We start from the raw sequence: 144,179 nt of genomic DNA on the forward strand, positions 1-144,179 counted from the left end.
GACTCTTTTCACTAAGCTCCATCATCTTGTTGCAATCTCAACAAGTCATCCTTGTGGAGCATTATGAGCAAACTCATCAACCAGTTCTTGTTTTACCACGACTTTCTCAATTTGTTCAGATGTTGATACTCATGGAGTGGCATTAACACATTATTCTACAAACTTTGGAACTACCGAATTTAATTTTACTTGTTTAGAAGTTAGTACTGGTTCTTGTGGAGCAGTACCGACAACACTTTCTTCCTCCAATCATTATGAATTGGGAACTACTTGTGGAGCAATGTCGGCAACAACCTCTTCTCCTATTTTCTCTGAAGATGATAGTGGTTGTTGTGGACTAGTATCATTGACAATATCTTCTTCCATTTTATCAGGAGCTCATATTGGTTCTTCTAGAGTAGTATCAACAACAACATCTTCTTTCATTTGTTCAGAAGTTGATATTAGTTCTTGTGAAGAAGTATCAACAACAACCACTTCTTCCATTCACTTAGGAGCTAATACCGGTTCTTATGGAGCATTATCAACAACAAAACTTTCTTCCATTTGTTCACAAGTTGATACTAGCTCTTGTGGATCAATATCAACAACAACCTCTTCTTCTAGTTGTTCAGAAGTTATTACTTGTTCTTCTGGATCAGTATCAATGACAACCACTTCTTCCGCTTGTTCTAAGGCTGACACCAGTTCTTGTTGAACAAAATCATCAGAAACCTCATCTTCAACTTGTTCTGACATTGACATTGGTTCTTGTGGAACAATATCGACAACAACCCCATCCTCCACTTGCTTTGATGTCAAAATTGGCTCTTGTGAAGTAGTGTTGACATAATCTCATTCTTCTTCTTCAATCACCCCTACAAACTTCAATTTGGTAGGAAATATTTCTTCTCTCACTGCACGGGTGGTAGAACTAAATTTCCTCAATCATCTTGGCAAGGTGGATATAAGTGGAGAAAAAGGAGTAACAACTTCAGTTTCCATTCTACCAACATCCTCTGTTTCAGTCTCCTAAATTCCTCCCCCATTTCCCAAATCATATTTTTGGTCTCTCATTTCTTCATCCCCTTTTTCATCTATGTCCTTTCGTATTTGCTCCATTACATCCTCTTCAAACAATTCCTCTTCTAGCCTTATAGGCATCATGGTTACAACCTCTTCTTCTGATAGATCAACTAGTTGTTGCCAAGTAACAAGAGTTTGTAAGAAGGCATGAATTACCACTAATATTATGATCCCATGATTACTAAGAACTACCAATGCCTAGCGTGAATGATGCACAGATCGGGCCATCAATTGTAGATTATTCAAAAGGAAGAACACAATATTTATGGAATGCATTTGGAAAAATCATAGAGAGGCTAGGAGCTTAAAATAATGTTTAAAGAGGATAGAAACACAACCTTCATAGGTGATATATTGCATTAATAAATATGAAACCTTTGCCCAAGGTTGTGGCAGCAATTTCCGGTCATAACCCTTCCCTTTCTCGATCACGTTCTGCCCCGCCTGTAGGAATAGCACTGGAAAATCTAGCATGGGCACTCTTTTGATAAACCACTTCTATCCATCTTGTGGCAACCCAATGACAACCATAATAACATCCTCAATTACTTTAATTTCCAGTGTATGGACCCTGGAGCGATTTCCTTCTAGATTTAATGCAAACTAAACTATCACCCCTTCACCAAACCAAGGTAACATCTCGAAGTAAGTATGCCAACCCACATCCTGGAATATATTCCATACTTCTGATTGATGTCAAACCTGCTCTATGCTTTCTAGTTCATGTCTAATAGCTTGGGCAACCATTATTCCAGCCAATTACTCTATAACAACAAGTCATTCAGGTGACACTTATCTGATAAAATATGTGGTACAGTAAGGGAAGTCAATCCAGGTGAGAGTTATGGTAAAATCAGTGGTATATATGGTAATGATTATGGTAATTATTCCTATACATTGGAAATGACCTCATTTTAATGTTGGAGTGTGTACTCATACATAATGAAATTTCTAATGAACATGGGTATATGTGAAGGGTACAGGTAAGGATACAATCTGAGTGGATAATGATTCCATATTAAAGGTATGATTGGAAGATTTAAATTAGGTACGATAATAACGATAAATGGAATCGTTATTATTAAATACGACAATCTCCCCCCCCGCCCCCCCAAACTATTGGATCATCGTCCTCAACCTTCATTGGCCATGTAATTAATGAAATATCAATTAAATTCACAGATTCGTTCAGGGACGTACCTCGACTTACCTTAGTGGAGTATCAACATTGGTGAAGTATCAATGCTAGTGGAGTATCAACAAGGGAAATGGAAAAGTGTTGTATAAAGGAGAAAGACAGAGCTCCAAATGGAGTAGCAGCGGGGGAAGGGGAAAAGTGATGTACAAGGGAAAAAGGGAGAGCAGCAAATGGAGCAGTAGCAGGGGAAAGGGAAGAGTGTTGTATAAGGGAAAAAGAGAGAGTTGCAAATTGAGTAGTAGCAGAACTCAACTTTATTTTATTTATTATTATTATATATATTATTAGTATTGTATATATTTCAATCATTTTTATTTTTTTTTAATTTAATATGACGTGTAAAGGATGAATTTTCTGCACAAAATATTTCAAAACTAGAATCATCAGAAATTTGTTTAATAAAGGATTCCCTAGAGGTGAGACATTGATACAACCTGAGGTGATATTAGTTTGAAAGTACAGAATTATTTGCATTGTCTATTGTTATGATTTTAATAGTTCCATTGTCAAACATTGTGTCAAACTCATATGTACCCATCCATCTTGAGCAAGGCTTCCCTTTAAAATCCTTGAATTGGGAATCATAGAGTAATGACCAATCACCTTTTTGAAATGCTTTTCTCTTAATAAATTTATCGTGCCACTTAGTTCGTTGTTGTTGGATTGTGGTAATGTTCTATACAGCTACCAAATAAATTTCATCTAACTCGTTGAGATGATTCATTCGGTGTTTTTGGGCCGTGGTAAGATCTAGACCTACTTCCAAAGTTGTCCCAAGTGTTTTGACCTCGAATTCCACCAGAAATAAAGGGGATTTTCCAAACACACTCTCATATGTTGAAAACCCTATTGTATTTTTCCATGTATTTCTATATGCCCAAAGTGCTTCAAGAAGTTTTTCAGCCCAATTCTTGTAATGATTAGCCATAGTCTTTGTAATAATATTTTCCAATACTTTATTTGTGCTCTCGACCTGACTATTCGCCTAAGGGTGATATGGAGGCGTCACCCGATGTTTGATTCCATATTTTTCGATAAGCACTACTACTGAACGATGTAAAATGCGCCCCTCCATCTAAAACTATTTCCCTGGGGGGCCCATATTGAGAAACAATTTCTTCAAATAAAAGTTTGAGACAGTTTGTACAATGGCTTTTGAAATGGCTTTGGCTTCCACCCATTTTGTCATGTAGTATGTACATATAAGGATATGGATTTTCTGATGAGAAGGAGGATTAAACTACCCGACACAAGCAATAACCCATTTCTCAAAGGGCTCAAGGACTACCTAAGTCTGCAGTGGCATTTAATCTTATTGAACAGGTTGGCCCATTCGTTGGAAGCTCTCACACCCCCAAACATATTTTCTAGCATCCAAGAATATCAAGGGCCAATAATATCCCATCTGCAGCACTTTATGACTGGTTCATTTATTGGCTCCTCCGCAAGGTTCATCCTAAGAAGCTTTCAGAACACCCTAGATCTCATCCTAGCCTACATAGCCTCATATTTTCTGATATGGTCCGGTGTATAATAGGTATCCTTCTATCCATGTATAACGAGCATTGTGCTGGATAATTCTCCATTGTTCCCTACATGGAAAATGATGAATTACCTTACCTACAACAACATAGTTAGCAACATCTGCATACCAAGGGTTGTGAGTAGAAATTGCAAGAAGATGTTCATCAGTGGAAATATCCATAGGTGTATCTTCATCCTTAATATTCATCCTAGATAGTAAATCTTCTACAACACTATCTTTTCCTCGTTTATCTACAATAATGATATCAAATTCTTGTAACAATAATAACTATCTTGCAATTTGCCCATGAGTTATAGGTTTATTCAACAAATACCTGATGGTTGAATGATCTTTGTGCACAAATATGGGATACCCTGTAATATAATGCTAAAATTTGTTAACATCATAAATGACACCCAAAAGTTCCTTCTCAATTACCACATAAAGTTTAGCAACAGTTAAATTCTTGTTGACATGGTAGATCACATATGGTTTCTTATCTCCTTACTGTCCCAAGACTTCTCCAACTGTTGTATGAGAAACTTCCATAGAGATATGGAATGGAAGTTTCCAATCAGGGCCATGCAATATTGGAGTGTCATAGACTAATTTCTTGATCCCTAAAAAAGTCACTTCACAAGCATCAGTCCACACAAGTTCTCCATGTTTAGATAGTAGCTGGAAAAGTGGATATGCTATTTTAGAAAAAAAAATATGAAGTGTCGATAATACCCATCATAAGAAATAAAGCTATGTAACGTCATCCTTGTCTTTGGAGTGGGAAAATTTAAGATTACCTAGACCTTAGTGGGATCAACCCATATTCATGCAACTAAAAGTAAATGCCCCAGAACGATACCTTCTTCCATCATCATATGAAATTTTATTGTGCTAAGAGAAACATGAGTCTGTTTACACCATTTAAGTACTTTTTTTCTAAAATTTTCAAACCATCTTCAAAAGAATAACCATATTGGGTAGAATCATCCATATAGATTTCAACATTGTGATTAATCAAATCAGAAAAGATTCCAAATATCACCTATTGGAAAGTAACAAGTGCATTACAGAGTCCAAACAAGAGGACCTAGTATGCCAAAATTCCGTAAGGGAAAGTAAAAGTGATCTTATCCTAATCCTTAGTAGTTATTTTTATCTTGTTATATCCATTAAATCCTTCGAGAAGAGAAAATAACTTCTTTCTGGCTAGTGAATCAAGAACCTAGTCGATGAAAGGTAAGGGAAAGTGATCTTTCTCGGTAACTTTATTTAGTTTCGTATAATTGACATAGATCCTCCACTTGCTACTCTTCTTTGGGACAATGACTAATGGGGATTCCCATTGACTATCTTCGATTCGATAAATAAACCCAACACCCAATAACTTCTAAAATTCTTCCTTAACAATGCTTTTCAAAGCAGGGTTCATTCTTCTTTATGGTTGGTGAACATGGTGACATTCGTCTATTATATATATGTGTTGGGTACATAAATCGGCAAGAATCCCTCTCATATTAGTGTATTCCATAGCAAAGGCATTGTTCTCATTCCAAATAATTTTTAACAATTATTCATTTGGGAGGATGATATATTGGGATTGATGTTCAGTGTCTTCCCTCGATCAAACTCTACTAAAATATTGTTATGGGATATTGTGATAAGAACATTTTTAGTTTTGGTTTCTAGTTGAATAGCTTCCTAGGTAGTACAACTCATAAAAGACTCTAATAGTCGTCGAGCTGGGCAAGAAAGATAATTGGGATCACTAATAAACGCACTAATAACATCGTCCTCCGTTTCCTCTTTGAAACAAGGAGCTTCCCTAATAGTGAGAATTGGTCTGATGTTTTCATTTCCAGGCTCAGACTCATCCCTGAGTGAAATATTTCATGCTAGGGTAAACCTTGGTTCGACTGACAAGATTAGTACTTCAAGGGAATAAAGAACAAGGTTCTTCATGATCTCTCCATTCAATATCACCATGTTTCCTGCTCGACACCCAATGTAGGCATTGGCCATAGAAATCCATGGCCTACCTGAGATTAGGGGATGCCCCCCAACTAGATATTGAGGGTGCAATACTAAGATATTGATAGGTATTCCCAGAAATCCATGGAGGCAGTTATATCTTCCAATTTCCCTACAGGCCTCATAGTAGATCGATTTGCAATTTATAGAACCGTCGAGGTAAATTTTGTTGGGTTGTGTTATATTATTTCCACAACTAGCCCACATAGTTAACTGAGGGGTTAGAAGGGGGGTGCAACCCCCGCTGCGTTGCATTGATTGCATAGCAGGGGGAGTCATAGGGGGTTTGAGGGGTGTAGGTAACCCCACTTGGTCCAGGGCAGCACCCCGGAAAATTTTGGTTTTGGACCCTATATTAGGTTGAGCAGACCTACCTATGGTTTTGTGCATGTTTTTAGCATATGGTTTTCGGTCCATGTTATTGGATGCTTCTGCATATATAAATATGTATTATAACATTGAAATAAACATAATGAAAAATCAAGATCGTAGTACCGATTTTGGGATCAAGGGGAAATCTCTATGTATATGTGTTTTATGTGTTATGCTCTCACATTGCTTATTTTCTGTGTTTTATAATTCATATGTAGGTAATTTTTGTACAGGGTTAAAACCTACATTTGGTATCAGAGTTGTTTTGGCTTCAAGGGGATGCCTTTATTACTGAGGGGTTTTGCTCAGACCTTTGATAGACCTCGTTCAGTGGGAGATTTGTGGGATCGATTCTAGTGGTGAAAGAAGATGGCGAGTAGTGGAAAGATAGAGATCGAGAAATTTAATGGTCAGAGTTTTGAGTTGTGGAAACTCAATATGGGGGATCTGTTGGTGGATAAACATCAGTGGATCGTGGTAAATCTATGTACTAAACCAACAGGAGTCTTATGAATAATGGAAGAAGTTGGATTGGAAGGAAAAGAGCACAATACAATTGTGTGTCTCAGATTCAATATTTCTGAATGTATCAGGGGAAGATATGGTGAAGTCTTTGTGCGACAAGTTAAGGACTTTGTACCAATCTAAGTCTCTGGTGAATAAACTGTTCCTACGGAAAAAGCTATATAACATGAGAATGAAAGATGGAGACTCGGTGAGAGAGCATCTAAATGCATTTAATACTATGGTAAGTTAGTTATCTTCTATTGATATCAAAATTTTAGATGAAGATAAGTGCATTAGTTTGTTGTTTTCTCTACTAGATTCATGGGATATTCTGGTTGTTGCAATAGGTAGCAATGCAACTGCCTTGCAATTTGATGAAATAGTCTCATCCTTGCTGATAGAGGAGATGAGATGGAAACATATTGAGAGTCAGAATGGTGATGCTTGGTCTATACGGGAACAGTCCCATAACAGAAACAAAAATAAGTCATCGAGTGAGAGATCTAAATCTAGAGGGAGATCTAAATCTCCAGGAAAACTTGTAAAGGTGGTGTGCTAGAAATGCGGAAAGGAAGGGCACTACAAAAGTTACTGTAAATATAAAGCTCCTAACAAAGGAAAGGGATTTGATGATGCTCCTTCTGTAGAGGCAAAAACCACCTTAGATGAAGGTGGGGATGTGTACTTGGATTCTTCAAGTACACATGTTGATCACAAGGCATGGTTGATTGACTCAGGTGCATCCTTTCACTTCACTCCCCATAGAGAGTGGTTCTGCGAGTATGAGAAAGATGATTGTGGTGATTCCTTCTTAGGGTATGATAGGAAGGCTAGAATCATTGGTCGTGGAAAAGTAAAGTTGAAGTGGCAAGGTGGAAGGGTTAGAACAATTTTGGGTGTTCTACATATTCCTGAGTTGGCGAGAAATCTGATTTTTGTAAGCAAGCTAGATGATGTAGGTGTTAAAATAGTGTTTGAGAAGGATACTTGCAAGATGGTTCAGGGAGCACTGGTATTGATGTGGGGAGTTTGGATTGGAACTTTGTACAAGATGAAAGGTAGCATTGTTGTTGATGGATGCAATAGTTCTGTGGTTCCTGAAAGTGGAGCAAAAAATCTAGTGGTCTCTGGAGAGAAGACCATGTTGTGGCATCAAAGGCTTGGACATATTGGAGAGAAGGGCATTTGAATACTTCATGGTAAAGGTGTGGTAGAAGGTATGAGTAATAGCCATCTGGATTTTGATTTATGTGAAATTTGTGTATATGGGAAGAAGAATCGGGTGAGTTTCTCCTCTGGTGGTAAGAGGGTGAAATAGATATTAGAGCTTGTGCACAATGATATGTTTGGACCTGTGAAGGTTCCATCACTGGGTAAGCCTGTGTACTATGTATCCTTTATAGATGACTTGTCAAGGAATACGTGGATATATTTCCTTAAGAATAAATCTGAATTCTTTGAAAGGTTTAAAGAGTTTAAGGCTCTGGTGGAAAACCAGACAGAGAAGAAGATAAAGGTGCTGAGGGCAAATAACGGTGGAGAGTTTTCCAGTAAGGAATTTGAAGAACTCTGTAAGAAGTGTGGTATAGCATGACAGAAGACTACTCCATATACACCTCAACAAAATGGTGTTGCAAAAAGAATGAACAAGACATTGATGGAAAGGTCAAGAAGCATGCTCAGTGGTGTTGGGTTAGGATATGAATTCTGGGTAGAGACAGTGGAGACAGCATGTTACCTGGTCAATAGATCACCTTCATCAACGTTGGAGGATAAGACTCCATAAGAGGTGGTGGGCTCCAGTATTGTAGCAATAATGCTACAACTCCTGGAGCTTCCTATCTCTAATTTTATCAACCCGGTAGTTCGTACAAACTTGGAAGCGACGGTGTTGTATGCACAAGTACTAGCTCTTGTCGCAGCTGTCACTTGGTCAGCTGGCACAAGTCCGCTAGGGCTCAAGCCAACTTCTATATGCTCACAGAAGAAGCTTTATGAGTGATGGATGAAAGCTAACTCAAAGGAGGCTAATCTACTTGCAGAAAGAAACTGAAAGCCAACAAAGCATGAAAACCCTAGTAAACCCTAATTTGACTAGCTAGGCCCTTACAATGAAAAACTGTGAATGAAACTTCTACCAATGATGCCATTACTTGCAGTGAGCTGAAATACATGCATCTAAGCTACTTGCATCTGAAAAGACATGTTTTTGTATTTTTTCATTAAGTGGTTGGATTTATTGTGATGATGCTTTTGATTAGGGTTTGACTGTGCAGGAGCGGTTCGAATGGAAGGAAAGCATGGGCAAGGTCAGGATGGCTAGGAGAGGTCCCAGAGGGTCCCTAGCATTGGTCCACAGAAGTCTACAACGTTCGGATGCTCGGCAACCAAGTTTGCAGGCTCCTACAGGATGTCTGCAGGGGATCCTACAGGAAACTAAGGAATTTCTACAGGAAGTCTGCTACCTTCTACAGGATGTGCTGTAGGTGGAAGTTTTGTGTGTTGGTGAAGTGATGGAACGGCTTGGGTGGATAGATAAGGGGGAGATGGAATTTGTGATGGCTCAGGGGCAGAGAAATAAGGTAGAGAAAGAATGCATGAAGTCGGTTGGTGGATGGGAGAATGGGATCAACGAAAGGTCAAGAAGATGAAGCTACGTGGCAATGGATGAGTTGGAGGGTAAATGAGCTGAACAGAGGCCGAGTAGGTGGCTTGAGGAGAGATCAAGAAGAAGAAGAAGGAAGTGGAATGATATGGAGTAGTGTAAATGAAACAAATGACTTATGTCTTGCACCAACAATGAGAATCCATTAACCTATGATACCTGTGCCATTAAACCTATGAACAGCAATGGAAAACCGAGAAAAGAAGCCGTGCATGGAATGAAAAATGTAGAAGTATGGTTCAATATCAAAAGTGCATGGATGGATCTTCAACGAAAATGACTATGTTGCAGCTTGCATGGAAGTAAAAGACTGTGTTTCTTTTTGGTGGTTGATATGGACTGCACCCCAATCCCTAAGCAGAGATGGCAGTGATCTCTAACAACCTTTTTCTTGGAGCTCCAGTGTATTACAAACCTCCTATCGAATCTAAGTAGCTGAAAGCAAAGGAACCATAAGCTAATCCTACTCAATCACACAAAAACTAAATCAGCAGACTATAAATTCGAATTGCATGTCAAAGTAAAGAAACAAAGTGCTGGAACGAAAGGCAAATAACACTACAAAACAGAGGAGGTCTATTGCTCTCAGGTTGGGCCCTAACCTGAGAGCTATAGCTCCCTTAAAAACTCAGAATGAGATCAAAATCTTCCTGCCTTTATTCATAACCAAAAATCTGATGTCATGCCAAAACTGGCTTACAAAAAGAACCAACACCGAGCTGTAGCTTGTACTTCGAAATTACAATAGTAATGCAAAAGTTCAAAAAGATCCTATCAAAGGCTACGTCCTCAGTATTTATGCAAAATGATAATCCAACAGGTTTCCTTGATTTGTGGAGCTCGGCTGTCCAACTGAAGGTTAAACTGCTGATCTTGTAGAATAGTTGTAACTGCTGTTCCTGTAGAACGGTTGGCTGCCTCTAAGCTCGGTGGGGAGATTGGTTGGAGCTCGGAGCTATGGTGGGAATCACGAGGAAGGTCCCCAAGACTGTGGACATCATCTCCTAAAAACCAACAGTGCCACCTTACTGTCTCCTTGTCTCCTTTTTCGTGGTCTTTGCTCCCTTTTAATGCCAAAAACCTGAAATCATCATGTATTAGTCACGTAGATAGAATGCCTACCCTTATTCCTACAAACAACACGAATAAACCAAGAAATGAATGCATAAGCAATAAAAGATGAATGGTTTGAGCAAAGCAAGTAGGCCAAATGAGCCCAAATTGTACCAAAAATTGGGGCTCATCATCACCCCCCAGCTAAACTATTTGCTCATCCTTGAGCAACTTAGTCCAAATCTTCATCCTTCATTGCTTTCACTGCTTCCCTTACATCCCAAGGCTCTGTGGTAGTGTCCTCTCTGTTGATATGGAACCCTGCTTTCCTGTTCACTTCTTCCCATTGTTGACTGTCATCCTCCTCTGTATTGCCTTCAGTCAACCCTAGCAGCAGTGGTGGGCTGAGTTTAAGGCCAATCCAGCTGGCCTGGAGGCTTTGCATGGATTTCTTGTAAAGGTCAACCCTTGCCAAAGCTTCCCTCATCCGAATGGGGGTATGGTACTCTCGGATTTTCAAGCTGTGTGCCAAGGTACTCCATCTGCGTGCACATGCTTGGGCAGCACTTTCTCCTAACAACCTTTCCATGTCTTCAAAGTGAGCTATGGCTTGTGCCTGTTGGTCCATAAATCTCAAGGAAGCTGTGGGATCAGTAGCCAACTGTTGGTGGGCTGAGATGAGTGCCACCGGATCCTCTGGTTCTGCTCGAATGAACAGTGGCTCGCTCACTTCTCGGTTCATGACCTATTTTGCTTTAGCTGCTCTTTGATCCTCGTGGTTTAACCATGAAGCGAACGCCATCAATTGCATATCACCCAAGGAAATATTGGGATCCCAGGAGACTTCATTAGGCAAAGTCAAATTGTGGAGGTAAAACTCTGCTAATTTGGCTTTGTCTTCTGACGAACTAGTACTGCACAATTCAAAAAATTGTTGTGGGTTTTGGATATGTGAAATACCTCTTTGTGCCAAGGTGTTTATTTGGAACTGCAACCATTGATATTTTAAGTACAATCCATAGGATTTTGCAGGTGGTCTGCACTGTATTGCCTCCATGGCCCAACTGGCCATGCAGGCCAATTGTGCTTCCTTTTGTTGCAGCTGTTCTTTTAGGGCTTGCACTTCAATTTTTGTTTGCTGTTCTGCTTCCTGTAGAAGTGTCATTGGCTCTTCAAGACTGGTGGTCAGCTCCTTTTTGCTTTGTTGTTCTTTTGTGATGTCCTTGGAGGATGTTCCTGCCCCTGCCCTTAGTTCCTGTAGCTGCAATCTCAGCTTCTGATTTTCTTCCTGTAGAAGCACACGTTGGAAATTAGCCAAATGTTTAGCCATGGTGAATTCACTCCTGACCTCCTTGAGTTGCTCTTGTAAAGGGCCTATGTCCGCCACACCGTTTGATTTGGCGATCTGCATCCATGTGTGGGAACGGACTCTTTCTTCCTCTAGTGCAAAAAATAGAGGCACAGTAAATTTCTACGGTATGATTTTGCCCGCTGTTATAGACATTTTTGTGCCTTGCATCACTGAGCATGAAATGTCGATAATCAAGGGATCCAAAGTCCCTAAACATGTTGTTCCTACCCCTAGAGGAACAAGGCCAAGTAACCACAGCAATTCACAAAAGTTCTCCACCTGAAAACACTCAAAAACAAGGCAATTCTGGATCATGTCAACTGCTCCACTGAGCATCTGCGCTGAATGTCAACTGCTCCACTGTCTACCTTCGTTGAATGTCAACTGCAAAGAAGGCTACCTATGCTGGGCAAGTTTGGACATGTGGCAGAGTCATTCCTCAAGGTGTCAATGCCCAGGAAGCTTCCAAAATGACACTTGGATCAGGGAATTCGACTGGTGATGAGTAAGAGGTTCCAAATCTCCAAGTGGAAGCAAGAACCTCCAAGTGGACTCAAGAACTGAAGTGGGAGAGGACACTAGTCAGCTTCATGCCAGCCTCAAGCTGACTCATCCTTTCTCCAAAACTCCTATATATAGATCTCTCTCATGAGGTCTAGGGGGGCTGGAATTTGGTATTTGCAAAGAATTGTTGTTGGTTTGTGGCTAGAAATATTGGGTGTGTTATGCTTTGAAAGGAGCTGAAGAAGGAATTCCATTCTGCTGGGAAGGAGATGCTGGGTTGGAGCCCTATGGGTTGTATCTCTTCCTGAATCCTGTTACTTTCAATAAAGCTATCTTGATTCTTTCCTATATGCTGGTGTATTTTGTATGATTGCATTAGTATATTTGATTTACTTCTAATCCTGAATCATTTATGAATATGTATATCTGCCTTTGTATTGTGTTCTTCTCTTGTTGCAAGTAGCTGTTCTCTTGTCACAGGTAGTTGTTCTCTTGTGATCTCGTGGGATTCAAGTAGTTGTTCTCTTGATCAAGCGAGGAGGCAAGTAGCTGTGGACACACAAAGAGAAGAGGATCTAGTTCGAGGGACAACGGTAAGTCTGCTGATCTCCTCTCTTTCATATTTCATAAAGGAAGTAATCATGATAGCTGTATTCATTTGTTGCTAAGGCGCTGTCACACCTTAGGTGGATAGGATCGTCCTAAATAGGCATTTTTCCCCACAACACCCGCCTCTAAAAAGGTGTAGTATGAACTCAGATTAGGCGAAGGGCTAGGTTCTGGTATATGTTCTCTTTCTGTCTCTTCAGGCGGTTCTACCTCACCCTCCCTTGGTGGTGATGAGGGTCCTTCTCCTTCCCTCTTTTCCGTTTCCTGTAGCCGAGCCAGAGTGTCCTGTAGAACATTTTCAGCTTCCTGTAGCCGAGTTTTTTCAGTCAACAGGTCTAACCTTTCTTGCCACGTATTTTTCTTTGGACTCCCCTTCTCGTAGGTGACTGTGATCCTGGAGGGTGACTTTTCCTTGGGAGAAGCAGGTGTATCTTCGATGACAATCGGGCTGCTGGACTGAGGCTGTGGCTTGCCTGTCTTTATCCTAACACTTCTTCGAGCTTTAAAGTATAGAGGGGTCTCCCTCTTCCTCTTTTCTTTTGGCTTAGGTGGCGTGCTGAGGCTAGCTAATACAGCTGCTGCCTCCCGTGCTAGAATATCCACCTTCTTCTCTTTGGGTTTCACCTTTTCGGGGCTTCCTGTAGAAGCCCCTGTTTTGGTAATTTTCGGGCTTCCTGTAGAAGCCTGTTTCTGCTTTCCTGTAGACACAGGTGTCTCCACCTTTGCTTACTTAGCTGCCTAAGTTTTGCTTTTTACTTTGGTTGCAGGTGCTGATGAGGTACTTGGGCTGACGTGGACTACCTCAGCTTTGTCCATTCTGCTCTTCAACCTCTTCTCTCTTGCTGACAAGATGGGTGTGCCACCTTTTTCTTTGTCATCCTTTTCTTCATGCTTCTTCTTTCGTTCCTTCTTCTGCACCGTGGTCGGGGTCTTCTGGCCTTTTTCTCTCTTTCCCTCGGCCACTGCTTCTTGTTCCTCACTGCTAGAAGAACCCGTTTCTTCAATCAACATTTTAATGTCTCCATCTCTTGTCAAATTCCGGAAGGATTCCCATGAGAGGGGAACCTTATATGAATGCAGCGCATCCTCCACAAGAAGCTTTATCAGCCCATGGTGGGCTATCTGATCTGGTATGCCCTCTTTTAGCTTTGTGGCACATTCCATTAGAGACTGCAATAGGAAATAAGGGATGCTCAGTTTTTGTTCTACAGGAAGATCAATCCGGTGCCTCAATTCAGTGAGCAACCGAAAGTGATATGCATACACGATGCTAAAATGGCCTTCACAAGTTATATATTTCATGATTTGCAAACTGACTCCATTCCATGGTGGCAACAGACTCGTTCTTCGCACCCCATTTTTGTCCTCTGAGAATTCCTCCTCAGGTGGAAAGAATTCTTTCTTTGCTTGCTGGCTCAGCTTTCTTTCTTCCTTATCCCATGGCAAACCCATAGGAAGTTCTGTAATCTGACTGATATACTATGGGGTGAGCTTGAGGCTCAGGCCCCTGAAGGTTACTGTAGCCAGTGTTTTGGATTTCGGCCTTAGAGCTTGCAGAAATTCTTCGGCCACTTCATCATCGTAACCCTGCAATTTATCACAAAAAGATATCCATTGAACCCGTGTGAAGAGTTCTACCACTTCCTGGTTTTCCCTTAATTTGGTTGAATCAGTGGGTTCCCGTCTTATAAACCCACCCAGCATGATGAACACGGTTGTTTTAACTAAAGGTGGCAAGTGCGAAAGAGATTTGGTCTATTGAGACAGAGCATGCACATAATCCACAAAATTTATCCCTGCGGATCTCAACACAGTCTAATTACACTGACATCCTGTAGAACGACAGTATAGGCACAGCAAACAACAATTTCACCGATATCTTTATGACCAGACTGTGGATGATGATCCTGCCACCTTTGAAAACCAATTGCATGAAGAGTTTCAGGGTTACCTTTTTCTGTCACCTTTTTTTTACGTGGGGAACCCGCCTTCCTGTAGAACTGCGTCCCTGTAGAGACTGCGTTCCTGTAGAAACTGTGTTCCTGTAGGAGCAGTGCGCAAATTTCGGGGAGGACTGTAGTTGGCCTGCGCTCGAGGTGTGCTTCACCGGCGTTCTGGTAGCCAAAAGCTCGGCGTATCAAAGTGCAGAAGAGATCAGAATAGCCACTCGAGTTTGAAGTGGTGGTTGATAAATGCATGCGCACAATCTAGCCGATTAGATTTTGAATCGGCGCAATCCGTGGCGCGGGGGGTGAGCTATCCCCGCCGGACCATTGGGCGACATCATCCATCATTCGCCTGCATATTCACTTGCTGCCGCATCCATTCCCACAGATCTGCCGCCGCCTCCTTCTGTTAAACTCATTGCTTCCGACGGGAGTGTTCTCACGTGCGTGCTGCTCATTCTCTTTGTCGTGGCCGCCACCCAAACATCCAACTATACCATAACTAGCCGACGTGGCCAGTCGACTGGCCATACGGCCGCTCAACCATTCACTTTTACGCTGTGCAAACAATTCAAAGTAAAATTCATGCGATTTGATGGAAGGAAGGGTCGAGACACTTACCTGCGTGGCTGCACACGATTTTTCCAGTTTTTGGACGATGGTGAGTGGATCTACCTGCTGCATGCGAACTTACACAGACCCGGAGGCTGATGGTTACAGGCTGTCGACGATGGAGTGGATGCTTTGGTTGCATGTGCCCGCGTTTCATTGCAGATGGCGGTGTTGTGAATGGTATCCACTCTAGCAGGTTTAATTGTTACAGGATTCCCGCGGGGTGTCTCGTAACAGTTCTTCCTCCTTCGGTGCATGCTGCACGACGGAGGATCTGGCCTTTCGATCACGCTCCCGGAGCTTCTGATGCCTGTGGTATGAGATCTTAGCACTTGTTTATCTTTGAAAATGGCTTTTCCCACGAGAACTCATCGATCTGCTTTGCTGGTGCAGGGACCTTGGTTGCATGTCGACAAGGATGGTGGAGCAAGGTAACAGCAATGTGCAAGGGTGCCAACAGAGGCTTGCATGCGTCCAAACCGATCCTTAGTCGCTAGATCTCCTTTTAAAATGAATTCTGGGCCGTCCCAAACTTCTACAGGAAGTTTCCTGTAGAACACAGAGCTTCCTGTAGAAAGTTCGGGCTTCCTGTAGAAAGTCTGCACTTTCCTGTAGAAAATCCACGTCTTCCTGTAGAAAGACTGCATCTTCCTGTAGAAGATTCAAACCATGATAAAATTGCACATACCTTGAAAAAAACATGGGTATCCTTGGAGGAGGTGCTGGTGAGGTCCCTTGACAGCATGATAAGGACCCTTGGCTTTGAGTTGAGAGGCTTCCTCTCCTCCATAGAACATCTGCAACCTGCATGCAATTTTACCATATTTTGCTTATTGTTTTTTTTTTCTTTTTTCTCTTTTTTTTTTTGAAAGATAACAGGGGCGCCTCAGAGAGGTTTTCACTCAAGGATCTTTTTCAAACCTTTTCCTTTTTTTTTTTGAAATACAATAGGGGCGCCTCAATGAGGTTTTCACCCCTACCACCTGCCTTGGGCGCCTCAGAGAGGTTTTCACCCAAGGATCTTTATTATTTATTTATTTATTTTTTATTTTTTTTTAAATCCTTCAGGGTATGCCCAAAGCAGAGGCAGAACCCTTCTCTATGACCAATACAGATTTCTCCATAGTTTTGATGAACTCTTGTCTTGAGAGAGGTCTCCTGTAGATCTTCAATCAATGCCCATTGACAGGCATGGGAATGGCTTCCTCATCAATGGTTCGAATAAGGACAGATCCATTGTCATGACATTTTTCCACTGAATATGGCCCTAGTTATCTGGTTGTCAGCTTCCCTTTGAAATCTTTGTATCTGGAGTCATACAACAAAGCCCAATCTCCCGGCTGAAATTGCTTGTCATGGAGATGTTGGTCATGCCACACCTTTCTCTGAAGTTGAACCACTTCTGAGTGAAGGAGGGCCTGCATTCGGTGCTCATCCAATCCATTCAGCTGCAATAACCTTTCTTGCTGTGCATGGCTGAGATCTAGGTCCAGCTGAGCTGCCATCCTCAAAGTGTTGTATTCAAACTCAGTGGACAGCAAAGCTTTCTTCCCATAGACCATCTCATAAGGTGTGAAGCCGGTGGTGGTCTTCCAAGTGGTGTTGTAAGCCCATGTGGCTTCAACCAGGCGATCTGCCCAGTCCTTTCTGCTGCTGCTCACCACCTTAGTCAAGATCCCTTCTAATGCTCTATTGGTGACTTCCACCTGCCCATTTGATTGAGGGTGATAGGGGGTGGAAGTCCTATGCTTGATCTTGTGATGAGCTAATAGATCTTCAACCAGGTTGGAGGTGAACTGGCTCCCTTGATCGGTGACCAGCTCTCTTGGATAGCCAAACTTATAGAAGATGTTTTCTCTTAGGAACTCGGCCACCTTTTCTTCTGTTGCTGCTTTGATTGCTTTAGTCTCTGCCCACTTTGTCAAATAGTCAGTACACACAATGATGTAAGACCTTTGCCTCGAAGGAGGGTTGATTGGGCCCACAAAGTCCATGCCCCACTTCTCAAATGGCTCAAGAGTCACTTGAGGTTGGAGAGGCATCTCATCCTTTTGGGTCGGTTTCCCCATTCTTTGGCATTAGTCACACTGGCTGACATATCTTCTGACATCTTGATGAAGTGTGGGCCAATAGTAGCCTGCCTGCAGGATCTTGAAGGCAGTTCTCTTTGCTGCAAAATGTCCTCCACAAGGCCCATCATGACAAGTGAGGAGGATATCAAAGACTTCCTCCTCCCTTACACAATGCCTTAAGATCTGATCGGGGCCAAGCTTGAATAGATTGCCCCCGATCCAAGTAAATGAGGCACTTTTTCTGATGATTATGCACTTCTCTCTGGAAGATAGGTGCGGAGGGAACTGTGCTGAAACAAGGTAGTTTGCTATATCAGCAAACCATGGAGAGAGTACTGAAATAGCAAACAGATGTTCATCGGGCATCTGGTCATCCACTGTTCCATCCTCATCTGCAGACAAATCCAATCTAGATAAAAAGTCAGCAACAACATTTTCTCTACCTGGTTTGTCAACAATGGTCAAATCAAACTACTGCAATAAAAGTAACCATCTAATAATATGAGCATTCACATCTGGTTTATTCATTAAATATCTAATTGCATCATGGTCTGTATGTAAAAAGGTCTGGTAACCAGTAATATAATGTCGGAACTTGTTCAGTGCATGGACCACAACCAAGAATTCTTTCTCGATTACAGTGTAATTCAGCTCAGCTTTGGTCAAGTTTTTGCTAACAAAGTAGATGGCATATGGAAGTTTTTGCTCAACCTATCCTAAAGCTGCACCTATGGCTTTGTTCGAGGCATCAGTGTGGATGTGGAAAGGTAGGGCCCAATTTGGACCTCTCAGGATTGGGGCTGACACCAACTTGTCCTTCAATTCATTTAAAGCCCTCTGACAATCGTCAGTCCAATTAAACTCCACATCTTTTGCCAACAGGCCAAACAATGGCGAGGCTAGCTTGCTGAAATCTTTAATGAATCTCCGGTAGTATCCTGCTAATCCCAAGAAACTCCAAACATCCCTTACCTTTTGAGGAGGTGGAACCCTCTTGATGAGAGCAATTTTGTTAGGATCCACCTACAACCCTTGGCAAGAAATGGTATGGCCTAGCACGGTCCCTTCAGTCATTAGGAATTCACATTTTTCAGGACTAAGGGACAAGTTCATCTCGATGCATTTGGTTAGGACTTTCCCAGATTGGACAATGCTTCCTAGAAGTTGGCCCCATAAGGAGTAAAGTCATCCATATAGATTTCCACTGCATCATGGACCAGCTCCGAGAATATGCTCAAGACAGCTCTCTGGAAGGTAGCAGGAGCATTGCATAGCCCAAAGGGAAGAACTCGGTAGGCAAAGGTACCCCAAGGACAAGTGAAGGTGGTCTTATCTTGGTCTTCCAGGCTGATTTGGATTTGGTTGTACCCGCTAAACCCATCCAGGAAAGAGAAGAACTTCTTTCCTGCCAGTCCATCCAACACTTGATCTATGAAAGGTAGAGGGAAATGGTCTTTCTTGGTAGCTTTGTTCAGTTCTCGGTAGTCCACACAGATTCTCCATTTCCCATTTTTCTTGGGAACCAACACCAGAGGGGACACCCATTCACTATCTGAGATGGGGTAGATGAATCCTGCATCCAACAGTTTTTGCAATTCTTCCTTGACAATGTCCTTAAGAGCTGGATTCATTCTCCTCTGGGGTTGCCTAACCGATTTACAATCCTCTTTGATGTATATATGATGGGTACAGACCAAAGGATGGACTCCTTTCATTTCCTTATAGCCCCAAGCAAAAGCATCTAGGTGGTTGGCCAACAGACTACACAGCTCCTTTTCATGGGAAGGAGATAGGGAGGAGCTGATCTTCAATGTTTTCGCAGGGCTGAACTCCACATTCTTGACTCTGGGAGTAACAGGGTTGGTTGTACAAAGATCCACTAAGGTGCTAGCTTGGGCATCCTCCACCAATTTTTCTAAGGGTAGTGCACTGGAAGGTGGATTCTGGATCAAGGTCTCAATCAAGTCATCCTCGGTTGGGGGGTCTCTTCTAGTGGTATCTAAGGTGCACAGAGGTGCTGAGTACACCTCGTCTTCCTCCCCTTCTTCCAACCAGAGTGGTAAGTCATGCTCTAAGGAGGGTTGGGCAGGAGGGTATAGGACTAGCTGCTTGGACATGGGACCATTTTTGATGGTCATGTTCCCTGCACGAAAACTTATGTAAGCATCTGCAGTAGCTAACCAAGGCCTTCCCAAAATGAGAGGATATCCAGTAAGCTTTGCCTTTGGTTGCAGAACCAGGAAGTCTGCAGGGTATTCCCAAGAGTCAATAGAGACCAAGACATCCTCCACAATCCCTTCGGGAGTCACGGTGGAGCGATCTGCTAATTGCAGTACTGTCGAGGTCTTCCTCAAGGAACCCTGAAGATTGAGTTTGAGCATGGTATCCCTGGTCATCACATTAATGGCAGCCCCCAGATCAATCAAGGTGTGAGGTATGATGGTGCCATTGATGTGGACATCTACTACAGGACTTCTAGGATCTAGGTACTTTGGGCAGATGACTTGTCCTAGCATCAGGTCAGACAGTTGTCCTATGACATTAATGGTTGAAGCATCTTTCTTCCGCATGCCTGGGTGTTTGAAGCACTTTTGCTTAACCAGTTTGTTGTATATTGGCACATCCTTGATGGCTTGGAGAAGTGGTATTTTTACACACAACTGCTTGAGCTCACCCAGAAGCTCATCCTCCTCTGGGTTGGGTTGTGTGGTGGCTGTTAGTCTCTTAGGAAAGGGTGGAATAGCCTTTGGTTCACTCTCCTGATGGTCTTCCTCATCCTCTGGGGGAGGAGGTTGGTGATCTGGTAGAGTCTTTCCAGATCGAAGATTGATCTCCTGGATCCCACAGCATAGGTAGGGCATGAGGTTTCCCCAGTGTATACCTGCTGGGCCTGTCTATTGTTGGGGTTCGGGTTCGGTTGAGGAGCAGGAGGTAATGGCTGAGGTTGAACTGGTGGTGGAGGCAAGATGGCGGGAGGAGTGTTGTACTGGGGCCTCCACCCCGATTGAGGTGCATTCCATTGAGGCTGTGGCTAGGCCTGTGAATGATATGAATGAGAAGTAGGTTGAGTGGGGTACTGAGGTGGATAAGACCATAGAGGAGGCATGGACCATGAAGGATGAGGAGGGGGACCCCAGGAAGGCATAGGAGTCGATTGGTTGGGGCTGTAATAAGCTTGAGGTGCCCCTTGCATCCCCTGCTGATAAGGTCTAGATCCTTGTGGCCTCCTTTGGTTGAGGTAATAGAGAGGTTCAGTGGGAGCTTCTATCCCTTGGTACATGGCTTTAAACCCAGGTAAGGTTGGACACTGATTTGTGGGATGGTCCTCCTCACAAACGAAACATACTTCAACCAAATGCAATGGGCATTCGTTCTTAGGGTGTCTCTTGGTGCACCTAGGGCAGAAGACAGCCAAGGCTCTCTCAGCTTCTTCTTTCTTCTGCTGGATTCTGAATGTGTCCAGCTGCATGGCAATGGTCTGTCTCACCTCACTCTTGAGATCTTCTAATTGATTTGCAAGCTCATGTTTGGAGAAAGGGACACTAGTTGAGAGGAGGTTTCCCCTACCTCGTTTCCTAGCTGCCCTGGAGTGGTTTCTAAACACAGTCTTGATGTCCTCATAAGGCAGTTGGTAAATGTCCCCCCCAGCTAACATGTGAAGGGTATCGAAGAGGTCTTCAGGGACTCCTCGGAGCAGGACCAACTTGAGGGATTCAGGGTCAAGTGTGCACCTGGACCGCTTATAGCTTAGTTGGAACCTCTCCTCATAATCCTCTAAGGACTCATCATTTCCCATGGTCATCCGAAAGATTTCTCCCTTGGTTTCCTTAGACCTACAATAATCCCGGTACTTGGTATTGAAAGCTTGCTGCATCTGAGCCCAAGTGGTGATACTATTCCCAGGTAAGCCCATGAACCAGTGTAATGCTGCATCCTTAAGAGTGGAAGGGAAAAGTTTCAGCTTTTGCTCATCTTCAGTATAGTCATAGGTTCTACAAAGGACAGCAAACTCAAACAGGAAGGTATCAGGATCTTCAGTAGTCAGACCATGGAAGTGAGGTAAGGCGGAGGGGCTAATGTTCTTCATTTTCATCTCTCCATTGGTCTCTCGGATGGGGAAGGCACCTTCTATTCTCTCATCTTCTCTTCTATTGTCAGCCATAGCTTCAGATGGAGTGGTCTCTAACTCTTCTTCTACTATAGGATCTTTGTATATCTTTGGATGTTCACCTATAGGTTCTTCTGGGTCACTGTCACCAAAGAAGAGAGAAGGGTGACTCAGTGATGTGGTGGGGGTGTTGGGTAGGAATTTGCCTGATTTATCTCGGTTCCTACGAGGCATGAAATGGAAAAGACTTTCTTTTTCTTTTGATTGTTTTTGCTTTTTTTTTCCTTTGGTACCTGCAAAACTGAAACAGATTGATCTACAACTAACTATGAAAGATGCAGAATTAAACTGGAAGCAGGAAAGAACTAATCTACTTTGCTCAAATGAAATTGCAAGAATGGAAATGCTAGTCTACGCTTGCAGAAAGGAAATGCTAATCTATGAAAGCAGGAAATGCTAATCTATGAAAGCAGGAAATGTCTATGCTACTTTTGCAGAATGGAAATGAAATAAACTACTTAGCAGAAGGCAAGAGTAAGAAAATAGAAGAAAAGCAACAATTACTAATACTCTGACGCTTCCCCGGCAACGGCGCCAAAAAGATGGTGGGCTCCAGTATTGTAGCAATAATGCTACAACTCCTGGAGCTTCCTATCTCTAATTTTATCAACCTGGTAGTTCGTACAAACTTGGAAGCGACGGTGCTGTATGCACAAGTACTAGCTCTTGTCGCAGCTGTCACTTGGTCAGCTGGCACAAGTCCGCTAGGGCTCAAGCCAACTTCTATATGCTCACAGAAGAAGCTTTATGAGTGATGGATGAAAGCTAACTCAAAGGAGGCTAATCTACTTACAGAAAGAAACTGAAAGCCAACAAAGCATGAAAACCCTAGTAAACCCTAATTTGACTAGCTAGGCCCTTACAATGCAAAACTGTGAATGAAACTTCTACCAATGATGCCATTACTTGCAGTGACCTAAAATACATGCATCTAAGCTACTTGCATCTGAAAAGACATGTTTTTGTATTTTTTCATTAAGTGGTTGGATTTATTGTGATGATGCTTTTGATTAGGGTTTGACTGTGCAGGAGCGGTTCGAATGGAAGGAAAGCATGGGCAAGGTCAGGATGGCTAGGAGAGGTCCCAGAGGGTCCCTAGCATTGGTCCACAGAAGTCTACAACGTTCGGATGCTCGGCAACCAAGTTTGCAGGCTCCTACAGGATGTCTGCAGGGGATCCTACAGGAAACTAAGGAATTTCTACAGGAAGTCTGCTACCTTCTACAGGATGTGTTGTAGGTGGAAGTTTTGTGTGTTGGTGAAGTGATGGAACGGCTTGGGTGGATAGGTAAGGTGGAGATGGAACTTGTGATGGCTCAGGGGCAGAGAAATAAGGTAGAGAAAGAATGCATGAAGTCGGTTGGTGGATGGGAGAATGGGATCAACGAAAGGTCAAGAAGATGAAGCTACGTGGCAATGGATGAGTTGGAGGGTAAATGAGCTGGACAGAGGCCGAGTAGGTGGCTTGAGGAGAGATCAAGAAGAAGAAGAAGGAAGTGGAATGATATGGAGCAGTGTAAATGAAACAAATGACTTATGTCTTGCACCAACAACGAGAATTCATTAACCTATGATACCTGTGCCATTAAACCTATGAACAGCAATGGAAAACCGAGAAAAGAAGCCGTGCATGGAATGAAAAATGTAGAAGTATGGTTCAATATCAAAAGTGCATGGATGGATCTTCAACGAAAATGACTATGTTGCAGCTTGCATGGAAGTAAAAGACTGTGTTTCTTTTTGGTGGTTGATATGGACTGCACCCCAATCCCTAAGCAGAGATGGCAGTGATCTCTAACAACCTTTTTCTTGGAGCTCCAGTGTATTACAAACCTCCTATCGAATCTAAGCAGCTGAAAGCAAAGTAACCATAAGCTAATCCTACTCAATCACACAAAAACTAAATCAGCAGACTGTAAATTCGAATTGCATGTCAAAGTAAAGAAACAAAGTGCTGGAACGAAAGGCAAATAACACTACAAAACAGAGGAGGTCTATTGCTCTCAGGTTGGGCCCTAACCTGAGAGCTATAGCTCCCTTAGAAACTCAGAATGAGATCAAAATCTGCCTGCCTTTATTCATAACCAAAAATCTGATGTCATGCCAAAACTGGCTTACAAAAAGAACCAACACCGAGCTGTAGCTCGTACTTCGAAATTACAATAGTAATGCAAAAGTTCAAAAAGCTCCTATCAAAGGCTACGGCCTCAGTATTTATGCAAAATGATAATCCAACAGGTTTCCTTGATTTGTGGAGCTCGGCTGTCCAACTGAAGGTTAAACTGCTGATCGTGTAGAACAGTTGTAACTGCTGTTCCTGTAGAACGGTTGGCTGCCTCTAAGCTCGGTGGGGAGATTGGTTGGAGTTCGGAGCTATGGTGGGAATCACAAGGAAGGTCCCCAAGACTGTGGACATCCTCTCCTAAAAACCAGCAGTGCCACCTTACTATCTCCTTGTCTCCTTTTTCGTGGTCTTTGCTCCCTTTTAATGCCAAAAACCTGAAATCATCATGTATTAGTCACGTAGATAGAATGCCTACCCTTCTTCCTACAAACAACACGAATAAACCAAGAAATGAATGCATAAGCAATAAAAGATGAATGGTTTGAGCAAAGCAAGTAGGCCAAATGAGCCCAAATTGTACCAAAAATTGGGGCTCATCAAGAGGTATGGACTGGTAAGAAACCCTCTCTTTCACATCTGAGGGTATTTGGATGTGATGCATATGTACATGTTCCAAAGGAGAGACGAACCAAGTAGGATAGTAAATAGGAATAGTTCATCTTTATTGGGTATAAGGATGGTTTAAAGGGTTATAAGCTTTGGAACCCTGTAACAAGGAAGGTTGTGTATAGTAGAGATGTGGTGTTTAGAGGGGTAAAAGATGTTATTAAACATGAAGTCCAACCAAAAGAACCTGAGAAGATAGAGTTTGAGCTAAAGGAGGAAGAATCAAACTCTAAAGTAGAGGAGGAATCAGAATATGAAGAGCCACAAACTCCGAGTGTGAGAAGATCAGTTCGAGAAAGAAGGCAGCCAGAAAGGTATAGTCCATCTGCTTTCTGTTCAAATTTTTCTTTATCTATTACTGATGATTATCCTAGAATTGTGAAGGAAGCATTAGATTTAGAAGATGGAAAACTTTGGAAAGAGGCCATGGTTGATGAAATGGCATCTTTGCACAAAAATGAGGCTTGGGATTTGGTGGAGTTGCCGGCTGGAAGGAAACCCACTGGCAGCAAATGGGCATTCAAGAAGAAGACAAATGCAGAAGGAAAGGTGGAGAAATACAAAGCTTGGTTGGTAGCAAAAGCTTATTCCTAGGTGCTAGGAATTAATTTTGGTGATATTTTTTCTCCTGTTGCCAAGGTAACTTATTTTATATTACTTTTATTTGTTGTTGCTGCTTTTAATTTTGAGGTAGAACAGATGGATGTGAAGACAAAATTTTTTCACGGGGATCTGGAAGAGGAGATATACATGAAGCAATTTGAAGGCTTTGCAGTGAAGGGTAAGAAAGAATTGGTATGCAAGTTAAAGAAGTCTTTGTATGGGTTAAAACAATCACCAAGGATGTGGTATCAGAAACCTGATACATTTATACAGGGACTTGGCTTCACTAGAAGCAAAGCAGATCCCTGTGTGTATTTTTAATTTAATTGGTGACCATGTTATTTATATAGTCTTGTATGTGGATGATATGTTGCTAGTTGGAAATGACAAAGAAATTATCCAGGATTTGAAGACCCATTTTTCCTCTAAATTCGACATGAAATATCTTGGTGCTGCAAACTATATTTTGGGCATGGAAATTAAAAGAGATTAGACAAAGAGGAAGTTCTGGTTAAACCAGAGGAAGTATGTCGAGACAATATTGCAGAGGTTTAACATGCAGGATAGTAAATTGATGAAGGTTCCTATTCATTTAGGTGTAAAGTTATCTGTTGAACAATGTCCCAAGACGTAAGAAGAGGAAGAGGACATGTCCCATGTTCCATATGCAAGTGCAATTAGTAGCCTGTTGTATGTGATGGTCTGTACTCGACCAGACATTGCACATGTAGTGGGAGTATTGAGCATGTTTATGTCAAAACTAGCGAAGGAGCACTGGATAGAAGTGAACCAAGTTTTCAAGTATTTGCGTGGCACTAGTGATTATTTTTTGTGCTACCAAGGAAGACAAGGATTGGACAGAGTGTTAAATATTCGTGGCTCTGTTGATGCAAACTGGGCTAGATATCTGGATCAGAGAAGATCTACAAGTGGGTATGTGTTTAACCTATTTGGAGGTGCAGTCAGTTGGATGAGTAAGAAACAATCTGTAGTGGCACTATCAACTACAGAGGAAGAATACATGGAAGCCACTCATGCAAGCAAGGAAGCAGTTTGGTTGCAGAGATTGTGTTCAAGTATGGGGTTAGTACAGGGAGCTATAAGGATATACTTTGATATCCAAAGTGCAATTTTCTTTGCAAATAACCCTGCATATCATTCAAAGAAAAAGCACATTAATGTTCAGTATCACTTTGTGAGGGATATGATAGAAGACAAAAAGGTGTTGCTGGTAAACATGGACACTTTGAAGAATACTCCAGATGCATTGACAAAATCTGTGAGCTGTGAGAAGTTGTCTTGGTGTAGAGAAACAATGGGCATTGCAAGGCTGGATAAATGACTAAGCTCTCTTGTGGCCCCCTATGGAAAGAAAACAAAAAGTGGGAGAATGTTGGGTTGTATTATATTCTTTCCACAACTAGCCCACGTAGCTAACCAGGGGGTTAGAAGGGGGCAGAGCCCCCCCTTCGTTGCAATGATTGCGTAGCGGGGGGAGTCACAGGGGGATTGAAGGGTGCAGGTAACCCCATTCTATGGGGTCTAGGACATCGCCCCCGAAAATTTTGGTTTTGGACCCTATATTAGGTTGGGTGAACCTACCTATGGTTTTGTGCATGTTTTTCTCACATGGTTTTGGACGTGATGGTTTTTTGGTCCATGGTTTTGGATGCGATGGTTTTCGGTCCATGGTATTGGATGCTTCGGCATGTATAAATATGTATTGTAACATTGAAAGGAACATAATGAAAAATCAAGTTGGTAGTCTCGGTTTTGGGATCTAGTGGAAAATCTCTATGTATATGTGTTTCATGTGTTATGCTCTTGCATTGTTTATTTTCTGTGTTTTAGAATTCATATTTAGGTAATTTTTGTATGGGATTAAAACCTAAAGATTTAAGATTAATTAAGACAAGGGTAAGTACAATTGTTGATGATATAATATTAGTTGCAGCCCCAAGGTCTACCAAAAAATTTGAAATATCAACCCTATTCATTTGGACTATGAGGTTTGGGTTTCCTGGGTCACCATATTTGACAAGTATAGTTTTTCCCAACATTATGTCTGACAAACTCCCCATGACATGGATAGTGGGTGGTGTTGATTTGTGTAGCTTTGGAGGTACTCCATGCCCTAGGGTTTAGGGTTTGGAGGGAAAAGCACGAGAAGGGTAGCTTGTAGGCTTGGAACACAAGTGTGGAGTTTTCCACCCATCGATGTTTGGGACAAACCCATGATGGATTTGTGACATGTGATGGGTGATGATGATATTTCTCAGCAAGATGTTCCAACACAGTGAGAATCATCTGATTTTGAGTTGTTGTTAGGGAGAAATGAATTTTTGAAGTTGACTAATTAATTATTGGTTTTCAAGTAATGTACGCTTGATGTTGAACACTTCAATAGAAGGGTCTCTTCACGTAATTTGTGGAAGACCCTATTTAGCCTATAAAATGAGGGTGATGACTTGTGTTTTACGCATCCATTTTTGAGAAACACTCACACAAAGTAACTCTGAAATAGAAGGAAACTCACATCTAGATAAGGAGGTTGAGGAGCAGCATGAAGGAGGCCAAGGGACAATGTAGGCAATTCCGTGGTGGAGGCTAAGTGCTATGGGAGACAATGGGTTGTTTCAAGGACTCTTTTCTTGTTGTTTCAAGTCTGGATTGCAAAGCTAGGTGAGATGATGAGTGAAGAAACATAACAGGGATATCTTGAGGTTGTTTGGGTGTAGTTTAAGGGAGAACGAAGACCTACAACTGTTGTTGTGTAAGGCCGCAAGCCATAGCCAACAACTAGGTTGTTTCAAGGGCATCGTTGAGGTGTATAAGCCTATATTGGGACAACGTAGGTGTGGAGGAGCCTCTCCTTGGAGGACCACAACCATAAAAGGCTTAGTTGTTGACTATGTGAAGGGTGGAGGGGCAGTGTTGTGTACCCTAGCAGTAGTTGTAGTGACAACATGTGCATGCATGGAAGACAACAATTTTTTGTGGAGTAGTGTTGGGTCAATGCATTGACCAGAATTAGATCATGATTGGATCACCCTGTTGGTTCCATGTGGAAGATTTTCTGAGGAGGTGAAGAGTCTTCTTAGGAGAAGAATTGTCAGTGATGTGATTGGGTACCATAGATCTGATTGGAGGGCAATTTTTTGGCTAATCAAAGTAGCCCTAGAGTAGTAGACAAGAAGGACATTGTTGGTGCATGATTGGGTGAAGGATTGTAACCTTATGGGTAGCTATTTCATGGACAAAAGAGGCTACTAGAAGGCATATTGGAGCTCAGGTATTGGCCAGCCTAGAGAGTATTTGATGAGCACATGTACATGCAGTAGAAGTGACTTTTAACATTCTTAGGAGGCAACCCTCTTGGAGTCTTGATGTGTAGTTGCCTTGATGGACTAAGGCACTACTAGTGAGAATTGTGGGAGAGAATGATTGGTAGGCCAAGATACAACATCAAAGTTGTGCAACAAAGTTTGTCATTGTATCTTGTATACCATAGTTTGTTGTATTATTCATATTTTGTTTGATATAATGATGATTGGGATTGGACAATATTGTACAATTTTGTTAAAAACTGTGTATATTTGTCCATATGTGGTTTACAGCTTTATATTTCCACTGTGCAAAGTAGTTTGTAGTTGAGATTCTTGTTTTCGTAGCATCATTGATTTTAAGACTCTAATGTAGACCCAAGGTCATGGAAATTCAACATGGTATCATAGCTTGTGTGAGCTACATTGTAAGTCAGTAAATCATACTTGTGTGCAATGAAGTACAGGGTGAGAGGGAGTTGGTCACATTGTAAGTGAAGGGCTCACTACAATGTCGAAGTTGGAGGATTTTTCCAACTATATTCCTTAGAAGGAAAGGATGAAGTTGGTCTTGCAAGTCAACAGGCTTTGGGATTTTTCCAAGAAAGAGATGAAGAATCCAACCAACCCTAAGGAGCTGGAAATATATGAATATTTGGATGCGAGGATGAGATTGATCATCCTAGATGGTTTGAAAGATGCCCTAATACCTCATATGTCTAGGAGGAACAATGCGCATGAGATGTGGATGGATCTTGATAATTTGTTCCAGAATAAGAATGAGAAACAAGTACTAGTATTGGAGGATAAGGTGGAGTCAACCAAGATGATAAAGGGTGAAAGCATGACCTCGTACCTGATGAGATTGTCTCAAGCTAAAGATGAGCCTACTTCCATCGGTGTGAGTATGTTAGATGGGGATATGGTAAGGATTTCCTTGAGAGGGTTCACTAAAGAATCGAAGCCCTTCATCAAAGGAATCATTCTGAGGGAGAAGCTGCGAGATGAGGATAGGATGTAGGATGACTTCATTCTAGAAGAGTTGTGAGACGAGGATATTCATTTGAATAATCTGGTTGTATATGATGACATGGCACTTGCATCGCGAATGAAGGGTAATGAAAAGAAGGATTCAGTAAATTCAAGTGTTTCAACTATGGCGAGATGGGTTGTTACTCGTCGAGACGATCGATGGGGAAGAAGGGAGATGGCGAGAGGCAGAAAGGAAAGAAGGTCACTAGTGTTGCAACTTCATCTGAAATAGATAATCTCTCTAGGAGATTTGAAGAGCAAGAATTTTCTATGATTTCTCATTTCTCATAGGGTACTGTCATTGAGGATTGATGGTACGTTGACAATGGGGCAACGAAGCATATGACAGCTTCATATGAGATTTTTGAGACTCTAGCTGAATGGAAATGAAAGTTTCACATGGTGTTGGGTGACGAGAGTTAGTTGGAGATCCGAGCTTCGGGTGTTGTGCCATTCAGGATGGAGACAAGATGTGTGATGCAGGTCTAGGATGAATTTTTTGTACCAAAACTCATATATAGCATGATTTTTGTCTCCCTGCTCAAGAGGAAGGGGTTTGAAGTCTTGTTTTCAGATGGTAAACAAGACTCAGGCCTAGAGACTCTAATTTCAATGGGATTGTACTTGGATTTAGATATCATGGTCTTTATAAGTTGACGAGCAAGCTTGTGGATCATGGAAAGAAGCAGGTGGAGCAAGTGTAGGTTTTAAAGAAGCAAGAGAAAGTGCAGGTGTAAGTGTAGGCTTCAGAGGAGGAGGTACATGTTCCCGAGAAGAAGGTACACCTTCTTGAGAAGGTCCACATTGTAGAGACTCATAAGGAGTCTAGTTCAATAGGGAACTTGCAGATTTAGAGGGAGACTCTACAACCCAGGAAAAGCGTGTAGTGAGTGGGGAGAAAGGGTGCTCCTAAAACTACAAAGAAGGAATCATGGAAAGAGTGGTAGACATTATAGGATAAGAAGAAGAAGCAGGGTGCTTCCAGTAGTGACAACAACACTTTTGAGAAGACTGCAGTTCACCATACATGGATTGCTTAAATTGTGAGTGCTAGGCATTGGGCAAGTGTTGTGAGCAGTCATGATGGTGACGATAGACTTCCTAGTCTTGAAAGTACCTCCCTCGCTAAGAGGGAGTGTTGATTTATGTAGCTTGGGAGGTAATCAAAGCCCTATTATTCAGGGTTTGGAGGGAAAAGCACCACAAGGGTAGCTTGTAGGTTTGGAACCAAAGTGTCGGGTTTTGCACCCATCTATGCTTAGGCCAAAACCATGATGGATTTGCAACATGCAATGGATGGGAATGATAGTGCTCGACGAGACGATTCCAAAGCATTGAGAATGATCCGATTTCGAGTTGTCGTTAGAGAAATGAATTTTTGAAGTTGACTAATGAATTATTGGTTATCAAGTCATGTAGGCTTGATGTAAAAACCAAGTTCGTGTTTATCACCTCAACTTGTAGAAAACATGTTATATACATCAAATAACTATTATTCAAACACAAAGATATTCTCCCCCTTTGACATCAAGGGCAAAGAGTGGACCAAAGCTCCCCCTTTGGATCTGATTTACACTATATTGTCCATGCTCCCCTTGAGCACATGCTGAATATTTAGAAACATTTTCAAAAGAACATGACTCTATAACTCAACTACGTATGACCTTTCTATCACCAAGGACTCATACTTACATCAATCACCCAATCAAGCGAGGGTACATATTTTACTCAACCACCCAACCAAGTGGGATTACATTTTTGACATGAACTCAAAATTCCATACATGACTGAATATGACAATTATTACATCATAGGTCTCCATATGACCTTTACATCAAATGACATATATGACATTAATAACTGAGACCAAAGGATCTTAAAAGTAGCATAATTCAGCAACCAGAATGCCAACAATGCATTATATTCTATAAGGCTAATGCTCCCCGTGAACCTATGCTACTTGTTCATTTTCAACAACTCATTCATCAAATCATCTTCATCAATTAGATAATTATCAATGAGAAAAACATAACTCAATACCATATCAGCAGACTGTACCCATCAACACCAGACCACAAAAAATCAAAACATAGCTATCATAAGCATGTTAGAGGCTGATCTTGAGTCTGTTCCACTATTTCTCTATCAGAGAAAAACAAACGCGACTATCTGCAAACAAACTCATGTATATACACGATTATACTTCGTGAAACCTATGTATAGACAAAAACCTTATGAATTTTCACATGTATACTGAGTAGACTGGAATAACAACAAAATGAGGCAGACACAACTCCCAGAGTCTATTCGAGATATTCAAATGATTCTTTGGGAAGGTGTTTAGTAAATATATCAACAACTTGTTATTTGGAGGGAGCATACTCCAATTCAACCTTTTTCTCAAGCACTTGTTCTCATAGAAAGTTATACTTAATAGGAATATGCTTGGTCTTGGAGTGCATAACAGGATTTTTTGAAATACTAATAGCACTTGTATTATCACATAGGATGGAGATGGGTAGAGAACATTTGATTTGTATATATTATAATGTTTGCATCATCCAGAGAAGTTGTGTGCAACAAGATGCAACAACTACATATTTATCTTCCACTGTAGATAAGGAAATGGAACTTTGTTTGTTTCTTAACTAAGATACCAATTGGGGCCCCATGTAAAATGCACCTCCACTAGTTCTTTCCTAGTCATCAACATTTCCAACCCATTCTGCATCTCTGTATGCATGAAGGGTAAGATCTACATCTTTAGGATACCATAGACCAAAGTCTTGGGTTCCTTGGAGATATTTTAATATTCTCTTTACTTCCTAAAGGTGTGGTTCCTTTGGATTGGCTTGGAAACCTCTAACAATCCCAATTATATGCATGATATCTAGTTTTGTACCTATTAGATAAAGCATACTTCCAATCATAGATCTATAGTCTAGTTGGTTTACTATAGGAGAATCATCATTAGAACTGAGGCTACATCTTGTCATCATAGGGGTACATATAGGTTTTCAATCATCCATCCCATATTTCTTTGGAATCTTCTTGAGATATTTTGTTTTTGAGAGAAATATGCCATATTTTGCTTGTTGCACTTGTAGACCAAGAAAATAGATTAGTTCCCCAAGTATTGAAATTTCAAATTCCTGCTGCATAACAAAAGCAAAGTTTTGACTCATAGATTCTTCATTACTGCAAAAGATGATATCATCAACATAAACAACAATAATTAGTAGTTTATCACCCTCAATTTTTGTGTACAAGTTGTTGTCTGCGGATCCTTTTGTGAAAACTTTTTGTTGAATATATTTGTCAAGACGGTAATACCAAGGCCGCGGAGCTTGTTTTAGCCCATATAAAGCCTTTTTGAGTTTTCATACAAGGTTTTCATCAGTCCCCAGCATTAATCCTTCTGGTTGTGCAATATATACTTCTTATTCTAGAAATCCATTAAGGAAAGCAGATTTTACATCTATTTGATAAACTTTGAAATTTTGAAAACTTGAAAATGAAAGAAACATTCTTATGGCTTCAAATCTGGCTACTAGTGCAATTGTTTCTTCAAAGTCTATACCTTCTTGTTGAGCATAACCTTTACAAACAAGTCTATCTTTGCTCCTAATGACGTTTCCATTTTCATTTAACATATTTTTGAATATCCATTTTGTGCCAATAACATTTTTAGCATGAGGCCTTGGAACCAATCCCCAAGTATCATTCTTTTCAATTTGATCAAGTTCTTCATTCATGGCCTTAACCTAACATTCAACTTTACTAGATTAATTTATATTTTGTGGTTCAATGGTGGATAATAAAGCTACATAACTAGAAGATCCTACAAGGGTTCTTTTTGTTTGTACTCCAGATTCATCTTCTCCTAGAATTTGAGTTTCTAGATGATTCTTTTGAACATACCAGGATGGAGCCTTTTCTTTGTCTGATGTATCTTCTTTTGTTGCTTCATTAGTTTCTTCTTCTATATCATTTTGATTTGGTGTGGGTAAACATTCATCATCATCATCCTCTTTTGTTGATGTTACCTTTTTGGGACCTATGCATGCTTCATCAATCACAACATCAATGCATTCAACAATTTTCTGAAATCTCTTATTGTAAAATTTGTATCCTTTTCTTCTAGATGAGTAACCAAGAAGTATTCCTTCATCTGCTCTAGCTTCAAACTTACCAAGTTTTTCATCATTATTTTTGATGAAACATTTTCTTCAAAAAACTCTAAAATGCTTTATAGTGGGAGGCTTACCATACCAAATTTCATACGGAGTTTTATCACTATTCACACAAACATGAGCCTTTTTGAGAGTATTTATTGTAGTATATGCAGCTTCACCCCAAAAGATGTTAGGAGTTCCAGACTCATAAAGCATAGCATGATCCATTTGTTGAATAGTTCTATTCATTATTTCTACCACGCCATTTTGTTGAGGAGTTTTAGCTACAGAAAATTGTCTTTTTATGCCATGTTGTTCACATAAATAAAAGAATTCATCTTATATCTATTCTCCTCCTAGGTTAGATCTGAGACATTTTATTTTTAGATCTAATTCATTTTCAACTAATGCTTTGAATATTTTAAATTTATCAAATGTTTCATCTTTGTGTTTCGCTAAACCGATCCAACACATTCTAAAAAAGTCATCAATGTATAAGATATAGTATTTTTCTCCACGAGGTGACTTTTTCCTTACTAGTCCACACAAATTAGTATCTATAAGTTAAAGAGGCTTAATTTCTTATCCTTCTTTGGCATTGAATTGAACTTTGGTTTTCTTACCAAATTGACATGAATTACAGATGGTACTTTATGGTACGGTGATGTTAGGTAGATCACGAACAACTTTGAGCCTGCTTGATTTGCTTATTTGAGATAAGATTAGATGTCCCAACCTTCTGTGACATAACCAGATTTCCTCTGCCTTTCCTAGGTAACATTTTTCTTGGCCACCTTTCAATATATATAGATTGCTCGGGGTTCTTGGTTCCTTTTATTATGGTCTTTCATGAGTCAAGTTCACGAACCACACATTCTTTTGATCAAAATACCACCTCATTTCCTTGGTCACACATTTGGCTAACACTCAACAAGTTATGTTTTAATCCAGCAACATAAATAACATTACCAACTTTAACTTTTTATTTTAGAAAAACATAACCTTTACCCTCAATGACATTCTTTTCTTTCTCTAAAGCATTGTATGAAATAAGTTTATCTTTATCACCTATCATGTGTTTTTATCATACACTATCAATGTAACATTGATTTTCTTGTCCTTCTACAAACAACGTTATTCCAGAGCTTTCAGACTGTAACTCCTTCCTTTTCCATACCTTAGAATTTGTTTATATTTTCTCCTTTTGAGATGTTGGCTATAATTTGTTCCTGCATTTAGATTCTTCATGTCCAAAGTTATTGAAAAATGAGCATTCAATTTCATCTATAAGAGGTGAGAATATATTATAAGTGTTCTTCTTGACTCATGTCTCATTCCTTTGTTTTCTTTCTTCTCTAGTCATGATAGTTTTCTATGCAACACATTGAGCAGCCTTATGACCAAAATTATGACATGAGAAACATTGTCCATTAAAGAAGAATTTTTTGTGATCATAGAATCTTCTGGTGTTGTTTACCTTTTGACTGGTGCTTCTATTTTTATTCATACTTGGATTGGAGTAAACATGATTTACCCGTGGAATGCCTTTATTCTTTTGTTTAGGACTGAAGCTTTGCTTACTGGTTTTTGCTGCATTACAGAAGCTTTGTTGATTGATTTTTGCTACATTATTGAAGCTTTGTTGACTAGTTTTTGCTACACTATTGAAGCTTTGCTAACCAGTTTTTGCTGCATTTAGATAGCTTCTAGTTGTGGCTGAAAACTTTTATGTTTGATATGTTTCTCCGGTGTATCCAAGACCTGTCTTCATAAGAGGAGAGTGTTGTACCTTGATAATTTCATCTACATTTTCAGATCCTTTAGCAAATCTAAGATTCATAGCTTTTATTTTCTCAACTTCCTTTCATAGACTTACTACTTCACATTCTAACTTCTCATTATGATTTTTGTTTTCTATGAGTTGATGCTTCAAAGTATCTATGGATACTTTGTTTTCTTCCAAGAAAATTTTTAGTTGAGTAATTTCTTCAAAGAAATCTTTTTCCTCTAAATAATCCACAAATTTGTCATTAGACTCATTAGTATTTTTCTCAAAAGCCATCAGTAATTTAAGGTCTTGATCAGATTCACCTTCTTCACTATTTGACAGGCTATCACTATCTTCATCAGTATAATAACTTCTTCTACTATCAAATTGTCTCCTATTACATTTTGCAATATCCTTCCCTTTTTCATGGTTGTCTTTATGAGTACATTTAGCAGCATAATGACCAACTCTACCATAAGAAAAAAAAAATTGAAGGGAAGCTTACCTTTGAACCTTCCAGTGCCCAGTTGAAGTTTATTTACAAAGTTCACCTCATCTTCTTCTGATATGTATCATGATTCCTTTTGTTATTAATTTTCTTTTCCTTTTGTAGATGCTTTAAATGTGGCTTCTTTGACTTCTGAGGGACCTCCTTTCCTCATTTCAAAAACATCCAGGATCCATGAAGTTGAACAACAGTAAGAGTCTGCAGATCCTTCTTCTCTTCAATGGCAGACACTTTTGAATCGAATTTAGGAGTTAGATGTCTTAATATTTTCTCTACTAAAGTAGTGTCCTTTATTTCTTCACCCAGATTTTTCATGCGATTTGCAATCTCATCTATACGTAGAAAGAACTGGAAATACTTTCATCATTATGCATTCTAAGAGTTTCATATTGAATTCTAAGAGTTTGAATGATTCATAGCTTTGGATGATTCTATCCCATATTTCTTTTGTTGTGTTTAGTTTCATAACTTTGACAAATTCTGATTCTGTCAAACTTCTCAATAATGCATTGAAAGCTTCGACATTGGTTTCATACGTGTTCTTTTTTGTTGCATTTGTGGGAACTATAGATGGATATTGGTAAACTCCTTCCATAATTGCCCAAAAATTTTCTCTAAGAGACTGAAGATAGGATCTGGTTCTTTTCTTCCAATATATAAAATTATTTCCATTGAAGAGTGGTGGTCTAATAGATTTCTTTCCTCCTTTATTGCTCATCTTGGGAGATATTCCTTCAAGCAATCAAGCTTCTTTTGAAGGACCTGCTCTGATACCAATTGTTGGGAAAAATACTGAGAGGGTATGTTGGGTCCCTATAATACTAGTGATTACCCCATTACTATTGTAGTTATACCCCTTATTAATATTGTTGTGCCCCTATTACCCCCATATTTTTATTACTGTGCCCCATAGAATCCCTCTATTGTTATTTTTGTGGCTTTATATTATTATTGTTAGGTCGGCTGGATTATTTTGTGACTCCTTAGACTCCAATATATAGAAAGGAGGTTTTGTCATTTGAATCATCCAAGAATTTTTCATTTATGTAATGTAAAGGAGGTTGCCCCCTCGAAGAGGCTGAATTCTAAGGCGTTGATCTATCTTTTCTATCTTTTCTTGAGCTGGTTTCATAACATTTGGTATCAGAGCTTTGGATTCTAGGGTTTCGCTGCTCCAAACAGGTCATCATGGCATTTTCGCTATAAGTTTTTTCTGTGACATTTCAGAAGTCGCAAAAAAAAACCCAATTGAGAAGAAATCGCGCTGAACCTTGGGTCCAAATTTCAGATCTTTTCGCTCGATATTTGTGGAGATATGATCCGAGGAAGTTGGTCTTTTTGCAAACTCCTGAATTACATTCAAAACAGGTGACCTGGGGAAAATCGTCACAACTTTCTCTCTGGGGATCGGATTGAAATTTCGTAAGAAGGTACAGAAAGAGGATGGATTTTAGTTTCTTGTATGCATTTTTCAAATCCAAAGGTCGAAACAGTGACTCGTGGCACGTCGTACAAGTTTTCTCTACTGAACTAGTCTATAATCAAGTCACTGTGGGAGATTTCGCATAACTCTTCCTTGGAGAATCCAATTTGGGTAGACTTGTGGCATTGGAAAGAGGACGCAGAAGGCTACTACGGGTCACAATTTCAGAATTGAAGGATCTGGAATTACAGAGATACATCAGATTCAATATCAGGGTTCTACAAAGTGAAAAAAGGTGTGTAGTTTTTTTTTTCAATTTTTGCATAAGCTGGGTTTGAAGGAATTCAAAGGGCATAGTAAAGAATTATTATCGGTAACTGATGCCTCAAGGAAAGAAAATGCAAACACCTAGTAAGGAACCTGAAAGCTCTAGCATTACTCATGAAGAAGAGGAAGAAATGCTACATGATATATCAAAATTACAAGAACAAGTGCAACAAATGTCATGCTCACAAAAGCTAACAAAAGCTAAGATAAATGGTATGGAATCTAAGATAAAGGGTGTGGAAGCTAAGATGGATGATTGGAAGACAGATTTGAAGACAAGCATGGAAGAATTGAAGATAGATTTGAACACAAACTTGAAGACAGGCATGACAGATATGAAGACAGATTTGACGAATTTTCTACAAGAAATACTTACTAATGGTGAAAAGGTAGTAAAGGAAACTCATGATGCGAACAAAAGAAATGTTAATCATGATATCATAGACTCTAATGTTGGATCGAAGACCCACCATATCCCAAAAATCGATATGAGAAAGTTTGATGGCAAGGATCCCGCAACATGGATATTACAGATGGAGCAATTTTTCGATCTCAATAATGTGCAAAACACACAAAAGGTACGTATGGAAACTTTATATTTGGAACCAAATCAGTTTGTATGGTATCAATGGCTTTGCTCTCGTAAACAATTTATCACTTGGGCAATTTTTATGGAAGAATTGATAGCACATTATGAGGATACAAAAAGCAACACTCTTTTTAGCCAATTGATAAGTCTCAAACAAAAGGGTTCAATAATGGAGCACATTGAGGAGTTCCAAAAATTGAACATAAGGGTAAAAGATATTCCAGAGGAGCATAGGATTGATGTGTTCATAGGGTCTTTAAAGGATAATATCCAACATGATGTTTTCCTTTGGGAACCTGATTCATTAGAGAAGGCATTCAGGTTAGCAAGAAAAATGGAAAGCAAAATTATGGCAACCAGGAAGCATACCACTCACAACTATAAAGACGGAAGTGTTGTTGCCCCTAGTCTTCCACAACCTATAAGGTTGACACCACAACAATTGGAAGAAAAAAGAGCAAAAGGGCTTTGTTACAGTTGTGATAGCAAATACACTAAAGGTCATAAGTGTGCTGAGAAGAAATTATTCTACATAGATTGTGAAGAGGAAGAAGAAAAGGAGCAAGAAAGGTCAAAAGAAGAGGATATACTCCAGGAACAAAGCCTAGATGAAGAACAAATAAATCCGACCATATCTTGTAATGCATTGGCGGGAATTACCACTCCTCAAACCATCAAGATAGAAGGACAAATCAAGAAGAAAAAGGTAATAGTGTTGATTGATTCAGGAAGCACCCACAATTTTATTCATTGTAGGGTAGCAAAAGAATTGAATTGATTCCTATATCCAGCACCAGAGTGTCAAGTGATGATTGCAAATGGAGGAACAATAAATTGCTCTGGAAAGTGCCATAATATCAAGCTATCCATGGGAGAATATGTATTGACTAGCCCAATGCTTTCCATTCCAATGGGAGGTGCTGATGTTGTACTAGGAGTCCAATGGCTACAATCCTTGGGTACAATAGCTTTTAATTTTCAAGAACTTTTCATCAAATTTTCTGCGGAAGGAAAGGAAGTTGAATTAAGGGGTATTGCAGGGAAACCAGGAAAGATAATCAGCTCTAATGGTATGACAAAGCTTCTAAAAAGGGAGCAAAGAGGTGTAATTGCACAATTATGTTCGCTAGATGTTTCCACATCAGAATCATCTATTTCTCCAGATCTCCAAAAAGTCCTGGACAATCATTCCAAGGTATTTGAGACTCCCAAAGGTCTCCCACCTATGCGTGATCATGATCATGCTATTCATCTGATTCCAGGAAGTTTTCCTCCAAACATCAGGCCGTACAGATATCCCTATTTCCAAAAGAGTGAAATTGAATGTATGGTTGCAGAAATGCTAGAGGCTGGTATAATTCAACCATGTCAAAGTTCTTTCTCTACTCCAATAGTATTGGTGCACAAGAAGGATGGATCATGGCGCATGTGTCCGGAATATAGGGAGCTCAACAAGCTCACTATTAAAGATAAGTTCCCCATTCCTGTCATTGATGAATTACTGGATGAATTGCATGGATCAATTTACTTCACCAAGTTGGATCTTCGTTCAGGATATCATCAAATCAGAATGAAGATTGAAGACATTCCGAAAACAACATTTAGAACTCATGAGGGTCATTATGAATTTTTGGTCATGCCTTTTGGCCTTACCAATGCACCTTCAACATTTCAAGGTTTGATGAATTCAATTTTCAAACCATTCCTTAGAAAATTTGTGTTAGTATTTTTTGATGATATACTAATCTACAACAAGTCTTGGAAGGATCATGTTGAACATGTTGACAAGGTGCTACAACTATTGGAGGAGAAACAATTATATGCAAAAAGATCCAAATGTTTCTTTGGAGTCCAGGAGGTGGAATATTTGGGTCATATTGTATCTCATGAAGGAGTTAAGGTAGACCCTAGCAAAATTAAAGCCATTAAGGAATGGAAAATCCCCACATCCATAAAGCATCTGCGAGGATTTCTTGGGTTGACAGGGTATTATCGCAAGTTTGTTAAGAATTATGGGAGAATAGCAGCACCTCTAACAACATTATTGAAGAAAGATGCATTTTCATGGACTCCGGAAGCAACAAAGGCCTTTGAACATCTTAAAGAGGCAATGTGCCAAGCACTGGTCTTAGCTACACCAGACTTCACAAAAACCTTTATTGTGGAATGTGATGCTTCAGGAAATGGAATTGGTGTTGTTCTAATGCAAGATGAAAAACCCATTGCTTTTGAAAGTCGTCCAATCAAGGGAAAGTTTTTAAGAAAAGCTATTTATGAGAAGGAAATGTTGGCAATACTCCATGCACTTAAGAAATGGCGACCCTACCTAATGGGAAGACACTTCAAGGTAAAAACGGATCATGATAGCCTTAAATACTTTTTAGAACAAAGATTATCCTCTGAAGAGCAACAAAAGTGGGTCACAAAGATGTTGGGTTATGACTTTGAAATCATCTACAAAAAAGGGAAGCAAAATGTGGTGGCAGATGCACTCTCAAGAAAGGATGAGGATGTGGAAGCATTGTTGTGCATCATTTCTATTATCCAACCAGATTGGATAAACGAAGCAAGGGAGGAATGGAAGAATGACGAAGAAGTGTGGGCACTTATTCGAAAGCTACAACAAGATTCCAGTACGTCTGATACATTTAGCTGGTAAAATGATTCGTTATGGTACAAAGATCGCTTATACCTCTATAAGAATTCCCAGCTAAAACAAAAGATTCTTATGGAATTGCACACTTCTCCCTTAGGAGGGCACTCAGGATTTCTAAGAACTTACCACAGGGTTAAGAAGGAATTTTTTTGGGATGGCCTTAAATCAGATATTCAAAAGTTTGTGGTGGAATGTTTGGTTTGCCAAAAAAATAAAGTGGAAACAATTAAGAAATCGGGTCTATTACAACCTTTATTCATTCCAAGCCAACGTTTGGGAGGAGGTTTCAATGGATTTTATCACAGGTTTACCCAAGTCTGAGGGAAAAAGTGTCATCATGGTGGTAGTTAAGAGACTTACCAAGTATGCACACTTTTGTGCATTATCACATCCATTTAAATCCAGTACAGTTTCTACTGCATTTATGGAAACAATTCAAAAGCTACATGGAAACCCAAAGATTATTGTAAGTGACAGAGATCCCATTTTCACTGGAATTTTTGGATAGAATTATTTTCTTGTCTTGGTACTCAGTTAGCTCATAGCTCATCTTATCATCCTCAATCTGATGGGAAAAATGAGATAGTAAACAAATGTTTGGAAGGATATCTTCGTTGCTTTGTATCTGATAAACAGACACAATGGGTCAAATGGTTGCCTCTGGCTGAATGGTGGTATAACACTTCCTTCCATACAGCAACAAAAATGACCCCATTTATGGCACTTTATGGGTATCAACCACCATCCATCACATCATATTTAAGAGAAAATTCTAAGGTTCAGGCAGTGGAACATCACATCGAACATCAACAACAAGTCCTCCAACTCTTAAAGGAAAACCTCGTGTTGGCACAGAATAGAATGAAACAACAGGCAGATCAACATCGCAGTGAAAGAAGTTTTGATGTAGGTGATTGGGTATTCCTACGGCTACAACCATATAAGCAAATGTCCCTCAAGCAAGCTAAGAAGAATAATAAATTATCACCAAAGTATTATGGTCCGTACAAGGTGTTGCAAAAGATTGGTACTATGGCATACAAATTGGAGCTTCCTGTAGCCTCTCAATTGGACCCAGTTTTCCATGTTTCATGTTTAAAGAAGGTTATAGGCGACAAGCTCCCAGTTTAAACAATATTGCCAGAACTTGATGAGGAAGGAAAAATTATATTGGAATCGAAAGCATTCATAGAAACAAGAACTCGACAGCTACGAAATCAATCAATTTCAGAGTATCTTATCAAGTGGAAGAACTTATCTGCTGAAGATTCCACATGAGAGGATGAGAATTTTATGTAGAAGTATCCAGAACTACTCAAGCATTGAGGAAAACACTTTTTTGAAGGCGAGGGGCATGTTGGGTCCCTATAATACTAGTGATTACCCCATTACTATTGTAGTTATACCCCTTATTAATATTGTTGTGCCCCTATTACCCCCATATTGTTATTATTGTGCCCCATAGAATCCCTCTATTGTTATTTTTGTGGCTTTATATTATTATTGTTAGGTCGGCTGGATTATTTTGTGACTCCTTAGACTCCTATATATAGAAAGGAGGTTTTTTCATTTGAATCATCCAAGAATTGTTCATTTATGTAATGTAGAGGTTACCCCCTCGAAGAGGCTGAATTCTAAGGCGTTGATCTATCTTTTCTATCTTTTCTTGAGTTGGTTTCATAACAGGGTGAATTAGTATTTTAAAAACTCACAACAATAATTTTATTTTCTAAAATGTATATGTGACTTGATTGAACCCAACTAGCATATATATGTGACTATTGTAAAAGAAACTAGTATATGCTCAGTAAACTTGTAAACCATCTAATTATTTTTCTATTAAAATTGAACCAGAATGTAATAGATTTATCAGGCATTTGATAAGAATTAAACATGTGCAGTAATAACATAATAAAGTATCACACATAAGTAACACACAAGAAAACCAGGATTTAAGGTGGAAACTCAATGTGGGAGAAAACCACCATTGTTGTCATCTCATTCTTCAAAAATTATTAATATCAAAAACTTATTACATTCTTGTACTGGTGTAGACTCATACCAGTACGCAGGCACCCACATATTGAAGGCTACAACCTTCACTCATTCTCCATCTCCTACTAGAAGGGAGCTCCAACCCCCTAATCTGATCACTAGCTATTACTAGCAGGAAGCCTCGACTTCCTCACTGAAGGCTCCAACCCTCAGCAACATCCATGGACCACGTTTCATAAATTTTCACACTAGATCCAATATAAACACTTAATCCCAACAATAAAATTGTAACGCATCACTGTAATACAATCATCAATATCTGACACAACTAAGTCAACCAATCACTAGAACCCAATTAGTTGACACTTAATCATAATTCAACCAATCAACCAGAACAGTGAGGTCATTGTAACCAGTACATAGAACTGAACTCAGAATATTGCATCAACACACATAATCAACTGCAACTATGATCATTCAAATGCCAAAATGTATACACTACTTCACTTAAGGCAACCTGCGTGTATACACGCTTTTCTATAAAGAAACCAGCATACATATCTTAATATACTAAAAAATGAAAATTTGTAATTCTAAATCAAACACAATATTTACCAAAGATATTCTGAAATATTCTATTAGCATACAGAACCTTCATATAGTTAGCAACATCAATAATATTTTTCAACCAATCAACATGTAAACAAATTCAACTTCATCATTCAATTAGTTCTACTTTAGACATTGTTGAGCTAATTTGTTTACCGAAATTAACACAAATATTTCTTATCAATCCGGGTTGTTTATGCTTTGAGGCAAGTTCACTATATGTGAAGATCAGATGTAATCAAACCTTGAAAGATAAGTTATTCAAAAACTTAAAGAAATACATCCTACAACTCTAATTCAATTAGTTTGAAAAGAGGAAAAATATTGAAATGGTTCTTAACTCAAGAAGTCCACTTCTGCCTCAATTACTACTTAATGAATCAGAGATTAAAACCAAGAACTTAAGATGGATAAATTATTAATGAAATAAGGCTCCTAACTTAAGAGACACATAATGTGTTTCATCATAATTCATTCATCTCAATACCAAAATCACATAAAGAAACTACTTGCATGCAATCAAAGGAAACTAGTTACAATTCATCATATTAGTAGAAGGGGTGCTCAACTTGAACACTTTGTTTTTCCAACTTAATAAAATGATGAATAAGCTAAGATCTAATGAAATCAATCACCATACATTAACCATAAAGCAATCTGAAATAAAGCATGAAAAACCAGTTCTACAATAACCAGATTACAAGAAATAAAACTAGTTAACAAGGAAGTGTACTTAGCTTGGAATGGGGGCCCTCCACCCTTGCTTTGCACACTTGAGAAGTGATATCAGAAGCTCAAATTTAGTCACACATCCATAGCATTGAACAGCAAAATAATAATAGCACAAGTCTTCAAATTAACTCTCCAATCCAAAAGTGTCTCAGCATAAAAGTATAATAAGTCAATACATAAGCCATCAAAGTCTTGGCTCTTAAATAGAAGTCTCATGAAAAAAACTGATCTATATTCACTCAAACAAACCCATCTACTCTTATCCATCTATGTAAGTCAAATTCATCACTCCCATCCCAAGAGATATAATCAATCCCATAGAATCTCAAAACTGCCCTATTTCTATGGGATTTCTGAATGGCTAGTCATAATTGACTAGCACTAAATGGGCCTAATAAAGCTTGTTCTGTTCGAGCTAAGCATAGCTGGCTTAGTTCTAGTTCCCAAGTTTTCCATACATGCATTCAATTCGTGCCCAAGTGTCCTGCAACCATATCAACCATAGAGCTATTACGGGAATTTCTAAATCTACCAATTTTGCACTTAAAACCAAAATTTCATAAAAACTTTAGAAATTGAAAAATTAAAATTAAATACCTGAATGGATATCAAATATATATCAAAATGGGATGAATAAAGGGAAAATGGATGGCAAATAGATGGATTAGTAAGTTTCTTAGAGCAAAAATAAGACCAAAACTAAGGCCCAACATCTCCCCCTTGCTTATCATCAAGCATGTCCCCATGCTTGCTTACTCCTCTTTGATCTTCTTCTCTCTGTAGTAGATGTTGTACCTGTAGATGCTTCCTGTTGTGCTGCTCTGACCAAACAATCCAAACCTGAGTCATGTCTTTCCCTGAACAAAGCTGATTTTACCTTCTGTTTTTCATACTTTGCCTGCCACATATTCTTTTCCTTTAACCATTTAAATGCTTGCTTAGAAAGTAGATAATTTTTCCGCTTTAGTCTCCCTAGATCTTCATTTAGCTTTTCATTTGCCTTGACCAACTTAGTATTATCATTCTTACTTGCCTTGTTTTCCTCTTTTAATTGTTTTTCCAGGATTTTACTAATTTCTAGTTGATCAGTTAAGTCCCTGATTCTTCCCAAATTGATTTCTTTTTCAAAATCTTGTGTTGTTTTGATTAGTGATGTTGCTGCAGCATCATCATATGAAGAATCCCTCTTAAATACTTCTTGTGCAATGTCATTTTCTACCTGTTTTCTTGGAGAATATGTATCTACTTCCTTTTCTAAGTCAATGGGACTTTTATTCCTAAATCTTCTAGGAATAGACATAACAGATGTTTCATTTTCCTGCATGGCCATGTTATTTTGCTGTTTAGCTCTTGTTCTGGGATACAAGGGTGAACTCATCAATCCTCTGTTTTCCTGCTCTACTTTATCCTGCACTTCATTAATCTGTTCAGTAAACTGATTTCTAGACATGAACTCCCTCCATACTATGCCTTGTGACCTCACTTGATACTCAACTAGGATTTTGATCAATCCCTGGTGGTAAATCTGTCCTGCTTTGGGCCTGTGTTCATGTCTCACTGTTTCAATCATTCTCAAGAGGCTCCTAAATAAGAAATATGGCAAGTTAATCCTATCTTCTCCCTTAATATGCTGTAGAAGCCGGACATGATATAGGTGGGCAACACTATATCCTCTATCACAAGTCAAAAACTTTTGGATGACCAGAACCAACTCACCACATGGTTCATTGAACCATTCCCTTGGTATGCCCTTTGTTCTATCAAAAGTCCCTTTCCTGTTCTTTTCAAGAAAGAAAGTCCATGCTTTCTCCTTGAAGTGCAGGCCTTTGTGATATTTTTCACCTATCATTGGAAGATCTAAAGCTTGGGAAAGGTATTCCTGAGTCACAGGAATAATAACATCTCCTACCCGTGTCTGGTCCTGACTGTAATTGTTTATGAAGTCCCTGCTTATTTCTTCAGAGTGGCCATCAAACTTTTGCAAAAAGCCTATCAGTCCTGCTTGGTAAAGTTTTTTTATAGTTTCCTTCCTCCAGCTCTCTATTTGAAATTTTGGCTCTACTCTAGCTGACATTGTTTCTGAAAACCAGTGGATATATGCTTTTGCTGTCATTAATTTCATCTTAACAATAATAATTTATGACTACTGTTCTTTCCAAAATGAAATTCTAAAAGCAGAGAAGCTTACCTGCTTTTTCACAACAATTTGAATTCGATTTCCTCAGCCTCTGTTTACCCTTTCTCTGCAGCAACACTGTTTTAAATCCCTGTCCAAGCAATCAAACACCTGTATATCCTTGTCAATATGCTAAACTCTGTCTGGTAAACAAAATACATATGAAAACAACATTTCCATAAAGGGTCCTTGGTTTTCTAATGTATTTGTTTAGGCATTACTCTTATATTGTTCCATATATGCCTAACACCCTGCACTGTATATACTGTCACCAAAATCAAGCAGCGCATTTACTGTGTATATACAGTCATTAAAAACAAACAGTGTATTTACTGTGTATATACAATCTCTTAAAAACAAACAGTGCATTCTCAAATGGCTCAGCCTGTTTATCTAAAAACTTGAAAATCAAACAGCGCTCAGCCTCAAATATAAAAACTTTGAAAAACCAAATAGCACATTTAAATAAGATGGAATTTAAATGGCTCGGCCTTTATCTCTCTGGAAAACAGCGCTCGGCCTCCTTTAAAAACTTGAACATCACACAACACTTTTAAATGGTACAGAGTTTAAATGGCTCGGCCTACACAGACTTTACTATAGCATACCAATCCATTGTATTAACCAGAACAAAGTCACATTATTCGTGTTTGTTCACATTACAGGTCGTTTCCACTCAAAGGCATGCAATATATCAGGCATATAAACAATAAAATAAACCAACAGCGCGAAACAAAATCAACTTATACAAGCATGTCACAAAAATTCACATCTTCGGCGCTAGCAACTATGACTCTGCCTCCTCTGTTTTATAAACTCTGTTTTGATTTGCAAAACTACACATGCGAGCCCATGCTACTGACATGTTATACATGCAACAGGATAGAACTAAATTGATGCACTATTTCCCTATTGTTTATGTCGTGATACACGCAATGAATCTTAGCGCCAAGCTTCATATTTATTAAATTGCTGTCAACCGACCTTAAAGTTATTACTTTTGGAGTTAATGCGTAGTTTTAGCGTTTTTACCTGGCTGTCAACGAGCGCTGAGGAGTGTTAAATGGCCCTCGGAATCCCTGTAGCTGCGTTCGGCTGACTGGTGGCAAGAGCAGGTGCATTGATCATTAAATCACAGGCAATATACAACACATCTCATAATTGTCAAACTAAACAAATCACACTGTTACCTGAATAGATCCCGAAAGTTCAGTGATCACTCGGCGTTACGTTCGGGACAATTTCCTTCTTATATCTTCACAAATTCGCTTCAGTTTCCCTTTTACTAGCTTGCAACTACACAGCTCTCAAACACAATCATTCTGAGCTATTTGGCAATGAGGAATTGGTTTTAAACAGTGCAGGAAACCATCGGTCAGTTCATGATTGTTTCATGGGTGTACTGTGCACTGATTCTTATTGGTGCTTCAACGTATGGTTGTATGGTGGTCCAATTGACCAGTCGCCTGACTGTGTCATGAGGATGGCTGAATTATGTTTTTTGTTTGAACGTATGCGCATAACTCCTTACACAGTGCATAGTCCAATGGGAAATGGTCACCATGCCACGTTCTTTACCCCATACCTGTGTGCTGGCCTGCGTTGTGTGATATGTTGGTTTGGAGCTCGGGTGGATTGTCGTTATACTCATGAACTGCTCTACCTTAGCTGCATGTTATATGATTTCTGCACCACATAGGACCATCATAGTGTGCTATAAACTTGCTTGGCACTCATTCACGTATATGCAATCATTTTGGGCGATGCGCAACTTACAATAACCTTTTACCAATATGCAATACCCTACTGCCACGTATAGATTTGACTTTGTATTGCATGCAGTCATGTCTCCTTATTCTATGCGCTATATGCATATTGCCTTGCCTTATATCCAAAGTTTATTGTATATGCATATTATTTCATTCATCCATATTACCTTGTGCCTTTTATTGCATATGCACATCATTTCATTCGTCCATATTGCCTATAGCGCATATATTGCATATTACATATTTGTTTGTGACTTTGCATATTGCATATATAGATTTACATATAGCGCATTACTTCTAAGGTTATATGCACATCCTTATTATAATTTTAAAATGACCATCGTGGGTCATATTTAAAATTATCACCATTGCTAATCATTGAATTGTATGTTCAGGTTGAAAAGTTGTCCTAGTTTGGTCCTTTTATGCTTTTAAAGAAAAATACTTAGGGGTTAATGAACATGAAATGGGATAGGATATTTATGGATATGAAATGGAATAGGATGTGTAAGGGTTATAGGGTATGTATAGGGAATATAGGGTATGGAATGATAATTAATATCTTTAGGTACTAATTTCAACTTAACAAAGACTAAAAATTTCTAAGAAAAATTTGAATTTTCAAGCACAAAATGACTATACATATACTCCCCTGGATGATGTCTATAAAAGTGGGATGAAATCAGTTGATCAAATGTTGTAGATGGATTGAAAAGTAAAATTTATTGTTGCTCCTTGTTCTGCATGCTCTGGTTCTTGAATTGCTGACTGTTGTTCAGGTCCCTCTGTAATGATTTCTTGATTTAGGTCCCTCTGTAATGCTTATGGAATATGTACATCTTGCTTTGACATTTTCAGATCCTTTGACATTTTTAGGTCCCTCTAATATCTTTTTCAGGTCCCAACTGTTGACATTACAAGTTTCATCTGTACTTCAGCTGCACAGCTAAAGTTCTTGTGCAATTCTCCCCCTTGCTTAAGATTTGACTTGTCCTCAAGTCAGTTGTGTGTGGCGAATTTCCTGCATTGAATTTCTGTGAAAACAGTAGAACAAGAATAAGGAATTCATAGAGTCCAAGTTGCCCTAGTTTTACCCTATGAATTCGTGTTTGCTTGGTGCCAGTTTCCTGGTTTTCACTAGCAAACAATTTATTTATTAATTTTTTATATATTATATATATATTTTTTGTTTTTGTTTTTGTTTTTTTTGTTTTTGTTTTTTTTTTGTTTGTTTTTTTTTTTTGTTTTTTTTGTTTTTTTTTTTGCTACAAGACTGGAAGATGGTTGAGCCTGTTGTACCATGATTTCTAGTTTTGTATCCTCTACCAGTTGTTTCATAAATGCTTCCTTACTGAGAGGCATGTTATAAACTTTGAGCCTATGTCCATTTACTACAAATGAGGTGGAGTCTTGGTCGATTGTCCTGATCTTTACTACTCCATTGTCAAAGATTTCTTCAATTTCATATGGGCCTAGCCAGTGTGTTGTGAACTTTGCTTTGAAATCTTTGAATTTGGAGTCAAACAGTAATGCCCAGTCTCCCTTGTGAAATGTCTTAGTTTTGATAAATCTGTCGTCCCACTTCATTCTTTGTTGTTGCACCAATGTGGTATGTTCTATGGCTTGCTGACGATGCTCATCTAGTCGATTCAATTCCATGATCCGCTACCGTTGTGCTTCAGACAGGTCTAGTCCTAGTTCAGCTGCCAATTTGTATGTGTGTATCTGAAACTCTATAGGCAATAAGGCCTCTTTTCCATATACCAACTGGTATGGGCTAAAGCCAGTTGTATTCTTCCATGTGATTCTGTAGGCCCATAATGCATCCTTTAATTTTTCAGACCAATCTTTTCTATTTAGCTGTACTGTTTTAGTCATGATATTTTCTAGGACTTTATTTGTTGATTCAACCTGCCCATTTGCTTGAGGATGATATGGTGTAGACTTCCTGTGTTTGATCTTGTATTTCTCTGTTAGATCTCGTACCAGCTTTGAAGTAAACTGTGTTCCTTGATCTGTTACAATTTGTTTGGGTACTCCGTATCTTACAAAGATTTCTTCAAAGAGAAAGGTGACCACTGTATCTTCTGTTGCTCTGGTTACTACTTTGGCCTCCACCCATTTGGTGACATAATCTGTACATACTAGGATGTACCTTTTTCCATTTGATGGTGGATTAATAGGTCCAACAAAATCGAGTGCCCATTGCTCAAATGGTTCTATGAGGACCTGTGGCTTGAGCGGCATCTCATCTGATATGATTGGTCTCCCTATTCTTTGGCAATTGTCACATTGCTTGACATATGCCTTGAAGTCTCTGAACATGGATGGCCAGTAATAGCCCAATTGCAGCACCTTGTATGATGTTCGTTTGTCTGCAAAATGACCACCACATGGTTCATCATGACATGCTTTCAGGATGTCTAATATTTCATCTTCTCGCACACATTTTATAATCATCAAATCTGAACCAGTATAAAATAAATCACCATTTACCCAACTATACCTAGAGCTTTCTCTAACAATTTTTCGTTTCTTCTTTTTAGAGAATTGTGTTGGAAACTTTCCAGAAGATAAATAATTTGCAATGTCTGCAAAACATGGTGTTTTTATTGTTATTGCAAACAGGTGTTCATCTGGAAAGTTATCTACAACCGGATTTGGATCGTTGGGTGAATGTATGCGGGACAGAAAGTCAGCCACTTGATTTTCTTTTCCTGGCCGGTCTTGTATTGTAATATTAAACTCTTGCAATAACAGTAACCATCTTGTTATTCTCCCATTGGTGATGGGTTTATTCATCAAGTATTTTCTTCCTGAATGATCTGTATGAATAAAAACTTGGTAACCTGTTATATAGTGCCTGAATTTGTTTACTGCATGTATTACGACTAACATTTCTTTTTCTGTGACTGTATAATTCAATTCTGCAGGTGTTAAATTCTTGCTGATAAAGTATATTGCATAATTGAACAGGTTCTCTTTCTGCCCAAGAGAGGCACCTATTGCGGTATCAGATGCATCAGTTGAAATATGAAAGGGCAAAGACCAATTTGGCCCACGGAGAATAGGTGCAATTGATAATTTTTCTTTTAGTATTTGAAATGCATTTTGACAATAATTTGTCCAGTGAATTCAATATCTTTCGCTAATAGTTTGAACAGAGGTTGGGCTATTTTACTAAAGTTTTCAATGAATCGTCTATAGTAGCCTGCATAGCCCAAGAAGCTTCTTACCTCTTTTTGTGTTGTAGGAGGCATTAAGTTAACTAGGACTTGGATTTTTGCTGGATCCACCTTAATTCCTGAAGCGGAAATATGGTGTCCCAGAACTATTCCTTTTGTCAACATCATATAGCATTTCTCATTGCTCAATGACAAATTTGTTTCAATGCATCGTTTCAAGACTTTCTCAAGGTTATTGAGGCAATCATTATATGTGTTTCCATAAACTGTGAAGTCATCCATATAAACCTCTACACATTCGTGAATTAGATCAGCAAATATTGCAAGCACTGCTCATTGGAAGGTTGCAGGTGCATTGCATAAACCAAATGGCAAAACATTATATGCATATGTTTCCCATGGGCAAGTGAATGTTGTCTTGTCTTGGTCTTCTATTGCTATTCTAATCTGATTGTACCCGCTAAACCCACCTAGGAAGGAGAAAAATTTATTTCCAGCTAATGAGTCTAACACCTGGTCAATGAATGGTAGGGGAAAATTATCTTTTAATGTGGCTTTGTTTAATTCTCGATAGTCCACACATACCCTCCACTTTCCATTTTTCTTTGGTACTATAACCAATGGAGAAGCCCATTGACTATCTGAAATAGGATAGATGAATCCAACATTTAACAATTTTTGGAGTTCCTCTTTCACTATTTCTTTCATCATGGGATTCTTTTGTCTTTGAGGTTGCCTTACAGGTTTGAGTTGATCATCTGTATAGATGTGGTGGATACATGTGCTGGGATGAATTCCTTGCATGTCAGTATAATCCCAGGCAAAATATTTTGAATATTTCTGTAATAATGCAATTACCTCTTGTTCTTGTGCTGATTGCAACTGGTTTCCAATGTTCAAATGTTTTCCAGGATATACCTCAATTGTTTTTATTGTTGGATTGGAGATTGTGTTTATAGGAAAGATGTCTATAAAATAATTCCACAAAGTTTAAACAGTACAAGTTTCCTGAAAGCATTGATTCAAAAGATTACTTGCAGCTTCATATTGAACCTCTCTAAGCTGCTCTGAAATACTTGGTTCTGAAATGAAAAGATCCATTAAGTCTTCATTCTCTTCTTCTTCTCTAAAGTCAAAGAATTGATTTACACTTAAAACTGATTTAGTTTGTTGTTTTTCTTGAGTTTCAAGTACTGACTCTAAAGAAGATGATTGTGCAGGTGAATAAAGAGCAATGTGTTTCCTTTCATCTCCATGTGAAATAATCATGCTTCCTGATCTGCATCTTATAAAGGCATCAGCGGTAGCTACCCATGGTCTGCCTAAGATTAGAGGATGTCCTCCCAAATTTTTTTTTGGTTGCAAGATAAGGAAGTCAACAGGATACTACCATGAATCCAAAGAGACTGATATCTTCTAATATTCCCTCTGGAACAACTTTAGATCTGTCTGCTAGTTCTAAAATTGTAGAAGTTGATCTAATGTTGTTTAAGTGCAGAGTTTTCATTGTCTCCATTGTCATTACATTTATAGCTTCTCCCAAGTCTATTAATGTGTTTGGTACTGAGAAATTATTTATTGATATAGTAACCATAGGGATTCCAGGATCAATATATTTCTCTACAATGGTTTGTGTAGACATGAGGCTTGTTAATTTACCAATGACTTGAATTGTAGTAGGATCCTTCTTCTTTTTTCCTGTTTTCTTAATGCACAATTCCTTTATTGTTTTAGCATATATTGGTATTTCTTTAATTGCCTTCAACAGAGGAATTTTTACATAAGCATTTTTTAACTCATCTAAAATATCAAATTTAGGAAGGGTCATTTCTCTTTGTTGTTCCACTAACCTTTCAGGATAAGGTGGTGTTTGAGTTGTAATGGTTTTTCCTTTCTGAATTTGTATCTCAGTTTGTGATGTTTCAGGTGATTCTCCTTGTTCAGTTGGCTCTTCTATGATTGGAGGAGAATCCTTTTTAAGCACTTTTCCAGACCTTAGATGGACATCATTAAGAGGAAGAATAGAATATGTGGGAAAACATGCTGCTTCCTCTACAGTGTATGCAGATTTGTCCACTTTATTATTCGGATTTGCCATTGGTTGGGCTGGTAATTGAGTTGGTCTGGGTTGATTTGAGGGTAGCTGTAACTGTTGTGGTTGAGTCAACAATGGTGGTGGATTCTGCTGTGGAAATGGCATGGATTGTGGATATGCAGAATTTTGTTGCGGAAATGGTATGGACTGTGGATATTGTGGATATGAAAATGGTTGTTGGTATTGTTGTTGATACTGTTGAGGTGGCTGGTTTCCATAACCATATCCTCTCCAACCTTGTGTAGGTTGTTGTGGAGGCCAAGCTTGCCATGGCATTGGAGGGGTCCAAAGATTTTGAGGTGGATAGAGGTAATTTTGTTGAGGGAATTGTTGCGGATTTTGTTGAGGCATCCTAGGTTGCCATGGTCTTCGTGGTGCTACATAATAAAAACCTTCTATTCTTGGCACTTCTTCCATTGAGTTCATTTGTAATTATTTTAATCTTAGACAGTTTTCTATGGAATGATTTTCTGTACAAAGACCACATACCTGAATACTATCCAAAGGACATTCTCTCAATGGATGTTTCTTTCTACATTTGGAACAAAAGATTGCTAGAGCTTGTTCTTGTTCTTCTTTCTTCTTATTTGCCTTTAGAACATCTACTTGTGTTCCTAATGTACTTAAGAGGTCTGTTTTGAAGTTTTCCAATAAGCTTCCTATTTCCGCTCTTGTTATCCCTCCTGCAGCTGACTTTTCTACTTTTGAACTTGCTTCTCTCTTTCTGGTTTTTGATCTTCCTCTAGAATATTTTTGACATAACTCAACAATTTCTTCAAATGGTAGGTTTGAAATGTCTCCTTTACCCATCACATTCAAAATGTCAAGGTATTCATCCCTTACACCCTTGAGAAAGATTGTTCGAATGGTTTCTTGATTTAGAGAGTGTTGTTTAGATTTGTGTAGATTATATGCAAATCTTTCCAAATATTCTTCTAAACTTTCATCTTCTTGTTGTGTCATTCTGAAAACATCTTCCTTTGAATCTCCAGATCTACAATAAGCTTGATATTTTTTAAGGAAGACCGATCTCATATCATCCCAAGAAGCTATTGTTTGTTCTCCTAAACCCATGAACCATTTTAAAGCTGTTGCTTTTAATGTAGCAGGGAAAAGATGAAGTTTATGAATGTCATCAGTGTATCCATATGTTCTACATAGAATATCAAATTCAAACATAAAAGCATCAGGATCTTCCGTTGACATTCCATAAAAATTTGGCAATACAGAAGGTGGAATATTTTTCATTTTCACCTCTTCTCCTAATATTGCACTTGTATCTACTATTGGAAAGCCAAAGGTAGCCTCTTGATCATGACCATCTTCTTGTATTTTCCGATCATTTTCTATCTTCCTATCGTTTTCTTGTTTTGCCTCCTCCTCTCTTTTTATTCTCCATTCTCTTTGTTGTCTTTCATACTCAATTCGTTGTTCATGAGTGAAAATAACAGATCCATGTCCCTCTTCTGCCATTGGTTTAGTTGTTTCAATTTTGAGTGGAGATTCAGGTTGTTGAAAGACAGGTTGATTTATAGATGGAAAGACAGGTTGTTTTTCTTTGATAATTTCTTTTTGTTTTCCTAAAGTTGAGGGTTGTTTTTTTTTTGCTTCCCAAGCTAACAAAGTTTGTCTCTCAATCAAAGTTAATCTTTGTCCAGTTCTTTGTTTTTCTACCAATTCCTCAATTATTGGATTACCAGTAACTGGGGTGTTTGATGATCCTATCTCTACTTGTGGGGGGTTTTTAACAAATCTACCTTGAGGATCTCTATATCTAGGCATAAAGAAACATAACTAAAAATGGATGTAACTAATGCTTTTGTTTTTTTAGAAAAAATTGAAATTTATCTTTCTATTGACTATGCCGATATTTGCCTCCCCGGCAACAGCGCCAAAATGTTGAGCTAATTTGTTTACCGAAATTAACACAAATATTTCTTATCAATCCGGGTTGTTTATGCTTTGAGGCAAGTTCACTATATGTGAACATCAGATGTAATCAAACCTTGAAAGATAAGTTATTCAAAAACTTAAAGCAATACATCCTACAACTCTAATTCAATTAGTTTGAAAAGAGGAAAAATGTTGAAATGGTTCTTAACTCAAGAAGTCCACTTCTGCCTCAATTACTACTTAATGAATTAGAGATTAAAACCAAGAACTTAATATGGATAAATTACTAATGAAATAAGTCTCCTAACTTAAGAGACACATAATGTGTTTCATCATAATTCATTCATCTCAATACCAAAATCACATAAAGAAACTACTTGCATGCAATCAAAGGAAACTAGTTACAATTCATCATATTAGTAGAAGGGGTGCTCAACTTGAACACTTTGTTTTTCCAACTTAATAAAATTATGAATAAGCTAAGATCTAATGAAATCAATCACCATACATTAACCATAAAGCAATCTGAAATAAAGCATGAAAAATCAGTTCTACAATAACCAGATTACAAGAAATAAAACTAGTTAACAAGGAAGTGTACTTAGCTTAGAATGGGGGCCCTCCACCCTTGCTTTGCACACTTGAGAAGTGATATCAGAAGCTCAAATTCAATCACACATCCATAGCATTGAACAGAAAAATAATAATAGCACAAGTCTTCAAATTAACTCTCCAATCCAAAAGTGTCTCAGCATAAAAGTATAATAAGTCAATACATAAGCCATCAAAGTCTTGGCTCTTAAATAGAAGTCTCATGAAAAAAATTGATCTATATTCACTCAAACAAACCCATCTACTCTTATCCATCTATCTAAGTCGAATTCATCACTCCCATCCCAAGAGATATGATCAATCCCATAGAATCTCAAAACTGCCCTATTTCTATGGGATTTCTGAATGAGTAGTCATGATTGACTAGCACTAAATGGGCCTAATAAAGCTTGTTATGTTCGAGCTAAGCATAGCTAGCTTAGTCCTAGTTCCCAAGCTGTCCATCCATGCATTCAATTCGTGCCCAAGTGTCCTGCAACCATATCAACCATAGAGCTATTATGGGAATTTCTGAATCTGCCAATTTTGCACTTAAAACCAAACTTTCATAAAAACTTTAGAAATTGAAAAATTAAAATTAAATACCTGAATGGATATCAAATATATATCAAAATGGGATGAATAAAGGGAAAATGGATGGCAAATAGATGGATTAGTAAGTTTCTTAGAGCAAAAATAAGACCAAAACTAAGGTCCAACATACATTATCACTCAATCCGGATCAATATGAGGACATCATTGACAAACAACAAAGAAACAACATTACTGATCAGGTTGATCAGTCATTTATGAAAAAAAACCCTTACTTTATATACGCAACTTTGAAGAAGCAAACTCACATGGATATGCATTTTTCTTAAGACCAACCAACGTATAGTTCTTCATATTTTGACCTAAAATTGCACAGCTCTTCAGAACTTCAGAAAGACCCATATCATAATATTCAGAGATAAAAAAGTTCTTTAGTACTTAGATCTAGTCAATCCATGAGAAGATCATACAATGAAAATCCATTTCAGGTCTTATGATCTTGATCCATCATTCTATTCATCGACGCATAATTATTTCAGATCTATGTAACAATTATGGCCCTTACAATGTAAATATACTTCAGATTGAAGTATTCATCAAAAATCCTTTCAATTGCACACCTAAAACTTTGATCTTCACCTCTTTATATAGTTTATCCCTTATCTAATACCATGAGTCAAAACTACACTAGTGTCGGTGGTAATATTTGATGGGATCAATATTCATTGTCACGCTCATTACTATAGGCCAACACCATGGTAAGGACCCCTTGTATTTATAATACCATGGTGTAAAATCCATACGCTATTTTTCTACACCAAACTCGCGTGTATACGAAACTTGGCCTTCACAAACTCGTGTATAGATTTTCAAATATTCACCTGCATCAACCTTCTGATTCTAATCTATAAACTTTTAACCCAGCACTCTTGTATTTTGTTCCATCATTTTGTCACCTATGAACTAACCTATGGATTCATCTACTTACCATATACCTGTTTTGTTACAAGTGAGTTTCCATCAAGGAAAACACATGCATCATAATGCCAACAGAAATTTGCACATCTTATCCATGCAACCAACCTTATAGCCTTGAAAATTTTATTTTTCTCTCTGGAAATTCTTGTCTCTGCTTTGGATTTGTGTTTGATTTCTATCTACTGATCGGTCCTAGTCAGAATCTATCTTTTGGTGCCTAATTTCCTTGGATCAGATTTGTTTTTTTGAGAGATATTTTTGACTTGTTTTGGCTCTTTACCCTCTTGTTTATTTTTTATTTCTTGGAGATCTATTAGGTTTATGTTTTATGTTCCTACTAGTTGTTGATCTCTGTTGGTCTAAGCCATTTCTGATTGGTTTATTTGAGGTCTTCCATATTTTGTTTCTTTCAAGGTTCTCTTCAATATATTTTGTTGCTTGGGTTGAGGCTTGTGTTCTTGTCTCTAGATCCCATTTTCATATTTGTTTGGCTACTTTCAATGATTTTTTATATCTATTTCATATCCAACTTTTGGATCCTTTTGGCCTTTGTATGGATTTTTCACTTATTTCTAAGTGATCTCTTTCTTCTCTTGTTTATTTTTGTCACAATTGGTGGTGTTGTGTATGGTTGTGAAGTTGTCATCTAGAAAATTTTATTTAGGTGTGTTTTTATTATCTATTATTTTTGTTGTTGTTCCTCTACAAACAATTCTAGGTTAAGGAACTGTGTTAGAGCATCTAAATTTTTTTTTTCTAATTTGGATTTTCAGATGACCAATTCTTTAAACTGTTAAATAGATGCAAACTCTGAATTATTTATGATATACTAAAAGGGTTAACAAAATTTAGCTTTGAAATGATATGTAAGGTTGAACTTAAATAAAATATATGATTGATTAAATCTTCAAACTGAGTATTCAACTAATCATATACAAATAATGCATGGAAATCATTTTATAGCCCAACAAAATCTATTTTTAAAATTAAAGGGAAGTGACAATTAAAAGATGTATAGGAATTAATTAAAACAAAAAGTTTCAATTAACTAAGCTCTGTAATTGATCATAACTTCACAGGGGTTTTCAAATAGATTGATATTCAATCTTATCTTACCCATATTTTCCCATTTATTTCAAATATATGCAGAGATGAATGAAATGGAGACATAATAGAAAACAGAAATATTGTGACAGGAACACAAGCTACTTCAAGATGAATCCAGAATCCTTCTATTAATCATAGAAAAACTCAGAGAATTACAAGTCTTCTTAATAATGTATCACAAGGTTTCAACCCTTCATAGTTCGAGCTACAAAGTATTTATAGAGTTTTATTCAAAATATCTTGATTTAAAAATCAAGATTTATTAAAAAATATCTTTTGAAACTAATTACAAAAATAGAACTAGGAAATTCGAATTTTGAGCTACTTGGACATATTGCACAGAATTTGAGGCATACTGGTGAGCTCCAGTATTGCAGAAATAATGTTGGAACTCCTGGGACTCCCTTCTTTACTTTTATCAACCCGGTAGTTTGTAACAAACTTGGAAGCGACGGTGCTCTATGCACAAGTACTAGCTCTTGCTGCAGTTGTCACTTGGTCAGCTGGCACAAGTCCGCTAGGGGCTCAAGCCAACTTCTATGAGCTATGAGAAGAAGCTTTTTAATTGATGGACGAAAGCTAACTCAAAGAAGGCTAATCTACTTGCAGAAAGAAACTAGAAAGTTGAAAGGAAACGTAAACCCTAGCAAACCCTAATTTTACTAGTTATCCCTACGATGCAAGAAAGAGGATGCAAGCTACTGAAAGAGATGCCATTGACTTTTCAGAAGGTAAATACATGTATCTAAGCTACTTCTATAGTAACATCTGAAAAAAACATCTTTTTGTATTTTTGAATAAGTTGTCAGGATTATCATGCATGCAATTTGACTGTTTTGACTGTGCAGAGGTGGATTGGCGAGGGGAAATGCTTGGATGAGGTCGGGAAGTTTCAGAGAGGGCCTAAGGGGTCCCTAACACCCTTATAGAGAGTTTCACAGAGTTTGGCTATCAAGAAACCTCATTCGTGAGCTTCTACAGGAAGTCTGCAGGGGTTCTACAAGATGTCTGTGCTTTTTTACAGGATGTTTTGTAACTTTCTACAGGATGTTCAGAAATGGGATTTTGGAGGATGGATGGATGGAGAAAGATGAAGGAGTGGGTACGAAGGTAGGATAAGGGTTGGAGGTGGACCAGGAGTTGGTGGATGGAGTTGAGGACAGTTGTAGATGGCTGGATTTGTTCAAGGAGGAATGAAGCAATGATGCACAAAAAAACTAGGGTTATGTGAGCAAATGGAAAACGTAAGGCTAGAAGCTGAACTGAGGGATGGATCAGATGGTTTTGTTGGAGTATGGGCAGGTAGAGAAGTGGTACAGGTGCTCTGCAAGTCATTTTTCCAACTGGACCGATGAAGACTTGTAAAATCAAAAACCTAGTTACGTTGGCCTAATCTGATCTAAATGTCAGTAAAAAGAATGAAAAAAAGTTGAACTGCAATGAAACCATGTATTCTAACTCATGCAACTAAGCAAGCAAAAGTCTGAACTTGTAACCAACTTCTACACATGAAAATCAAACACTAGTGATTGCATGGCAAAGCAAAATCAGTGTTTTTGTGGGCAGCAAGGTTATCCTGATCCCACTGAGGGAGAGGTGAAACTAGAGATGTTTGATGGCCCTTTTTTGAAGCTTTTCCCTATTAACAACCTATCAACCAAATCTGAGCATCAAAATTCTTTCTAACCATTAACAGTGACCTAGTTAATCAGCAAGATTTAATCTACTTAACAGAAATAATTTTGCAAATGAATGAAGAACAAATAACAATACATAAAGGAGGCCTTAGAACTTGGGTTGGGCCCAACCCCAAGAGTTGCAGCCTCCTATAAAGAACTCAGATCTGATGCCAAGTAAAACTGCTTCTCATTACTCAAAAATAATCATCACAAGAAAGTGTACAGCAGTAGCTAAGAAAAACGAGCTGAAGAAAGGGAAGCACTATAGTGAAAATACCAACAGTTCCAAAAGTAAACTACGAACGTTGATGCCTTCTTATTTATACAATACAAGGGGGCTAGCAACCCTCCTAGATTCAAGGGACTCGGTTGTTCCAACTGCAGTAAACAGTCACTCTTTCCAAAGCTGTTTGGTTGCCTTTAGAACTCGTTTTGCTGGCCTGTTGAGCTCGGAGTTGAGGGTGGAGATTTCGAGGAAGGGCCATTTAATGCCATAGACAACCTCCCTACGAATCCTCACCTCAAGATTGGCTATCACCTGGGCCATAATTGCTTGGTTTTGCTCCAAAATTTTTCCAAAAAACCTGAAATGACCACGTATTAGCCTCCTAGGTAGAGTGACCACCCTTATTCGTTCAAATAACATAAACATACTAGAAAAACATGCATAATCTATGAAAATGGAGGATTGAACAAGGACAATTAGGTAAAATGAGGCCAATAAGTTACCCAATTCGGGGCTCATCATCACCCCCCTTCTAAATGGGTTGCTCATCCTCTGAGCAACTAGTCCAGCTCATCATCCTTTATGGCTTTGATTGCCTCCCTCACGTCCCAAGCCTCTGCTGTGATATCCTCTTCCCAATCGTGGGATCCTGCCTTCCTTTCCACTTCCTCCCATTTTCTACCTTCCTCCTCTTCCTTCACTCCTTCTGGCAATCCCAAAAGTAAAGGAGGACTGAATTTCAAGCCAATCCAATTGGCCTACAAGTTCTGCATCAACTATTTGTAGAGGGGTACCCTTGCCAAGGATTCCCTCATCCTGGTGGGAGAGTGGTATTCTTTTATATTCAGGCTGTGAGGCAGTGTGTTCCACCACCTTGTGCAGGAATGCATGCAGTTTTCTCCCAACAGTCTCTCCATGTCCTCAAAGTGGGCAATGGCTTGAGCCTGTTGATCAATTTATTCTGGTAGATCTTGAGGGTTGTTGGCCAAGTGCTGGTGGGCGCTTATCACTACTGATGGGTCATCCGGCTCTGCTCTGATCATGAGAGGCTCACTGAGCTCTCTGCCTATGATACTGTAGACCTCTGCTGCTCTCTTCTCCTCATGGCTCATCCAAGAGGCCATGGCCATAAGCTGGACATCTCCTATCACCGTGTTTGGATCCCATGCGTTCATGTCTGGAAGGGAAAAGTTATGCAAGTAGAACTCTGATAATTTGGCCCTATCCTCGGATGAACTACTGCCACATAGCGCTGCAAACTGTTGATAATTTTGGAATGGGTTGATGCCCCTTTGAGCCAAGGTATTGATCTGAAACTGTAACCACTGATCCTTGAGGTATAGGACATAGGATTTGGCAAGATGCCTACACTGTAGAGCTTCCATTGCCCAGTTGGCCATGTAGGCCAGTTGGGCCTCCTTTTCTTGTATCTGCTATTTCAGAGACTGTGTCTCCAATTCTTTTTCCTGTATCTGCCGATTCAGTATCTCAATTTCAGTCTGTATCCCTTCCTTTCTCTGCTATTCATCAGGGGTATCTTTGGCTGTTGTGGGCTCCTCCTATTGCTGTTGTTCTCCCAAGATATGAGGCCTGTCTTCCTTCCTCTGTCCCTGTAATTGTAGCTACTGTCTAAGCAGCTCATTTTCTTCCTGTAGCTTGACCCGTTGGCAGCTTCCCACATGTTTTACCATAGCCAATTCTCTTCTTTCCTCTTTGAGTTGTTCCTCTAGGGGACCTATATCTGCTACTCCCTTAGACTTGGTGATTTTCATCCAAGTGTGGGTCCTCACTCTCTCTTCTTCTAGTGCAAAGAAAAGTGGCACTGTGAATTTTTGGGGAATGATCTTTCCGGCCTCTAAGAAGTTATAGTAGGAGCCCAAGCTGGGCTGGGGGCTAGGTTCCATAATGTGATCTACCTCTTCTTCCTTATGTGGTGATTTGGCTGCCTCACCTCTCATTTCTTCAATCTCCTTGAGCCTGGCCAATGTTTCCTGTAGAATTGTTTCAGCATCCTGTAGAGAGGCTTTTATGTCCAACGTTTTCATTCTCTCCCTCCAGGTGGATGTCTTCGGGCTTCCCCGCTCATAAGTGATGGATGCCTTGGAAGGGGACCTCTCCTTTTGTGTGGTAGGGGTGTCTACAATTGTGATTGGTTCTTTTGACGGAGGCTGGGGTATACCAGTCTTAATCTTCACACTTCTTCTTGCTTTAAAATACAAGGGAGGCTCCCTCTTTTGCTTTTCCTTCTACTTGGTAGATGTGCTTAGGGTGGCCAGCACAGCTGCTGCCTCCCTAGCTAAAATTTCCAGTGATTTTTCCCTTTGTTGCTCTATCTTCAGACTTCCTGTAGAAAGCCCTATGTTGACTGTTTTCTATCTTCCTGTAGAAGCTGTTTTCGGGCTTCCTGTAAAAACAGTTTTCACTGTTTTGGCCTGCTTGGCTGGGGGTGTCTTCTCCTTCAATTTTGCTATGGTTTCCTTGGATGTGCCCTCACTTGTTTGTACCTTTTCAGTCCTTTCTACCCTGATTTGCAACCATTTCTCCCTTGGCATTTGTGCTTTTATTCCACCCACAGTTTTGGCCTCAGTAGCTTGGCCTCCTTCTCATTTCTCTTCTTGCTTTTCCTGCAGTGGTCTGTCCTGGGTTTTCTTATCCTTAATTTCTTCACCCTTAGTTTGATTCTCTGCCTCAATATGCTCCTTTTCCTCACTGTTGGATGAAGTGAGTTCTTCGGCCAGAATCCGGATATCATCATCCTTGGTCATATTGCGAAAAACCTCCCAGGAGAGAGGGACAGTATAAGTAAGGAGGGTATCTTCTACTAGAAGCTTGATAAGCCCATGATGGGCCAGCTGGTCTGGTGTCCCTTCCTTCAGTTTTGTGCCACACTCAATCAATGACTGTAGGAGGAAGTAAGGGAGGCTTAGCTTTTGTTCTGTGGGTAAATCCATCTTATGCCTGAGCTCAGTTAACAACCAGAAGTGATAACCATATACAATACTGAATCGCCCCTCACAGGTAATGTATTTCATAATCTGAAGGCTAACCTCGCTCCAAAATGGATGTAGGCTAGCTCTCCGGACCCCATTTTTATCCTATGAAAACTGTTCTTCTATTAGGAAAAATTCCTTTTTGGCCTTCTGGCCCAATTTCCTTTCCTCTTTATCCCAGGGTATCCCCAATGGCAAGTCAGTGACTGTTATAGACATTTTTGTGCCTTACAGCTCTAAGCATGAAATGTCCATAAACCAAGGGATCCTAAGTACCTAAAGGTGTTGTTCCAGCTCCTAAAGAAACAAGGTCAACAAATTACAGCTTCTCCCAGAAGTTCTCCACCAGAAACTGCTCAGAACTAGTCAAATCAGGATCATTTCAGCTGCTCCACTAGATAGCTACGTTGCAAAGCACCCAAATACACTAGATAGGTGTGTTGCAACGCACTTGAATGCACTACCAGGGTGTGTTGAGCGGGAAATGACAAGTGGCAGAGTCATTCCACGAGGTGGAGAGACAATGGAAGCTTCCAGGATCTTCTCCAATGACACTTGCCTCACTGAATTCGACCAGTGATGAGTAGGAGGCTCTCAGTCTCCAAGTGGAAGCAAGAACTGACAGAGAGAGGCCACTAATCAATTCATGAGCTGAATCATCCTCTTTTCATACATCTATATATGGATCCCTCACCAAGAGATCCAGAGGCTGGAATTTTGTACATTGCAGAGAATTGTTGTTGGTTTTGAGATAGATATCAGAGTATTGGGTGATTTATGCTTTGTTGGAGGTGAAGAGGGGATTCTATGCTGGGAGGTTGATGCTGGATCAGGAATCATCGGTTGTAACTCCTCCTGGATCTTCTTGTTTTATCAATAAACTATTTGAGTTTCTACTACATGCTTGTATATCATTGATGTTTGTTATATTTGTATGTTTAGCTTAAATCTGATCCTAAGCTATTTATGAACATAAATCCATGTCTTTGTGTAGTTTCTTTCTTCTGTGATCTTACAGGAACTTGGTGAAGCTGGGAAAGTAAGGGAGCAGGTAGCTGGAAGCTGTCAAAGAGGAGAGAGATTGGACCAAAGGACTAGCGCAAGACACAGGTTGGTTCATCCTATTTCTCTTCGTTTATAGTTCATAAAGGAGAATACAAGAGTAGTTTTCCCTGTTTGTTTCTGAGGTCACTGTCACACCTTAGTGGGATAGGGTCGTTCTAAATAGACACTTTTCCCGTTAACAAATTGGCGACTCCACTAGGGATCATGTCTAAGTAGTTTGTTTGTGTTTCTCTTGTTGTTTGTTTCATAAACTTAGAAGTAGCGAATCGAACTGCATTTGCCATTAACAAATGCAAAGTAGACATCTGCTGCTTCAATCCATTCACTGGATCTGTTTATGATTTGAATAGCTGGTTCACAAATGATCTGATTACCCTTTGTGATAGCTCTTAAACCTTCATTAAATCAACCCTCTGATTGTGCATTACTGATTGCTTTTACTCGGCCAAAAACCATAGATTAAACTGCAAACCGTGACCCAGAACCCGGATAGAATTCTCGTTTCTGCCCCAGCGCAGGTGCTGTGAAGAGTTCTTGCATTTCAGCGCAGTTCCCGAGAGGGCAACCTGCGTTGCAATCCAGTTTCTCTGTGTACCAGGTGTGTTGATCAGCCTAGCCCTGTGCAGCTAAGGTTCTTTTCTCATTTTTTCCAGTTTTGCCTCTGATTTTTGCAGCCTGTGATCAGTGTGTGTGTCTGTTTAAAAGCCCCTTTTCTTTGCCTTAATTCCGCCTCAGTTGTATAAAAGAAACTATATTTGTTTTTGTGTGTTTGTTGCGTCATTTACAGTTTCCCATTGCAAAAGTAGAATAACCATACTGTCGTCCTTTGATTTAGATCTGTCGTAAGTGTCGATTTTGATCTTAGGAGAAAGTTTATTTGCTGTTGACAGTTGATTATGCTTTTACTTTTGCCTTTGGCTTGAATTTGTGAATTTCTAGTGTCGAAACAAGTGTTTACTTCAAAATCATAAAGTGTCGTAATCGTCTCTACCTTTTGATTTCGAAAAGAAGCTTGTTTGTGTTTTTCACTTGAAAACGAATTCAAATTTGTACAACAACTTTCTTTTTAGGCATCAATATTAAGAAAGTGAAAAACAAATACATGCACATGTGCATTTGCATATTGACAGTCTGTTTGGCTTGATTTAGGAAAAGTGCATTTACAGTGTGCTCTTTGCTCTTTGAGAAAAGATTATGTCTTTCTTTTCCCCTTGTAGCTAGGATTTTCATTGCTGAAAAGAGATAAAAGCTTGCTTATCATCTTTAGATTGCATTTTAGGAATTACATCTACATCTCGTGGTGAACCCAAAAGGCAAACTTCATAAGAAAGATCAACCTAAAATAAATTCAATGAACTTAACAACGCTTTGTAACTTAACGCACAACATCTAGAGGTCTAGGCTAGAGACGTATTCCGGCGTCGTAAAGCCTGGTAACTGTTGTCCTCATTGATGGTTGGGTGATTCCTCCACTTTGAGACGATAAGTGCCAGTACGGACTTGTGCTCCCACGTACCATTGAGTATATATTGGGAGACCCCTATAGGCATAAAACCTTTATCCATAGGAAGCCGTGTCGGTCGCCCTACTGATCGCAATGCACCGAACACAACATTCGGGAAGATTGACTGCCGTACCGTAAAAAGTATTCTGCAGTTTTGCGATTGGTTTGGTACTCCCTCTACCTAGACCTTCAGAGCAGTCCCTTTCGTTCCTTTTCAGACTCCTTAACGGAAAAGGTCCATCTGAGCACTTGTCACTTCAGGCTCATTAAAAATCGAAGGAGACTAGAGTCATCTTTTGTTTTTTCTCGACTCTTTAAAACTGAAAAAACAAGTTGTGTCAAAGCGTGTTAAAATTTATTTTAAACGGAATATTCATCCCCTTTTCCTACGTTGATCTTTGGGTTGAGAAAATGGAGCCTACCAACCAAGGAATTCCCCTTGGTGGAAATCCTAGTCCCTTCTCCTCTTGGGTATATGTTGGTGTGCCCCATATGGCCACGTTGTCGCTTCCAGGACTGACAATTGGCTTGCCAGTATGGCTCTTCTCAACCAATGTCGTTCAGAACACCACTATTCCTGAACAATCGAATCAGCAATTAAACGAGTCCAGAGTTACCCACCAGCCTTCTACTTCCTCTAATTCTTCCTCTCCTCCTTCTTCTTCGCTTGATGGAACTGGTAAAGCTAAAAGCCAAGTTCCTAAGGAAAAGAAGGGAAAGAAGAAGAAAGAGAAAAAGAAGAAGGAGCCAAAGGCGAATGGGGGAAAACGAGTGTCGTCTAACGAAAATCCACACACAGCACCGACCAGGCCTAAATCGCCATGTGTCATTTGCAAAGGAGACCACTTTCATAGAGATTGTCCTTGCATCCCCCGGATACTAAGGGACTGGTCTCCTCGTTTGCACAATCCGGTGTCATCAACCTCTGGAGATCATGTTGAAAGCCCACCGTCAACTAGTGAAAGTGAAGCCCCAGGACGAAAAGGGAAAGTTAGATTTCCTTGTAAACTGTGCGAAGGCGACCATGCCCTCCACCGTTGTCCCTTCTTAGATGAAGCTAAAAGAGTTTTGGATGATCGTCTAGTTTCACCGTTACGACTTCCTCCTGGATATAAAAAACTCTTGCCGAGTCCATCACTAGTTGAGAATCCAGCTGGCCCGCTCAAGTGGTCAGCTGAAGCGTCTATCATTGAGGATAAACCAACTGAATCCATACCAGACGAAAGTCAAAAGGTCGAGGCGGCAGTTGACCTGGTCTTTCCTTCAGAGGTTTTATCTTCGGATGATACAGTCACTGAAGAGAACAAGGATAACACCGTCCAAATTCTCTTCATCAACACAGACTCCGATGAACATGGGGGCAATCTACCCATTCCTTTATCGCAGGAAGGAAGTTTGTCAGAGCCATACCCGGCCATCTACTCGGTCCCACCTCCAAGCAACCTAGTTGTCTCCTTCGACTGGAATCAACTAGGCAGACCCCGCCTACCAGCGAGCGTACCATTCTGAATTATCATTCAAATATATAGAATGGTCATGGCTGGTACCATCATAAATGAGGGGGCTTCTGTGAGTATCCTTTCCTCTATTGCTTGGAAAGCGCTTGGTTCGCCATCGCTGTCGCCTAAGATGAGAAATCTGACAGGCTTTGATAAAGGAACCAGTCGACCTTTAGGGATCCTTCCTGATGTGCCCATAACATTGAGAAGAAAGACAGTTCACATGAACGTCATGGTAGTTCAAGGACTCTTGGATTATAACCTACTCCTTGGACGAGACTATATTTATTGCATGGGAGCCATCGTCTCCTCACTCTTTAGAGTAATGTGTTTTCCGCACGAAGGAAGAGTGGTCAAGCTCGTAGACCAGCTTTCATTTCTCGGATCACGCATAGCAAATAGTCATATACCGTCCCTAAATGGTCTCTTCACGCAAGAAATGTCTCAATCTCCAGTCCGTCCTCCCAATGAGCACGAGTAATTCGGAGGGATATGACTAAAACCCAGGGGGCATGCATCCTGGTCTGCTTCGGCAGGAAAACTTCGTGTATAGAGTAGGTTTTCGCGGGAGAATATGCCTAGTTTGTACCCCCGTCTGTGATTGGAAGAGGGGGTTATTCTAGTACAGGATTCTCTTGTCAAAGTTATGTAAGTTGGCGAGCGCCGCCACTCACCTTTGTTTATCTCGGTAGACATCGCCGAAGAAATGTTTTGTTTGCGCCGCGAATAGAACAATCTTTGGGTAGCTTGTAAGAGGTAGTACCCTTCCTGATAAAACGAATGTTTTGTCAGCTCAAATAGAGGGTGACCTTGAAACTCTGTTTTATACCTGGGGGCATGCAAACCTTTTGGAGTGCAAGCGATGGGCGACTATTTATTTTTTAAATTTTGAGGACCTCTAACCCTTTAAACTCGTAGGATTAGTCATCACCTAACTTGCATAAAGGAAGGATGTGGGGCAAAAATCTAAAAGTTTCCGTTTTTATATGAGACATTCTTATCATATGACTGGATTAATCGAGCAGTTTTAGCGCATAGTTCAAGCTCGTTAAAAAATAAACATAATACCGAGCAAATGTTTCCACCCGCGTTTAAGCTCGTTAAAAAATGAACTATTCCCCCGGTAAATAACCACCGTGAATGAAGCATTTTCAGCCATTAAAGCCTTGGTCGTGTTTGCACCGTCACCTCCACTTTTCCATTGGCCTATCATTCACCTCCATTTGATTGTTTACCCATTTTGAGGAACAGCTGCGAAGAGTGATTTCACTAGCCATCCTTGTGACACTGTCGTGATTGGAAAATTCCAAACCTTACCTGGAATCAGCTGCTACCGTTTTTATCACTCGTTCCTCAAAAGACGAGTCTTCTTTAAGCTCTTTTCAACTAACTCGTAAAATATGAAAAGATTGCCGAGTTTTGGCCTTCCAGCTCATTAAAGCGACAGGAAGTGCTATCCCTCCTCTAGATTTTAATCTTTTTGGACCTGAGGGATTATTGCACAAAAAGATCAAGCGCTTGTTTCGTTCGACTCGTTAAAGCTAATCGAAAATTCATCCCTTCTGTATTGTTTTATATTTTTTCGGAATTAAGGGATTAGATGACGAAAAAGGAACTCTGGAGTTACCTTTACGTACCTTTTCAGACTCTCTAAAAATGAAAAGGACTGAGTTATCTTTGTCGTTAGACTCGTTAAAAAGATTAATAGCGACAAACTTGTCTTTAGGCGAGAACGAGTTTCACTATCGCTAGGCTTGTTAAAACATAGCGATGGGTTTGCCCGAAGGGAAAATTATAGAACAAGCATATGTTATCCTCCTCAAGCTTGACAAAAATAAAGAGGTACTGGTCAGCAATGACTGGGGAAAAATTGGGAAGAAAACTCAAAGAAAATTTATTGGTAGCAAGTCGCTCTTGAACAAGAAACTTCCACTCCAGGCCTGAGTCGGGTCGGGTTGTTTCATTCACCGGTCACATCACCATGGTCATGCCACACCATCCATATTTGGGGTAAATGCTACCAATCCATCACATAAGTGTCGCCGACATGTTCAAGAGAGGTCATCCAGAGAAGTCACCTATGTCCCATCCACTACCATACATTATACTTCATTCTTTCATGACCGCCACCCTGAACCATATATCATCAGATCGTTTTCACCTCCATCAAAATCATTTGCTCCGTTTCGTGTCATTGATGTAGGACTCATTAAGGCCCTCCTTTTTGTTGGAAATAATACTGAGAGGGGGGGGTGAATCAGTATTATCAGATTAATCAAACTTTTCTAATGCCCAAAACATATACGCTACTTCAGTTAAGTGAACCAGCGTGTACACGCTACTGTGACGAAGTAAAACAGCGTATAAGCAGAAAACTCACAATTTAGTTGGCTTATTCTTCAATTAAGTGCATCAGGACATTATTCATCATATTAACAGTAAACATGTGCAGTATAACAGAACAGATAAAAAGCCACACACATGAACACCAAGATATAAGGTGGAAACCCAATGTGGGTGAAAACCACCTGCTGCAAGTTGTCTCTATCTTTTTAAATATGAAACTTCAGTTTACAATCTTTTGTACTGGTGCAGCCTTATACCAGTACGCAGGCTACAACCTGCAGAAGGCTTCAACCTTCTCTCGTTCTCCAAACTTCCTTGGAAGGGAGCTCCAACCCCCTTTTGCTTTTGTACTAGCCAAGATACTAGTACGTAGGTGCTGACCTACAATCTTCCTTCTTCCAGGTATCACTTTTCATACATTTTCAGACTTGGATATTCCTGAAGCACAACATTACAATCTGAAGACCACAATTCATTCAATTTTCACAACAGATCATTGAGGCATAAAACAACCAACTTTGAATCGCTGAACCACTGAACCCTGTCAATCACCAGTTACCAGAACACAGAGCAGACTACAGAACTCTGTAATAACAGTCAGATCCCACTGTAAACCCAAATCAAGCTTCAAAAGATATACGCTACTTTAATGAGCAGAAACCGCGTATACACGCGCTTTTACCGAAGCCAACCTGCGTACAGATCTAAAAAATAAACTTTCTCAACTTGCAGCTGTACCAGATATTAGTTAGACTCAGAACGTAACATTGCGACAATATGCAGATCTAGAAATACGCATAATCAACCATAACATGATAGTGCATTTCAAATCATTTGATCCCGATCTCTCCTTAGATCTAGTTCTCCATCAACCGATGAGATCTCTCCTTAGCTCAGATCAACCAACTCAGAACCTGCATATCAGATCTCTTTCTCTCTTAGATATTCATGCCTTGTCGAAAGATAATATTTGCCTAATGATCTTCTTCTCCTTATATAGCCTTAGGCCTTTCTCAATACCAAGAGCCAAAACCATAGTAACACAATACCATCAACTTTAAAACTAGGGATCGACACGCCCGTCGAGACATAATGGTCTGAAATCATAGGCACAACTTCCAAGGTCTAACCACCATGAACCAAAGGAACCTTTCCACATACACGCGCTTTTTATGAATCTAACTTGCGTGTACACGCGATTTGGGCTTAACGAAACGACGTGTATGAGCTTTCTTGCCATGCTGTACTGAGATCTGTCTTCTGATTAAGTTGCCATCACCTGTACTAACCTTTGAGCACCTGTTCCATCCACTGAGTGAGTTGCCATCAAGGACAACACTTGAACCATAATGCCAACAATCTCCCCCTTTGGACTTGATGGCAACCACCACACCAAGTCACTCTCCCCCTTTGACATCAAGGGCAAAGGGAGGACCAAGATATTCTCTTCCTTGGTAATCCTTCTGCTGTCCATACTGCTGTCCATACTCCCCCTGAGTACATGCTGAAATCTCCAAGTGTGCTCCCCCTTTGTGAATGCCAAAGAGTACCAGTCTATCCATCCTGCTCACCAAGTGCTGTTCATGCTCCCCTTGACTGTAGGCAAGATCTGCAAAAGATGTTCTTCAAGAAGAACATGACTCTATACATCATAAAAGACCTTCCTATAACCAAAGACTCATACATACATCCATTTCTCAACTAAGTGAGGATATACAAAAAAATGACTCATCCACCCAACCAAGTGGGGATACATCAATATTGACTCATCATTCATCCCAGGCATAGTGGGGAAACCAACAAAGGCCGTTACATGACCTTGACACCATAAAAGAGACAAGAGAGATACATGACATAGAGACAACAGATCTAGACCAAGACTTAGGAAAGACACCAGCAGCATCTGATAAACATCTTGTTAGATCAGCAACGAGAATTTCTTTCTGAGCTCCTTCTTAAACCAATCAACCAAAACATCTGAATGCCAACAATGCTTTATGAGACTTTTGAGCTGCTCCCCCTGAACCTGTGCCTGTTGCACTCCCTGAAACTGTGCCTGAATACTTCTGACCTTCCTATTGCTGTTCAGAACATCAGAGTTTTCCTTTGCTGTTCAGAACTTCATATACGCGTTTTATCCTGTATAAAGCAGCGTATGTACGCGGATATTCTTTCTGCAACAAGCGTCCAGCATACACGTGACTTACTCAACATAAATCCGCGTGTATACGCTCATATCCCTTCCGTAACATGCGTATACCAACTTTTCTGTAGAACAAACAAATTTCAACAACAGGATGAAGCATCAACTACTCCCAGCTTTTGTCTGAGATATTCAAAAGTTTCCCTGGGCAGTGGTTTTGTGAGAATATCAGCAACTTGCTCCTTAGAAGGAACATACTCCAATTTGACCTTCTGCTCAAGCACTTGTTCCCGAAGAAAATGGTACTTGATTGGTATGTGCTTGGTCTTTGAGTGCATGACTGGATTCTTTGAGATGCTGATTGCACTTGTATTATCACATAAGATAGAGACAGGTGGAGTGCAAGTGATTTGAAAGTCCTGCAAGGTCTGCATCATCCAAAGAAGTTGTGTGCAACAAGATGCTGCAGCCACATATTCTGCTTCAGCTGTAGATAAGGCAATCGAACTTTGCTTCTTGCTGAACCAAGACACTAATCTGGAACCCATGAAGAAAGCACCTCCACTTGTGCTTTTCCTATCATCCACACTTCCAGCCCAATCTGCATCTGTGTAAGCATGAAGAGTGAGATCTGTATTTCTAGGATACCATAAGCCATAGTTTTGGGTCCCTTGAAGATATTTGAAGATTCTTTTGACTGCCTGAAGATGGGTTTCCTTTGGGTTGGCTTGAAATCTTCCAACCATCCCTACTGCATGAGTAATATCTGGTCGAGTACCTGCCAAATAAAGCAAACTCCCAATCATGGATCTATAAGTGGGTTGGTGAACTGCTGCTGATTCATCATTTGCACTGAGGCTGCATCCTGTAACCATGGGTGTACATACTGGTTTTGACTCTTCCATGCCATACTTCTTCAAGATCTGCTTGAGGTATTTGGTTTGAGACAAGAAGATACCTCCTTCATTTTGTTGGATTTGCAATCCAAGAAAATATGTCAATTCTCCAAGAAGTGACATTTCGAACTCTTTCTGCATAACCAAGGCAAAGTTTTGACTCATAGTTTCTTCATTGCTGCCAAAAATAATATCATCTACATAAACAACAAGAATTAGCAATTTGTTATTTTCAACTTTTATATAGAGATTGCTATCTGCTGATCCTTTTGAAAAGCCTTGTTGGTGAAGATATTTGTCCAACCGATAGTACCAAGCCCTTGGGGCTTGTTTGAGCCCATAGAGAGCCTTTTTCAATCTGCATACAAGGTTTGGATCATTCCCAAGAATGAACCCATCTGGCTGCTCAATATATACTTCTTCTTCTAAGTCTCCATTCAGGAAGGCTGATTTCACGTCCATTTGAAATACCTTGAAGTTTTGAAAGCTTGAGAGAGCAAGGAACATTCGGATGGCCTCTAGTCTTGCCACAGGAGCAAAGGTCTCTTCAAAATCTATTCCTTTTTGCTGTGCATACCCTTTACAAACAAGTCTGGCCTTGTTTCTAATTACTTCTCCATTTTCATTTAACTTATTCTTGAAGACCCATTTTGTTCCTATTACATTCTTATCTTTTGGTCTAGGAACCAATTCCCAAGTGTTGTTCTTTTCGATTTGCTCAAGTTCTTCATCCATTGCTTTGACCCAACATTCATCTTTGCATGCTTCTTTCACATTTTGTGGTTCAATGGAGGAGAGTAGAGCCAAGTAGCTTGAAGCTTCTGCAAGTGTCCTTCTTGTTTGTACTCCTGCTTCTTTCTGCCCCACAATCTGAGTTTCTGGATGATTCTTTTGGACATATCTGGATGGAGTCTTCTCTTCTATTCTTGTCTGCTCCTCTGGTTCTTCTTGAGATTCTTCTTCTTCTTGAGGTTCTTCTTCTTCATCATTTCGCCTTTGAGAGTAACCTTCATCTTCTTCAATGTCTTCATGATGAACTTGCCTAGGAATATATCCCTTCTCATCAACCACTATATCAATACTGTCAACAATTCTGCCAAGTCTTTTATTGTAGCACTTGTATGCTTTGCTATGTGGAGAATAACCAAGAAGAATGCCCTCATCTGCTCTAGGTTCAAGTTTGCCAAGTTGCTCATCAGTATTCTTAATATAACATTTGCTCCCAAAGATTTTGAAATGCTTCACGGAAGGAGTTTTACCACTCCAAAGCTCATGAGGTGTTTGAGTGCTGTTTACTCGGACATTTGTTTTGTTAAGAATGATAACAGCAGCATGTGCAGCTTCACCCCAGAAGGTTGCAGGAGTACCTGATTCATCGAGCATAGCACGAGCCATTTGTTGGATAGTTCTGTTCATTCTTTCCACAACCCCATTTTGCTGAGGAGTTCTAGCTGTAGAGAATTCTCTTCTTATCCCATGTTCATCGCAGAAATCAAAAAATTCATTTGATGTGAACTCCCCACCTCTGTCAGATCTGAGGCACTTGATTTTGTGTCCTGATTCATTTTCGGCCAATGCTTTGAAGGATTTGAATTTTTCGAATGCTTCATCTTTGTGCTTCATAAGCCCTAACCAAACAAACCTTGAGAAATCATCAATGAATAATATCAGATATTCTTCTCCTCGAGGTGACCTTTTCCTAAATGGACCACATACATCTGTATGGACTAGCTCAAGAGGCAAGCTAGCTGACCCTTCCTTCTCTGGAAAGTTAGTTCTGGTCTGCTTTCCAAACTGACAAGATTTGCATATGGTGTTGTCTGGAATTTTGATATCTGGAAGATCGCGAACTGCCTGATATTTGCATGCTTTCCTTATTTGTGAGAAGCTTAGATGTCCCAACCTTCGATGCCATAACCAGTGCTCTTCATCCTTGCTAAGATAGCATTGTTGTTGTTCTTCTTCAAATATGTACAGATTATTTGGAGTTCTTTTGCCTTTGAGAACTGTTTTACCTGTATCAAGATCACGAACAAGACATCCATTCGATCTGAAAATAACCTCTGTTTTTTGATCACACATCTGGCTGACACTTAGAAGATTATGTTTCAATCCATCAACATACAAAACATTTCCAGCCTTGACCTTTTCTTTTAAAGGAGCAATACCTTTTCCTTTTATAGTAGCAGGAGTATCATTTCCAAAAGAGACTTTCTTTCCCTTTTCTAAAGTAGAATAAGATTCAAGTTTTTCTTTATCACCTGTCATATGTTTCGAACATCCACTGTCAATGTACCATAGATTTTCCTGTCCTTCTGCATAAAATGCTATCCCACATCTTTCTGTTTGAGGTTCCTTTATTCTCCATGTTTTGGTGCTTGTGGCTTGTTCCTTTTTCTCCTGAAACCTGCTCCTGCATTCAGAGTCTTTATGACCAAAATTATTGCAAATAGAACATTCAACTTCATTTTCAAGCACCGAAAAGTTGTTATAGGTCCTTTTTGTAATCCCTGTCATACTTCTTTGTTTTTGAGCTTCCCTAGTCATGATTGTTTTATATGCAACACATTGAGCTGCTCTGTGACCAAAGTTGTGGCAAGAAAAGCATTGTCCATTGAAGAAGCTTCTGCGGTTATTGAATCTACCAGCCAACTGATTGTAATTTCTATTTTCATCTATTCTTGAGCCAAACTGAGAAGATTTTACCTGTGGTTGGTTGTAGCTTTTGTTCATCCTTAAGGAGGATTGTCCTTGATAGTTTTTGTTTGTAACTCGTCCCTGCTTTACCTGATTATCTTCATTGTTCTTCCGCTCATTTCCTCTTGCTGCATCAAGATAACTTTTTGAGGTGGATGCTTGAGAGGTTTCTCCATTATAGCCCAAACCTGTTTTGTTTAGAGGAGACCGCTGCACACTAATAATCTCATCCAAGGTTTCAGATCCTTTGACAAATTTAAGATTAATAGTTTTTGTTTTCTCAATTTCTTTTCTGAGACCAACAATTTCACCTTCTAGTTTTTCAAGATGTTTTTCCTTTTCATCAATTTGAAATTGCAAAGTATCAATAATCACATTCCTTTCTTCTATGCTTCTCTTGAGTCTAGTGATTTCATTATAGAGATTATCCACATCTATAGCATCCTCATAATCATCATCTTCAAATGCCATTAACAGCTTATATTTATTACCTTGTTCATCTTCATCACTGTTTGATAAGCCATCACTATCTTCATGGGTGTAGTAGCTTTTCCTATTTGCACTTTGTTTCTTGTTCCATCTAGCAGGTTCTTTTCCTTTATCCTTATAAGGACATTTTGCAGCATAATGACCTACTTTCCCACAAGCAAAACATTTGAAAGGTAGCTTACCTCTGAACCTTCCAGAACCCCTTTGAAGATTTCTGACAAAATTTGATTCTTCTTCCTCTTCTTCTGGAACATGGCTTGCTTCATAGTAATCTTCTTTTCCTGATGCCTTAAAAGCAGCTTCCCTTCTGTCAGATGGACCTCCCTTTCTCATTTCATAAGCGGTTAGAATTCCATGTAGCTGAGACATAGTGAGAACACGGAGATTTTCTTTTTCTTCTATTGCAGATACTTTAGATTCAAACTTGGGGGATAAAGATCTTAAAACCTTTTGAACTACTATAGTTTCTCTTATTTCTTCACCCAAGTTTTTCATACAATTAACAATCTCATCTACCCGGAGAAAATAATTAGCCACACTTTCATCATTATACATCCTGAGAGTCTCATATTGAATCCTGAGTGTTTGAAGTTTAGCTTCCTTTACCTGTTCATCTCCTTCATAGCTAGTGATCATTTTGTCCCATATTTCTTTTGCTGATTTGAAGTGCATGACCTTCATGAATTCTGTTTGAGATATACTTCCTAATAGGGTAGCGACTGCTTTTGCATTTGTTTCATATGCCTTTTTTTCATCTGGATCTGTAGGAGTAGCTGAAGGAAAAGCATAGCCTTTTTCTACAATGTCCCAAACTTCTGTACCAAGAGATTGAAGATATGCAGTAACTCTTACCTTCCAATAATTGAAATTTGTTCCATTAAAAACCGGTGGCCTGATTGATGCTTCTTTCTCGTAGTTGCTCATGATGAATGATCTTCCTTCAAGCGATCAAGCTTCTCTGAAGGACCTGCTCTGATACCAATTGTTGGAAATAATACTGAGAGGGGGGGTGAATCAGTATTATCAGATTAATCAAACTTTTCTAATGCCCAAAACATATACGCTACTTCAGTTAAGTGAACCAGCGTGTACACGCTACTGTGACGAAGTAAAACAGCGTATAAGCAGAAAACTCACAATTTAGTTGGCTTATTCTTCAATTAAGTGCATCAGGACATTATTCATCATATTAACAGTAAACATGTGCAGTATAACAGAACAGATAAAAAGCCACACACATGAACACCAAGATATAAGGTGGAAACCCAATGTGGGTGAAAACCACCTGCTGCAAGTTGTCTCTATCTTTTTAAATATGAAACTTCAGTTTACAATCTTTTGTACTGGTGCAGCCTTATACCAGTACGCAGGCTACAACCTGCAGAAGGCTTCAACCTTCTCTCGTTCTCCAAACTTCCTTGGAAGGGAGCTCCAACCCCCTTTTGCTTTTGTACTAGCCAAGATACTAGTACGTAGGTGCTGACCTACAATCTTCCTTCTTCCAGGTATCACTTTTCATACATTTTCAGACTTGGATATTCCTGAAGCACAACATTACAATCTGAAGACCACAATTCATTCAATTTTCACAACAGATCATTGAGGCATAAAACAACCAACTTTGAATCGCTGAACCACTGAACCCTGTCAATCACCAGTTACCAGAACACAGAGCAGACTACAGAACTCTGTAATAACAGTCAGATCCCACTGTAAACCCAAATCAAGCTTCAAAAGATATACGCTACTTTAATGAGCAGAAACCGCGTATACACGCGCTTTTACCGAAGCCAACCTGCGTACAGATCTAAAAAATAAACTTTCTCAACTTGCAGCTGTACCAGATATTAGTTAGACTCAGAACGTAACATTGCGACAATATGCAGATCTAGAAATACGCATAATCAACCATAACATGATAGTGCATTTCAAATCATTTGATCCCGATCTCTCCTTAGATCTAGTTCTCCATCAACCGATGAGATCTCTCTTTAGCTCAGATCAACCAACTCAGAACCTGCATATCAGATCTCTTTCTCTCTTAGATATTCATGCCTTGTCGAAAGATAATATTTGCCTAATGATCTTCTTCTCCTTATATAGCCTTAGGCCTTTCTCAATACCAAGAGCCAAAACCATAGTAACACAATACCATCAACTTTAAAACTAGGGATCGACACGCCCGTCGAGACATAATGGTCCGAAATCATAGGCACAACTTCCAAGGTCTAACCACCATGAACCAAAGGAACCTTTCCACATACACGCGCTTTTTATGAATCTAACTTGCGTGTACACGCGATTTGGGCTTAACGAAACGGCGTGTATGAGCTTTCTTGCCATGCTGTACTGAGATCTGTCTTCTGATTAAGTTGCCATCACCTGTACTAACCTTTGAGCACCTGTTCCATCCACTGAGTGAGTTGCCATCAAGGACAACACTTGAACCATAATGCCAACACTTTTACGGATCGCTTCTTGTCGACATCAGCTCATTATCCAAGAAGTTGATTTAGGAACAACCCCTTCAGTACTTTGAAGCTTGCATGCCTCAATGGCAAGTTTCTCACTTCCGGCGACAGGTATACATCAATGACCTTCGACCGAAAGATTTTGCGTGGTGTTCGACGCCAAGTCCTTTATTCACACCACGTGAATTGTACTGCAGTACCTTGAGGGTCATTATCATTATCGGTGATTCCTCTCGCGCTTGTTAACAGTTTACATCATTGACTGGTAATCAAGCGATGTCTTTCCATGTTCGACTTCAAAACATTTCTCACATGGATCGACTTGTACCTCGAGTGAAGATCGGACGAGATTGAAGACCCCGGATCTAGTTTCATCCATCCGGGCTGCGATATATATTCAGGAAAAAATAAAGACATTGAAATGTACAGCATTGCAGCACAGATAATCATCCTACCAAAAGGATGATGACTTCATCAGAATCATCAGTCTACCATCAGATGATTGTCTGTCCTATGTACATGAAAATGAATTTATAAAGCTGAGCATGGGAATGCCCGCCTCAGCTAGATCATGAAAACAGTATGAATATAATGTATTGTATTGTATCTTATTACAAGTCTCCTGCCAGCATTGAAAGAACTTCGGATCCTCCTAATAAAGCATTTCACCCGATAAACGGCCTCATACTTTAGGGGGCAACTGTTATAGACATTTTTGTGCCTTACAGCTCTAAGCATGAAATGTCCATAAACCAAGGGATCCTAAGTCCCTAAAGTTGTTGTTCCAGCTCCTAAAGAAACAAGGTCAACAAATTACAGCTTCTCCCAGAAGTTCTCCACCAGAAACTGCTCAGAACTAGTCAAATCAGGATCATTTCAGCTGCTCCACTAGCTAGCTGCGTTGCAAAGCACCCAAATACACTGGCTAGGTGCATTGCAATGCATTTGAATGCACTACCAGGGTGCGTTGAGCGGGAAATGACAAGTGTCAGAGTCATTCCACGAGGTGGAGAGACAATGGAAGCTTCCAGGATCTTCTCCAATGACACTTGCCTCACTGAATTCAACCAGTGATGAGTAGGAGGCTCTCAGTCTCCAAGTTGAAGCAAGAACTGACAGAGAGAGGCCACTAATCAATTCATGAGCTGACTCATCCTCTTTGCATACATCTATATATGGATCCCTCACCAAGAGATCCAGAGGCTGGAATTTTGTACATTGCAGAGAATTACTGTTGGTTTTGAGATAGATATCAGAGTATTGGGTGATTTATGCTTTGTTGGAGGTGAAGAGGGGATTCTATGCTGGGAGGTTGATGCTGGATCAGGAATCATCGGTTGTAACTCCTCCTGGATCTTCTTGTTTTATCAATAAAACTATTTGAGTTTCTCCTACATGCTTGTATATCATTGATGTTTGTTATATTTGTATGTTTAGCTTAAATCTGATCCTAAGCTATTTATGAACATAAATCCATGTCTTTGTGTAGTTTCTTTCTTCTGTGATCTTACAGGAACTTGGTGAAGCTGGGCAAGTAAGGGAGCAAGTAGCTAGAAGCTGTCAAAGAGGAGAGAGATTGGACCTGTTAACACCCAGGTTGTTCCCTATGACTCCCAAGGGAATACGGCCGGGGTAACCACTAACCAATCTTTGGATCACTGTTTCTAGCCAAACTGTGATCAGAGAGGGCTCTCTCTTTATGATTTGTAACTGTTTATGATAGGGTTTTAGGCTAGCTATTATGCACAGGTTTTGTTTATGTTTTGGTTGATGAAACTCCTTTTAGATTCTAGTGATGTAGTTTTCAGAGAAGTTGAGTACCATTGGGCAATGGAGTCGGTGGCTATATGTGTTTGAAATTTTGAGATGAAAGATGGAACTTACGGGGCCATTTGAGTGTTTAATAGAACAGATTTTTGATTAAATGACTGGAAACAGGTAACACAAACAGTGAAAGCATTTAAGAATTTTCACTTATTGTCTATATATTTCCAACAGACAACTTTAAGAGGAGAAAGACGGAGGTCTCAGGGGCAAAAATTGAATCCCTGAGAATGCCTGTCACAGTAAAAGACACAGTTTTGAAATGCAGCAATTAAGAATTACAATTCTGTCACTGTATCTGAGGAAAACATGTATAATAGCTCAGTTTGAGTCCAGGGTAAACATGGTTAAATCCTGGGACTATCCTTTCACCTTGCTATCAAGTGTAAAACATTTGAACAACAAAAGAGAACAAAAGACTCGAAAACATATAACAAAGAGATTTGAGAATACTTATTGTTTTATGCAACACCCTGGAATCCTGTAACATTCATCTTTCACCACAATACATCAAAGAACACCAAGCCTTGGAAATTCCATTATTCCTTTGTATTACCTCTCTGAAAATATTACAACGAGCGAGAGCTCTTTAAAAGAAAATTGCAACAACCCCTTCAACTGCTGTGAAGGGTGAATATATACTTGCGGTGATTTACAAAATATCTGAGTTCTGAGTTATCTCAGATTTTACATTCTTACCAACTACTTAAGATATTATGATCAAAATTTAATGCAGCATTGATTACAGAGTACAGGCATTTTAATGCTCTGTCAGAAGATATTTTAGCCTTTGGAGACAGCTAAGTCGGTCGAGATATTCTGAATAAATGCTGGAAGATCTGTCTTTAAGGCTTTGTACGCTGTATCCTGGACTTGTCACCTGTGATTGTGACTGTTGCTTGTGGTGAGTCAATGGTCCTGCTGAGTTGGCTCAGCCTCTGCCTCTTCTCTGTAGATATCTTTCTTCAAAATTGTGCCTGCGCATGTATGCTCATTTGCCTGGAGAATTGGCGCTACTGATTCTGGCCTGACAAAACTGTCTGTGTCAAATTTCTCCAGGCATCCTGTGTGGGCAGTTGGTGTGCTAAGATTGCCCCTAGAGTTTCATCTGCTTCTGTGAATTTGAAGAAGTTAGGTGGTGTATCAAACAGATGGTCAACTTCATTCATGAGGAAAAACAGGTTCTCCACTCTGTCATACATACTCTGCCCGGTGGCTGGCCCTGGTTCTGCTGAAGTGCTGGGCGGTTGTGCAATCTCTGCTACTGCCTGGGCATCAATTCTCTTATTGTAATTGTCCAGGGTGAGCAGTCTTCCTACACTGCTTAAAATGCTGGGGAGGCCTCTGTTTTGTAGTGCCACGAACTTTTCCAGGAATCTGTTGATTTCAGTTTGCATATCCTATGTCCTCCTCTCCAGTGTTCCAACCAGGTTCCTCAATGTTATGACTCTCTTGGCTACAGCAATTGTTTCTGTCCTGTTGGTGATTCCCATGACAGCTAATTGAGAGCTAGTCTTATAGTTCAGAGTATTGATTATCCTAGTAGCAGCTTCTGGCATGTGTCCGAGGCTTGCCCTGGCCCTCTATATTTCTCTGTTTGCTTTAGTGATGAGCACCATTTGCTCATCCATGGTCTCAATATATTGCCACTGGTTGGCGATGGACCGCCCAATGTTGCTCCATAGCACTGCTTTCATTTCAGCTGTCACCTTTTCTAGTGCAAGCTCTTTCTCTAGTTCAGCAATTCTCCTCTTAAGAGCTTTTACCTCTCTCTCCTTGGCTGCTTCATTCTGTTTGCTCTTGTCAAACTTTTCATTTACCTTGGTCAAGGTTTTCTTAAGTTCATCCAGCTCTTTCATTTGAGATTCCACAGCTTGGATCTCAGCTTGCAGCTTTTGCATGTCTAAACTAGCAGCCTGTTCTGATGTTGTAGATGTTGTTGCTGTGAATGGCGCTGTAGTTGGTGCTGTAGCTTCTGTTTGCTGAGGAGGAGGAGTGGTCTTTGGAGGGATTTCCTCAAGATTTATTATCACAGGAGGAGGCTGGGAGGGTTGGCCCCCTTCTCTTTGCTTCAGTGTTTCTTGTAGTGCTGCCTTTGCAGCTTCAGTTTGTCCTAGCTGGTCTTGAGTCCTAACCAGCTCTTTGTATAGGGATACCAGCAGATCTGTAGCATCCTTCTCTTGCCTTTGCTGGGCAACTTCATCTGTTTGTGGATGGATGGTGGCCGGGAGTTTGATTTTCTTTCTTAGGGCTGCCATGTCTGCATCCCTTATCTTCAGAAGTTCTTGGATGCCTTTGACATCTTTAGGATCATGCCCTATCTCTATAATTACCTCTTCCAAGGACTTGATCCTATTGTCCTTGGCTTGTGATGATGCTCTTTCTAACTCCAGCTGAGAAGCTGTGTTATCCAGGCTGCTCTTTAGTTTATAATTCTCCAATGTCTCATCTGCCAGGGAGGCATACACCATTTCACCAGTTTGTTTATGTAATTCAATCTTGTCCATAGGGTGTATGTCTTTGGCAAGAACCTCCATGTTGGTTCTTAGATAGTCCGAGGTGGACTGAGGTTGCAAAGTTGTGGGCATGAAGTGGCTCATTACCATTTTGCCTTCGCTCACATCGAAAGCAGACATGAGTCTCTGCTGGTTGCTAGGAGCTAGGTTTAACAAGTGATCATACAGCTGCACTTTTATGGGATCACTCCTCCTTTTGATGTCAATGAATTGCTGCTTTATACTTGACTGCCCCTTTCTATGTTGACCGGAGGAGCTGACCTCTCCACCCATAGTCATGTCATGTCCACGCTGAGATGAGCTGGCCGAAAGTTCTCCACTGGGTGGGCCCATGCCCATGGCTTGCCTTACTGCTATGTCCTCCTCTTGGGAGTCATTCAGTCTTTGTCTCTTCTCTCCTCTGATGAAGGATGAGGTGTGGGGGGTCTCTCTCTCCCTTTTCCTAGTCACATCCTCCTTCTGTGGTGTTTGGAGGACTGAGGTGTCTACATTGGTGTCTATGCTGGGAGGCACCTTTGTTTGGGGCTGCTGCTCAGTGTTACTAGGTTGATCTGTCCCCTTTTCCTGCTGCAAGGGCTGCTGTTCACTGGACTGTGCTTTCTCTTGTTGCTGCCCCAGTTCTTGCTGTTCCATTTCTTCTTGCTGCTGTAGCAAGGTGTCAACTTGTTCCTCTGTCAATACAGGTGGCTGTTCCACCTGTTTACCTTTGTCTTTGCCTGCTGCCTGGGATGTCTTGTCAGTAGTTTGCTGCTGTGCTGCTGAAGATCTAGCAGCTGTTCCAATTTGCTTTCTGTAGGAGGTGGGCACCTGTCCACAAGTTTCCAAGTCAGTTTCTTTTTGCACATTCCTAGCTTCTTTCTCAAGTAGTTCTACCTCAGTGACTTGTTCTACTAGTGTACCCTCTTCCCACTCTAGTGCATTGGCATACTTTTCAATTTCAGGTTGTCTTTTATGCGCATAGTTGCCCAGTCTGTATCTAATTCTCCTGAGGGAGATAGTATGATTGGGGTCATAAGGAATCCACTCAAAACTGGTCTGCAATCTGAGGCCTTCCAGGATGCTGTGTGCCTCTTTCCACCCTTCCTCTTTCTTGTTATACAGGAAGGAACCTAGCTGACTTCTTACCTTCAATTGTGACTTCTTGTTTCTACTCTGAAAGTGAAGGTAATCTGAGTTCCCAAACTGCCTGAAATACTCTAAGGCAAAAAGCCTCATGGGGACATACCTTGGCAACCTAAATGGGTTCAATTCACAGCCATATATCCTAATGACTGTGTGGTTCTGGTAGAAGTACCAGTTGCCGATATTGTAAGATTTGTTCAAATGTAGAATCCTCTTCATTTCATCGGTTAATCTAGGAGGAGGAGTACCTTGCAGAGCTGTTAGGGCCGGATGAACAAATAAATCAATAAACTCACAGTATGTATAGGGTGATACTGAGGTAAAATGAAAAACAGAGGTCCAGAAAACAACTGATCTTGGGCTTCCTTGGGCATTGAGTGGCCTCAAAGGAACAGAGAAGGTAGCTGGCTGATAGAAAAGGAATAAATGATATATATAGGAGGAGTACCTGAACAGTCTCTCCCTTTTCAAATTCATGAACTGATCATGGATTTTCTCTGCTATGTAAGTTGCATAATCATACTGCACAGCTGGAGGCTTACCAGGGGCAAATATGGACAGCATTGCCATTATGCTTTCATCTACATCTTCCAGCCCCCTGAATCCTAGGACATAGCCAATTAGATCCACCAACATTCTGCCCAACTCATTCAGACAATGGTACCCAATAGGAGGGGTTCTGACTGTTTCAGAGCCTGGTGTGACAAACAGTTGGTTGATTTTGACAATCTGGTCACTGGACAGCTTGATCCCTGTGTTAATTAGATTCTGCATGGACAGAGGGGTCAATTTCTTGGCTGTATTGAAGCACAGCATCTGGTTTATGCTCTCTGGGGTGATCTGGAACAGGACTAGGCCTGTTGGGCTCATGACTGCTCTTTGGCTGGGGTCATAGCATTCCTGGCAGCTATAAATAAGCTCTGGCATTGGATTGACTTGGGGAAGGTTGTATATGGGCAAATTTGACTCCCAAATCCCCAAGATATCTGCCCCACTGAGGTGCTGGGCTCTCAATTCATTCAACATTAGCACATTGTACTTGGTTCCCATGGGGAACCAATCCAGCATTTGGTAGTCCATGTCCCCCAGGGCTTTCCATGCTAATTCCTGGTGAGGGGCATTGATGGGCTTAATATTCAGTGCAATAGGGGTCTCCATAGCTCTTCAAGTTGCAATAATTGTAGGTAGACAGGTGAAATGGTAAAAACACAGTCTGGAGGCAGTTTTCTGTGGAAACAGTTGATGTTTTGAGTATTCAAGGGGGATTCTCTCAATAGCAATTGAAATACTACTGGAGTCTAGTGACAGAACTTCTCTGTGGCCTAACTGAACTCTCCAATCGAGTGAATTATGTCTATTAGGAGTTCTGCCGGGAAAACGCAGAATTACAGAGGTTTTATGTGAATTGCAGGTTTCTAAAGCTCTGCAGGTACTTCTTGGTCCTCACAATGACAATGGTGGATGAATGAATGGAAATGAACGGTGTAAATATCGTTTTTATGGTTCTATTATCCCTCTGAGCAATTTTAAGCTTAATGAAGGTCGTATGGAGGGCGAAACGGTCTAAATACCTGTAATTCGACGAGCAGAGGTTGAAACACAGGTGCACAGTTGCTGTTTGAGGAGGTCGCCCGGCTAATTGACTGGTTGGCGAAAATTTGAGTTCAAACGGTCATGCAGAGCATTCAGCAGAAATCACAGTAAAAATGGTAAAAACACGGGAAAATTGGTAAATATGGGTTATTTTACCAATTTGGCGCTTTTTTCTGCTGACGTCAGCATGACGTCATTGGTGGGTCATGGTGAGGTGACGTCAGTTGACGTCATCGGGCGACGTGGCAGTGGGTGACTGGTCAAGGGGCGGTGAGGTGGCAGTCCAGTCAGCAGTGAGGTGGAGGTCAAACTGCAGCGGCCACGGTTAAGGCCTTAACCGCCGCGGTTTCTCGGGGCGGTTTAGGTACGGCGCAGAGGCTGTCAGAGCGGGCTCCGAGATGGTCCATCGGTTGACGCGTGGAGGAGGCGTGACAAGGCGCAACGTCACTTTCCCGGAGGTTAACGTGCCGCCACAGGAAGCGCTCCGATATTGATGTGGGCCGTCGGATCTGATGGGCTTGATCCGACGGCTGGCGGAGGAGAAAAAGGCGCGTTTGATAGTGCGGGCGGAAAAATCAAACTTTGTGGGTTTTATGGGTTTTTTCAAATGTTTTGATTAACCAACCATGCGGTAGGATTGGGAAACGTGCCAGAGGCAGGTATTAGCCTTTGCAAAGGTTTTATATGCCAAAGGGGTTTGGAGAGGGGTTTTATCAGTGCAGAGGTGATTTGAGGGCAAATTGACTTGCAGCAAAGGGGAAATAGGGTGGAATAGGTTCACCAAAGTGGCCAGATGCCATTTTGGTCCCTTTTGAACAATACACGGCTATTATGCCTAGGGGAGGGAATATACATAAGATTTGGGGTTTTATACACCTTAGTGTTAATAATATTAGGGGTGGGGGTAAGATAGGGGAGGTTATATAGTAGAATTAGGAGTTAATATGAATGAAGGAGGGGAATTAGAAAGGGGGTGTTAGTGATGGACTAGAGAGGGAAAGAAAAGAAGTTAGTGATGCTCTTTGCTGTGAGTTCATGGAATTCACCACTTTGTTTGCTGATAGATTTATTGCCTTGGCAAGAGACCTATTGATGCCTGTGTAATGGTGATCATATTCTTTCTGCAACCACAACTGCCTACCCAACTATTTGCCTAGCATTTTTTGTTTCTTCTTGGAGGGGCACTTGGACTTGCAACCCTCAATTGCCTTTTCTTTTCTTTGGCTTTTTCCTTTTCTCTCTATCTACTTCTACCCTTATGTCTTCCAAGGTCCCAGATTAAACTTTTGGGAACCTTTGCTTCTCTACCTGAACTACTTGTCTGCCAAGATTAAGCTGTTTGGACAGACCTCTTTCTCTATTCTACAACTCAAAATTGAAACATGGCATGATCCAGATTAGACTGTTGAATCATCCACAAAATTTGAAATAAGGTCCTCAATACTTGAAACACTTTACCCAGCTCTTGCTTTCTAGGAAATATGGGATCTTTGGGATACCAGAGCAGAGCATATTTGGCTTTTCTCTTGCCAATCATGAAATATGAAACCTATTACTATAGGTATCCAACAGTGGCTCCACATGGGGATGGTTTTTCTTTTGAAAGACCAAGAACAGCAGGTCAGATTGCCTTATTCCTTGATTGCCCATCTTTGTCTTTGAAATCTGCTGCATGAATGTGTCAAAATAGTGTGCCTTTCTTGGAGAACCTCTGATTCTATCTGCCTGTTGCTGCTAGGTGCAGCATTTGGGAAAACCTCTTTATACATTTTAAATCAGAAAGGAATATGTACAACTGCATATATACAATGAACCTCTGAATTTCTATCATAGTGAACAGTCAAAATAGTGCTTCAGCATCCTGCCATTGACAGGGCCTTCATCCAGTTCAGTTACAGTCAAACTTTTTAGGAAGTAGGTGTTATTACCTTGTACTGCTTGGACAGCAAATGGTCCTTTCCATAAAGAATCAAACTTCCCATGTTTTCCTTTCTCTTCTCTTCTTGCATCCCACTTTAAAACTTTGTCCCCTACATTGAAATCTTCTGCTTTAGTTCTTCTATCAAAGGCCTTTTTCAGTTTCTCTTGTAGTATCTGCACTCTGCTGAAAACTTGTTCTCTGGTCTGCTGTAGACAAATTATCTGGTTAATCCTTCTTTGCATGTCATTGGGCTCTGCTTGGCTTTCTTGTAGAAGTTTCATAACCGGCACTCCTAGTGATGAAGGAAATCTGGCCTCTAATCCATAGACTAACTCATATGGGCTGGTCCCAATTGATCTTTTAGTGGTTAATCTGTCTGCCCATAAAGCATTTACTAGTTTCTTATGCCAGTTCTTTTTGTTCTCTTCCAGCACTTTCTTTATGATGTTTATCAGGCTTTTGTTTGATGATTCAGCAAGACCATTTCCTTGAGGATAGTAAGCTGTAGAATGGCCCAGGGTAATGTGAAATTTATGGCAGAAGTTCACCATCTTCTTGGATCTGAAGGCAGCAGCATTGTCTGTTATTATCTTGTCTGGGCAGCCAAATCTAGCCAGTATATTGTTCTCTAAAAATTGAATGATTACTGAATCATTTGCTTGTCTGCATGGGGCAGCTTCAATCCACTTGGTGAAGTAGTCTGTTGCTGTCAAGATCCATCTGTGTTGTCCTGAAGATGAGGGGCGAATTTCCCCAATGAAATCCAAGCCCCATTGTTGAAAAGGTCTCTCTGTTGCAATGGGCCTCAAAGGAAGTGGCAGCAACTGTCTTTTGCCTTCAAACAGTTGGCACTTGTGGCATGATGTTGTGAATTTCTTCATATCAGAAAACATAGTGGGCCAGTAATAACCAGCCCTTAATATCTTGTCTACAGTGGACTTCCAGTACAAATGTCCACCACAGTCTCCAGCATGGAATTCTTGCATGATATTGTCAGTTTCACTCTCAAGAAGACAGTGCAGCAAAATACCTTCATGGTTTTTCCAGAGTAGATTCTCATCTATCACACAAAATTTAGATGTTTTCATTTTTAGGAACCTAGACTTAGTTCTGGACAGTCCTGGGGGAGCACACAGGTTTTGTAACACATAACAGATATCAGAGTACCATGGAGATTGTTCAAAGGCTACATTGATCTTTGGAGTCGCCAGCTCTGTTTCACTGTCCAGTTGGTTGATATCTAAGGCTTGGAAATTTGCTTCTGTCATTAACTTGGCCAAACCTTGCCCTTTTATCAGCTTTGTAGGCTTTATTTCAATGTCAAATTCAAGTATATTTGCAATCCATTTTCCTCTTCTTCCCTCTAAGTTTTCTTGTGTGAGGATGTCTTTGACAATAGGACTTGGTACATAAGCCACAACATGGGAGTAAAGGATGTAAATCCTAAAGTCTTTGATAGCTTTGATTAAGGCATAGGCTTGTTTCTCCATTATTTGGTACTTTAGGGGAGCATCTCTAAGAGCTCTGCTGAAAAAAGCAATGGGCTTTTCATTCCCTTGGTCATCTTTCTGTAATAAAACAGCAGCAATAGTATGTTGGGAGGCAAAGGAGAAAATGATGAAGTCTCTGTCAAACTGAGGGTTAGTTAACACTGGGGTTTGAGTCAAGGCCAATTTTATACTTTCAAAAGCTTGTTTTGCTTCAACAGTCCATTTGACCTTTGAATCTTTCTTTAGCATATTGTTTAGTAATCTGATTAACTCTGCTAAATTTGGGATAAACCTTCTCAAAAAGTTGATTTTTCCTAAGAATCCTTGCAGCTCCTTGATATTCCTTGGGTGAGGCATTTGTAGGATAGCTTGTATCCTATCTGGATCAATTCTTATGCCATTTTTCGAAATGATGTGTCCTAAAAGTTTCCCTTCTTCCAAGCCAAATAATGACTTCTTGGGGTTTAAGGAAATACCATATTTCCTGCATGTTATGAAGATTTGTCTTAAATGTTTCAAGTGTTCTTGGTCAGATTTTGAAAAGGGTGTAAGATCATCTAAGTAAATGACCAAGAAATCATGAATTTGCTTTGCAAAAGCAATGTCCATTGCTCTCTGAAATGTTGCCCCTGCATTTTTCAATCCAAAGGGCATCTTCACATACTTGAAAGTGCCCCATGGGGTAGTAAATGCAGTCTTGTCTTGATCATCAGGGTGCACCAGGATTTGATTGAAGCCTGAGAAACCATCCAACAATGATATCCTTGAGGCTCCTACTACTCTTTGAAGGATGTGGTCCATTTTGGGCAAGGGGTAGTTGTCTTTGAGTGACACTAGGTTCAAATTCCTTAAGTCTACACAAAGTCTAATCTCACCAGTTTTCTTTCTTGTAGGGACCAAATTTGAAATCCATTCAGAAAACCTGATTGGTGCTATGATACCAGCTTTGAACATTTTTTGTAATTCCTTTTCAATGGAAGGAAGAAGCACAGGATTGATTCTTCTCAATTTCTGTTTGAATGGTTTTTGATTAGGCTTGAGGGGAATGGTGTGCTGGATAACAGAGGTATCATAAGACTTCAAGTCCTCATAACCCCAGGCAAAGACATCTTGGAACTCTTTAAAGAGATCAATATATTTGGGTTTTTGGTCAGGGGGCAAAGCAGCAGATAGCTTTATTATTTTAGGCTTGTCAGTGGTACCAATGTTACATTCTTCAATTGTTGCATCTAATGGCTGCATCTTTGGTTTCCTGGGGACATCATTTGAGTCAAAAATATCCTCTAGTGGGGTAAGGCCTGCTGGAAGAAGATTGTCTTTGAGTTGTATGATTTCATCTTCAGCGTTGCTCAGCTCTTCACAGTCAATTTGGTGAATTTGCTGAATGTTTTCTTTGTTGAAAATGGTTGGACTGAGTAGTTGTTTGGCTGTTCTAGGTGACATTGGGTGGGCAGACTGTTGAAACTGTAATTGTGATTGACTTGCTCCATCAACTATTTGAGATTGACTTGCTGTCTCAAGGTCAATATTTAATCCTGTAAACTCTTGTTGCAAGGTTAAAAAGTTGTTTATTTGCCTGTCATTCTCAAATACTTGCCACTCTTTGACATTGTTTGGAATAGAAGGCCTATATTTGACCTCTGCTGTGAAACAATTGTTGGGTTGTAGTGGGAATTTGAAGGTGCTGGCAAATGTTGCCAAGCTGTGTGCATGGAGATTGTGGCCCCTTGGAATCTTTGTGATAACAAACTCGGAGAAAGTCTCTAGTATTTCAATTACAGCAGACCTATAGGACCTCAGCCTTTTGTCATTGGTGACAAAATTCCCTTTTACTTGTTGAATTACTAGATCAGAGTCCCCCATGATTGAGAGGCTATGTGCTTGTAATGATTTTGCAATCTTGAGGCCTAGTAGCAGAGCTTCATATTCTGCCACGTTGTTAGTGCATTTAAAGTTCAATCTATAAGCCCGGCCTTCTGCACGGCCTTTCTCTTTGTTATGTATCCATACTCCAGCTCCTGCCCCTAACTTGTTAACTGAGCCATCAAACTCTAGGATCCACCAGATGCCTTGCTGGTCAGGAGATTTCAAATTCTGTTCATGGGATGGCAATGTGAGCATGAGTTGAGGTTTCCTTTCCCATTTGTCTCCTAAGATAATTTCATCATTTGTTTGACAATCTTTGACAACTAGAGGAGGGTTAATGGGTATTGTTGGGCTGATTGAAATTTGGCAGGTGCCACTTGTTTGATCAATGTTTTGTTCTTGTATGGGTGTTTCGGTTTTAATGTCATTGTTTGAGAAGCTTGCGCTGTCATTGAAGAGGATGAAGGAGTCTATGTCTGAATGGACAGCATATATTGGGAAATTTTGAGGCTTTTCTTCACTGCTGACCATATATTTCATGAGTGTTTCCCTATAAAGTCTTTTTGGTTGCCCAAATACAGAAATGGTTGCATATGACATGTCCAATTGCAGGGAGCCTTGGAGTTTGGCTCCCCATGATCTTGATAAGAGCATCCCATATTTGGGTGGGATATCAGCAACAACAACATCCATTAAAATGGTTTTGTTGGGAAATTGAACCAAGGACACACATAAATCCTTAATTAGGCCCAAGCATTTGACTTGACTAGAATCAAAAGAAAACAGGTCTTTGTATGGTCTTGTGATGTCTAAGTTTAACCTTTCCATGACCGCTTTTGGCATAAGGTTGTGAGAGGCACCTGAGTCAAACATTGCATTATGCAGTATTTTATCATGAATATGCAAGCTGACATAAAAAGGTAAAACCCCTGTGACTACTGTTTTTCCATCTACCTCTGGGCCAAACAGTAATTCTGGAGTGTCATCTAACACATTTACATCATCTTTGCTATTGGTGAGCTGAAGGGATTTTTTGATCTGTTGTTTGTATATGTCATGCTTGGCTAGCTCTGAAAGGGGAATTGCTACCTTTAACTTGCCAATCTCTGTTCCTAGGTCAAAGGGTTTATCAATTTGGATTTTGGAGTCACGGGTAGCAGTTCTTTCTCTGTTCATTAGATCTTCTTGGTGGATTTCATCCTGATTTTGGAACCTGCCCCTTATATTGATGTCTTGAGGGGTAATGTTCGGATTTGGGTGGGAGGATGAGGTTGCCGTGGGCTGTTTTGGTGTGGACAGTAATTCAGTGACTTCCTCAACCACTACTTCTTTTGTAGGTAAGTTTGTTCTGTCATTAGGTTCAGTGACTAAGGTTTCTTTAGATTGTTGTTTCTCCTTTATCTTTTCGGGCTGATTCACGTTCACAGTCCTACTCCTTAGTTTGTATTGCTTATGGACTTCATAGACAGCAGTATCATATCCTTGTTTAAAGTCAAAGGATTCTCCTGATTGAGTTTGGAATGTTTTGCTTTCATCCTCCTCATGGTCCTCCTGAGTTAAGAAAACCTGGCTTTTACCATCCAGACCTATTAAGTTGATCTCAGGATCTTCATTGAGCTGATTAGCTGAGGAAGTTTCTGCATAATTTTCTTGAAAAGGGGGTCTGATATCTTGGTCTGCACTTGTTTTTCCTATATTGGGGTTCTGGACTCTCCTAAAATTTGGGTTTCTAGGAGGGTTGTTTTGTGGTGCCTCCCATGATGATTTCCTTTCTACTGATTCCACTCTCTCTCCCAATCTCTTCATGCTATTTAGAATTGCATCTAACTTTTGATCAAAACCCGAGGGTTCTTCTTTGAAACCAGTCTTCTTTTCCAGCTTTGCCCTGTTTCTTTTGGCAATTAGGTTGGCCTCTACAGTGACTGCAACCCTTTGGGCTTCTGCAAGGGTTGGAGGGTCTCTCTCTCTCAACTGATAGGCCATATCAGAATCAAAACCATCAGGGAAGTTATAAAGGGCCAAATCAGGAGGGGGCCTTAAGTTCTGGGGGATAGCATTGTATATGTTGTTAAACCTAGCACAATACTCCAAAACCGTTTCTTGGGGACCTCTTTTAATAGTGTTATATTCACCAAGTATATGGTGCGGATCTCTCTTTTTCTCCCATCTGTTGGTAAATTCCTGGTATAGAACTTCAGGGTTTGCAATGGAATTTGCATTTAAGGATCTAAACCAAGTTCTGACATCCCCAGTTAAGCTTTGAACAAAAATTCTCATCCTAACACTGTCATCATCTATTTCATAGGTCTCAAAGTGGTCTTGCATCTTTTTAGCATGCTGGATGGCTGTCAAAGGGCCATGGGAGTCAAAAAATGAGAGTCTAGTTTGGTAGTCTTGGGGTAGAGCTGGAGCATTGGCTGGTATCTGCAGAGGTGCATATCTGTTAGCCATGTTTATGGGATTTATAGGGTTAATAGGAACAAATGGGACAGCTGGGATCACAGGTATAACAGGGTAACAAGGGGGAAACTGGTTGAAAGAGTATGTGCAGATGGTGAAGATGGGAGAGGAGGGCTTTGAGGTGTTGATGATGAACTAGGGGAATTAGGTGTGGAACGGAAAAGAACTTTGCAAGGAGTTGGAATGAGGATAGGTTGGTCTAAACTTATATCTGAATCAGCAAGCTTTTCCTGCTTTTGCTGTCTCCTTATGTTCTTTGGTATGATATTTGGATTATCAACAATGATGGGTTGATCAGGGTCAGGGTTTGCCCTAGTGTGCCTTGGGTTTCTTTTGGGAGCCAGCTTCTAAGTATTCTTTTAGAACTTTATACAGAGGGTTTTGTATGTACAAGGACTAGGTAAGAATTCTGGAATGACTATATATCTTTCAAAGCTAAGATGAAGATTCCCTAGTTAGCTCTTCCCTAAAGCTGTCCCTGTGTTTACAGAAACAGTCCTAAGGCCTCTTGGCTAGTTTTAGGCTTGATGGTAGCTTTTGAAAATAGATAGTAATTGAAAAAATCTTAAGTCCCCAGTGGAGTCGCCATTTATGTTAACACCCAGGTTGTTCCCTATGACTCCCAAGGGAATACGGCCGGGGTAACCACTAACCAATCTTTGGATCACTGTTTCTAGCCAAACTGTGATCAGAGAGGGCTCTCTCTTTATGATTTGTAACTGTTTATGATAGGGTTTTAGGCTAGCTATTATGCACTGGTTTTGTTTATGTTTTGGTTGATGAAACTCCTTTTAGATTCTAGTGATGTAGTTTTCAGAGAGGTTGAGTACCATTGGGCAATGGAGTCTGTGGCTATATGTGTTTGAAATTTTGAGATGAAAGATGGAACTTACAGGGCCATTTGAGTGTTTAATAGAACAGATTTTTGATTAAATGACTGGAAACAGGTAACACAAACAGTGAAAGCATTTAAGAATTTTCACTTATTGTCTATATATTTCCAACAGACAACTTTAAGAGGAGAAAGACGGAGGTCTCAGGGGCAAAAATTGAATCCCTGAGAATGCCTGTCACAGTAAAAGACACAGTTTTGAAATGCAGCAATTAAGAATTACAATTCTGTCACTGTATCTGAGGAAAACATGTATAATAGCTCAGTTTGAGTCCAGGGTAAACATGGTTAAATCCTGGAACTATCCTTTCACCTTGCTATCAAGTGTAAAACATTTGAACAACAAAAGAGAACAAAAGACTCGAAAACATATAACAAAGAGATTTGAGAATACTTATTGTTTTATGCAACACCCTGGAATCCTGTAACATTCATCTTTCACCACAATACATCAAAGAACACCAAGCCTTGGAAATTCCATTATTCCTTTGTATTACTTCTCTGAAAATATTACAACGAGCGAGAGCTCTTTAAAAGAAAATTGCAACAACCCCTTCAACTGCTGTGAAGGGTGAATATATACTTGCGGTGATTTACAAAATATCTGAGTTCTGAGTTATCTCAGATTTTACATTCTTACCAACTACTTAAGATATTATGATCAAAATTTAATGCAGCATTGATTACAGAGTACAGGCATTTTAATGCTCTGTCAGAAGATATTTTAGCCTTTGGAGACAGCTAAGTCGGTCGAGATATTCTGAATAAATGCTGGAAGATCTGTCTTTAAGGCTTTGTACGCTGTATCCTGGACTTGTCACCTGTGATTGTGACTGTTGCTTGTGGTGAGTCAATGGTCCTGCTGAGTTGGCTCAGCCTCTGCCTCTTCTCTGTAGATATCTTTCTTCAAAATTGTGCCTGCGCATGTATGCTCATTTGCCTGGAGAATTGGCGCTACTGATTCTGGCCTGACAAAACTGTCTGTGTCAAATTTCTCCAGGCATCCTGTGTGGGCAGTTGGTGTGCTAAGATTGCCCCTAGAGTTTCATCTGCTTCTGTGAATTTGAAGAAGTTAGGTGGTGTATCAAACAGATGGTCAACTTCATTCATGAGGAAAAACAGGTTCTCCACTCTGTCATACATACTCTGCCCGGTGGCTGGCCCTGGTTCTGCTGAAGTGCTGGGCGGTTGTGCAATCTCTGCTACTGCCTGGGCATCAATTCTCTTATTGTAATTGTCCAGGGTGAGCAGTCTTCCTACACTGCTTAAAATGCTGGGGAGGCCTCTGTTTTGTAGTGCCACGAACTTTTCCAGGAATCTGTTGATTTCAGTTTGCATATCCTGTGTCCTCCTCTCCAGTGTTCCAACCAGGTTCCTCAATGTTATGACTCTCTTGGCTACAGCAATTGTTTCTGTCCTGTTGGTGATTCCCATGACAGCTAATTGAGAGCTAGTCTTATAGTTCAGAGTATTGATTATCCTAGTAGCAGCTTCTGGCATGTGTCCAAGGCTTGCCCTGGCCCTCTGTATTTCTCTGTTTGCTTTAGTGATGAGCACCATTTGCTCATCCATGGTCTCAATATATTGCCACTGGTTGGCGATGGACCGCCCAATGTTGCTCCATAGCACTGCTTTCATTTCAGCTGTCACCTTTTCTAGTGCAAGCTCTTTCTCTAGTTCAGCAATTCTCCTCTTAAGAGCTTTTACCTCTCTCTCCTTGGCTGCTTCATTCTGTTTGCTCTTGTCAAACTTTTCATTTACCTTGGTCAAGGTTTTCTTAAGTTCATCCAGCTCTTTCATTTGAGATTCCACAGCTTGGATCTCAGCTTGCAGCTTTTGCATGTCTAAACTAGCAGCCTGTTCTGATGTTGTAGATGTTGTTGCTGTGAATGGCGCTGTAGTTGGTGCTGTAGCTTCTGTTTGCTGAGGAGGAGGAGTGGTCTTTGGAGGGATTTCCTCAAGATTTATTATCACAGGAGGAGGCTGGGAGGGTTGGCCCCCTTCTCTTTGCTTCAGTGTTTCTTGTAGTGCTACCTTTGCAGCTTCAGTTTGTCCTAGCTGGTCTTGAGTCCTAACCAGCTCTTTGTATAGGGATACCAGCAGATCTGTAGCATCCTTCTCTTGCCTTTGCTGGGCAACTTCATCTGTTTGTGGATGGATGGTGGCCGGGAGTTTGATTTTCTTTCTTAGGGCTGCCATGTCTGCATCCCTTATCTTCAGAAGTTCTTGGATGCCTTTGACATCTTTAGGATCATGCCCTATCTCTATAATTACCTCTTCCAAGGACTTGATCCTATTGTCCTTGGCTTGTGATGATGCTCTTTCTAACTCCAGCTGAGAAGCTGTGTTATCCAGGCTGCTCTTTAGTTTATAATTCTCCAATGTCTCATCTGCCAGGGAGGCATACACCATTTCACCAGTTTGTTTATGTAATTCAATCTTGTCCATAGGGTGTATGTCTTTGGCAAGAACCTCCATGTTGGTTCTTAGATAGTCCGAGGTGGACTGAGGTTGCAAAGTTGTGGGCATGAAGTGGCTCATTACCATTTTGCCTTCGCTCACATCGAAAGCAGACATGAGTCTCTGCTGGTTGCTAGGAGCTAGGTTTAACAAGTGATCATACAGCTGCACTTTTATGGGATCACTCCTCCTTTTGATGTCAATGAATTGCTGCTTTATACTTGACTGCCCCTTTCTATGTTGACCGGAGGAGCTGACCTCTCCACCCATAGTCATGTCATGTCCACGCTGAGATGAGCTGGCCGAAAGTTCTCCACTGGGTGGGCCCATGCCCATGGCTTGCCTTACTGCTATGTCCTCCTCTTGGGAGTCATTCAGTCTTTGTCTCTTCTCTCCTCTGATGAAGGATGAGGTGTGGGGGTCTCTCTCTCCCTTTTCCTAGTCACATCCTCCTTCTGTGGTGTTTGGAGGACTGAGGTGTCTACATTGGTGTCTGTGCTGGGAGGCACCTTTGTTTGGGGCTGCTGCTCAGTGTTACTAGGTTGATCTGTCCCCTTTTCCTGCTGCAAGGGCTGCTGTTCACTGGACTGTGCTTTTTCTTGTTGCTGCCCCAGTTCTTGCTGTTCCATTTCTTCTTGCTGCTGTAGCAAGGTGTCAACTTGTTCCTCTGTCAATACAGGTGGCTGTTCCACCTGTTTACCTTTGTCTTTGCCTGCTGCCTGGGATGTCTTGTCAGTAGTTTGCTGCTGTGCTGCTGAAGATCTAGCAGCTGTTCCAATTTGCTTTCTGTAGGAGGTGGGCACCTGTCCACAAGTTTCCAAGTCAGTTTCTTTTTGCACATTCCTAGCTTCTTTCTCAAGTAGTTCTACCTCAGTGACTTGTTCTACTAGTGTACCCTCTTCCCACTCTAGTGCATTGGCATACTTTTCAATTTCAGGTTGTCTTTTATGCGCATAGTTGCCCAGTCTGTATCTAATTCTCCTGAGGGAGATAGTATGATTGGGGTCATAAGGAATCCACTCAAAACTGGTCTGCAATCTGAGGCCTTCTAGGATGCTGTGTGCCTCTTTCCACCCTTCCTCTTTCTTGTTATACAGGAAGGAACCTAGCTGACTTCTTACCTTCAATTGTGACTTCTTGTTTCTACTCTGAAAGTGAAGGTAATCTGAGTTCCCAAACTGCCTGAAATACTCTAAGGCAAAAAGCCTCATGGGGACATACCTTGGCAACCTAAATGGGTTCAATTCACAGCCATATATCCTAATGACTGTGTGGTTCTGGTAGAAGTACCAGTTGCCGATATTGTAAGATTTGTTCAAATGTAGAATCCTCTTCATTTCATCGGTTAATCTAGGAGGAGGAGTACCTTGCAGAGCTGTTAGGGCCGGATGAACAAATAAATCAATAAACTCACAGTATGTATAGGGTGATACTGAGGTAAAATGAAAAACAGAGGTCCAGAAAACAACTGATCTTGGGCTTCCTTGGGCATTGAGTGGCCTCAAAGGAACAGAGAAGGTAGCTGGCTGATAGAAAAGGAATAAATGATATATATAGGAGGAGTACCTGAACAGTCTCTCCCTTTTCAAATTCATGAACTGATCATGGATTTTCTCTGCTATGTAAGTTGCATAATCATACTGCACAGCTGGAGGCTTACCAGGGGCAAATATGGACAGCATTGCCATTATGCTTTCATCTACATCTTCCAGCCCCCTGAATCCTAGGACATAGCCAATTAGATCCACCAACATTCTGCCCAACTCATTCAGACAATGGTACCCAATAGGAGGGGTTCTAACTGTTTCAGAGCCTGGTGTGACAAACAGTTGGTTGATTTTGACAATCTGGTCACTGGACAGCTTGATCCCTGTGTTAATCAGATTCTGCATGGACAGAGGGGTCAATTTCTTGGCTGTATTGAAGCACAGCATCTGGTTTATGCTCTCTGGGGTGATCTGGAACAGGACTAGGCCTGTGGGGCTCATGACTGCTCTTTGGCTGGGGTCATAGCATTCCTGGCAGCTATAAATAAGCTCTGGCATTGGATTGACTTGGGGAAGGTTGTATATGGGCAAATTTGACTCCCAAATCCCCAAGATATCTGCCCCACTGAGGTGCTGGGCTCTCAATTCATTCAACATTAGCACATTGTACTTGGTTCCCATGGGGAACCAATCCAGCATTTGGTAGTCCATGTCCCCCAGGGCTTTCCATGCTAATTCCTGGTGAGGGGCACTGATGGGCTTAATATTCAGTGCAATAGGGGTCTCCATAGCTCTTCAAGTTGCAATAATTGTAGGTAGACAGGTGAAATGGTAAAAACACAGTCTGGAGGCAGTTTTCTGTGGAAACAGTTGATGTTTTGAGTATTCAAGGGGGATTCTCTCAATAGCAATTGAAATACTACTGGAGTCTAGTGACAGAACTTCTCTGTGGCCTAACTGAACTCTCCAATCGAGTGAATTATGTCTATTAGGAGTTCTGCCGGGAAAACGCAGAATTACAGAGGTTTTATGTGAATTGCAGGTTTCTAAAGCTCTGCAGGTACTTCTTGGTCCTCACAATGACAATGGTGGATGAATGAATGGAAATGAACGGTGTAAATATCGTTTTTATGGTTCTATTATCCCTCTGAGCAATTTTAAGCTTAATGAAGGTCGTATGGAGGGCGAAACGGTCTAAATACCTGTAATTCGACGAGCAGAGGTTGAAACACAGGTGCACAGTTGCTGTTTGAGGAGGTCGCCCGGGCTAATTGACTGGTTGGCGAAAATTTGAGTTCAAACGGTCATGCAGAGCATTCAGCAGAAATCACAGTAAAAATGGTAAAAACACGGGAAAATTGGTAAATATGGGTTATTTTACCAATTTGGCGCTTTTTTCTGCTGACGTCAGCATGACGTCATTGGTGGGTCATGGTGAGGTGACGTCAGTTGACGTCATCGGGCGACGTGGCAGTGGGTGACTGGTCAAGGGGCGGCGAGGTGGCAGTCCAGTCAGCAGTGAGGTGGAGGTCAAACTGCAGCGGTCACGGTTAAGGCCTTAACCGCCGCGGTTTCTCGGGGCGGTTTAGGTACGGCGCAGAGGCTGTCAGAGCGGGCTCCGAGATGGTCCATCGGTTGACGCGTGGAGGAGGCGTGACAAGGCGCAACGTCACTTTCCCGGAGGTTAACGTGCCGCCACAGGAAGCGCTCCGATATTGATGTGGGCCGTCGGATCTGATGGGCTTGATCCGACGGCTGGCGGAGGAGAAAAAGGCGCGTTTGATAGTGCGGGCGGAAAAATCAAACTTTGTGGGTTTTATGGATTTTTTCCAAAGGTTTTGATTAACCAACCATGCGGTAGGATTGGGAAACGTGCCAGAGGCGGGTATTAGCCTTTGCAAAGGTTTTATATGCCAAAGGGGTTTGGAGAGGGGTTTTATCAGTGCAGAGGTGATTTGAGGGCAAATTGACTTGCAGCAAAGGGGAAATAGGGTGGAATAGGTTCACCAAAGTGGCCAGATGCCATTTTGGTCCCTTTTGAACAATACACGGCTATTATGCCTAGGGGAGGGAATATACATAAGATTTGGGGTTTTATACACCTTAGTGTTAATAATATTAGGGGTGGGGGTAAGATAAGGGAGGTTATATAGTAGAATTAGGAGTTAATATGAATGAAGGAGGGGAATTAGAAAGGGGGTGTTAGTGATGGACTAGAGAGGGAAAGAAAAGAAGTTAGTGATGCTCTTTGCTGTGAGTTCATGGAATTCACCACTTTGTTTGCTGATAGATTTATTGCCTTGGCAAGAGACCTATTGATGCCTGTGTAATGGTGATCATATTCTTTCTGCAACCACAACTGCCTACCCAACTATTTGCCTAGCATTTTTTGTTTCTTCTTGGAGGGGCACTTGGACTTGCAACCCTCAATTGCCTTTTCTTTTCTTTGGCTTTTTCCTTTTCTCTCTATCTACTTCTACCCTTATGTCTTCCAAGGTCCCAGATTAAACTTTTGGGAACCTTTGCTTCTCTACCTGAACTACTTGTCTGCCAAGATTAAGCTGTTTGGACAGACCTCTTTCTCTATTCTACAACTCAAAATTGAAACATGGCATGATCCAGATTAGACTATTGAATCATCCACAAAATTTGAAATAAGGTCCTCAATACTTGAAACACTTTACCCAGCTCTTGCTTTCTAGGAAATATGGGATCTTTGGGATACCAGAGCAGAGCATATTTGGCTTTTCTCTTGCCAATCATGAAATATGAAACCTATTACTATAGGTATCCAACAGGACCAAAGGACTAGCGCAAGACACAGGTTGGTTCATCCTATTTCTCTTCGTTTATAGTTCATAAAGGAGAATACAAGAGTAGTTTTCCCTGTTTGTTTCTGAGGTCACTGCCACACCTCAGTGGGATAGGGTCGTTCTAAATAGACACTTTTCCCGTTAATAGTGACCCGACTAATGAGTTGTGGGGTGAGTCTTAAGGTCAATCCTCAAAAATTTACAATGGCCGGTATCTTGGATTTGGGCTGCAGGGACCTTAGGAACTCCTCTGTTATTTCATCATCGTGACCTTGAATTCTGTCACAGAACATCATCCAATTTGCACAGGTAAATAGGTCTACCACCTTAGGAGTTTCTCTCAACTTCTTGGAATCCGAGGGTTCCCTTCTAATAAACCCTCCTGGCATGGTGAAAAATACTCAAAGTCTCTATTTTGGCTTGTGTACTGATCATAAGGGGAATTTTGTGTATGGTTTCCTCCTTTGATTCTCAGGTCAGGGTTTCTCAGATGTATGTGTCTCCCTTTTCACCAATTCCCTGGTTAAAATGATGTTTCTGCCCCAAAACTTGACTGTCAAAATGAAATTAGGCTCTCACAGACAAAGTGCAGAGCTTAATTTTCACACCCACTATATACAAGTCACATTTGTTTATGCATAGATAAGTCCTTACAAAGGTTTATCATTTCTACAGGAGGGATTCGTTAAAAGGCACCGTGGAGGAGAATGTAACACTGAACCAACTGAAAAAACTCCATGTATCACCCAGGCAAACGACAATGCTTGACCCACAGGCAGACTTGTTTTAACTTTCCCTACTCCAAACAGCTTAATTTACCACCTTTTGAAATTTCATGCACGGGTATGGCGTTTTTCGAGCCTACCTCTCTTCGAAACTCCAACTCTAACGCAGAAGATCCGAGTTTCTCTACTCCGGGAGGTTGTGTTGTGCTTCCTGTAGAGATCCTTCCTGTAGAGATCCTTCCTGTAGAGAGCTTGGATGGCTGCTGGAAGATGTCACGGCGCTTCTGAGCAAGCTTGGGACGCGGGAGGAGTTTGAAACGGGCCGAGAAGCTCGGGCTAACGAACTGCAGAGGAGGAGGATGGGTACATTGCTGAACCGGTTGCAATAGTAAATGGTAGTGGTTAATGTGAGTTTTATGGCCGAAGAATTTTGAATTACGGCACAATTCATGGTGCGGGGGTGAGGTGTCTAGGCCAGTCCGTTGGCCAATGTCACGGCCATCATTCTCCGGCGTGTCTCTGACCGCCATTTTTCTATCTCTGCCATTACCTGCCGTCATCACTGCCCATCCACCGATTTCACTGCAAATTCACCGATTTTCCTCGACTGGACACTTCCCACATGTCGACTTCACGGACCTCTGGCGGATTTGAGCGTAACCGAGCTCGTTTGGATCCCACGAGGCCATCTGACTGACTATGGGTGGCCAGTTGACTGGCCACCGAATTTGTTGAACCCGCACCATTCACAGACATGCAAGTTTCGTAGTATAGTTCATGAAATTTGACAAAATAAGGTTAGGCACTTACTTGTGTGGCCGTGGACGTGCTCTACAGGTTTCTGGACGTGGAATGATGGCTCTACTCATTGCTACTTCGTGCACAGGCACTGGAATTCCTTCGTTCATTGGCTGACGCTGCATGTAGGCTTCGGAATTTGATCCACTGGTAGTGAACGTTGCATGCATGGCTCTGCCTTTTCTCAGCTGTCGAGTAGGTGATCTCGTTCAAGCGGAGCTGGTTGCATGCCTCCTGCGTTGATTTCAACTACTATTGACTCCATAGTGTGTATTCCAGGTGGATCAGCTGCTACAGGATTCCTGTAGGACATCCTCTAGTTGTTTCTCCTCCTGGGCTGTATGCTGAAACGAACAGGGTTGCATTCATGATTGAAGGGTCCTAATGAAGATTTAACAGGTAGAGTGTGTGGCCTTCATGTACTTGATTTGTCCCTTGAGAAAAAAAAATTGCAATATGAGGAAATTAGAACTTTTTGCCTGACTGTGTAGGAAACAGGTCCAGATTGTGGTAATGGTGGTGGAAAGAGATGAAACAGGTGATGGATGGGAAAAAGGGGTGGCTGCATGCCTTATCAACAAATTTCAAGCTTTAAATCCCTCTTCAGAATCAATTCTGGCCTGCCCAAAGGTTCTACAGGATGTTTCCTGTAGAAATGCAGAACTTCCTGTAGAAAGCCCTGAAACTTCCTATAGGAGGTCGAATCTTGACCCGAATGTGTCCAAATCCTGGAAAATGTGAGTGGCCATGGAGGGAGTGTCTGTGAGGATGTCTGGTGACTTGGTACGGACCCCTGTCCTCGTTTTACGCGACCTTCTTTCTCTACATTGTATTCCCTGCAACCTGCAATAATTTTTCAGAGATTAGACCTGTTCTTTTTCATTTTTCCTTCTCTCTTTCCTCTTTTTCTTCTCCTCTCTTTTTTTTTTTTTTTTTTTTGAAAGATGGCAGGGGTTCCTTTATGAGGTTTTCACCCCCACTATCTGCCCTGGGCACCTCAGAGAGGTTTTCATCCAAGGATCTTTTTATTCAAATTCTTTATTTTCTGAGAGACAGCAGGGGCGCCTCCCTAAGGTTTTCACCCTCACTGCCTGCCCTGGCCGCCTCAGAGACGTTTTCATCCAGGGATCTTTTTATTCCTTTTTTTTTTTCGATGATCAAGGCATGGCCGGAACAAAGGCAAAACCCTGCTCTATTACCAGCACTAATTTTTCCACAGTTTTAATGAACTCCTTCCTTGAAAGGGGTTTCTTATAGATTTTCAATCGATTCCCATTGACAAGCATGGGGATGGCTTCTTCATCAATGGTCCTGATAAGGACTGATCCATTGTCATTGCATTTCTCCACCATATATGGTCCTAACCATCTTGTCCTCATCTTTCCCTTGAAATCGTTGTATCTTGAGTCATACAACAGTGCCCAATCTCTCGGCTGGAATTGATTTTCATTAAGGTGTCGGTCATGCCATATCTTCCTCTGGAGTTGAACTACTTCTGAGTAGAGGAGGGCCTGCATTCTTTGTTCATTTAATCCATTCAGCGGCAACAATCTTTCACGTTGAGCATGGTTGAAATCTAGGTCCAGCTGAGCTGCCACCCTTAATGTATTGTACTCGAACTCTATGGATAGCAAAGCTTTCTTCCCGTAGACCAGCTCATAAGGTGTGAAACTAGTTGTGGTCTTCCAAGTGGTGTTGTAGGCCCAGGTGGCCTCAACCAGGCGATCTGCCCAATCCTTTCTACTGCTGCTCACAACCTTAGTCAAAATCCCTTCCAATGCTCTATTAGTGACTTCCACCTGCCCATTTGCTTGAGGATGATAGGGGGTGGAAGTCTTGTGCTTGATCTTGTGATGAGCGAGCAAATCTTCAATCAGGTTGGAGGTGAACTGGCTTCCTTGATCTGTGACTAATTCTCTTGGGTATCCATACTTGTAGAAGATATTTTCCCTCAGAAACTCAGCCACCTTTTCTTCTGTTGCTGCTTTGATTGCCTTTGTTTCTGCCCACTTGGTCAGATAGTCAGTGCACACAATGATGTAAGACCGTTGCTTTGAAGAAGGGTTGATAGGACCCACAAAATCCATGCCCCACTTCTCAAATAGCTCAAAGGTCACTTGAGGTTGGAGAGGCATTTCATCCCTTGGAGTCGGTTTTCCCATCCTCTGACATCGGTCACACTGGCTGATGTATCTTCTGACATCTTGATGAAGAGTAGGCCAATAGTAGCCTGCCTGTAGAATTTTGAAGGCAGTCCTTTTGGCTGCAAAGTGGCCTCCATAAGGTCCATCATGACAGGTTAGGAGGATGTCAAAGACTTCCTCCTCCCTAACACAACGTCTCAAGATCTGATATGGGTCAATTTTAAACAGGTTCCCCTGATCCAAGTGAACGGAGCACTCTTCCTTACAATTCTAATCTTCTCCTTTGAGGATAGATGCGGAGGGAACTGTGCTGGGACCAAGTAATTTGCTATGTCAGCAAACCATGGAGAGAGCACTGAGATAGCAAACAGATGTTCATCTGGCATCTGGTCATCCACTGTTCCTTCTTCACCTGCAGGCAAGTCCAATCTAGATAAGAAGTCAGCAACAACATTTTCCTTACCTGGCTTGTCAACAATCGTCAAATCAAATTGCTGCAACAAAAGTAACCATCTAATGATACGAGCATTGACATCAGGCTTATTCATTAAATATCTAATCGCAGCATGATCAATGTGTACAAATGTTTGATAACCAGTGATGTAGTGTCTAAACTTGTTTAGGGAATGGACTACAGCCAGGAACTATTTCTCGGTTATAGTATAGTTCATTTCTGCCTTGGATAGGTTTTTGATAACGAAGTACATGGAATATGGGATTTTCTCCTCAACTTGTCCTAAGGCTGCCCCTATGGCTTTATTCGAGGCATCAGTGTGGATGTGGAAAGGTAGGGCCCAGTTTGGACCTCTCAAGATTGGGGCGGACGCCAGCTTATCTTTCAACTCATCCAGTGCCCCTTGACAGTTGTCAGTCCATTTAAACTCAACATCTTTCCCTAAGAGTCCAAACAAAGGCAAGGCTAGCTTACTGAAGTCTTTAATGAATCTTCGATAATACCCTGCTAAGCCGAGGAAACTCCGAACATCTCTTACCTTTTGAGGAGGTGGGACCTTTTGGATGATAGCAATTTTATTAGGATCCACCTGTAATCCTTGCCGAGAAATGGTATGACCTAGCACGGTCCCTTCAGTCATCAGGAATTCACATTTTTCTGGACTGAGGGAGTGGTTCATCTCAATGCACTTGGTTAGAACTTTTCCTAGATTAGTCAATGCTTCTTGGAAGTTGGACCCATAAGGAGTAAAGTCATCCATATAGATTTCCACCGAATCATGGACCAACTCCGAAAAGATGCTCAATACTGCTCTCTGGAAAGTGGTAGGAGCATTGCATAACCCAAAGGGAAGGACTCGGTAGGCAAAGGTACCCTAAGGACAAGTGAAGGTGGTTTTATCTTGGTCTTCCGGGCTGATTTGGATCTGGTTTTACCCGCTGAACCCATCTAGGAAAGAGAAGAACTTCTTCCCTGCCAGTCCATCCAACACCTTATCTATGAAAGGAAAAGGGAAATGGTCTTTCTTGGTGGCTTTGTTAAGTTCTCGGTAATCTACAAAGATTCTCCACTTCCCATTCTTTTTGGGCACTAGCACTAGAGGCGAGACCCACTCACTATCAGAGATAGGATAGATGAATCCTGCATCCAATAATTTTTGCAATTCTTCTTTGACAATGTCCTTAAGGGCTGGATTCATTCTCCTCTGAGGCTGCCTGACCGGTTTACAATCTTCTTTAATGTAGATGTGATGGGTACAGACTGAAGGATGGACTCCTTTCATCTCCTTATAGCTCCAAGCGAAAGCATCTAGATGATTGTTCAGTAAGCTACACAACTCCTTCTCCTGGGAAGGAGATAGGGAGGAGCTGATCTTTAAAGTTCTTTCGGGACCAAACTCCACATTCTTAACTCTGGGAGAGGTTGGATCAGTCACATAGAGGTCCACTAAGGTGCTGGCTTTGGTATCCTCCACCATTTCCTCTAAGGACAGTGCACTAGGAGGTGGATTTTGAATAAAAGTCTCAATCAAATCATCCTTGGTTTGAAGACCTCCCCTCGTGATTTCTACTGTGCACAATGGTGCAAAGTAGACCTCATCCTCATCTCCTTCTTCCAACCAGAGTGGTAAGTCATGTTCTAGCAGAGGTTGGGCAGGAGGATATAGGACTAGCTGCTTGGACATAGGCCCATTCTTGATGGTCATGCTTCCAGCTCGGCAACTGATGTAAGCATCTGCAGTGGCTAACCAAGGCCTTCCCAAAATGAGGGGGCATCCAGTGAGTTTTGCTTTTGGTTGAAGGACCAAGAAGTCCGCAGGGTACTCCCAAAAGTCAACAGAGACCAAGACATCTTCCACAATCCCTTCGAGAGTCACGGTGGAGCAATCTACGAACTACAGAACTGTCAAGGTCTTCCTTAAGGAATTCTGAAGGTTGAGTTTAAGCATGGTGTCCCTGGTCATCACATTAATGGCAGCCCCTAGATCAATCAAGGTATGGGGAATTATGGTGCCATTGATGTGGACATCAACTACAGGACTCCCAGGGTCCAAATACTTTGGACAGATTACTTGCCCCAACATTAGATCGGACAGTTGTCCGATGACATTGATAGTCGAGGCATCTCTCTTTCGCCTGCCTGGGTGCCTGAAACACTTCTCCTTAATCAATTTGTTGTATATTGGTACATCTTTGATGGCCTGGAGAAGTGGTATTTTCACACACAACTGTTTCAGTTCTCCCAGAAGTTCAGTCTCCTCTGGGTTTGGTTGCGTGGTTACTGTTAGTCGCTCAGGAAAAGGTGGAATAGCCTTGGGTTCACTTTCCTGTTTCTCTTCCTCGTCCTCTGGGGGAGGAGGTTGGCGATCTGTAAGGGTCTTTCCGGATCGCAGGTGGATCTCTTGGATCTCCACAGCATATGTAGGACATGTTGTCTCCCCAGTGTATACCTTCTGGGCCTGTCAGTTGTTGGGGTTAGGGTTCGGTTGGGCAGGCATCTCGGGTTGTCTTGGAGGAGCGGGAGGTAATGGTTGTGGTTGAGTCGGTGGTGGAGGCAGAATGGCAGGAGGAGAGTTGTATTGGGGCCTCCATCCCGATTGAGGTGCATTCCACTGAGGCTGTGGCTGGACATGTGAGTGAAACGAATGAGCGGTGGGTTGAGCATGGTATTAAGGTGGATAAGACCACGGAGGAGGTGCAGACTAGGAAGGATGAGCAGGGGGACCCCAAGAAGGCATGTGAGCAGATTGGTTGGGGCTATAATAAGCTTGGGATGTCCCTTGCATCCCCTGCTGGTAAGGTCTGGGTCCATCTGGCCTCCTTTGGTTGAGGAAGTAGAGAGGTTCAATGGGTGCCTCAGTCCCATGGTACATGGCTTTGAATCCGGGTAAGGTTAAGCATTGGTTTGTGGGGTGGTCTCCTCACAAACGAAACATACCTCTACTGAGTGCAATGGACACTCGTTCTTAGGGTGCTTCCTCATACATCTGGGACAGAAAATGGCCAAAGCTCTCTCAGCTTCCTCCTTCTTTTGTTGGATTCGAAAAGCATCAAGTTGCATGGAAATGGTCTGTCTCATCTCACTTTTGAGGTCTTCCATCTGATTAGCAAACTCATGCTTCGAGAAGGTAGTACTAGCTGACACTGGATTCCCCGTACCTCTTTTCTGGGCTGCCCTAGAGTGGTTTCTAAACACAGTCTTTATGTCCTCATAAGGTAGTTGGTAAATGTCTCCTCCAGCTAGCATGTGAAGGGTATCTAGAAGGTCTTCAGGGACTCCTCAGAGCAGAACCAACTTTAGAGATTCAGGGTCAAGTGTGCACCTGGCCCGTTTATAGCTAAGTTGGAACCTTTCCTCGTAGTCCTCTAAAGACTCATCATTCCCCATGGTCATCTGAAAGATTTCTCCCTTGGTTTCCTTTGACCTACAGTAATCTCGGTATTTGTTGTTAAAGGCTTGCTGCATCTGAGCCCAAGTAGTGATACTGTTTCCAGGTAACCCCATGAACCAGCGTAATGCTGCATCCTTGAGGGTAGAGGGAAAGAGTTTCAACTTTTGCTCATCTTCTGTATAGTCATAAGTTCGACAAAGGAAAACAAACTCAAACAAGAAGGTATCAGGGTCTTCAGTGGTCAATCCATGGAAATGAGGTAAGGCTGAGGGACTTATGTTCTTCATTTTCATGTCCTCATTGGTCTCTCGGATGGGGAAGGTACCTTCTACTCTCTCGTCATCGTCTCTACCGTTTCTGTTATCAGCCATGGTCTCAAAAGGAATGTTTCCATGCTCTTCTTCTGTTATAGAATCTTCGTATATCTCAGGAGGTTCACCTATAGGTTCTTCTGGATCACGGCCACCAAAGAAGAGAGAAGGGTGACTCAGTGAAGTGGTGGGGGTGTTGGGTAGGAATTTCCGGCATTATCTCTGTTCCTATAAGGCATGAAAGGATTTTTGGTTGCTATTTATTTTTTCTCTGCTTGTACCTGCAAAACTGAAACAGATGGAATTGCAACTAACTAAAATCTATCCTGTAGAAATGAAAATGCGGAATTGAAATGAAAGCAGGAAAGGACTAATCTACTTTGCTGAAATTAAATTGCTAGAATGAAATGCTAGACTACGCTTGCAAAATTGAAATTCTATTCTACGCTTGCAGAATTGCAATTGCGGAATTGAAAGGCTAATCTATAAAAGCAGGAAATGTCTAATTTACTTTTGCATAAATGAAATTGCAAAATGGAACTAAAATAAACTACTTAGCAGAAGATTTAGAGTAGGAAAATAAAAGAAAAGCAGCAATCACAAATACTGTGATGCTTCCTCGGCAACGGCACCAAAAAGAGTGGTGAGCTCCAATATTGCAGCAATAATGCTGGAACTCCTGGGACTCCCTTCTTTACTTTTATCAACCCGGTAGTTCGTAACAAACTTGAAAGCGATGGTGCTGTATGCACAAGTACTAGCTCTTGTCGCAGCTATCACTTGGTCAGCTGGCACAAATCTGCTAGGGGCTCAAGCCCACTTCTATGAGCTTTGAGAAGAAGCTTTTTAACTGATGGATGAAAGCTAACTCAAATAAGGCTAATCTACTTGTAGAAAGAAACTAGAAAGCTGAAAGGAAACGTAAACCCTAGCAAACCCTAATTTTACTAGCTATCCCTACCGATGCAAGAAAGAGGATGCAAGCTACTAAAAGAGATTCCATTGACTTCTAGGAAGGTAAATACATGTATCTAAGCTACTTCTATAGTAACATCTGAAAAAAAAAAACATCTTTTTGTATTTTTGAATAAGTTGTCAGGATTATCATGCATGCAATTTGACTGTTTTGACTGTGCAGAGGTGGATTGGCGAGGGGAAATGCTTGGATGAGGTTGGGAAGGTTCAGAGAGGGCCTAAGGGGTCCCTAACACCCTTCCAGAGAGTTTCATAGATTTTGGCTATCAATAAACCTCATTCGTGAGCTTCTACAGGAAGTCTGCAGGGGTTGTGCAGGACGTCTGTGCTTTTCTACAAGATGTTCTGTAACTTTCTATAGGATGTTCAGAAATGGGATTTTGGAGGATGGATGGATGGAGAAAGATGAAGGAGTGCGTATGGAGGTAGGATAAGGGTTGGAGGTGGACTAGGACTTGGTGGATGGAGTTGAGGACAGTTGTAGATGGCTGGATTTGTTCAAGGAGGACTGAATCCATGATGCACAAAAAAACTAGGGTTATGTGAGAAATTGGCAAACGTAAGGCTAGAAGCTGAACTCAGGGATGGAGCAGATGGGTTTGTTGGATTATGGGCAGGCAGAGAAGTGGTACAGGTGCTCTGCAAGTCGTTTTTCCAACTGGACCGACGAAGACTTGTAAAATCAAAAACCTAGTTACGTTGGCCTAATCTGATCTAACTGTCAGTAAAAAGAATGAACAGAAGTTGAACTGCAATGAAACCATGTATTCTAACTCATGCAACTAAGCAAGCAAAATTCTGAACTTGTAACCAAATTTTACACATGAAAATCAAACACTAGTGATTGCATGGCAAAGCAAAATCAGTGTTTTTGTGGGCAGCAAGGTTATCCTGATCCCAACTCCTAATCCCACTGAGGGAGAGGTGAAACCAGAGATGTTTGATGGCCCTTTTTTGAAGCTTTTCCCTGTTAACAACCTATCAACTAAATCTGAGCATCAAAAGTCTTTCTAACCATTAACAGTGACCTAGTTAATCAGCAAGATTTAATCTACTTAACAGAAATAATTTTGCAAATGCATGAAGAACAAATAACAATACATAAAGGAGGCCTTAGCACTCGGGTTGGGCCCAACCCCAAGAGCTGCAGGCTCCTATAAAGAACTCAGATCTGATGCCAAGTAAAACTGCTTCTCATTACTCAAAAATAATCATCACAAGAAAGTGTACAGCAGTAGCTAAGAAAAACGAGCTGAAGAAAGGACAGCACTATAGTGCAAATACCAACAGTTCCAAAAGTAAACTACGAAGGCTGAGGCCTTCTTATTTATACAATACGAGGGGGCTAGCAGCCCTCCTAGATTCAAGGGACTCGGCTATTCCAACTACAGTAAACAGTCACTCTTTCCAAAGTTGCTTGGCTGCCTTTAGAACTCGTTTTGGTGGCCTGTTGAACTCGGAGTTGAGGGTGGAGATTTCAAGGAAGGGCCATTTAATGCCACAGACAACCTCCCTACGAATCCTCACCTCAAGCTTGGCTGTCACCTGGGCCATAATTGCTTGGTTTTGCTCCAAAATTTGTACAAAAAACTTGAAATGACCACGTATTAGCCTCCTAGGTAGAGTGACCACCCTTATTCATTCAAATAACATAAACATACTAGAAAAACATGCATAATCTATGAAGAATGGAGGATTGAACTAGGACAATTAGGCAAAATGAGCCCAATAAGTTACCCAATTCGGGGCTCATCACATACATTGATGACTGAGGTTGTAAATCTATTATTCTATTGTTTTTCCTAGTTATTTGTCTCTTTACTCCTACAAGCTTGCATCCTGTCGTTGAATGTTTGTTGCCTACTGTTGGAAACCTGTTATCTTGTCAATCAATGAGCTAACATAATTTTTCCCATATGTCTTCATTAGGAATGGAAAACGTTATCAATTTCCTGCAAGTCTCATCCACTTCCGTGTATTTCTTAAAGGTGGGCTTGACTATGAACAAGTGTTTAATCTCATGCTAGATTAGTAAATCAAAACTTAATCCTTCAATAAAATCTTTTATGGTAATGGTTCCTTTGATCTTAGCAAATTTTGATTTATCTAAAGCTATAGAATGAAATCTACACTAGTAGTCTTCAAGAGTAACCAACGTGTCTCCTATACCTCTCAAACCTGGAAGTCCTTTATGTTGTAGTACATTAATTTTTTTATGAAACTTATTGATTTATCTTTCTAGATTATGACAATTGTTTTCTAGTTGCAACATTAAATTCCTCTTGGTAATTATCCTCTTGACTTCCAAAATGGTTCCAGTCATATCCTCAATCTCATAATATTCAAGCTCTTCCTTTGTTTTTGAATTTAATATCCTAATTATTGTTGTTGCATCTCCTGGTTTGTGACCCAGGTCCTTCTTCACTTCTGCTACTGCTTGTTTTGATTTCTCCAATAATTGTTCTTGTTCGAAAATGATTTCTATTGAAGGCCATAACTGAGTTATGGATTCATTGATATCCAGCCAAATATTTTCTTTAGCTTGTGCAATAGTTTGAGAAATAGTAGACTCATTTTCAAGGGCCACTATTCTCTGAGTCAACCTATGACTCTTTTATATTTCTGCCAAGTGAGCATTGTCAATTTTGATTATTTGCTCCTGAATATTGTTAATTTGAGCTTTTAACTTTGCAATCTCTTGGTCCTTTAACAATAAATCTCCCATAGCTTCAGCTAAATAGGTTGTTGTATTAGTGGACTGTGCTTTTGATGTAATGGTTGTTTCAATAGAATTTCTCGTTGTTGAAGTACCTACAATGGATGGCATTGCTATGGGAATAGTTGTTAATACATTAGATTGTTATTCTTTTTCTTTTAATAATGTCTCCAACTCAGTCTCCATCTTCCATATTTGAATATTTTGTTCAACTATGATATTGAACATGTTTTCTTTCTCCTTTTCCAATTCTCCAACTTTAATTTGTGGATCCTCTATAATAGGGAGTTTAAGTTTCTTCCTTAATTCTAAGATAACATCATTTTTTCTCTTTATCATTTCTTCAGCTGTTTTCACATCACTAGGATCATATCCTAAATTAATCACCAGATCTTCTAAAGATTTAATCTTAGTATCCTTATCCAGAGATGATATTTTTTCCAACTTTAATTGTGACTGAATATTATTTAATGAAGCATGAAACTTGGAGGTTGTCATAGTTGAGCTAATTAGAGTGGAATAAATCATTTCTCCATATTTCCTGTGTAAGCCAATCTTGTCAATATCATGAATTTGTTTAGTATCAAAAGAAAAAAATAGATTTCTTATAATCTTTTGTAATCCTAGGGAATGGAACTTGAGGTTTCAAGAAGTCCATGTCCTTTCTCAGTATCAAGTGTAGAAATAATTTTGTGCTAAGAAGTTGAAGTCTGCTTCCAAAATTCAAAATAGGTAGTGGCCTTTAATGCTTCATTTTTCCTTTTTATCTCCATATATCTGGTGAAAATACTTGGTTCTATTGCACTTTGAGTTGGCTCTCATGTTTGAGATGTTTCTAATGCACCTTGAGAAACTAAGGATACAGGAGAACTTGAGAAAATATCCTCAATTCTTGGAAAATATGTAGTGTGGTAACTAGTCAATACCAATGTTGTTTGTTCCTGTGAACTTTCTTCCTAAAAATATTCTTCAAGAGGATTAGTTTTCTTTCTTTTCTTAACCATTATGACATTTTCCTCTTGAACTTATGAAACAGAAAGGGAAATACTTTTACTTACTCTCTTAGTCTGCTTCTCTTGTGGAAATGGAGTTTGTGATGTTGTTGAAATGAAAACATGTTCTTCTTCTTCCTGCAATGTATTTTCTTGCCACTCTTCTTGATTCATGTATTGTTCTATTTCTGGTCTAGGTGTGTGTGCATAAGGTGTAGTTTTCTATTCTACCCTTAACTTAGAAATAATCCCGAAGGGATCATAAGACTATGTAAAGCTTAATTTAAACTTCATTTGTTTTAAGAGAAATTATGTCTCCTTCATTGCTGATCTATTGTTACAAATGAATGGTCTAATTTGTGCTTTCAACTTAAATTGAGACTTATTTTTACCTAATACAAAATACAAATCATCCATGTTCATCATCTGTCTAAAATATTCTAATGAAAAAATTATAATTGGCACAAACTTTTGCAGTCTGTATGGAGGATGCTCACATCCATATATATTGATTTCTATGTAATTATGATATAAATACCAATCTCCACCTCTTGTCTGCTCACTAAGGTGAAGGATTCTTTTTATTTCAGGTGAAATCCTAGGAATAATATCACTACTGAGCAAGCACAAATCCATATGTAGAAATTGATTTACATAATCACTGAAAGAAAATTCATTAGTGTTCTTCCTCACCAAGGAAGCCCAATGAATTACAGACTGACAATTTCCCTATTCATATAGCTTTTGTAATGGGAATTGAAATTTGTGTGCTTGATAAAACAAGAATAAGTACATGAGAATTGGTTTATAATTGAAGGCTCCTTGAATAGAAAACTTTAGAAATTGGTCATGAATAGCTTCTGCCAAAAATTGATTGTAATTGAACATAAGTGGTAGCTTATCACCTACTGAGAACACTGATAAATATCCAAGTATTACTTCACCGACCCACTGATCGGTTGGATAACCTAACAAAAATGAAACCATTGAAATAACTTGTTTAGTCATCTCTAGAAACATTGCGGAAGGGTATGGTGGATTTTTCTTGGAAATTATTCATTTTCAGGTAAAAATATGTCAAAGATTTTGGATCTCCAAGGAAAAGTAAGTTTTTCATAGATTTACATGAGTGAATCTATAGAAAAAGAATACAAAGGGGCTGAGGGTTTAATTTGAAGAATTTGGCATATTGACTTAGAGGAACTTGTAAACAATATATCATTATTTTGGGCAATGATGGTTCTTTGACTTGGGATATACCTAAAGTGACACCAGGTTACAAATTCAGGGAAGGAATGAGTCTGAGGGAAAATGAATTAAGGAAGGAAGGAGTCCCATATACTCAATTCATTGCCAACATCTAAGAATTTATGTTTTGCCCAATTGTGAAGTTCATAGAGGTCAAACTCACATTGGGTTTCAAACATCTTATATTGTTGGTCAACTAAGGGCAGTTTATCTAAATCTATAATAGGGGGTAGCAATGGGTTTTCTATAACTACCTTTGACTTTCCTTTAGAAGACGACATGCTGAAAGAGGAAATTTGATATAAAAATTCCGTTTACCAAGAAATTGACTTTTTGGTGTAGTGATAGATGTTGTACATTGATATTGCTCATAAAGAACCTTTGCGGCTACAATATGAATGAATGAAAAGAATGAGAGAAACACACATTGTATTTAATTTATATTATGTGGGGATTTAACCGTTTGAGGCAAGGGTATGTATGCAATAGATGTTGGTGGGAGAGGGGCTTTAACCACTACAGTTGAATGGTAGCATAACAGTTAAATGATTTCGAATGAATGAGGAATTGACAGATGGTGAGAGTTGAATGGTGATCGATCATTGGCAGGAGTGGAGTGAACGAGTGGCAATTGTTGGGGCAGGGGGTGGGTAGGTCGTTTACGATTTTGGAGAGGGGCGGTCTGAAATCAATGTGAGGGTGACATGTTAGCATAGGTGGGACTTTCAAATCAGATTTTCAGACCCCCCCCCCCCCCCCCATGTTAAACATTAGTGGCGCGGGGGGCTCTGAAATGTTTCCTCAGTCGTTGATCCAGGTGGGGTAAATCCCAGTGGTTGATTATTGTGCCATGATTATGATATCTAAAAAAACATTAAATCACACTTCATGAATATTTAATTAATTTCTAATCCATGTTTAAATCATGAATTAACAACTAATAACATCCACGGTGACATTTAGACTAGCGTGCCATTTTCAATGGGATTTACTTGTTTATTTATTTATTTTTATATCCCTTTCTTTTTCTATAATTCTTTTTCTTTATTTATTTTTTATTTTTATATTTTTTAAGATGAAAAAGTACATGATACAAATAGGTTACAACATCGGCTCCATCTAGGGACTGCTTCCCCCTGTGGGATGCAGAGAACATGCAGATCCATGTGCCTTCTCTTCGGGCTATGGAGTCTTTGCTGTGAAAATCACACTTGACGGAAGAATTTAAAGAAAACTAGTGATGTACAATGAATTATGACTATGATCAATTTTAATACTGAATGTAATGTTTAAGATACTTCCCATTAACAGGCAATGAAGAATATCTTCCTTCTAGATTCTAAGAAATAAAAGTGTTATTACCCTTGACTTCTACAATGTTGAATGGTCCTAACTAAATGTTATCAAACTTACCATGTTTTCCTCTTTCCACTCTTGTAGCATCCCATTTCGAAACTAAATCTCATTTCCTAAAGTCTCTTTCCCTAGCCTTTCTATCAAATAAGATCTTCATGTTGTTCTGATATTGACCAAGCTTGTTGTTGGGACTCAGAAATGGCATATTTCATCCGCCTTTTTCTTCACTATTCCTTACATTTCATCTTCCCATTAACCTTTTTATCATATCATTTTCATAAATACATTTGGTTTTCACCTTCTTATTTTCCATTTTATTCATTTTTGTATTACAAGTGAATTTATGATTAAACATTAGAAAATATACATATTTTTATATATATCTCAAGAATATGTGAGTTTTGTGATGTGTAGGAAATATGTGGAGAATTAATTCCAAGAGACTTCTCAAATATCTCCTCCACCATATTAAGGAGATAATTATGCAAGCCTATTCCTAAGGAGAAAATCATGGAGGATTTGGTTAGCATATCTTATCCAAGATATGTGAGAGATTTGTGGAGGATTCAAAGGGATCATATTTTGTAATAATGGGAAAGTAGTTGAAAATGCTTGAGAGATTTGTGGAGGATTCAGAGGGATCATATCAAGTAATAATGGGAAATTAGTTGAGAGTGCTTGAGAGAATATTGGATATGTAATTATGAGATGGTTATCTTCCTCATGTATATAAGAGAGTGCTCTCTCTTCATTTTGATAATAATGAATAATGGAAAGAATTGTGAGCTCACATATGTTGTTTGTCATTCAAATTCTTCACATGTTGTATTGCTTTTCCAATTTCCTCCTTTCCTAGTTAGTGTTTCAATGCTTTTCTAGATTAATTTGATTTCAGTAATTTAGATTAGATTAGATTAGTTCCACTTCAGTCCTGCATATATAGTGCATGTGTCTCGTAAGTCTACGAACCTCGGATTGACAAATTAAATAGTTGGGCAAATACTACAACAGAATTAAACGATAATATTTTCACCCAACATTTTGGCGCCGTTGCCGGGGAGGCACGATGGATTGAAGTTTAGTTTGATTTTTCATGCAAGTGTGAATTTCAATTTCTGCAAGTGTGTTTGATTTTCGCAACTGTGAAGAGTGTTTGATGAATTCATGGTTCATGGTTGTAATTGAAGAATTCAATTACTCAATTAATGAGCAGTCCTTGTAAGAGGGTTTAATTGAGTATTGAATTCAAGATTATTTCTGTGGTCCTTTTGTTTTTAATTCAATTTTTAGTGTGCTGATTTGGAAGAGTTTTTGTGAACTAAAACCTTGTAAAAGGATTAAAAACTCAGACAATTATTAGCACTTTGTTTTTAGAATCTCTTTCAACATGATTTTATAATGAGTGTCAGCTTGGAACTACTCACTCAGATCCTTGCAGAAGTCGGAATCTCCTCTTCCCTGGAAAAGGAGATCTTGACAAGAATTGAATGTTCAACTACTCCCCAAGAAATAAACGAAGATCCAACATCTGAAGAATCATGCGTATTTGATGGCAAACAATCATTCAAACAGGAATTCAAGGAAGAAGAATAGCAAATCAAAGAAGAAGAAGAGGAGTTACAACATGATCTAGGTGAGAGAAACTGTGCCTATCAAAGCTTTATCGAACAATGGTTCCAGGTAAGTACTAGATTAGATTCATCCTTTTATTTAGGTTTGCAGATACAACAACTAGACTCATTCACTCTCGAATATTTTCATTTTTCATTTGAAAAATTGCTACTAAATATATTGTTGTTACTGTTACGTGAATGGCTTCATTGGAAGTTTAATTACACGTAACTAATTTTTTTCCTAATTAGTATAGAGTAGGTAGGCTTTCATTTTTAGTTTTTACTTTCATTTTCATTTTTTCTTTTACCTAGAATACGTATGCTCTCCTCCACGCTTAGTGCGATCGCGAGGATCAGAAAATAGGGATGATTTAGACTAATTTCAGGAATAAATAAATTCATGTTTTGCAATATGCTTCATCAAAAACATCTTTCAATATGCAAATCATTATGTCCATTTGTTAAAAGAAAAAATTAAGAGAAAGTTTAGTTTCTTTCTAAACTTTAGTTTTTCATTGATTAAAAAAAACTAACCATTTTTGTTTTTGTAAAGATCGAAAAAAACGCAAAGACAAATGCATAAGACCGAGTGTTAAACCTACTACCAACGCAAACTTGAGGTCAAATCACACAAAATCTGCAAAAATCCATAAGAAAATCAGGCTTTCTGAGAAAATCAAGCTTTTTGTCCACGAAGTAAGGAAGAGATAATGCCAATTCAATTTTGTGGAGGGGGAAGTTTTATCTTGATATCCTGGAAATTCCCGCAAACAAATCCGATGGCTTTCTCCTGCTTTCAAACTAGGAATTATGTTCTTTATACCATTGCATGCATTGTAATTTTTCTGCAATCAACCTTGATAGATGCCCAGTCCATTGGAGTTTGCTACGGCATAGCTGCTGATAACCTGCCTCCGCCACTAGCAGTGGCAGGAATGTATACACAAAACAACATTGGAAAAGTGAGAACGTTTGACACTCAGTTCTGAAGTTGCAGACACTATACAAAAAAATTCTAGATTTGCTTTACTCTTTAGGTTCTCCTTTCCTGATCAATGTGTACCCTTATTAGAGTTACTTGTCAGGCCATAACATTTCTCTTGACTACGACATTTCTCTCGACTACGCTTTGTTCAGACCCACACCCCCTTTTGTGGATGGAGATCTGATTTATAACAATCTGTTTGATGTAATGGTGGATGTCGTAGTGTCCGCCATGGAAGCCATGGGCCAACCTAACGTTTCTATCATTGTCACAGAAAGCGGTTGGCCTTCCAACGGTTGTAACGATGCTGCGACAGTAAGAAACGCAGAGACTTACAATAACAATTTCATTCAGCATGTGCTGTCTAGGGAGGGAACGCCCAAAAGGCCGGGACAAAGCATTGAGTCATTCGTTTACGCTATGTTCAATGAAGATCAAATGTCTGGACCTATTGCAGCGCGACATTTTGGACTGTTTTACCCCGACACGAAGCTCCCAGTGTATCCCGTTAACTTCACAGTAAGTCAAGACCAACCCCTACCATGATCTGTTATTTGCAAATAAGAAATAATAGATTGCATGCATGGCCAAAAAAAATAATAATAATAAAATAATAATTAGAATAATAATAATAATAATAAAATAAAATAAAATTTCCCTCATTTATTCATAAACTAACTACTTATTTCTTAACAAATAAAAAAGCCTTTTCAAATGTTTTAAATCAATTTTCCTGCAAACCAATAAAAAAAATTTGAAAAAGTATTGCACAATCAATGAGTACATTGCATGGGGACATGCAGTATTTCTAGTTGGGGGGAAATAAAAATATGTTGATTTTTTTGTGAATTTGTGGGCAAAAGTTAGGATGCATATACTAACAAGATAAATGAGATTGGTGTTATGTAGGTCAAAGAGAATCTTATGCAAAAAGCTCAATATTACGATGCGACACCCTTTTCATCCATGATTAGTGTAACTTCGAAAAATAATTAAAAAAAAAATGGACATTTCATAAATTCTTGAAAATGAGCTAATTTGTTTTTGAGTCACTTCATACAGGAATGATCGATGGATATGGAACACAAAGGTGACAATTTTTATGCAGGAACGGTGTTAAGAATTGAAGACAATATAATGCAAAAGTGATTTCGAAATCACAATGAAACATGCATCATTGGATGCTTGAAGGAACTAATTCTTCACTGCACATATCATGACATTTTCCACTACACAAAGATCCTTTTGCATCATGACTACTCACCTTTTTCCTTCCAAGTGCATAAATCATCCCTATGTTGTAGCCATCTTCCATTACCTTATCTTTCACGACTTCATGCACGCCTATTTTTTTGAATCGCATACATTCCTTTATCCTTTTCAGCTTATTTTTGCCTTCTAGTTTTCCTTTTGAATAAAACTCATTCCCTTTCCATGATTACATTGCCTTGTTTTCCTCGCCATGTTGATCCACACTGCTTGTCCGTGAGTTCTTTCCATTTATAGTCCTACCAAATCTTTTTGTACAAACTCACATTGACTGATGTGGGATTCCTTAAGGCCCACCTTTCAACAAGTCTTGCCCCATCGACATCAGCACCTTATCTGGGAAATAGACTAGAGTTCCCTTTGAGTACCTAGAGGCTTGCATGCCTTAATGGAAAGTTCTCTCGCTGACGATCATGGGAATACATCAATGTCCCTTGATCGTCAGATCTTGCAAATGGCTCAACGTCAACCCCTCTATTCGCATTTTGCAAGATGTACTCGGGTACCTTGGCACTCATTGACATCAATGGTGAGTTTCCTCGCATTGGTTAACGGCATGCATCAATGGCCAGTAATCCAATGATTTCTTTTCATGCTTGACATCAACACATTCTTTCACATGATTAGAATTGTACCAAGAATTTTAGTAGCAGGTGAAGACTATACACTTTTTCACGACTCCCTCAGCAGTTACAGCAGCATGAGTTCTGATTGACGAGAGTACCACAGTTCCACTTTCAGCGTTTATCTTTTCCATGATCCAGCATCAGCCGTTCAGATTCCTTCATTTCCCAGGATCCAGTTACAACAACATCAGTCACATTTTCCATGATCCAGCATCAGCCGTTTAGATTCCTTCATTTCCCAGGATCCAGTTACAACAACATCAGTCACATTTTCCTGATCCAGTAGCAGCAGCAGCTACATTCCTATTGCAGAGTTCATCATTCTTGGGTAAGTAGAGATATGTTGTTTTCTAATCTTTAATCATGCAATTCCTTATATGCTAACTTGAATATTTTGGAAAATTCCCTCACCATGCTACATTTCCTTTCATGAGCCATGTCAAGTTGCATGAGGACATGCAACCAATTCAGTTGGGGGGGGAGAACTATATTCACTACATATTCACTACCATGATTCCATTTTTTCTCATTTACCATTCACCAACATTTATTTTCCAATGATACTTTGTTGCACCTTGCTTCATACGCAATATTGGCATGCTTCATTAATATTACAAAAGGGCTTTCTTATGCACATTATGATTTCCAGTGAGTGTTTACATTATTATTGAAGAAAAGAGAACAGAAAACAAAATGAATGTTGTTAACAGAAGAACCAACATTCTTTGTATTCATGGTTGTCACACAAGAACCAACCATAAGAAAATGTAATTTGTTACTCATGTCTTTCACATATCCTGGAAACATTCATTATTAAAAGACATCATCATGTAAAAGCCAAAGTTCAAGATGCCAAATGTTCTTAAAGAGACCCATGCATGGTTGCATGAGGACATGCAACAAGTTCAGTAGGGGAGGATGTTGGGACTCAGAAATGGCATATTTTCATCCACCTTTCTCTTCACTATTCCTTACATTTCATCATCCCATTAACCTTTTTTCATATCATTTTCATAAATACATTTGGGTTTCAACTTCTTATTTTCCATTTTATTCATTTTTGTATTACAAGTGAATTTATGATTAAACATTAGAAAATATACATATTTTTATATATATCTCAAGAATATGTGAGTTTTGTGATGTGTAGGAAATATGTGGAGAATTAATTCCAAGAGACTTCTCAAATATCTCCTCCACCATATTAAGGAGATAATTATGCAAGCCTATTCCTAAGGAGAAATTCATGGAGGATTTGGTTGGAATATCTTATCCATATCTCCTCCACCATATTAAGGAGATAATTATGCAAGCCTATTCCTAAGGAGAAAATCATGGAGGATTTGGTTAGCATATCTTATCCAAGATATGTGAGAGATTTGTGGAGGATTCAAAGGGCTCATATTTTGTAATAATGGGAAAGTAGTTGAAAATGCTTGAGAGATTTGTGGAGGATTCAAAGGGATCGTATCTTGTAATAATGGGAAATTAGTTGAGAGTGCTTGAGAGAATATTGGATATGTAATTATGAGATGGTTATCTTCCTCATGTATATAAGAGAGTGCTCTCTCTTCATTTTGATAATAATGAATAATGGAAAGAATTTTGAGCTCACATATGTTGTTTGTCATTCAAATTCTTCACTTGTTGTATTGCTTTTCCAATTTCCTGCTTTCCTAGTTAGTGTTTCAATGCTTTTCTAGATTAATTTGATTTCAGTAATTTAGATTAGATTAGATTAGTTCCACTTCAGTCCTTCATATATAGTGCATGTGTCTCGTAAGTCTACGAACCTCGGATTGACAAATTAAATAGTTGGGCAAATACTACAACAGAATTAAACAATAATATTTTCACCCAACACTTGTTCTAGACTTCATCTTTGTCATGGTTTAACTTAATGATCTGATTGATTCTTCTTGAGAAATCATGAGGTTCCTCATATGATACCTATAAAAAAATCATACGAGGAAAATCTATTTGTGTGGGAAAGATTGCCTCACTTCCATAAACAAGTTGGAAAGGGGATTTACTGGTAGATCTCTTAGGCGATACTTTGTTAGCCCAAATTGCATATTTGAGATAACTATGCCAACTCCTTTTATAATCTATTAGTATCTTAGTGAATACTTTGACCAAACTCTTGTTTGATGATTCTTCCAATCCATTTCCTTGAGGGTAATATGGGGTAGAATGATGCAATAAAATCTGATACTTTTGGAAAAACTCTATCATTTTGATGCTACTTAACGCTTGTGCATTATCAGTAACAATTTGTCGTGGACAGCCAAATATGGATAATATGTTTTCTTCAATGAATTTAATGACGACAATGTCTATTTCATTCTTGACATGGATAGCTTCTACCCATTTGATGAAGTAGTCTATAGCAGTTAGTATCCATCGATTTTGATTACTAGATGTTCGAAATATTTCTCTTATGAAATCTAATCCCCACTATAAAAAGGGTGCTTCAATCAATACTGGAACAAGTGGAAGTGTTGCTAACCTCTACTTCCCAGCAAATATCTGACATGGAATACAACTTCTAACCTTTTCTCCCACTTGTGAAAACAATTTCAGCCAATAAAATCATGCTCTTAGAATTTTATATGTTGTTTCTCTCCAAGCATAGTGTCCTCCACATATACCTTCATGAAATTGTTCTATGACACCTTCTATTTCATTTTCAATTAGACATAAAATAAGGATATTCAATGGATCTTTCCAATACAAATTGGCATTGATGATACAACATTTCATAGCCTTCAGTCTGAGATTTCTACATTGATTCCTTTTGAATCCAAGAGGATAATTAAATTCACAAACAAAATGTATAATATCAACATACCATTCAGATAGTAGGAACTTTTCATCAATATGAAGCGGGAGAGGAATTGAATCTACAGTAGAAGAAGGTTCTTGTGTGTTCTTCTCTTCTAAACTCTGAGAAGGTTCTTGTGTGTTCTTCTCTTCTTAACTCTGAGAAGATTCTTGTGTGTTTTTCTCTTCTGAACTTACATGATAGTGTTGATACCTAGAACTTTAAAATTTGATTCAGCTAATAGTTTGGCTAAACCTTGACCTTTCACTAATTTGGTAGATTTGGTATCTAAACCAAATTCTAGTATTTTTGCAATCCATCTTCCTCTCCTACCATCTGTATCAGGTTGTGTTAAGACAATATTTACAACATTATTTGGAACATACGCAATAATAGGAGAATGAAGGTCAAAGATTCTGAAGGATTTTAAGGCTTGTGCAAGAACATAGGCTGCTTACCGATGATATCATATCTCAACCTAGCATCTCTAATTACTTTTTTGAAAAAGGCAATAGGCTAGTCATCTCCATTATCATTATTTTGTAATAAGACAATAGCTAAGGTAGTATCAAAGGCAAAAGAAAAAATGCTAAAAGTTTTTGAATAGTCAAGATTGGCTAGTATTGGGGCTTCAAAAATATCTTTCTTGATCTGTGTAAAAGCATACCTTGCCTGCACTATCCATTTGACTTCATGATCTTTTCTAAGAATATTAGTAATATCCTTGATTATCTCAGCATAATTTGGTATGAATCTTCTCAAAACAATATTTTTTCCTAGAAAAGTTTGAATTTCCTTTTTATTTCTAGGTAAGCTAATTGCCTTAATGGTCAAGACTCATTTTGGGTCAATCACCACTCTTTCCTTAAAAATGATGTGTCCATGTAGTTTTCCTTCTTTTATAGCAAATAGAGACTTCTTGGGATTAAGGGAAATTCCATATTTTCTACATTTGTCAAAAACATTTCTCAAGTGTTTTAAATGTTTCTCATCAGAACTTGAAAATGTAGCCAAATCATCAAGATAAATAAAAAATAAAAAAATTGTTAACCATACCATAAAATGCTAGTTATGTTTCTCTTTGAAAGCTATCTCCTACATTAGTTAGGCCAAATGGCATTTGTTGACACCTAATCTTCATGATTGGGGAATTTGTAAAATAGATAAATCAGGAATGTGAACAGTCATCGGAAGATGAACTGAACAATCACTCCTAATGTATAAAACAATAACATACCTATGGAATAAACACACGAATCAGTTTTTCTGAGTTTTCTGCCAAACTGGAGTTACTTCCTGGCCTGACATGGTATTAGAGCCAGTTCTAAAAATAGTTGTAACTCCCTTATCTCTGCCACTGCCTCTGTCCTGAAATGCTCTGCCTCCATTGCATTGCATTCACCTGATTACTCTGTCCTTAGCACTGCTCTGTCCTGAGCATTGCCTTTGTCCTGCGTCTCAACGATGTTGATTCTCTGCGCATGAATGTGTCGGTTATACCTTGACTGGTTGCATCGAACGAATCATTACGCACTGAATCATTACGTCGAATCCCCGGCTCATGGTACCTGCGTGCCCATGCACTGAATCATTACATTGAATCCCACTGCGTTGAAACCCTCTCTGGTTAATCTAGAGCCGAATCATGTCAAGAGACGATTGCTTCCATCATTCCAGATTCTTAGTATTGTCAAACACGATTATGTAGCAGTCTCGCTCACCAAACCAAGAGCGTAAGTCGACGGGCGGTTGCTTCACATCAACTTCTTGAAAGTCTGTGTCGAGGGTGAATACCTGTCAACTTGTACCCTTGGAGAGTTACTGCCTGAGAGTCACTTTGTTCTGCTACTTTTTTTATATATAGTCTCCCATCTTTGTCCATAAAATCATTCTTTGTGTCCCGACCTGCCAGATTCTTTGTTTTTGTAATCTATTCCTGTTGGTTAGACACCAATGCGTTAGTCGAAGGGAAAATAACTGACATTGGATTGCATCGACGCTTAGTTGTTGTGCGCTGAATGGTTTTGGAACTATGATTGTGTGCAGTGAAGGGTGCATATAAGCGTTGAAGGACCATGTTTGACTGAATGTTGTGTATGGATGGTATGATATGAGTTCCACTGTTAATGGCAGTGCGCTTAACCAATTTGACACAAAGCCGTATGGTAAACATTGCAACTGGTTTGAGACCGTGTTGTGTTGACTGTGCTCAGTGCCTTTGAATTGGTCGTTCTTACTATGCATTGACTGAAAAATTGTTTACGCATAAGTGATTTTCGTTCTGGCCTGATTGATGTGTGAACTAGTGCAATGGGGATACTTCAATATGATAAGCTGCAGGCTTCATTAAAAATTTTCGTATACTGAGATAGAGGAATACTCTGTTTGCTCAATACACAATTTGTATATTGATATGAATAGTTTATTTGTAATGAAGGTCTACAGTGATATGTAATGCTGATACTTCTATCAAATATTAGAGGGATTTAAAAAAAAAAATATATATATATATATAGTGCATAAGGCTATAACGTAAGGAATTTTTTTTATCAGCAGAAGTATTTTTTTTTTTACAGAATGCATTCAATCATCTCTATGGTAGGAATAGTTCTCACTGGCAAAGAGAACTATCCTGAATGGTCCCGGATGATAAAACACACCCTCATCTTCAATGAGTTGTGGAAAGGAGTGTGTGTCGGAGAAGGAGACAATGACCCAGTGCAGCCTACATCAGACAAAGAGCTCGTCATTTGGGAAAACAAGAATAGAAAAGCCTATGCATTAATCACAGCATCTGTAAATGAAGAAGTAAGTCGCCATATTTCATCATATTCAACTGCCTTTGAAGCTTTACAAAAGCTCAAAGAACTCTATGACTCACATTCTGCACTTGAAGTTGTTCAGCTCATGATTAAACTCTTCACTCTTGAACTGAAAAATAATGATCCTCTTGCTCTTGCATCTGAAGTAAAATCCATAATGCATGATATCAAATCCACTAAGGTTGAGCTGGATATCCCTCTTATTGCTTTTCTCATGGCACTCTATCCTACCTACTCCAATTATCTTGAGTCTTTACAAGAAAATGGAAATCTTAAAGATATAACCTTTGACTCTCTTGTGAAAAAGTTTGCTGAAAGAGAGAAAGCCTTTGGAAAGAAGACACCCTCTGAATCTTCTGAAGAGACTGTTTGCCTTGCTCATAAAGAAAAGCATCCTGCTCAAGATTCTACAAGAGGAAGAGGTGGACGAAGAGGAAGAGGAAGATACTTCAGAGGCAGGGGGGGCAGACATTCTCAAGGAGAAAAAGCAGATCTGCATTGCATTCACTGCAAACGAAATGGATCACATGATGCTTCTACATGCAAGCTACCATGGGACAAAATTGAGCAGAAAAGAAACCAGCAGAAAGGTAAAACTGATGATACAGACAAAGGTAAAGCACCTGAATCTGCTCACTATATTGAGGCACAATGTAACATTGGAGTAAATGAATATTTGTTTAATGCTTCACTTGCTTCTTCGAAAAATGATTGGTTGCTTGATTCAGGAGCAACTTGTCATATGACTCATAGGAAAGATTTTTTTGAAGATTTCACTGACAATGTTGATGGAGCAGTATACTTTGCAGATCAGTCAAAAATCAAGCCATCAGGGCTTGGCACAATTAGGCTTAAACTGCCTGGTCTTCCAGACTTTCTTCTGGATCATGTTCTATATCTCCCACGGCTCAAGAGAAACTTGTTGTCCTTGGTCCACATCCGCCAGCAAGGTCACTCCATTCATATGTTTGATGGCAAGCTTGAGGTAAGAAAAGCATCTGACCACTCACTTGTCATGAGGGGAATAGAAGAAGAAAGACTTCTCAAACTGCAAGGAACCTCTGCTCATGCACAACATTTCTCATATATTTCTCATCATGAAGAAGGTACATTTCCATCAAGTTTATTATGGCATGCTAGATTTGGACATTTAAACTATGACAGTCTCTGCTTATTGAAGAAAAATGGTGTTGTTGGTTTGCCTACAATTCCTAGGAAACATAAGCAATGTGATGCTTGCATTCTAGGAAAGCATAGCAAACAGTCTTTTCATGATTCACATTCAAGAGCACATAGGAAGCTTGAACTCATTCATTCAAATTTATGTGGTCCAATGACTGTTCCTTCTGCAAATGGAAATAAATATATCATGACATTTATTGATGATTACACTAGAATGTGTTGGGTTTATTTATTGAAGAACAAATCTAATTCTTTTCAAACATTCAAGAATTTTCATAAATGGATTGAAAATGATGCACAATCTCATATTGGGTCTATTTGCACTGATAATGGAAAAGAATATACATCAAATGAATTTGAAAACTATCTTCGCCAACATGGGATCAAACATCAAACAAATGTACCTTATAATCCCCCACAGAATGGTGTAGCAGAAAGAATGAATAGAACAATTTTGAATATGGTACGATCCATGCTTTTCTTCAAAAATGTAAAGATATTGTTTTGGGCTGATGCTGTTCTATGTGCTGCATATATAAAGAATAGATGTCCATCTAATGCTATAAGAAACAAGACTCCTTATGAATTGTGGTATGGACATGTTCCTTCGGTAAAACATCTCAGGATCTTTGGTTCCACCTGTTATGCTTTGATACCAAAGGTACATAGAAACAAACTTGGTGCTAGAAGTCGTAAGTGTATCTTCCTGGGGTATTCAAACACCTCTAAAGCATATCGCCTCTATGATGAAGTAAATAAAAAGTTTGTTGTATCTAGAGATGTCATTTTTCTGGAATCATCCAAATCTGACAATATTGTTGAGCGGCAACTTGATCTCTTGGATAGATTCACAAAAACGAAATCATTTCAAGAATTTGATAATCAGATTCCACATCTTGAAGGGGCGATTCCTATACTAGATCAACATGTGGAATCTTCTTCTGAAGAACAATCTCCCCTGCATGAAACTCCAACAATGGATGATGCTTTAAGTGATGTAATTGATAGAATTGGGAGACTCAATCTTGATTCAGTCCCAACTCAATCAACAGAGCAGCCTGGACCATCTCAGAAAGGTCCCCCAAAGTGGCTGGCAAAGACACTTGAAAGTGTTCATACTGATGAAATTGGAAAAACAGGAACCAGAAATTCAAACCGACAAAATGGAGGTGATGTAGATGACTCTAATTCACCTGTTGATATGGATGTTACTTATGATTGTGAATTGAACTTGTCTACAGATTTTGAACCAACTTCCTTCAAAGAAGTTGCTTCTCATGATGAATGGAAAGAAGTGATGAAAAATGAGTATGATGCCTTCATAAAGAATGGCACTTGGAAGCTGGTTGATCCTCCATTTGGAACCAAACCAATTGGCTGCAAGTGGGTCTACAAGAACAAATACAAAGCTGATGGCGCACTTGACAACCACAAAGCTAGGCTTGTGGCAAAAGGCTTTGCACAAAAGGAAGGGGTCGATTATGAGGAAAATTTTGCCCCCACAGCAAAATGGGCCACCATCCGGACACTCTTTGCACTAGCTACTCAGAACGGTTGGAAAGTCCACCAAATGGATGTAAAAACTGCATTCTTGAATGGAGATCTAAAAGAGAATTTTTTTATGTCCCAGCCTGAAGGATTTGCTATGAAAGGACATTAACATAAAGTATGCAAACTTGTGAAGTCCTTGTATGGCCTCAAACAAGCACCGCGAGCCTGGTATGAAAAACTAACTGAGCATCTTCTGAAACTCAACTTCAATCATTTTGATCTTGATGATGCAACTTTATTTGTCAAGAAAGTTGGCAAAACAGTTGTGTATCTTGTGGTATATGTAGATGATCTTTTAATGACAGGGAACAATGAAAGCTACATTGCATCCATAAAGAAGGAATTAGGGAAAAGTTTTGAAATGACTGATTTGGGCTATGTTCATTACTATCTTGGCATTGAAGTAACCCAACATCCAAAATCCATATTTCTTTCTCAAAAGAAATACATTGGAGATTTGTTAAATAGATTTGGCATGACAGAGTGCAATCCTCTTTCTACTCCAATGGAACAAAACTTAAAGCTCACATCTATTGAAGGAAAGGAATTTGAGGATGCAACAAAGTATAGACAGCTTGTAGGAAGTCTCATCTACCTCACTACTACCAGACCAGACATTTCATTTACTGTTGGAATCCTCTCCAGGTTCATGCAAAAGCCTTGTGAGGGACATTGGTCTGCTGCAAAAAGAGTTCTAAGGTACTTGAAGGGAACTCAAGACCTTGGAATCAAGTATACACAGGTGGACGACTTCAGCTTGATTGGATACTCTGATTCATACTTCGATGGAGACAAAGAAACTGGGGTATCTACTTCAGGATATGCTATGAGTCTTGGATCAGGAGCTGTCTCCTGGAGATCACGCAAACAATCAGTTCTAGCAGATTCCACAACTGAAGCAGAATACGTGGTAGCAGCTGAAGCAACGAAAGAAATTGTGTGGCTCAGGAAAATTCTTGAAGATTTGCAGGTAAAACAAGTGCAATCAACTCCACTCATGATTGATAACACCTATGCAATAAAGTTGGCAAAGAATCCAAAGTTCCATGATCGAACAAAGCATATCAATACTAAATATCATCTGATTTGACATCATGTTGAGGCCAAAACAATCCATCTCCGTCATTGTTCCACAAATGAGCAAATTGCAGACATCTTCACCAAAGCACTTGGAAAGGAAAAGCTTGAACGATTCAGAATGATGCTTGGACTCACCAACATCCCTTCAGATTAAGGGGGGGAATGTTGACACCTAATCTTCATGATTGGGGAATTTGTAAAATATATAAATCAAGAATGTGAACAGTCATCGGAAGATGAACTAAACAATCACTCCTAATGTATAAAACAATAACATACCTATGGAATAAACACACGAATCAGTTTTTCTGAGTTTTCTGCCAAACTGGAGTTACTGCCTGGCCTGACAGCATTCTAGAATACATAAATGTACCCCAAGGAGTTGTGAATGTTGGTTTTTCCCTATCTTTTGGACTTACCAGGATTTTATTATATCCAGAAAAGCCATCCAACATTGAAATTATGTTTGAGCCTGAAACTTTTTGGAGCAATTGATCCATCTTGGGCAATGGATAATTATCCTTTAAAGATAGTTTTTTTAGGTTTCTGAAGTCTACACATAATCTTATCTCACCATTTTTCTTCCATACTAGAGCTAAATTTTCTATCCAATCCGAGTATCTTAGGGGAACAATAATTTTTGCATCCAATAATTTCTTAAGCTCTTTTTCAATAGTTTGAAGCAAAAATAGATTTATTCTCCTCAATTTTTGTTTGAAATGTTTAGCCTAGAAACTGATCATGAATAGCTTTTTCCAAAAATTGAGAGTAATTGAACATAATTGATGGTTTATCACCTATTGAAAAAACTGATAAAAATCCCAGAAATACTTCATCGACCCACTAATCAGTTGTATAACCTAATAGACATGAAACCATTGAAATAAACTATCTAGTCATCTCTGGAAACATTGGGGAAGGGTATGGTGGATTTGTTTTTGGCAATTCTACATTTTCAGGTAAAAATATTTCAAAGGTTTTGGCTCTCTGAGATTTTTGGCTCCGTGAGAGAATCTACATAAAAAAGATGCAGAGGGGTTGAGGGTTTGATTTGAATAATTTGGAATATTGACTCAGGGGAAATTGTAAACAAGATATCATTATTTTGGGAAATGATGGCTCTCTAACTCAGGATATACCTAAAGTGACACCAAGTTACAAATTCAGGGAAGGAATGAGTCTGAGAGAAAATGAATTAAGGAAGGAGTCCCATATACTTAATTCATCGCCAACATCTAAGAATTTATGTTTTCCCCAATTTTGAAGTTCATAGAGGTCAAACTCACATTGGGCTTCAGACATCTTATATTGTTTTTCAACTAAGGGCAGTTTATCTAAATCTATAACAGGGGGTAGCAATGGGTTTTTTGTAACTACCTTTGACTTTCCTTTAGAAGAGGACATGGCTAAAGAGAAAATTTGATATAAAACTGTCATTTACCAGGAAATTGACTAGTTGTTGTAGTGATAGATGTTGTATGATGATACTACTCGTAACAAATCTATGTGGCTGCAAGATGAATGAATGAAAAGAATCAGGAAAAAACACTCCGTATTTAATTTATATTCTGTGGGGATTTAACCGTTTGAGGCAAGGGTATGTCTGCAATAGACATTGATGAGAGTGGGGCTTTAACCATAACATTTGAATGGTATTATACTGGTTAAATTATTTTGAATGAATGAGGAATTGGCATATGGCGGGAGCAGAATGGTGATCGACCATTGGCGGGAGTCGAGTAAATGAGCGACAATTTTTTAGGGGGGGCAGGTGGTTTACAGTTTTCAAGAGGAGGGATCTAAAATCAATGTGACGGTGACATGTCAACACAGTTGGGATTTTCAAATCATATTTTTGGACCTCCCCCCCCGTCAAACATCGATAGCACAGGGGGTCTAAAATGTTTCCCTAAGCGTTGATCTGGGCCGGGGAAATCCCAGTGGTTGATTGTTGCGTGATGATTATGATATCCGAAAAAACATCAAATCACACTTTATGAGAACTTAATTAATTTTTAAACAATGTTTAAATAATGAATTAAAACTAATAACATTCACATTGCCATTTAGACTAACGCACCATTTTCAATGGGATTTATTTTTTTAATTTTTTTATATCCCTTTCTTTTTCTTTATTTATTTATTTTTTTTATCTTTCTTTTTTTTAACATGAAAATGAACATGATACAACTAGGTTACAACAACTCCCATATGATATTGCTTAGGCGTTCCTACCTCTAGGGTAGGGTTTTGACCTTTGTAGAACAACGTCATGTGTTGAGCCATTGTTCTACAGCCCTAGCTTGTTGACATTGCCTTCCTCTTTCACTTTTGACTTTATTTTTTATTGCTTGAGTGTGTTTGTTTCTTTGGCTTTGTTTTCCTAGCTTTAACGCTTTTGAAGTGCTTTTCATTCTAGCTTGGGGAATTGTTTTTGGCCTTTTCTCAGTTGCTTTTCTTTTTGGTTTCCTTTTGGGTCAAAATATTTATAAATTTGGGCATTTTCATTTAATAATCTAGTGATAGTTTTATTATACTAGGCATTGATTTGTTGTGATAAACTCTTACCCTCCTATAGTTAGCATTCATCGAAGTGAAAATAAGAATTTGCATATAGTTGCATTAGGGTTACTAACAAGCGTCATTCACACCATCTAAGTTTCATGTTGTATCCCAATTGTGTAAACAATAACCACTTAAAATTAACGCGATAATAAAATCAACTAGACTCATCGTTTTCATTTTACTAGTATTAAACCAAAACTAGCTTAGGCTAGGGTCTTGGAGATTGGTGTGTAATTCAACTGCTGCAAGACTATAAAACAAAATTAGCAACTTGTGGTAGGGAGATAAATCCTCTTGCAGTAATATGGTTTTCGAATCGCTTCTAACACAAGGTTCAATCACGAGGTCAAACTTGGGTTGGGCAAGGTGACATACCCCATTTCACTTAGTTTCGGGTGGCATGGATTCCAGAATTTTCTCGTGCTACAAATGGTGTTATCAGCATTGTTCTGTAGCAATTGAGGGCCACCTAGGAGGAAACTCTCAAGGGGGTTTTTGTCTTAGTTATTTTGGCTAAGTGCCTTTCCCTTTCATTTGAATTTGGCTTACAACTACCCCCCCAGGACATATTATTGTTGGTGGTAACTTTAGTGGCCAATATTTTTAAGGCTCATACACAGGTGCAGGGTCAGGTTCATCTCCTTTGTACCTAGGATGGATATTAGTCATACTCTCTTAGTCCTCATAGGGGAATCCCCACATCTAATAAGGGAATTTAGACCGAGTTGCGGCTAAAAGGGTTGGGAAGCAGGTTGTTAGTATAACTATCCCACCACCATCTTATTTCTATTTGGCTTGCTTGTGTGACTACCTCTTAGGACTTTTCTAGTGTGTGTTTTTTGGTCTAAGTCAGTAGTCTTGGCCTTAGGGTGTTTTCACTAACATAATTGTGTTAAATTTATAATTTTCACCTTAGATGATTATAGTCGTGGTCAGTCATGTCATATTCATGACTTGCCTCCTAAATGAGATGGATTTTCTACTCCTACACGGAGAGTGCATGTTGGTGCTCAAGACTCTAGCCAACTCATAGTTATGGAGTATATACCTTGTTCTTCTTGTAGTGGTATGATTTCTATTGAAACTTTGGTGGAGGATTCTATTGCTCCTACCAATCCACCTTTGATCAACCCTCTAGGACCTAAGTTGTTGCAGCTAAACCCTAACAATTCCACACTATTATAGATCCATTTGGGCACATCAACCCCAACATACAGATCGATACTATTAGGGCTCATCAACCCCTAGAGCAGTTGTTACATGCCCTAAAGAAGTTAGTCATCAGAATGCCTCACTTCCCAAGAAGTTTTGTCACTGAAAACATCCAAAAACTACCTCTAAGAAGATCAGTATAGGTATGCCTTCATTAGGGTATGCTGCAATACAAACCATACATTGACAAGGTCCCTCTTTGGCATGCACTGAGCGAATTTGAGCAAACTCCGTGAGGGTTTGAAGATTCCTTATCCATTGGAAGCCTCTAGAAGTTTCTCAATGCCACCTACTCCTTTGAGTTCGAATTTGCATGAGGAAGGGAAGTAGGAAACATCAATCCCCTATCCCTTCTTCCATGGAACTAATTTCTAAATTTAGAAAGGCATTCATTAACACCATTGATGGCATAACCTCCTTCATGCACGTATAAAAAGATCACTCATCTAAGAGATCAAGGGGCTGGAAATTATTGAATTGTAAGGAGATGCTGGTGATATGAGATTAGAATTGAGTGCAAGTATTGTTATAGTGTTGAAGTGTCTTGCTTGTCATGAGGTGAAGAGGATGGGATTGAATTGGAAGAGTGTCACTAGATCGAGCACATATGGGTTGTAATTCTTCCTCTTATCAATAAAGTCTTCAAAACTTTTTCCCTTATGCTTGTGTTATATGTTAATACCTTCATATGTATATCATGTTCTCGATTCCATGTTATTATAAGCAATAGATCGTTATCACTTGCTTTGATGGGTTCTTGTTTCTGTCTGTGTGCAGGTACTTCTCAAGCGATTTAAGTACGGGAAGGAGAAAATCGGTCAAGGGAGATAAGGAACAAGCAAAAGCTACAAGTAGGTTCTATGTTATCTTATTTTATCTATTGTTTATAGGAAAGGTAGATATTACTTTGTCTATTGTTTCTAGACCTGATACTAAGTCTAGAGGGTTAGGCATTTGTCCAAGAACACTAATTTTCCCCAAAACAAATTGGTGACTCCACTGGGGACCTAGATTATCCATCTTAGTAGCTTATCAACCTCTTAAGACATTTCTACATACTGTACTTGTGGTTGTTCATTGAATTTCAGTCCTCTTTCATTGAAAATTGAGTCGAAACTGTGTCAAAATTACCTTCAGAATTGCTCACTGTCATCAGCACACTGTCTCTAACTGCTATTTGTGCTATAGTGCACTTCCCGCACGAATACAGAGCGATTCAGCGCATTGTCTCTAACTGCTACCTGCGCTGATCCCTTGAGGGTCAGTTTCCCATCTAGGAACTGAAAGTTTTTGCCAATTTTCTCTTGTTTGAATGAGTTGTTGAATGTCAATGATGTTTTATCTCTGAAAACAGTTTTTATCTCCTTATTTGACCCGATTTAGAGTAGATTGTTGGATTTTTTTTATGTATTTTTTTTATCATTTGCAATCCACTGTCGAAAGATATTTTTGATTGATTGTTTTGTCGATAGAAAAGTGTCGTCAAATCGTCATTTTCTTCGCAAAATGAAGTGTCATAAAATCTTCCTTCATAAATAATAAATTGATTTCTTTGTGCATTTGATTTGTATTTTCATTTAAAGTGTCGAAAATTTTCATTTCTTTAAAATCAAAAGTGTCATATAGTCTTCCTTTCCCTTTAAAAGAAATTGTCACAAATCGTCATTTTTTATGAAAAGTGTATCTGATCATTTGTGCATTAGTTTTCCTTTTTGAATCATTCACATAAAGGGAAATTGAAAAGAAATACATGCATTTGCATTGAAAAGAGTTTGTGTGTGCTAAATGGAATAGTGTAGGGAATTTGCATTTAGATTGTGCTCTTTTCTCTATGATCAAAAGAAATCTGATTGCTCTATCCCTAAGTAGTTAGGATTTTCATTGTTAAAATTGAATGGAAAGAATGCTTATCATGATAGTTTCATTCCTAGGAATTTCATAATACATCACGTGGTGAACTTGAAAGTAAAATTCCTAAGCAATATCAACTTAAAATGAACATCAATTTATCTAATAACACATTGTAACTTTAAGAAAACACATCTAGAGGTCTAGGCTAGAGACGTGTTCCGGTGTCTTTAAACCTAGTGGCTGTTGTTTTCACTGAGGTTGGGTGATTCCTCCTCTCTGATTCGATAAGTGCTAGTACAGACTTGTGCTCCCTGTACCATCAAGTATATGGTGGGAGACCCCAATAGGTTGAAATCCTTTATCCCTAGGAAGCCGAGTCTGCCGCCTTACCAATCGCAACGCACCGAACACAGCATTCGGGAAGATTGACTACCGTACGTAAAGTCCTTGGTCATTTCTCTTTCATTTATCACCAAGGTGTATATTGCAGTTTTACGATTTGTCTGGTAAACCCTCTTGTCTAGAATCTCCAAAGCAGTCACTTTCATTCCTTTTCGACTCTTTAAAAGTAAAAGGATCATCTGAGCACTTGTCCTTTCAGGCTCATTAAACATTGAAGGCGACTAGAGTCATCTTTTGTTTTTTCTTGACTCTTTAAAAATGAAAAAGTGAAGTTGTGTTCCAGTGTCGTAAAAAATTAATTGACCACAAATAACATCCTTATTCCTTAGTTGACTTTAAGTTGATAGAATTAATCAGCAATCATGGAGGAACATCAACCCAAACCCTGTCGTTCACAGAGAACAGAGAGCCAACCACCTTTTCCTCCCGAAGCGACACCAATTCGGACAAAGTGATCTCATTTAACTAAGTCTACTACATCAAGAACTCCTAGATCTTCATCTGGATTACCTGAAACATTTTTTTCAGTAGCTACAGATACTCCAGTTACTCCGACTATTTCTAGTACATCTGTTCCTAAAGAAGAAGTTTCAAAATTACCTGAGGAGCTTAGCACTGATCCTAGTGAAACAGTAATCGAGGTTTTCCAACAATAAGTTGATACTCAACTTGAAATTGTTCAACACGAAAGTGCTTCTGAACTTGAATTAGTTTAACCAGAAGTTCGTCTAGAATCTATTCCAATTCAAATAGAAGTTACATCTAAACCTGAAGTTGTTCAGGAACCTCCCTTTAAAACTTTTGTTCATTTACCTAAACATCTGGACTTCAAATTTTGACATTCAGAAGTTGTTACCCCTTAGACAACAGTAACTATTGAAACTACACTTTCATCAACACCAGAAATTTTTTACAGACCTGACGGTCAAGTCCTTCCACCAAGTTTGATTGCCATAGGGGAGGAATTAGTAGAATAGTCCACACCTGGAACCCCGTTTCATTTCGTAACTAGGATTTATCTTTACCCTACTACTCTTGATTACTTTGTTTCATCTGATCCTTCTTCCTTTCAAGTACCCATCGAATCTTTAGGACAACTTTTGGGCCAGTTAACTATGGCTGAACAACCGTTAACATCCTAGACTGTATCATTTGATGCAGTTGCAGCAGAATCTTTTGTTGTAACTCCTTCGATGTTTTCTACCACACCTGAGTCGCACCTGTATGGTGAATCGTCCATCCTGATTGGTTACCAATCATTGTCAGGAACCCACTCAGGGGTTGCTTCTACACCATGGTCATCACCCATGTCCTCAACCGGAATTCTACCTAGTTCTTCTCTAATGGGAACTTAACAGTTTGATCCTACATATCAGTATCAGGTTGGGCAATCTAGACATCAGAGACCTTTGTATCCATTAAATACTGGATTGCCACCATATGGAGAGCAATTTGCTTATTCGTTGTATCCTCCTTTTTCTGGAGGACAACCATATGGTAGTTTCCCACAATATTCAATTCAATCTGGAGTTAGAGTTTGTCAATGGCAACCAGTAATGCCAACTCAACCAAGGCTTGTGTATCCAACACAACCAATGAGAACGTGTCAACTATTCCTACTACACCTGTTGTTACTACTGTGTAATTTTTTTTGGGGAAAATTAGTGTTCTTGGACAAACGCCTAACCCTCTAGACTTAGTAGTAGGTCTAGAAACAACAAACAAAGTGATCTCTACCTTTCCTATAAACAATAGATAAAATAAGAGAACATAGAACTTACTTGTAGCTTCCATTTTTTCCTTATCTCCCTTGACCAATTCCGTTTCTCCTTCCCATACTTAAATCACTTGAGAAGTACCTGCACACAGACAGAAGCAAGAACCCATCAAAGAAAATGATAACGATCTATTACTTATAAATAACATGGAATCGAGAACATGATATACATATGAAAGTATTAACATATAACACAAGCATAAGGGAGAAAATTTCGAAGACTTTATTGATAAGAGGAAGAATTACAACCCATATGTTCTCGATCCAGCGAAACTCTTCCAATTCAATCCCATCCTCTTCACCTCATGACAAGCAAGACACTTCAACACTATAACAATACTTGCACTCAATTCTAATCTCATATCACCAACATCTCCTTACAATTCAATAATTTCCAGCCCCTTGATCTCTTAGATGAGTGATCTTTTTATAGGTGAATGAAGGAGGTTATGCCATCAATGGTGTTAATGAATGCCTTTCTAAATTTAGAAATCAGTTCCATGGAAGAAGGGATAGGGGATTGATGTTTCCTACTTCCCTTCCTCATCCAAATGTGAACTCAAAGGAGTAGGTGGCATTGAGAAACTTCTAGAGGCTTCCAATGGATAAGGAATCTTCAAACCCTCACGGAAGTTTGCTCAAATTCGCTCAGCGCAGGCCAAAGAGGGACCAAGTGCGCTGCATAGCACCCTGTCAATGTATGGTTTGTATTGCAGCGCACCCTAATGAAGGCCTACCTGTGCTGATCTTCTTAGAGGTAGTTTTTGGATGTTTTCAGTGATGGAACTTCTTGGGAAGTGAGGCATTCTGATGACTAACTTCTTTAGGGCATGTAACAACTGCACTAGGGGTTGATGAGCCCTAATAGTATCGATCTGTAAGTTGGGGTTGATGTGCCCAAATGGATCTGTAACACACATAAATACCAATTTTGTTTGACATCCCCTCGACCCCAAAACTCAAGGTATTAGGTGAAAGAACGCACTAAATTTCCACCCATTGGAATAGAACTAGGAAAAATTGAAACAAACCCTCATAGATAAGGCTGAGAAATATTCCCAAAATTATACTGACTACTACTAGAAGAACTACCTAATGCATCTACTTTATGAAACTTCAAATTATTAAGAATCTTCAAAAGGAGCCTCACCAAATTTTGATAGATCACAAGGGGAAGAGATGAAGGAGAGCCATTTGTGTTGCTTCCTTACTTTGAATTTAAGGGAAGGAACAACTTCTTGAAATAATATTTGCATAAAAAATGCATGTCTTCATCTACAAGGGTACTAATGTCAGTTATAACTATCCTCTAGTATGGTGTCTGGGATTCAACTTATTCCTGGTATACATTATCACCTTGACTCCACTCCCCTAAATCACCTTCGCTAACTTATTTTCCTCTTCTAGAACTCTCATCTCCTCTCAATCCCTTCTTCCACGACTCCAAGTTGGCCAACACTTCTCCTATATGCTTTAACTCTCTCTGTCTCCTTCGAATTTCTCACATCTTTCCCTCCCTCCATTCCTCATATATACGTGCCCTTCTCATTTCCCTAAATCATGCCTTCAACCTCTCTTCCCCTTCCATCGCAACTCTTTCTTAGATTCTACAATAGGTCATCGTCTTCCCCAATATCCTTCCCCCTCGCATGAGGTTTTTATGCAGCCATATTATTTGAGGGAAATGGTAGCAAAATTTCTTCCACTATTAATACCTTGATCCACAATGGGAGTTCCTTTTGTATTCGTCCTCTTAACCCAAATTTGAATACTACTTCTACTTTTTAAAAGGACGGATTGTTCTCTACAGCGAATTCAATAATGTATCCCTCCAAGGTTGCTCGCACCCAGAAATCAACAACTCTGGTAAGCTAGAGGTCTAGTTGGTGTATTGTAGCTTGATCTAATGTAGTTATTCTTTGGTAGAGTTGACTAGCACTCTAGTATCTTAAGAAATCCTACAACCTTTGCAACCACAGATATAATTACTCTGGAAATTTCGCCTAAAATATCGCATACTAGTCACATGTGGGATAAGCGAAAAAGGTCTCTTCACAAATCCATTCAGGATTCCTTTGTCGTAGTTGCGCTTGTTGGAGAATGAAAGTATTGCACTTTTCCTCCCACCACTAGTAAATACTCCTCTTTAAAATCCTACTCACCATTATCAAAAACCCCAATTAAATTTCAGATCTAGGGAACATAACTAGTTTTTGGCTAAAAATATTGGAAAGACCAAGGTTCTACTTCAGGGAGCCAACAAAGGGATTTGTTGTAGTCTAGCTTGCACCAGCATATTCAATCCTCTGCAATGGAAGAAGGTCTCACCCGAAATGTTGTCAAGACTTAAGTGCATTGTTAGGGTTTTAGAAGGTGAGTGGATACATTTGCTAGTTATATACAAAAATAGTCATTAAATCATTACAAAGTGGATCAAGAATCAATACACACGAGAGTAAATGAAAGAGACATTACACATAAGCTCTAAATAGGAATTTAAAAAAACGCAAGTAGGTACATAAACACAAGCATTGCATAGTGAATCTCCCTACAAGAAATCTCCCTTTTATTATCATCAAGCCAAATAGGCATTACAATCATAGATATGTAGCATTACAATTACATATTTCAAATATCAATCCACTTGAGCTTCCATTACAAAATATATAGGGATATTCAATTATAAAATGAGTCTAAATTATGACAGCATGTCATCCTTTTTCTCTTGTTCACCCCTGCGCAACTCACCCTATAACTTCTTATATAAATTTGGCATGTTTGACACTATCAAGCAATTTGGTCCCTTAATGTAGTCAGACTTAATTCGACGGCTTGATACAATCAACTTTAGCTGTTCTTTTACCCGACCCATTCTAACATGTGCTTTCTTGATGTTGCCAATCCTTCTTTCACAGTCGCTTAACAATTTCCAAGATAACCACTTAATCCTTCTATCATTTTTCCACTTGTCGCTTTCTTCTTTCCATTGTTGATTTATTATCACTTTAGCCACTCTTTTTCCAACTCTCCCTTTATATTTTATGTGACCTCTTCCTACTCAAAACTATCCAAAAAAATGAAAAAACAAACAACAATTAACAATAGAAACGTTCATATTACAACAATAATAGTCATATGTTAAAATCATAATAATTTCCAAAAATGTTAATGTATCATACACAATTCATTAGTTCAACATGTCCTTTACGTCACATCACATAAATCACAAACATACCACATTAAAAATTATTCAATCCACATATATAACACTAAAAAATTATTCAATCCACACATATATAACATAGTTATTTTGATAATCACCTTTAATACAAAATCCAAAAAAATCATATCACATAAACTTATTTTTAAAATAAAAATTTAAACATAATCCCAAAACATGGGATATTAATTGATAATCACCTTTAACACAAAATCCAAAAAACTCGTATCACATATAAACTTATTCCCTATCCAAATCTTACCATACATAAAATCACACATTTCCTTTAATCATTTTCAACATTTCACTTTCAAAATCTTATTCTACATTCAATCTTTTAATATAAAAAAGCTCTATCTAATATAATATAATATATATTCCATATAGTTAACTTTTTTATATAATTGTTTTTTTAATATTTCTTTATTTATCTTATCTTCGTGTAAATTATAATGCAACTCAAGATCTATCATTATACATTCAATCTTATAATAAAAAAAAACTCTATATAATATAATATATATTCTATATATATTTAACTTTTTTATATAATTGTTTTTTTTTAATATTTCTTTATTTATCTTATCTTCTCGTAAATTATCAGGCAACTCGAGATCTATCGTTACAAATTCCACTCATGATTTATGTCTTTTAATTCTTTTTTATTTCAATTCTCTTTCCTATCATCGTCATCTCTAGATTCTAAGGTTACTTTAGCTTTTTAATAAACATTGCACTTAAAATTCTACTTTAGTTGTAAACTTAAACATCACACTCATTACTTCCAGTGATCATTAAAATAAAACACCTCTAAGTTGCCAACATATCCATAATTAAACCAAGAACCTTCTAAGGTTGCCAACAAAGTACATTATTCATCAATAAAGGTTCCCTTAAGGTGTTACTATCTTCAAACTCTCCTGGGTCCATGACAGTTGGCAATGACAACATTTGCATTATAATAATGATTTTCATAACATAGATATCAACTACCGTACGTAAAATAATTCAACGTAACCATGGCATCACAGTACATACATCACATCAAATAGTGTTAAAATCAATTGACTTTCCATCTTTATATAACTTGATTGGTTAATTCGAGTGGCGCAGTGGTGCCCTCCTTTATTACAAAGTCTAAAAAGACATAATACATTCTAAACGCATTTAATTTAAGTTACCAAATTAAAAACATAAAAATTAAAAACATAAATTAATTTACAAAATTAAAAAAAATTGTTATAAATGAATTTACATGAATTATTATTATTATTATTTAATTTTAAGGTCATGATCAAGTTAGATATCAAATTAGTGTATGAGATCTTCTTGTTTGTGGTACAAGGGATTCATTTTTGGGTAGCGATTTGACTGCTAAGTCTACGAAGACATACATACTCTACCCCCTCTGGTTTTGAACCTGTGACCTCTTAGAAGGAAACACGTGCTCTTAACCATTAAGTCCACCAGGTTGTATTAAATTACAAAATAAAAAACGTTAGAGAAAATATGTTACAATTGACTCTACATTAATCATGATCAATATTCAAAAGCGTAGCTATGAGTTTTTATAATGTGTAAAACAAATTCTTTCGAAATCTAACAAATCAAATCCAAGTTTTTCTAAATTTCTAGAATTAGGTTTATGAGTTTGTCTTTGAGCAAAAAATATGCGCTTTATCCATAGTTTAATATTGAGAAATCAATTTTGTTATTTTTTTATTATTTAAATTTATTTATTTGTAAGGAAATTGGTTGAGGTCTTATTATAGGCTCTTAAATAACTTCCATTTCTGTTAATTACTAATTTTTTGTTTTTAATTTTATTTCTTTTTTATTTAACCTTTTTCTTTTTAGTTTTTTCTTTTTTCTATTATTTCCATTTTCATGATTTTCAATTTAAGATGGTATTAGGAATTTAGTTTTGCTTTGACTACATATGAGTTTGTCTCTGACCAAAATTTGGGGCTTATCCATAGTTTAACAATGAGAATTCATTTTTTGTTCATTTTTATTATTGTTTAAATTTATTTATTTATAAAGTGATTGGTTGAGGTCTTATTATGGATTGTTTAAAAATTTCAATTTCTATTAGTTACTATTTTTTGTTTTATTTATTTTTTTATTATTATTTCCATTTTCATGGATTATAGTTTTTTGTCCATATTTTCAATTTAAGATGACCTATTATTATATTAAAAACATATTTTAGTAAATTTAATTATAAAAATTATATATTAATAAAAAATAAAACACACATATATATAATTATCATATATGTGTATATATTAATATAAGGAATATTAGTTAAGCATATTTCTTAATTTTTGGTGATAACATTCAACAATATAATATTTTATTTTTGTGATGAAATCACCTTAGTTGTTGTTGAACTTTAACCTCTTATAGGTTGTCAACATTCTTATTAGTTCTCAAATGATCATTTCCTTCTCATTCCTGACACAATGTGACATGACAATATATATGTTAATGAGTTTGACAATGCACATTATACATGACAGATTTACCACATATACATATCATGTAACATTATCCATATCATAAATCTCAATAATAGACACCTCAAGACATCAATTCCTTTTGCCTTTCCTAAGCTATATATCAAAATCATAGTGTATGTTTATTCAAAAAGTGTTTCCTTCAGGTGTTATTACCTTTACCTTTAGACGCTCTTAGGTCCTTCATAACTTTCAATTCCCAGCATTGCCTATATACCACAATCACAACAATTTCCATAACATTGTTTTTCCAATGAGAACCGTGCAATATCCTCCTCTCTTCCTCAAATTCTCCAAATGGAGGTTTGCTCAATCACCAACCACAATATTGATTAACAAGCTTGAGAGACTCAACCACAATATTAATTGATAAGCTTGAGAGACTCAACCAAATTTGAACACGTGACTTATTACCTTCCTATCAACAACATGTTTTAGGTAGATGGTTCAACTAATTGTGCTAACCTTTAAAGATAACAATTTCCATCATAAGGAATTAGTCCAACGTGTCCCCTACATCATGTTGCATACATCACATCATATTACATCAAAATAAATTATATATCCATACACGGTTTTTCCCATGGAAAATGTTATTGGGGAAACACTTTATGTGCTGCCCCATATTCT

This window comes from Pinus tabuliformis, chromosome 8, assembly GCF_031772625.1.
Source record: "Pinus tabuliformis cultivar Carrire ecotype Pingquan chromosome 8, CPIR1, whole genome shotgun sequence".
In the NCBI taxonomy this organism is placed as follows: Eukaryota; Viridiplantae; Streptophyta; class Pinopsida; order Pinales; family Pinaceae; genus Pinus; species Pinus tabuliformis.